At 39.6% G+C, this 127,079-nt stretch overlaps 1 protein-coding gene across 3 annotated transcripts; it reads left to right on the top strand.

Annotated features, from left to right (window-relative positions):
- The first annotated feature begins 21,287 nt into the window (after positions 1-21,287).
- On the top strand, positions 21,288-107,394 carry DEPDC1B (DEP domain containing 1B). 3 transcript variants are annotated; one of them, XM_035014477.1, is made up of 11 exons: positions 21,288-21,420; positions 30,878-31,143; positions 60,634-60,769; positions 64,831-64,958; positions 65,839-65,969; positions 68,124-68,171; positions 72,058-72,198; positions 92,958-93,124; positions 94,864-95,040; positions 102,467-102,652; positions 103,940-104,788. In XM_035014477.1, the coding sequence occupies exons 1-11, from the start codon at positions 21,373-21,375 to the stop codon at positions 104,099-104,101; spliced, it is 1,590 nt and encodes a 529-aa protein (XP_034870368.1). In that variant the 5' UTR covers positions 21,288-21,372; the 3' UTR covers positions 104,102-104,788. The 3 variants fall into 3 exon arrangements, with proteins under 3 accessions (XP_034870368.1, XP_034870371.1, XP_034870369.1); XM_035014478.1 differs by having other exon boundaries at positions 21,346-21,420; positions 30,910-31,143; positions 103,940-104,377; XM_035014480.1 differs by lacking the exons at positions 102,467-102,652; positions 103,940-104,788 and adding an exon at positions 106,836-107,394 and having other exon boundaries at positions 21,289-21,420.
- The last annotated feature ends 19,685 nt before the right edge of the window (positions 107,395-127,079 follow it).

Genomic DNA, 127,079 nt, shown 5'->3' with positions numbered 1-127,079 from the left:
TAAGAGTCATCTGGTGGGGTGGATTGGGGTGGGTTAGGGTGGCGGCTTTAAACATTAACAGCAGAGCTAAATTGGTTGATTCAGGATGACGGAGCAGAGCCAGCATGTGTGCCTAGAAAGAAAGGGGGGGATGTGAACACTTCTGAAGGGAGAGTCTCATCTAGACCAACCATGGATGGGATGGCTAGCAGCATCCAAGGAAACGGTGGGGTGGTGTGGAAAGTGGGCTGAATCTAAAGCCATGAGGCATGGATGTTAGATGCCAGGTGACCTTGGATAAGCCAGTTAACTTCTCTCAGCTTCTGTTTCTAAATCTATAAAATGAGAACAAGAGTGTAAGTTTTCCTTGCTGGATTGTTCAGTGGCTTAAATGAAATAATGTATTTTCAGAGCCTTTTGTAGTAATTGGTAAAAATATGAACATATGCACAGAGAAAATAGACTCAGCAGATTTAAATGGGGAGGAAAAGAAGGTGAGTCCCTAGCTCAAAAGAGAACAAAGTTTATGGTTCTTTCTATTGTAGGTGGGGTAAGGTATGTGATGATTGCAGAGCAGATGGGATAAATGGATTGAGGGAAATTTTTTTTTCTTTTAAAACAGCAGATATAAATGCGTTTATTTTAGGAATGATTTGACACATGAAAAAGTTATATAAACGGGGAAATGGATGTGCTTAGGGATAGACACAGATTTCAAATATTTCCCAGCCTCTAGCAGAGCCCCGTTGAGGCTGGAGACCATATGTTTGTAGTGGTCCCAATTTGCATAATTTTGTTAGGCCCATAATGTGGGCATGGAGAAGACTTGCACTGACCAAGGTGGGGATTTGCAAGGAAGTTGCAGCAGGACAAGGGAGGACGTTGAGAATGCCAGCAAGACTGGATGCAGTGATGCATTATGGGAGCTGAGACTGAGACTCTCAAAGGACAATGGTGCTTACGAAGCTCCTTATATGTCTCATGCAATAAGATCCTCACAATATCCCTACAAGACAGATACAATGAGGTAGCTACAGGTAAGGAAATTGATGCTTATACCATTTACATAAATTTTGACCAAGATCAGGAAGTTATTAGCTGTTAGAGCTGGGTGTCAAACCAACTTTCTTTGATTTCAAAGCTCTTACTCTTAACCATCGTGCTATACTGCCAAGAAAGGTTGATGGAACAAGGGAGTAAACTGATTTGTGAGTTTAACTAAGATTGATGAAAACCTAAAAATAACAGTTACTTAAGATAGAAGTTTTTCTTACGTAAGGTTCCAGAGGTATGCAATCAGAATTGGGTCAGTTTACTATAGTATCAGAGACCCAGGGATTTTGCCTCGCAGTTCCCCCATATGTGGCTTCCATTCCCATAGTCACCTCATGATCCAAAATGGATGTTGGAACTCCAGCCATTAATACACATTTCAGTCAGTATGAAGGAGGAAGAGGATAAGAGAAGGACCTATTCTCTCCATTTAAGGACCTATAACAAAAGTGATACATCACTGGCCAGAATTTAGTCATATGGGTCACATGTAGCAGAAGGAAATCGGGGAAGTATACTTTATCCTAGGTGACTCTCAAGCTAAAGTCAGGAATTCTATGACTCTGAAAGAAGGAAGTGAATGGGAATAGAAGGCTGTAGTCTGGTCAGCAATTCAAAGTGTAGAGGTAGTACTATATGGCTCTGTAAGTGAGTGGCTGATACAGAAAGTGTATGATGGTTATTGGAATTAAACAAATGGATGAAGTGTTAGGCATGGTGTTGGACGGAATGTCCACATGAATGAGGAAGAGCCTCAATGATGAAGAGTCTTGGAATGAAGATGAGGTAGATGATAAAGTACTCTGAATACGGGTATATCTCCAAGAAGACAGTGGGTGATAATAATGAGGAGAGCAATGTGACACAAGCCTCAAAATCTGGGATTGTGCATGAATGGAATTCTTTTTAAAAATAAACCTAATTATAGAATAGTTCAGATTTACAGAAAAATTATGAAGTTAGTGCAGAGAATTGCCATATACGCATACCCAGTTTCCCTATTACTAACATCTTACATAAATATATACATTTATTACAATTGATGTGCCAATGTTGATACTTTATTATTAACTAAAGTCCATACTTAGTTCAGATTTCCTCAGTTTCTACCTAATGTCCTTTTTCTGTTCCGGGATTCCATCCATCCAGGATGCCACTATAGTTGTTCTGTGTCCTTAAGCTCATTTTGGCTGTCATGGTTTCTCAGACTTTCCTTTTTTTTTTTTCTTAAAGATTTACTTATTTATTCTAGAGAGAGTGAGGGAGAGAGGGGGAAGGGGGAAGAGGGAAAGAAAGATCTTAATTAGGCTCCATGTCCAGGGGGGAGTCCAAGGTGGGGCTCCATCTTAGAATCCTGAGATCATGACCCGAGCCGAAATCAAGGAGTCAGACACTCGCTGACTGAGCCACCCAGCTGCCCCAGGCTTTTCTTATTCTTTGATGACCTTGACAGTTTTGGGGAATACTGCTCAAGTATTTTGTAGAATGTCCCTCAATTGGAATTCATCTGATACTTTTCTCATGATTAGACAGGGGTTATTAATTTTTAGGAGGAAGACAGTAGAAGTAAAGTATCATTCTTATCATATCAAGGGTATATACTATTATTATGACTTTTCACTGTTGATATTAACCTGGATCACCTGGTTGAGGTAATGTTACTCTTTTTCTCCTTTTATACTTTATTCTTTGGAAGGGAGTCACTCTGCAGTCACACTTAAGGATAGCTCCTTGAGCGCAAAGTATCTACACAAATTATTTGGAATTCTTCTGCCTAGGTTAGTCGCCTATTCTCTCCCATTTATTTATTCAATGATCTGTTTACATTAATATGGACTCATGAATATCTATTTGCTACTTTGGGATATAATCCAATACTACATTACTTATTTAATTGCACAAATTCTTCCAGCTTAGCCTTTGAGAGTCTTTTGCATAGTTTCTGTGTCATTTTGACGTATTCCCACTTCCTTACCTTCTGGCACTGCAAGATGCTCCAGACTCATCTTGCATATTTCCTGCCCTACTTCTAGAATGAGCCAATTCTCCAAGGGGTCCTGATTCCTTTCACCGGGGAATGGTATTAGAAGCCCTGAGCTGGCCACAGGTGTGCTCATGGCTACTGGAGTGTCATTGCTTCTAGGCCCTCTTAGCTGACAGCAAAGAATTGTATGTGTGTATACTAATTCGTACATAGACACATACCTGTAAATATTTCTATATGTAACCATCTGTATATATCTGAAGGTAAACATGAGTTCATGTTGATACCTCCATTTCTAATCTATTACCACATGGATCATTCTAGCCTCTTGCTCTTGCTTGCCTATAACTCCTGTAGTGAGAAACCTGGCTCTCACATCTACCATGAATTTATTTAATAGTTCAATTCTAATATACATGTATAATGATTTCAGAATTGTTAACCCATCGCACACTTTATCAACTAGAGTTCCTTTTGTTTTTTATTTACAGACTCCACTCATTTCCAAAATTACTTACGTCAGCACCTTTCCCCCTCACCTGCTTCAATGAGGTTGTTTCATATATTTATAATACGGTTAGGTTCTCCTATCATTCTACATTCCTTTGTAGGACTCTCCCACCTTCTAAATGGTTTTTGCAAGTTTTGCATCTTACAAGTTTGACTCTGTGCTCTAAAGCTCTTTGAGTTTTGACAAATGCGTGGTGTCATATATTCATCATTACCGTATCATACAGAATAGTTTCACTGCCCTAAAAAAATCCTCTGTGCTTCACTGGTTCAACCCTTCCCCACCCTGAGCCCCTGGCATCCACTGATCTGTTTACCATCTCTATAGTTGTGCCTTTTCCAAAATGTCATATAAATGGGAAGGTTTTAAATTTTTATTTAAATTCCAGTTAGCATTTAGTGTAGTATTACTTTCAGGTGTATAGTAGTGATTCAACACTTCCATACATCACCTGGTGCTCATCACAACAACTGCCCTCCTTAATCCCCATCACCTGTTTCACCCATTGCCCCTCCTGCCTCCTGTCTGGTAACCATCCGTGTGTTTTCTATAGTTAAGGATCTGTTTCTTTTTTTAAAATTTTTTTAAAAAGATTTTATTTATTTACTTGACAGAGAGAGACACAGTGAGAGCAGGAACACAAGCAGGGGGAGTGGGAGAGGGAGAAGCAGGCTTCCCGCTGAGCAGGGAGCCCGATGCGGGGCTCGATCCCAGGACCCTGGGATCATAACCTGAGCTGAAGGCAGACGCTTCACGGACTGAGCCACCCAGGCGCCCCTTGATGTTTGTATATTATGAATAGATCACCACAATCAAGCTAATTAGCATATTCATTATCTCACATAATTACCATTTTCTTTCCTTTTTGGGGTAAGAATACTTAAGATCCATGCTCTTAGTAAATATCAAGTATACAATATAGTACTGTTAACTATAGTCACCCACCATACGTTAAATCTCTAGAATTTATTCATCTTGCATAATTGAAACTTTGTACCCTTTGACCAATGTCTCCCCACTCCCCATTACCCCCAGCCCCAGCCCCTGGCAACCACCATTCTATTTTCTGCTTCTCTGGGTTTGACCGTTTCACATTCCACATATAAGTGAGATCATGCAGTATTCGTCTTTCAGTGGCTGGCTTATTTCACTTTATATAATATCCTCCAGGTTCATTCATGTTGTCACTAATGACAGGAAGTCCTTTTTTAAAGCTCAATAATACTCCATTGTATATATACACACCACATTTTCTTTACCCATTCATCCATCGATGGACACTTAAGTTGTTTCCGTATCTTCGCTATTGTGAATAATACTGCAGTGAACATGCATGGGAATGCAGATATCTTGTTGAGATAATGATTTCATTTCCTTTGAATGTATAGTCAGAAGTGAGATTGCTAGATCATATGGTAGTTCTTTTTTAAATTTTTTGAGGGACCTCCATACTGTTTTCCATAATGGTGGTTCCAATTTATATTCCCATCAACACTGTGAAAGTGTTCTCTTTTCTCCACTTCTTTGCCAACACTTGTTATCTTTTGTCTTTTTGATAATAGCCATTCTAAAAATTGCACAATGATATTATGAGCCAGGATGTAACTAGGGAAGTTACACAAATCAGGGCTAAAAGCTCTCAGCAGAAGAGACAAGGGGAAAGGGTAAAAGCAGGGAAGGAATGTGTTTTGTTTTGCAGAACCAACAGTTCCAGCCAAGGAGATGCCCAGCTAGGTGTTTCACCTGATAGCCCCTTGCTAGGTGTTTTGCCTGATAATCCCTTATATGAGTCAGTTTGAGCCAGGTTGGAGCTGAGGACCTACACAGAAACCCCCGTGAGTTTTGTTTTGTTTTGTTTTGAGATTACTTATTTATTTATTTATTCATTTTTTTTGAGAGAGAGAGAGCACGAATGGCGGGGAGGGGCAGCCATGTGTCCCAGATTACAGAATGTTCTTAAATTAACTTTTTCAAATGTATCCTCATAGGGGATATGTTTTTATGGCTGTACATACCCAGGTGGCAGACATACATAAGACAGTCTTACAACCAAAGACAAAATGGGCTAATATGGAAAAAGACATGGACTATACAGAGAAATAACTTTTTACTTTGATACATGAAGTAAGAAGATGGGCCAGAGAATTACCATGGCTTATGAAGAGGTGGGTGTGATTCTTCAGTTTTGTGAGAGCTACATTTTTAATTCTTTCCCTCTAAGTAGTTGATGATTGAATAATGTATTGATCCTTCACAGTTTCTACTTTCTGTATGTTTTGTTAGATAAGGCAGAAATGTGTGGTTTCTGTGTTTAGAGGCAGTGGAAAAAAGAAGGGTCTCGGCATCTGCCTAATTAAGGAAGCCTTCAAGGAGAAGAACACCAACACAGGCCCCTAATGGTTTTGTTGTTAGTTGTCATACCTTTTTATAACATTTACATTGTGAAACTCCCAATGCTTGACTGATTGTAACCTTGCATGCACTGTGGAAAATAAGCAATTTTGTTCTAGTTTGTAGCATGAGAAGAAACATAATTATTTCCATTGTTTTATTTTTTTCTCCTAATTCGACTTTTAAATTATATTATTTTTGCCCACCTCAATTTAAGAGGTAACACAGGCTAAAAGTAGAAAATCTCGAAAATACAAAAAACCCAAATGCAAAGTGAAAAATCTACCATATTCTATTCATCAAAAGAAATCCACTGTTAGTACTTTGTTATAAGTTTCAGGTAACTATTGGCAAATAATGCTACATATCAATCAACTTTGAAATCTCAGAAGTTTGCAGCAACAAATATTTATCTTTCCACTCGTGGGTCTGTGGACTGGTTGGACTGACTTTGGCTGGACTCAGTTGGGTTTGGCTCCAAGCAACAGATGTGGGTTAGGTCCCCTTCATGTGATTTATTTTGGGGCCCCAAATAAGACTGAAGAACTGAAGGGTACTACAATTTTCCAGGCTGATGATCTGATGGGATGTAAGCTGAGCTGGGGAACAGTGGCTGGGGCTGTAGGTGAAACATTGGCCTTAAGTTGATAATTACTGACACCGTGTGTTTGTTATCGTGTTCTTTCTACTCTTGTATATGTTTAAATTTTACATAGTAAAAGGCTAAATTTGTATCCAGAATACTGCTTTTACTATTAAAAGTTTCTTTTAAACCAATTTTTAATATCTACATACTGTAGAAGTAGTAGTAGTAGTTGTTGTTGTTGTTAAATACTGTACATCAGGTATCTAGTCTGTGATCCTCTAATGGTCGTGAGCTACCCTTCAGACCAAAGGGCCCATCAAAGGTCCAGCAATTTGTATTGAAGCTCCTGATTTATATTTGTTTGATTCACTGTATTTTACAGTAATAGAGCTAGACAGATCTGTGGAAAGTGTTTTAATAGTAGACCCACCAGGATCACTACATAAGCCACTCTCCCCTCCACCTCTCCCAGGAATAATCATATCCAAAGTAATTCTATGGTTTGTTCATGCCCCATCTGCTACCCTATATTTTTACTCCAGAATCCCAGAGTTTGTTGGTACTATAACTAGTCATTCCATTCTCCTGCTAAGCCTCAAGAGAACCCCTGTAAGTGGGGACTGGGCCCTCTACTCTGACCCAACCCTACTCCATCCACAACTGCATCAAGGAGATATCAAATCCTTAATGAGGGACTATATCATCACACTCTCTTCCAGTCTGAGCTCTAAGGAGCTCACAGCCAGTAGGACCATATCTCCTTTTTCCCACATGCAGAATCCTATAGGACGTCTTGTTTGTCATCAAACATTGTAAAATCCCACAGACGTTTCCACTGATGGGAACCTCAGTCATAAGATGAACAAGGGTCTGCCTCCAAATCCTATCAGGATCACCCATAAGAATAATTCTACCAGTGGAATGAAGACAGCATTTGTAGAAAATTTGACTACTAGCTGGATATTCTAAGTTCTTTGATTTGCGAAGCACCTCTAACTCTCTCAAGTCTTCTACCAGACACAGGTGAATCAATATGTTTAATCAGTAGTGAAAGTTACTTTCTTTATAGTGCTAATAATTTAACTATTTGTTTTGGTTATCTACGGTTGCACAACAAACCGCCCCCAACCTGTAGCACTGAAAGACAACCAACTGTGTGTTATGCTTTTGGGTTCTGAGGATCACGTGTTCAGACAGGACACAGCATACATTGCTCATGTCTACTCTGTGATATCTGGAGCCTCAGTTAGGAAGACTTAAAAGGCTGGAATGTCTTGAAAGGCTGAAGGCTGAAATCATCTGGAGGCTTCTTCGTTCATACATCTGGCACCTGGGCTGAGACAACTCCAGAGCAGGGCTCAGCTGGGACCATCATTCATGCACCAGTGCTTGACCTCGCTCCAGCTTGGCTTTTCACAGCACGGCGGCTGGGGCCCAAGGGGGAGTACCCAGTGAAGGGACTAACATAGCATGAACAGTCTAAGAAAACTGGGGTGAAGCTGCAAGGCCATTTAGGACCTAATTCCAGAAATCACTCGGTATCATTTCTGCCATTCTGTTGCTTGAAGGAAGTCACAAACCTACCAGAGTCACAGGAGGAGACATAGAACTCACCTCTTAGTGGGAGGTGTTTCAAAGTGTTTTGGGGCATGTTTTAAAACCACCACATAGCTTCAGATTTCAGTGGGAGCTCCTGTGCCTTTGGAACTCCCCAGGGGAGGTGCTTTCCTATTGGCATGATAACCGACTTGTGCAACCTAACTGCCCTGACACTGAAGTCTGAACAGAGCGCTTTAAGAGTCTTTCTTTTTTTCCAAAATGACCCCAGCATTCTTTCTCTGAAACAAAATGTGTAGTTCAGCCATCTTACTTGTGTTTTCAGAGCTTTTTAAGGGTTCAATTTTCTTCCACGTCTTCTGGAGCATTTCAAATATATCATTGGTGTTGGCGGTAGGGAAGGAAACGTTTCCTCTGGCCATCCAGCCTCCGTTCTCTCATATTAAATGGATAAGCCAATTTGGGTTATAGTCCTTGCAGAGCAGAACTGAAGCGTTTTTGACACCCCTCCTGCTGCAGTGGCCACACGAGGCCCCTGCACTCTGTGTCCTCACTGACTGGAAGTAGCCAGAGAACTACATCGGCTCCCATCCTGTTTCTTTTGGCTGCTTCTATTTCATCCCTGGTGCCCTTCTGTGCCCATCCTTGGCCCCTTTTTCTATTAATATCTTTGTATTTTTTAAGCAAATCCTGTTTTTTACATCTACATAGCAACACTTTGCTTCATTTTGAAATGAAACATGTTTTAAAAGTTTAACTTTCTGCTTTCATTTATTTTTATTTTTCTGAAGCTGCAATTTTCACAATAAACATATCTACTTTTATAATTTTGGAAAATAGGCACACACCCAATGAGGATGGCTACTATTAAGAAATAACAGAAAATAGGGGCGCCTGGGTGGCTCAGTCGTTAGGTGTCTGCCTTCGGCTCGGGTCATGATCCCGGGGTCCTGGGATCGAGCCCCACATCGGGCTCCCTGCTCGGCGGGAAGCCTGCTTCTCCCTCTCCCACTCCCCCTGCTTGTGTTCCCTCTCTCGCTGCGTCTCTCTCTGTCAAATAAATAAATAAAATCTTAAAAAAAAAAAAAAAGAAAGAACAGAAAATAACATGTGTTGGTGAAGGTATGGAGAAAGTGGAACCTCGTGTAGCTCCAGTGGAGAAAACTATGGTAGTTCCTCAAAAAATTAAAAATGCAAGTACCCTGTGATCCAGCAATTCCACCTTTAGGTATATACACAAAAGAATTGAAGGGACTCAAAGAGATATTTGCACACTCATGTTCATAGCAGCATTTGTTTGTTATATCTGCCAAAAGGCCGAAGCAACACAAGTGTGCATTGGCCGATGAATGGGTAATCAAAATGTGGTACATATTCACGGTAGAATATGATTCACCCTTAAAAAGGAAAAAAAAATGGCACATGCAATGACTTGGATGAACTTTGAGGACATTATGGTAAGTAAAATAACCCAGTCACAAAACGGCAAATACTGTGTGATTCCACGTATATGATGTACTTAGAAGAGTCAGATTCAGAGACAGAAAGCAGAGGGTGGTTGCCAGGGGCTGTGGGAAGGGAGGAGCGGGGAGTTACTTACTGGGTACAGAGTTTCAGTTTTGCAAGATGAAAAGAGTTCTGGAGATTGGTTGCACAGCATTGTGAATATACTTAACACAACTGAACTGTATGCTCAAAATGGTGAGGATAAAACTTTTATGTTGCCTCCTTCCCCTTTGTATTTACTATGCCTGTCAGATCTGGTGTCCGAGTTACGCTAGTGTTTTTAAAGGAGTTGGAAAGCTTTTAAAAAATCTTTTACAACACTTTGAAATAGCTTATGAATTGTATGTGGTTTGAAGGAATCATTCAGGTTATTCTCTAGCTCCCTTCCTCCAAGCCATCACTGCTAAAATTCATCTCTCACACATTCCCTGCCCCCAGCTTACTATAGACGCCATTCCTTCCTGCTCTTCTTTCCCCATTGCCCCTGCTTTCTATTTCAAACCATTTCCACAGCTGGGACAGACCGGGTTTGGGATGATGCCACATCTTCTCGTGGCTGAAGAGCAGGTCCTATGGAGTAAGGGTTGGGTAAAGGTGCTCAGCACCCTTGTTAACCTCTCATCCATTCTTCCCCTCACAAAAGAGCCAGATTTTTAGCCTCTATCCCATCTCTTTCCCTTCCTCCAAAGACCTCCACCCTAATTTGAAGTGTTTGGTTTTTGCCTTTGTGTACCTTTTTGCTCCTAAACTCTCACCGTGATCAACTCTAATCTCACCTTTGTGTTGCCCTACTGGATATAAAAGAAAAACAGGGAGCAGAGAGAGTGGGGGCTGGGAGGGAGAGCTCAGGGAGGAGCCCACTAACTAGATTCCCCATTGTCTGTAGAAATCTTTAGAGAGCCCAGAATGGGTGTGTGTGAGCTACCGTGGCAGGAAGTGACGGGGATGTGTCACAGCCACCACTCTATACCGCATGACTTGGCAGCTCTCTATGCACTACTGCAGAGAGCCTTCCATCTGGATGCTAACATGCATCCTTTCCAGTCGATCTTTTCTGTCCTAGCCATTATTCATTTGAAAATGCAGATCTAATTATGACTGTCTCTCCAGCTTAAGCCCTTTAATGGCTTCCCATTACTTGGAAGATAAAGACGAAAGCCTCTCACTTGCCTTCAGGGCTCTACAGAGTTAGCATCTGCCCAGCCTTCCTGCCACACAGATAGTTCCTTACCCTAGCTCTTGGCTGAATAAAGACCTCTACCCTCTTCTGGTTTCTCAAGTTCCTCTCTTAATCTCTGTCTGGAACCCCCTCGACTGACTACCTCCCTTACCTTCTGTTACCACCACCACTGCCCCCAGCATATACACAAACCCCTTACCCTTGAACTGAGTAATTCCTATTTTTCAGTTCACATGTTTAAGGAAGCCTTCCCAACTACTCAGAGTGTATCAGATTCCCTGTTGTACGCTTAGAACTCTAGAATAGTGTGCCTGTTTTTAGTGCACTTACAGTATTTTTAAATATTTGTATGATCGTCTGGTTTATATTTGCCCTCCACCCCAGACTGTAAGCTCCATGAAAGCCACAGGTGCATTTGTTTTGTTTCAGATTTTATCCTGGGTGCTTAGCTTAACCCTCCACAGAGTATACAAAGTCAGCTTGAAATATCTTGCAGGAAAAATAAAGGCTGCTTAAAGGCTAAAGAGGACATATTGAAAGAACACAAGAGCTGGTTTCAAAAAGACAAATAACAATAATGAATCATAATTTGTTAAATAAGCAAAGATTCATGAGTCCATAATGATACTCAAAAAAGCAGCAGATGGGGGGAAAAAGCCGGAAGTGGCGTAGAGGGGACAAAAAGTCTTATTTATAGTGGAATGTCAGCTAAAACATGTAGAAGGAATGGTAGCATTAGAATATTGCTATTTGCGGGCGCCTGGGTGGCTCAGTCGTTAAGCGTCTGCCTTCGGCTCAGGTCATGGTCCCAGGGTCCTGGGATCGAGTCCCGCATCGGGCTCCCTGCTTGGCAGGAAGCCTGCTTCTCCCTCTCCCACTCCCCCTGCTTGTGTTCCTGCTCTCGCTATCTCTCTGTTAAATAAATCAATAAAATCTTTAAAAAAAAAAAAGGAGGGAGATTATTCTAGATCATGGAGAGTAAAGAGACAAGTAAATGCAGAGTGGGGTCCTTAAAATAGGTATAAAAGAAATTTTGAGTAATTGGAGAAATTTAAATACGGATTATAGATTAGGTAATATTAATGTATCAATGTTAAACTTCCTGAGGGTAAAATGATATCATGGCGAAATAGACAAATACCCTGTTTTTAGGAGATGCCAATGAACTATGGGGGTTCAGCAGGGGAGGCTGGGGGATGGTAAATGAAGCGCAATGTTAACATCTGATGAATGTACGTGGAGAGTATGTAGGTGTCATTGCACTAATCTATGAACTTTTCTGTAGGTTTGAAATACTTTCAAACAAAAGTCGGGGAGGTAAATGTTAAGACAAGATGGCTTTAAGCCTGTTCACTAAGAGGGCTTGCTGAAACTTCCTTATCCCTAGATTAGATAGACTTACCTTGTCCTAGTCACCCCTGGACAACCACAGGCTTCTCCCAGCTCCTGTTTTCCCTGTACCCCTTGCCACAGGGTCTATTATTATAAAAGTGGTGGTTCAGAGTAGTGGAACAGATTTGGTCAACATTGTGGGCAGGCAAATCCCAAAGAAAACCCAACAGGACTCACTGTTCAGAGAAGTTCCAAGGCCAGAAATATGCCTCCAGGGCAATGTTTCTCAAACTAGACTGCACATTAGAACCTCTTGAAAATCTGATATCCAGGCTGTTCATTCCCAGAACAGTTAAAGCGCTATGTATGGAAGAGGAATCAAGGCATCGGTAGTTTGTTTGTTTTTTTAAGAGTTTATTTATTTATTTGAGAGAGAGAGAGCACAGGAGCGGGAGGAGGGGCAGAGAAAGAAGCAGGCTCCCTGCTGAGCAGGGAGCCTGATACGGAGCTCGATCCCAGGACCCTGAGATCATGACCTGAGCCGAACCTACTGAGCCACCCAGGTGCCACGAGTCATCAGTAGTTTTAGACGCTCTCCAATTGATTCCAGTGTGCAGACAGGTTTGAAAACCACTACCCTAAAGAAGTCTGTCTACATGGGAATAGGATTAAGTGAGGACTGGAGTATTCACTCCCGACATCCGTCAGAGAAGAAAAGCAACCCACCTGGGACCCCCAGGTTGAGATAGGATGCAGGCTTAGAAGCGAAAAACTTTTCTTATTAGCTTTAGCAGCTATTTTGTAGACCTCATGGGAATTTCTGCATCGACAATCATGTGGTCTACAAAGTAAAACTGTTTTAGTTATTCTTTCTAATCTGGATGCTATTTATTTATTTATTTATTTATTTATTTTGCCTCGTTACACTAGTTAGACTCTCCAGCAGCACAAAGTTGAATAAAAATGATGAGAGCAGACATCCTTGTCCTGTTGCTGATCTTGCGGAGAAAGTGTTCACTCTTTCACCATTAATTATGATGTTAGCTGTAGGATGTTCATAGATTCTTATTAAGTTGAGAAACCTCCCTTCTATTCTCTGATTTGTTGAGGTGTGTGTGTGTGTGTGTGTGTGTGTGTAAATCAGGAATGAATGTTGGATACAGTCAAATGCTTTTTTCTTTTCCCTTATTTAAAAGAAAAAAAACAACTTTTAAAAATGGAAATTTCCAACATAACAAAAGTCTTCTGGATTCTCCCTCCATCCTCTACTCTCCCCCTTCCTTGCAGTTGCAAATACCTGCTCATTACAGACTCTCCCACATTCCAGATTTTGCTGATTAAAAACCCCCATGGTCTCCCATCCTCTGCAGTTCCTGAAAATTGGTAGCCGGATCATAACAATGAGGTGTGGTCAGGTTTAGGTTCTATTTGGGGGGCAGGAGGCAAGAATCCTTGGTAGATGGTATTGCGGTCCTCCTCTCCAAAGCTCCCAGCCCAAACTTGGTTCTGGCTATTTGCATTGTGGTTCTGTAGTTACTCTAGGCCCTGCCTCAAGCCTATTTCTTAGTACCTTCTCTGTTCCCATCTCCTTGGGTTCTTTACTTTTCTTGGCCCAGTTTGGAGACCTGACTTGAACGCTACTTATGGCCTTTATTGAACATTCCTTTAGGATGCTACTTCTGGTAACTTGTTCAGCTTTGAGCATAGAATACACAGGAGCGGGGTGACTGGGTGGCTCAGTCGTTAAGCGTCTGCCTTCGGCTCAGGTCATGATCCCAGGGTCCTGGGATCGAGCCCCGCATCGGGGTCCCTGCTCGGCGGGAAGCCTGCTTCTCCCTCTCCCATTCCCCCTGCTTGTATTCCCTCTCTCGCTGTGTCTCTCTCTGTCAAATAAATAAAAAAAAAATCTTAAAAAAAAAAAAAAAGAATACACAGGAGCATTCTCTCCTGTATTGCCGCCCAGGCCCTCGGGACACTTCTTGGAGGGCCTGCAGAACCCTACCTGCAGGGGTCAGCTGGCCTGGGGGAGGGGATCAGATAATAACATTTCTGTGGTCCAGCGTCTTGTGCCTTCTCCCCAGAGCATCTACTTTCAGGGGTCCTGGAGTCAGGACTGGCGTCTGTGTTTTCATAAGTTTTGAGGGTTCCAGAGTGTGGGTAGGCTGGGGGACCACTTCAGAGTGAAATCTGCATGGACCCTCTCCCTCCTATTCCCTCCTTGGAGCTCGAATAAAAACTCTGCATTTGATAATTTATAAACAAAACAAAATAAAACAAAACATTGTCCCATTGTTAATTCCAGGCGCAACCCAATCAGAGATTTTCCAGAGAGAGCTAGATAAGAAAACGTGGTCAAACAGGTTTGAATGTCTAGAAAGTTTCTCTTTAATTTTAAATGAAAAGTCACAAATGGTATATCCAATCAAACTGGAAACTGAATGCTGCATTTTGTCTACTAAATGCAATCCTTTGATCCCTTCCCCCTCCACGTTCATAGTTGGTGTTTGGGTTACCATGTAGATGGACTGAATTCCTAGCAATCTGTGAGTTGGCTCATGTTCCCTTTTTGGTCTGGGGTAAACTCCTTGTTTCTTTTTTTTCCTCACACAGCCAAAGACCTGTGACAGTTATTCTTGGGGAGTGGAGACCAGAGGGGGTGTGAGAATGTCTGCTCAGGTGCTGGCCATGTTGTTTCTTGATTGGAGTGCGGGTTGCAAGGGTGTGTTCAGTTTGTGAACATTCCTCAAACCCTCTAGAGATAATGTGTGTGCTTCTGTCTGTATATGTTACAACGAATGAAAAGTTGAAAGAGGAAAGGAAGGAGAGCGGGAGGAAGGAAGGAAGGAGGGAAGAAGAAGGGGCTCTGTGTCAGGAAGGAAGAAAAGAAAAATACGAAATATAAAATAATCATCATTAGTAAGGACAAGTGCTGAAACTGATTTTTTAAAGTAGGTATCCAAGCTAGCTTCAGCTTCTTGACTCTGAAAGAAAAGAAGAGCAGGAGTCTTGTAGGCAAACACAATAACCATTGTTGCCTCTGCAAGCCCTTCACGAGAGCTCAAGCTGCACAGACAGCCGGCCCCAACCCCAGCTCGCAGACCTCCCTTGCTCCGCAACAGCTCCTGCCGCGCAGTCTCGTTTTCACCCCTGCTCTGGCTTCCGAAGCCTCGCCCTGCCCCACTTCTCCCTCTCTGGGCTCCCGTGTTCGTTGGCGGTCCACAGGCCTTGGCCACCAGCATCCTCTGCTGCTGCTGCAGGAAATGCCCCGTCAAAGAGCTTACCTGGCAGTAAGCACGACTTACAAGTGTGCGGCCGTGAGACCTGGCAGCCATGTTTTCTGAAACTTCTGCCCATTCTCCACCTCCTCTACTTTTCTGGGGTTTTTTGTAAATTGAGTTCTCTTTGGCTATATTAACTACAGTTGCTCGCTCACGGGCTATTTGTGATGAATCTTTTTAAAAGGCAGATGATGGATGTCATCCTAGTTTTGAGATGTTTCTTCAAAGTGAGCTTAGGTGCTACGGGTCAAGACAATTGATCTGCTGATACCGGGGTTTATCATTTGACTACCTGGGAGCTACCCAAACGTTCAGTAGCATGTATTGATTTGTAATTCTGCTGAGGCTAGAACTGGAATCTGATGCCTTTGGCAGTAAAATGGAAGAGAAGGTCTTTGATGGAGGTCCAGAGCTTAAGCCTACAAAGAGGGAACCGAGAATGGGACAGGCTCCTAATTAAGCTGTCACTGACTCAGGGCAGGCTGGGGAAATGAGGTAAGTGAAGTGGCAGGAGTGGGCAGGGAAGCCTAGGTTCAGGGGTGAAGCAGCAGGATTGAGAGCCAGAGAAACAGGTCAATCAGAGTAGTCAGCCCAAAGGGCTGAAGTGGGACAGTGGAGAAGCCCTCTGTTCGTTCTATATTCTTCCTTCCTCAAAGTCCTCATGTACCTGTAGGGCTCCAGCATACCCAATTCTATCTCCCCCACCCTTTCGATCTAATATTTTCTTTTTTAAAAAAAAAAAGATTTTATTTACTTATTTGACAGAGAGAGATGCAGCGAGAGAGGGAACACAAGCAGGGGGAGTGGGAGAGGGAGAAGCAGGCTTCTCTAAGTACTGACGTTTCTACTATCCCCTCTCCTGCCGTGTAATAGCTGAGCAGGGAGCCGGATGCAGGGCTCAATCCTAGGACCCTGGGATCATGACCTGAGCCGAAGGCAGACGCCCAACGACTCAGTCACCCAGGTGCCCCTCGATCTAATATTTTCAACCACAGGTCACCCCTATTTGATGTTTCACTGCCAGTCAAATGCTGCTTGTCCAAACCCCAACTTCTTTTGGCCTTTGCTGTTTAGGAGAAACAGGTCCAGTGACTCAGGTGAATTCTCAAATACCAGTCAATATTTTCCCCACGATGTGCATAAACATGAAGGGGAAAGAATGTCAGAGGCATATTGAGTGGGCGAATCCTAGCTGGTGGCCTAGGCTCACCTCCAAGTGGATGACATGTTCTTATACCAGCCTCGGTGCGGGGGGGGGGGGTAGTTTTAAGGTTTTGCCTCATCAAAACTAGGTATCTGTGCAAGTCACGGATCTCTGGAGTCACTGGTAAGGAGTCAAACCATAAAAACCAATGGAATATAGATACTTGTATGTACCTCTGTGGGAGGAATCCCCTAAAACTGAATTTTAAACAAGCTACTGTGGTGATTCTTATGAATAGTCAAGTCCCCTCTCTTTGTTCCTTCTTACTTACCCAGATAAAGCCTGTTTCACTGTGACTAATGGTGCAATCTTTCTGCCAGTCTTCTAGGTGGCATTTAGAGCCACATCTGGCTTTTTCTTTTCCCTCATCCTTTATGGCTAACCATTCACTAAGTACTGACGTTTCTACTATCCCCTCTCCTGCCGTGTAATAGCTAGAACAAACATTAATTGAGAGCTTGTGTATACAAGATATATCAGTTTTCTATTGTCATATATGGAATTACAATACGTTTAATGATTAAAAACAGCACCGGTTTATTAGCTTATTAGCTGGTCAGAAGTCTGGAGTGGGGTGACTGTGCTCTCTGCTCAGTGAATTAGGTGTTGGAAGCCTGAAATCAAGATCTCAGCCAGGCTGATTTCCCTGTGGAGGCTCTGGGGAAAAATCTGCTTCCATGTTCATTCAGGGTGACAGAATTCACTTCCTTTTCGAGTCTCCGACTTCTGCCACCAGCTGGAGAAAACTCTCCTCTTAAAGGGCTCATGTGATTAAGTCAGGCTCATCTAGATAATATCCCTATTCCAAGGTCACCTGATTTGGAACCTTAATATCATAGGCAAATTCCCTTTACAGCAGCGCCTGGGGTCATGTTTGACCGAAAAAATGGGAGGAGGAGTAGATACACCAGGTCTGGGAATCTTGGAGACCATCTTGGAATTCTGCCCACTGTACAAGGGAAGCAGAATTCTAAGAAATCTGCGTGTATTTCCTTAAGTAAGTCTTTCAATAGCACTATGAAACAGATACCACTGTTATTTCCTTTTTTTTTTTTTAATTAGAAACTGACACGCAGCAGAAGAGTCTTGCCCAAGGTTACACAGCTGTTTTCATAACACTCCATTGCTCTTGGATTTTCATGTCTGTATTCATTCAACTACCTTCTAGGTAGCTTTCCTGTCTCCATGATCTTCTTCCTTGAATTTATTCGATATTCCTTGGCCAGGCCAATGTTGGTTAAATTTTTTTTTGGTCATAAAGTGGCTTTCCTAGATACAAAGAATTATAGTTAGTGATAGCAAAAAAGAAGCCCTGTCCTGATGTGCGAGAACCTGAACTTATGCCCAAATATGAGAATCCAATATGAGAATCCATTCAGCTGTATCCTTGGCAAGGGTTTTATTATGCTAACTTAGAACTGTAATGGTTTGATTGTGAAGTGGCAGGAGATGTGTGTGTGTGTGTGTGTGTGTGTGTGTGATTATAACACAAGGCACTGGGTATGGATTGTGTCTTCTCAGACTCAAAAGGGAGGAGCGAGTGTGGATAATTCTTTAACAATAAGACAAAACAGAATAGTAGGTTCAGGAGCAAATTTTATAGGTTATACTGAAAATATAAAAGTTAGCTATTATATTGCAGAGTATATGCATGTAAGACATATATTTAGAGACAGAATGAATTGAATCAATCTTTAGGAGATGAATAACTTATGAAGCTTAGTTTTACTTTCTCATCCATTCACTCCTTCAACAAGTACTTGTCGAATGACACCATGTGCCAAGCATTGTATCAACCACATTTATTTATTTTCTCCTAGAGTATCGCAAGCTTCCGAACTGGTTTTCCTGCTTTCACTCCACACCTACCCCCATTCCATTCTGCTACCTACACAGTGGCCAGAGAGATGCTTTTAACCTATTGAGATCTTGACACACTCTCAAACCTTTCTAATACATTTTCAGCCAATTCAGAGTAAAATCCAATCCCATGGCCCATAATGTGACCTAAAGAGCTCTTCTCCTCTCTGTGTCCAAACCCATTTCCTCCCTCTCCCTTTCACTCACTCTGCTCTCGAGAACACAGGCACAGGCCTCCTCCCCATGTTCCCTGGGCATGGCAATCATTTGTCCACTTCAGGCTTTCACAGGGGCTATTATTCCATCAGCTTAGAAGATCCTCCCCCACACAGTTACTCCTTTATTTGACTCAGATTGTTTACTCAAATGTCACTTCCCTGGCCACCTGAGCCAAAATAGCATCCCTGTCCCCACCATCCGCTCCTTTTCCTTCTACTTTTCTTCCCGACACTCAATTACCACCTGATAAGTTATATATATTTTTATGTGTTTAGTTGGCTTGCTGTCTCCTTCCTTACTAGGATGTCAGCTCCTGGGAACAGAGACTTTATTTTTTCTCCTAAAATATTCCAGTGACTGAAACAGTGCCCGGCACATTGTAGGAACTCAGACATAGTGAATAAGTGAAGGAATGAATATAAATCTCTATTTTTTGTGGTATTTATTTTTTAAATGCTGAAATAAAAATATGATTTAACAGTTCAGTCAAATTGTATGGTTTTACATTTTCCATACGTTTTTTGCCTTTCTTTATCACCCATATCCCCAAAGAATATGATGCCCCTATTAGTGAAGAGTATTAATACAATTTCTGGGGGAACATTTCCCAATAGAGTGGTGACAGGACAGACCAATAGCTTTGGAAATCAAGTCACAGATTTTACAACTTTTAAGAACCTCAACAAATGGACTGTCTTCATGGCTTAAATGCCAAGGAACATAACTGAAAGTAGTAGTACAATCCCAATGGCTAAAACCTAATGTAAGCAGTGAGTGACTTAGGTTTCAGCAGAGGAGTTCTTTCAAAACAACCCATCCAACCAGCTGGGAGACATTTCAGGCAGTAGAAGGACTGAATTCAGCAGTTAGGAACTCTCTTGGCAGCGAAGGCCTTGCTCCCACCCACTCCCTACTCAGTGATTGAGAAACACAATTTCCTATCCCCTAATACATTTGATGCCTCTGTTGCTTTTTGTTCCACAGCTTGGAATTTCCTAATGTCTGTGACAAGTCAGCTGGTGATGGTGAAATTGCCAGTATTCCTTGTACCTTATAAAGATGTTCAGGGGCTGAGTCAAAGCTTCTACAGGATTCTGATGGCCTCACACTTAAATATGGCAGAGAAGAGTATGCACAGAAATTTCCCAATTGTTTTTATGTGATGCTGAAAGACTGGTAGATTATCAGCAGCCCAATTTAAACTACTTTCACAGAGACCGTGGCCTCTGATATGGAGATCATTTGGAGATGTTTTTCCAGTAAAAGGGATTATCTTGTCTATAGCTCATGATGGACTCTTGGGAAAAGGCTCAGGAAGCAGGGCATGACGTTGTGATGTTTTGTATCAGATCCCAGTTCCACAATGGTCACTGGTGTTGACAGACAGGTTCTGGAGTTACTTTTCTTCTTTCTCTTGTACCCTACTGTAGTCCTTTCTGATAAGGATTCAGTCCTTGAAGGTAAAAATTATTTTTATATTATCTTTATTGCTTTTTCTGATTAAAAAAAGTAATGCACGCATGTCATCTCAGAATTTTGGGGGGCTTTCTAAAATGCACCTAAGTAGGAGGGGTGTTATGAAGGTGGGAGCCTGATCTTTTACCCAGATTTTCCTTAAAAAAATTTATTTATTTATTTATTTATTTATTTATTTATTTGAGAGACAGGGAGAGAGCACGAGTTGGGGGGCGTAGGGCAGAGGGAGAAGGAGAAGCAGAGCCCAGGACCTGGATCTCATGACCCAAGAGGAAGGCAGATGCTTAATTGACTGAGCCACCCAGGTGTCTCTTACCCAGATTTTTATTATGGTATCTTATCCTGGGTACTCACTGAGGTGACCAGGTATGAACGTTTTCATAGTTTTCAAAGTTCAAAATCAGATTTGAGCTTTGACCTCGAGTTGCAGGTACAGACCGGTGACCTCATTTGTCCCTTTTAACAGCAGCAAATCAGACCAACTCAGACCAGCAATTCCTAGGGGGAAAACTGTGAGCAGTAACACAGGTCAAAAGGTCAAAAGACAGAAATTTTCAGGCTGATATAAAACACAGAATTCAAATTCAAGGGACAGATTACCAAAAGAAAAAAACGGGAAGGTGAATCGGGGCTCTTTCCAGCTCTTTATCGTTCGGACGCGCCGTCGACACTCCGTGGGGCCAAGTCCCCTTACCCAGTGTTTCAGTGTCCCTCCAACTGTAGAGGCGGTGCACGGGCTTCATTTCACCACCCACCCGTCCCAATCCTGTTAGCAGCACGGGCACGTTCACTCTACCCATGAAAGCGGACACGGATTTGCTCCCCCAGCCCGCGGTTTCCGGTCACCGAATTACACACTTTCATTGACCGTCTCTGGCAGAGACAGCGTGGGCGGGCCAGGTTCGCCCCCGGACAAAGCGCAGGCGCCCCTCACGGTCTGCGCACACGCTGGTGTACGCGCGCGAGGCGACGGTGGACAGCGGACTCCGTCCCCGGCCGGTCTGCGCGCCCAGCTCCCGCCGCCGCAGGAGCCTCAAGCGGAGACGCCCGCCCAGCCGCCCGCCGCCTACCTGGCGCGGCCCGGGGGTGCCGGGATCCCCGCGTCCCCGAGGCTCCGCCCCGCAGTTCCCGTCACGTGCCGCCGCGCCGCCCAATCAGCGTCCGCAGCGCACAGGCTCGCGATTCAAACTGCGGCGCCGCCGGCTCGCTGGGATCGGCGCTGGGGCGGCCGCCGCCGCCGCAGCTGCGTACCGGCCATGGAGCACCGCATCGTAGGGCCCGGTCCGTACCGGGCCACCAAGCTGGTGAGTGGAGGTGCCAGGGCCTGGGCGACGCCGCGGTCCCCGCGATCTGCAAGGTTGGCGGGGCCCGAGTATGGAGGCCGGACCCGTTCCGGCCTCGGCGGCCGTTTTCTGGACGATATTCAAAGAAAGGCTTACCGGGCCTGGAGCTTGGCACGTAGTGGGTGGGTGCAGCTTCGTTCCCGAGACACTGGACTGGTTCTTGGCAGTAAGTGAGCCTTCCGATTGAAAGCGCCCGAAAGAACAGAGTGACCCCACCCCCACCCCCTTTGTCCCCTGGAATCGAACGCCTGCAGCCCGGAGAAGAAGGGCCCCGTGGGTAACCTCAGGGTCCCCACCCCTTGTAACACTAACCCTTCGCCGCAGCCCAGGCCGGGCGTGTCTCCGTCCTGAGTGTCACTTGTGGTGACACTGAGGTGCTTTCTAACGGTGCCCGGAACGCAGGTGGGTCTTGGCCGCTTTTCTGGTCTGTCAGCACCTACCTAAATCAGCGGTTGGCCCCATCGGATGTTCTTTTTTTGTTTTTTCTTCTTTTTAAAGATTATTTGACAGAGAGAGCGAGAGCAGGAACACAAGCAGGGGGAGTGGGAGAGGGAGAAGCAGGCTTCCCGCCGAGCAGGGAGCCCGATGCGAGCTGGAGCCCAGGACCCCGGGATCATGACCTGAGCCGAAGGCAGACGCTTAACGGACTGAGCCACCCAGGCGCCCCCGAACAGATGTTCTGAAAGAGCCTTTACAGACCCTGAGGGTTCAGGGTGCTGCTTTTTCTCCTGGGAGAAGAACTTTGGTATTCAGGGTTCTGAGGCGTACTTGATTTCTTTGTGATCTGGAGCAAGTGATTTTAGTGATTTGCGTTTTACAGGATCACTCCGACGGAATAGTGGTGACAGTTAGGTAATTGCAGGTGTTTAAAGGCTTTCTATGGAAGTCTGCTGGTAATTGGGGGGAAGGGACCCCGCTCCTTGGTCTTTTGCCACTTATGGCCACATATAATTTGGGAATTGGTTTCATTGTTCTGTGTAACCTAACGGATATCCAGGAAAAGATAGGAACAGGATGGGAGGAGTTACTGCACTCATTTTTTTTTAATTTAATTTTTTTATTGTTATGTTAATCCCCATACATTACATCATTAGTTTTAGATGTAGTGTTCCATGATTCATTGTTTGTGCATAACACCCAGTGCTCCATGCAGAATGTGCCCTCTTTAATACCCATCACCAGGCTAACCCATCCTCCCACCCCCCTCCCCTCTAAAACCCTGTTTGTTTTTCAGAGTCCATCGTCTCTCATGGTTCGTCTACCCCTCCGATTTCCCCCGCTTCATTCTTCCCCTCCCGCTACCTTCTTCTTCTTCTTCTTTTTTTCTTAACATATATTGCATTATTTGTTTCAGAGGTACAGATCTGAGATTCAACAGTCTTGCACAATTCACAGCGCTTACCAGAGCACATACCCTCCCCAGTGTCTATCACCCAGTCACCCCATCCCTCCCACCCCACATCCCACTCCAGCAACCCTCAGTTTGTTTCCTGCGATTAAGAATTCCTCATATCAGTGAGGTCATATGATACATGTCTTTCTCTGTTTGACTTATTTCGCTCAACATAATATCCTCCAGTTCCATCCACCTCGTTGCAAATGGCAAGATCTCATTCCTTTTGATGGCTGCATAATCCATGGTATATAAATACCACCTCTTCTTTATCCATTCATCTGTCGATGGACATCTTGGCTCTTTCCACAGTTTGGCTATTGTGGACATTGATGCTATAAACATCGGGGTGCACGTACCCCTTAGGATCCCTACTTTTGTATCTTTGGGGTAAATACCCAGTAGTGCAATTGCTGGATCATATGGTAGCTCTATTTTCAACTTTTTGAGGAACCTCCATCCTGTTTTCCAGAGTGGCTGCACTAGCTTGCATTCCCACCAACAGTGTAGGAGGGTTCCCCTTTCTCCGCATCCCCGCCAACATCTGTTGTTTCCTGACTTGTTAATTTTAGCCATTCTGACTGGTGTGAGGTGGTATCTCATTGAGGTTTTGATTTGGATTTCCCTGATGCCGAGCGATGTTGAGCACTTTTTCATGTGTCTTTTGGCCATTTGAATGTCTTCTTTGGAAAAATGTCTGTTCATGTCTTCTGCCCATTTCTTGATTATTTGTTCTTTGGGTGTTGAGTTTGATGAGTTCTTTATAGATTTTGGATACTAGCCCTTTATCTGATATGTCATTTGCAAATATCTTCTCCCATTCTGTCGGTTGTCTTTTGGTTTTGTTGACTGTTTCCTTTGCTTTGCAAAATCTTTTTATCTTGATGAAGTCCCAATAGTTCATTTTTGCCCTTGCTTCCCTTGCCTTTGGCGATGTTTCTAGGAAGAAGTTGCTTCTGCTGAGGTCAAAGAGGTTGCTGCCTGTGTTCTCCTTTAGGATTTTGATGGATTCCTGTCTTACATTGAGGTCTTTCAACCATTTGGAGTCTATTTTTGTGTGTGGTGTAAGGAAATGGTCCAGTTTCATTCTTCTGCATGTGGCTATCCAATTTGCCCAACACTATTTGTTGAAGAGACAGTCTTTTTTCCATTGGACATTCTTTCCTGGAAAGCACCTCAGTTTTACCAGAACTTCCCAGGTAGTCAGTTCAGTTGTCAAATTTATTCTACTTGAGATCTTTGATCTTAAATCAAGATTCTGGAAGCACAGAAAACAATAGGAAATTTTTTTTAAAAAGTGAGACTTCCTGCTTTATCAGTGATCTCCGTCATCATTGTAGATGCTTTAACCTCATTATAAAATGTATAAATGTTTCCTGGAGCATAATTCAGTTGTGTCTTACAACTTTTACCAGGTAAATCACAAAGTTTGTGACTAGTCGTCTCTTTACTTACCTTCCCCAGCTTACCTTTCCATCTCCCTGTCCCCACTTATCATTTCGCCCTTCTCCCAAGATCACCCTCAACCCAGTCTTCAGGAAAAGCTTGGGAAAATCATTGGCATATAAAGAGTAGGCTTTTACTTCCTCCTTTCATGACTCCCTTTACTGTTTCAAACCATGTACAGCTCCATTTTCTAAAGCACCAAAGTCTTATCTGAAAATAACATTTTATGGACTAGGTAAATTTTTTTGCCAAAAATCAAATGACAGACTCTAAGTCATTACATGATGAATATGGAAGTTAATTAGAAACTTATTCATCTTCATTGAAATAGCTTTCGCTTTTGTAACCCACATACAAATACAGTTGACCCTTGAACAATGTGGGGATTAGGAGTGCCCACCCATGCGCAGTTGAACGTCCATGTATAACTCCCCCCAAACTTAACTACTAATAGCTTACTGTTCACTGGAAGCCTTACTGATAACATAAACAGTCAATTGACACATATTTTGTATGTTGTATGTATTATATACTGTATTTTTATAATAAAGTAAGCTAGAGAAAAGATGTTATTAAGAAAATAATAAGGAAGGGCACCTGGGTGGCTCAGTCGATTAAGTCTCCGCCTTCGGCTCAGGTCATGATCCCAGGGTGCTGGGATCGAGTTCCGCGTTGGGCTCCCTGCTCAGTGAGGAGTCTGCTTTTCCCTCTGCCCCTCCCCTCTGCTCCTGCTCTCTCTCTCTCTTTCTTCCTCTCTCTCTCTCAAATAAAATCTTTAAAAAAAAGAAAATCAGAAAGAAGAGAAAATACATTGACAGTACTGTACTGTATTTATCAATGAAAATCTGCATGTAAAGTGGACCCATGTAGTTCAAACCCCTGTTGTTCAAGGGTCAACCGTAGTTCATCATTTTAATAGAAATAATGAGGAGAAAGAAAATTGCTTTTATAAAAATGGCTTTAATCTACTGATTCTTTGAACTTGATTCTGAGTTACCTCTACCATCTGATGCAAGTGGTAAAGTTTAAAACCCTTACAGCTGTCACTGAATTTGAGAACTAGAATGGACATGACCAATTGTCTAGTCCAGTTTCTTCCTTCTCTTGAGGCCTATAGGGGTGAACTGACTTGATCAGGTTTGCCGTGCTCGTCTGTGGCAAGTTCAGCTAGAGGTAGAGTCTGGTGTCTCTGCGCTCCCGGGCCAGGTGCTAGAGCATGATAGCACCATTCTCACAATGTTTTTGGTACTAAGAAGGAAGGAAATGGAATAAATATCCTGGAGAAAAAAACAGGAAGCACATTTCAACGCTCAGTGCTGTATTTTGTAGTTTGGCTCATGATGTGAAGTAAAAACAATTGTATGATTCCTTATTTTAGATCCCTAGTTTAAGGGATAAATAAATAAAACAAAGGTGATTTTTTTTTTTAATCATGAACAAATCTCTTTTGTTCCTTTTGCTATAAAGATTTTCTCTCCAAATAATATGTCATGGAAAAAAATCACATTCTCAAGCTCTGTCTTGTTCTTTGTTGACATAGGATCTTTTCCTTCTAAGTGTGACTGAGAATTTTGAAGTATTTTACAGGTAATGTAGTTCTTCTTTCTTGACAGAGTAGCCGAATTACAACATAATTATTTTTGGAAGTAAGTAGGAACAGAGACCATAGTTCTCACTAGGTTTTAGAATTCTGAAGTGTTTCATGGACTGAGTAAATATAATCCATAATGATAAGTGCCATTAAGAATCAACATAAATAAATTAAAAATTAATTTTATAAGATATGAGCTTTGATAAAGATGTCTTATTAGAAAATTTCTAGTGTGAAATGAAAACCAGCTATCAACAGAATCAGTAAAAATCCAGTCTTAATAGTTTTTTTTTTCTGTGTGTGGAATACACGGAATGAAAAGGTCATTCAGAAGAGTAAAAGTATGAGAATTAAAATTTTTTTTGGAAAAAAATTTATTTTTAAAGGAGACCATAGGTAACCTTGGTCTACCAGAGATTTAAACTTAGTATTAATTGACTGTAATCACAATGGTGTAGTATTGCATAGGAAGACACAAATAGCTCAGTGGGATAAAAAAGAGAGTTCAGAACAGAATCAAGAAAGATACTATGTAAGGTAACTTAGTATTTCAATTCATTGAAAAAAGGGTGATATAATTGGCTCTCCATTTGGAAGAAAATAAAGTTAGAGGTGTTTTCCTCCCACCATAAAAAATTCTAGTTGAAGATTCAAATATTTAAAAAAAATCCCTCTAAAATATTAAAAGAAAACTTTGATAAATATTTTTAATACCGCTGGATGGAGAAATCTCTAACTTCCTTCCCCTAAAGGGGAAAATCCTGAAGCTATAAAGAAAATAAAGATATATTTGTTTCATTAACATCACCATCAACAACAAAACCTTCATATAGCTAGAGACCACATAAATTGATAAGCCAGGAGAAAACATTTCTAATATATTTTTTAAAAGGATTAAGATTCCATATTCATTCATTCATTCAGAACACCTTTATTAAGCACATGCACCATATGAGAGGCACTGTCCTCAGTTGTAGAGATACTGAACTGAGCAAAATAGACTAACTTTCTTGACTTCTATGCACTTTGACTTAAATGCTAGATTTAAACATTTAAAAAAATTAGTTAAGAAAAAGAGGGAGACAACCCAATAGAAAAAGGTCAAGTCTCAGATAAATAAATGAAACTTACTTAAGATGAAGATAGGAACATGAAAACAAAATACAGACATATCATTTCTTAAACACAGATTGGCAGAAATGAGAATGGTAACATCTAGTGATGGCCACAGATAAGGCAGCATGCTCTGATATTGCTGGTAGGACTGTGAATTGTTACATCTGATCTAAATATGCTGATAAAATTTAGAAATCCATTCTATCACAAATAAATAAAAGCATTGGTCCTTTAAGTTATTTATTCATTTGAAAGAGAGAGAGAGAGAGAGATGTGCAGGTGCGGGGGAGGAAGAAGGACAAGGTCGGGCCAACTCCATGCAGAGCATCATGACCTGACGTGAAATCAAGAGTCGGATGCTTAAGCAACTGAGTCACCCATGTGCCCCAGGGTTTTTAAAGTAATATTTTGAAACAACAAAGTGGAAACAGATCCATGCCCATCAGTTAGAAAATGCTTTAGTAGGGACATCTGGGTGGCTCATTCGTTAAGCATCTGCCATCGGCTCAGGTCATGGTCCCAGGGTCCTGGGATCGAGCCCCGCATCGGGCTCCCTGCTAGGGGGAAAGCCTGCTTCTCCCTCTCCCACTCCCTCTGCGTGTGTTTCCTCTTTCGCTGTGTCTCTCTCTGTCCAACAAATAAGTAAAATCTTAAAAAAAAAAGAAAATGGTTAAGTAAAATGGCACTCATTTATTCATAAGAATAGGCTAGATCTACAGGTATTGACACAGAAAGACATCTGTGCTGTGTTCAGTGCAAAAACAAGTTGGGGAATGTGTACAGTAGGATTGATCACATTTCTTAAAAAAGGAAGCAAACAACAATACTAATAATAAGTAACATACATTAAAAAGGGAAAATTCTATATGTGTGTGTATGTTTGATAGGTATGTGGGATCGGAGAGAGACTGGGCAATCTCTTTTATATATGCTTCTGCATTTAATTTGTTACAATGTGCATTATTACTTACCTAATTAAAATAAGTAGAGGAACTACTCACCAGCTTGAATCAATTAATAGGCATATTTACTTCTGGTTTGAAATATGGGATTCCAGGGACCCATGTCTTCATTACATTTATTGCATAATGTATAAAGTACTATGCATTAAGTTTAATTGATAATGATTATGATAATTCAATAAACATAAAATAAATGAAAATCTTTTTTATTAACTCTTCTTCCCTCCCTACTCCCAACGTGCTTGATCAGGACTAACATAAAGGCTAGATGTCAGCAGAGAATTAAAACAACAACAATGATTAAAAATATGTGGAGACTGTTTAAAACCATGTGTTCATACGTATAGGTGGCATAATGAAATGAGTACAACTCAGTAAGTTTTCATATGAGCACCCCATGTAACTGATACCCAGCTCAAGATAGGTAACATCCTAACGCTCCCCTTGCCTTTCTCCGTCTTGACCTCCATACAAAGTAACCACTGTTATGATTTCTAATACCATGGATTAGTTTTGCCTGCTTTTTGACTTCATGTAAGTGGAATCATATAGTTTTTTTTTTTTTTTTTTTTAAAGTAGGCTTCATGCCCAGTGTGTAGCCCAACACAGGGCTTGAACTCACGACCCTGAGATAAAGACCTGAGCTGAGACTAAGAGTTGGATGCTCAACCAACTGAGCCACCCATGCGCCCCAAGCCTTGAAAATCTTTTGCTTACAACCTTCCCACTCAAAAGAAAAAAATAACTTTTAAAAATGTATTCTATTCATTCAGTAAGTATTTACTGGAGATATTACCACCAAGTTGTCCCTTCATGTGAACTTAATGGATTCTTACATTCATGAGAAACAAATGATCAAAACTATGGCTAAAACTGAGCCCAATATGCCTAATTCACTTCTTAGGGCACTATGTTTAATATGATTTAACTTCATTCAACAAATATGTACTGTTTATTACATGAAAAGCATTATAGGGAGAGAAGAAAAGAGAGATGTATGAGACATAGTGCCTGATGTCAAAACATGTTTAAAAATTCAGCAAAATATTTTCCTATTTAAAAAAACAAAACCTAGACATCCACGCCTTCATCAGCCTTCCCTAGATTAAATGAAATGTTCACATATGGTATCCTTCCTACATAATTACACCAGCAGCTTTTTCGGACCCTAGGCTTCCTGCCAGCCTTCCTAAAAGTCCTGGAAACTCACAGTCTTACTCTCATAACCATTCTCCCTTCTCCCAGCCTTCTCTTTCAGGTCTATCACTGCACAAACTGAATCTTTCCTTCTCACCCCCCTTCCCACTGAAGCCAGAAAATCTTTTTCTAACAACTACAGTTCTGATCTCGGCATATTCTTTTTATTTTTCCCACTTCTGGCTCCTGTTTTCCCTTCTGATCAGGCCTTTTCTTCCAGGTTTCTCTTCATTCCTCCTGCCCAACCCTGTTTGAAATGATGGTCCACTCTTCTTCCACACAACACCGGAGATGTACAGGACCAAGGTGGGGTCCGTGCAAGCACACACCCTGGACATAGAGCATAGTGCCCGACATACAGTAAGGCTTCAGCAAGCAAATGCTTAATTGGTCTTTCACTTTTTCTACTTTCTTTAACTACCTTCTAACTTGTTGCAATTGAATTCCACTCTGATTCCGAATCATGTCTTCCTTGGAGCCAAATTCAAACATCTTTTCGCCTTGGGTATATATTAATCTTTCTACTTAATTTGACACTGTTATATGCCATCCTCCAAATTAAGTTGGTCCAGATTTAAACAGTTTTTTAACATCTTAAAAACACACAAGAAACAAGGCAAGCCCATGTAGGATAACATTTAACTAGAATTTCTAAAACAAAAGAAAACAAAAAACTCAAGACACAAATGAAAAGACAGACACTCCAATAGAAAAAAAAAAATGGAAAATGACTTGAACAGGCATTTCACATGAAAAGATCTTCAAATTTACCATAATATATGCAAAGATGTTCAACCTTATTAATTAGAAATGAAACACAAAAGAAATCCACAATGCAATACCACTACGTGCCTACAGAATGGCTAAAATGAAAAAGATAGTCAATACTAAGTGCTGATGAGAATGTGGAGCAACTGGAAACCTCATACATTGCTGGCGGGAATATAAATCAATACAACCACTTTGGAAAACAGGTTGGCAACCTCTACAAAAGTTAAATATATGCACACCTTATAAACCAGCAATTTCCATTAAGTATATATCCCAACAGAACGTATATATATGTTGACCAAAAAACACGTTCATAGGAGCACTATTCTTAGAAAAAAACAACCCAAATGTCCATCAACTTAAGAAAAGATAAATAGTGGGGCACCTGGGTGGCTCAGCTGGTTAAGCAACCAACTCTTGATTTTCACTCAGGTCATGATCTCAGGGTTGTAAGATTGAGCCCTGAGTTGGGCTCCATGCTACGTGTGGAGCCTGCTTGGGATTTTCTGTCTCCTTCTTCTTGATCCACCTGGCCACCCCACTCACACACTCTCTCTCTTAAAAAAAAAAAAAAAGAATAAATAGTGATTTATTTATGCAACGGAATACTGCATAGCAATAAAAATGAACTCTGCCACATACATTAACATGGATGAATAACATAAATAAAATGTAGATATAAGAAGGCCAGAAGAGAAGTAAAAACCATATGATTCCACGGGGTGCTTGGGTGGCTCAGTCAGTTAAGTGTCTGACTCTTGTCGCACCTTGGGCTCCATGCTGGGCATAGGGTCTACTTAAAAAAAAAAAAAATTCAAGTCTTTGTCATCAAGGCAGTCTTTTCAATGGAAGAACTGCATTCATTATCTTAAGTATTTGGGACGTAATAACCTTTAAAAAAATCAGTTGGTTACTAAATGCTTTTCGCCCTTTCTTTCCCAGTGGAATGAAACAGTTGAGCTTTTTCGTGCTAGGATGCCCTTACGGAAACATCGCTGTCGTTTCAAAAGTTATGACCGTTGCTTCACGGCGGCCGAAGCTGTGGATTGGCTGCATGAGCTCTTGAGGTGCAGTCAGAACTTTGGCCCTGAAGTGACCCGCAAACAAACGGTTCAGCTGCTGAAAAAATTCCTCAAGAATCATGTTATTGAAGACATCAAGGGAAAATGGGGTCAGGAAGATTTTGAAGACAATCGTCACTTGTACAGGTAAGGGTGACAAGTTTACCCTGAAGGGGAGGACTACAGGGAGGACAACTGGATCTGGTCAGTCTCTTGAAACTTCCTCGTGTGGAATAATCTCTCTTGTCCAGTGGAGTGATGCTCACACTTGTGATTTGTTGAGTGAAGAACCACGTGTGTTGTTACCATAAACCTGTTGCAATGTTCTTGAGTCCGTAGAGCGCCCCCTAGCCGTGTTTAGTTGCAGTGACTTTTCAGAAAGAACATCCGTTCATGCCTTTTGCACACCTGGGGGGAGGGCTACAGGGGTCCTCGAGAATCTGAAAGGGTGAAAGAGCAGCTCTGGGGTGGGCCTTTCTAGCAGCGAGAGGGGTGTATTCATGGGATTAGTGGCAGAGTGGGTCTGATCTTTAAGCACATCTCGGGGCCTGTATGAAGAATTGTGCTAGAATTCCCTGATGTCTTAGTTGAACCCTGGCAATGTATGTCTCTGTTCTCCAAATGTTTTTGCTCATGTTTTGGTGCTATTTTGTGATGGGACACTTACCGTCCGATGATCCAAGGAAAATATGCATGTCTCTCTGCTCGGACTTTCCTTTTCACTGCATGCTAGGCTGTTTTATTGCTGGAGGTGGCGGGGGTGGGGGGGCGGCTACCTAAGCTTCAGGGACTGGGGGAATATTAAAGAGGAATGAAGCTGCACGTGTCCTGAGAAGAGAAAGCGTTGCGTTATCGACAGAGAGGCCCCCCAGAGGGCTGAGAACCTGAAGGGAGGTTAAAAGAAGAAATGGAGAATATGGACCCTTAACATTGGCTTTCTTTTACTCTGAAAGAAAAATGAAGAATGCTCTTACAACACATTTAGTGAGGCAGTTTGGGGCCGCTGAGCCCCATGGCTTTGAGCAGAGAAAAACCTGTTTATTCCTACCTGAACCATTTCTTTGGCTCCTTTGTGGGCTAGCTGCTGGGAGAGGTCGCAGAGCAGTGTGAGGGTGGCCTCCAACACCAAGGCTAAGACCAGACATTGCTGCATGTTTAGCATTGAGCTGCTGCTTCTTTTTTTTTTTTTTTTTTTTTTAAGATTTTATTTATTTGACAGAGAGAGAGAGAGAGCACAAGTAGGGGGAGCAGCAGAGGGAGAGGGAGAAGCAGACTCCTCACTGAGCAAGGAGCCCGATGCAGGGCTCAATCCCAGGACCCCAGGATCATGACCTGAGCAGAAGGCAGACCCACTGCCGAAGGCTTAACCCACTGAGCCACCCAGGTGCCCCAGCATTGAACTTCTTTGTAGAATTTCATTGACAATCTTCAGGTTCCAGATATCAAGATTGTCATCAGGGCAATTAGTTGTCTCTCCATTTGGCAGTTATTTCTGGCTTGCTCATCCAACTTTTAAGTAGGATCTTGGGTGATTTTAGCTTATTCTGAGACGATAGTGTTTTGTTAGCATCAGGCAGCAGACTCTAGCCCTGGTTCTGCATACCATACCTCATTGGGAATTCGCAAGTGATTATTTCTCTTGGGAAACTGTAAATACTTGTACCCCATCACAACTTAGCTAGAACACTTATAAAAAATTCTCTGGATGAGCAACTTCCAATCTGTTCTATTGTGACCTTAAATGGGGGTAACATCCATTGTGTCCCAGGAGGCTTTCAGAGTCCTCGGGGGAGGGAAATCGGAGCATGCTCTAGGAGCCGACCATCCAGCACTGTCAGAGCATGCTTTGTGTCACTATGAAGACTTAATCGTGTGTCCCCCCTTTAAAATATCAAGTGCACAGGCAGATTACATTTGTCTATTAAATAATGATTTTCCCCTCACCTTCTGTAATACCTGTTAATCATAAAGGGAGCAGGATTTTCTTCTATTATTTATCACCTGAAAACTCTTAGCTTTCCATTTTCCTGGGTGAAAGTTCTGTACGCTAACTACTGATGTTTGCCAATTTCTCAGATTAATCTGGGATGAAATCTATGTAGATATGTAAATCATTTGTTAGGAGCCTGTGCCTTGAATTGAGAATGAGCTGATGAGCTTGGAGGCAGCCGTTGGACGCATGCAGCTTCTGGGACTGGTGCTCAGTATCCTCACACCTGCGTGCTAGGGCTCCAGGCAAGAGTGGGGGTGGGCTGCCCTGCTTGCTCTCCTTCTAGCTGCTGTCCTGGTAGAATAGGACTGCTGCCGCATTATGATGGAAATAGATGAGTGAGATTAGGACCTAGAGGCAGTTAGATTTAAAAATAGATGGAGAGCCAGTGAGGTGGAGAAATTCCAGACGTGCTTTTAAATGTCAAACTTTATGGGTGGGGGGGCCTTTATAAATAGTATCGAAGAGGCTGGAATGGCCAGCCGAGCGCGCTTGCTGGCATGTAAGGAACTAACGTAATCAAGGGCATATGATGTGCTGACATGTCACATTATCGTCATCTAACCCAGTATCTGTTGATATAGTGTATTTTCCTAATTTTAAAGATTAGGAAGGTAATAAGGCCAAAGCTCCAAAGTCCCTCAGCTGAACTCAAAAAAATGAATCCTGACCAAGAAGAGTCAGGATTTGAATTGAGATGTCTGTGTCTGAAGCTGTCTTCTTACGGTGTGCTATATCACCTCCATTTCCACCACATGAGGTGGACTTAACTTAAACAAACATTAATAAACAAGAAATATTTGGTGTGGCCAAGTTTATATACTTACAGAATTCCAGCGATGTCTTAAGTACTGGGTAATACACTGAATGATCAGCCATGTTCAAGAAGTTGTCAAATAAGGGAATAAGGTAAACGTCATCAGCCGAAGCACTTATAAATATAGCAGTGGGTGAGTGGTTGGGTCTATGAATTGGGTCTATGAATTAAAGAAAGCTACACGAAATACCAAAGGCTCTTAGAGCATTTTTTAAGGACAGAAACACACACAGTATATGTTGAAGAATTTTGTAACAGAAATTGAGTTAAGCTTTTATTTTAGAATGTGTCCTATCTTATTTCTAGTTTTATTTCTTTATTTTTATTTTTTTAAAGATTTTATTTATTTATTTGACAGAGAGAGAGACAGCGAGAGAGGGAACACAAGCAGGAAGAGCGGGAGAGGGAGAAGCAGGCTTCCTGCCGAGCAGGGAGCCCGATGCGGTTCTTGATCCCAGGACCCTGGGACCATGACCTGAGCCGAAGGCAGAAGCTTAATCGACTGAGCCACCCAGGCACCCTTTCTTTATTTTTTTTTAAGATTTATTCATTTATTTGACAGAGAGAGACACAGTGAGAGAGGGAACACAAGCAGGGGGAGTGGGAGAGGGAGAGGGAGAAGCAGGCTTCCTGCGGAGCAGGGAGCCCGATGCAGGGCTAGATCCCAACACCCTGGGACCATGACCTGAGCCGAAGGCAGATGGTTAATGACTGAGCCCCGCCAGACGCCCCTTATTTCTAGTTTTAAAAGAATATGTGTCATGTCTCTTCTGTGACTACATTTACATTTGTTAACCATGATTTTTTTTTATCAAGAGTCAAAGAGATAAGTATAGAAAATAGAAGGAAATAGTGAGTTTTAGTGTTAAAGAAAGGGAAGCCAGATCCCAATAGTCAGAGATGTTGCAGAGAAGTACCCAGAGCTAGTTACTGAACCTTGTCTTTCCTGTTTCTAATGCCACTGTCTGGGAAGAGTTCTGAGTTTGCTGCTCCTGAAGCCTGTTTTAGATGTCGCTAACGGCTCTACATAGTTGAGCCAGGTGCTCTCATCTGTGTCTCACACAGTTCCCTAGTCCTGCACCTACACCAAATATACATAACCGCAGTTACGTATATTTGTATAAGAAGTTTCAGCTTATAAGGCAGTTTCCCTTCCATGATCTGATTTGATCTTCATGGCAACCCTGGGAGGTGGACAGGGTGGATATTACATCCAAAGAGAACCAGATGCTTTTCTCTTTGAAACATCTAAACCAAATACCGGGAATGTTCTAGTTAAGGAAATTCCGCGCTGATCCAATCTGTCCATTTACATGTGTGAACAGGCAGTTATAGAGGAGTATTTAAACCTATTGTAATGGGTTACATAAACATTGAAGTGCCATTATGATAATTGCTTGTTTGGATGATTTAATGAGGAAAGCCATTGGCCAAGGTAGATCTTTAGGAGGATGGGGTTCCTGGTCTGGTGAGACACCTAGCCCTTGACCTGCTCTCATTACTGATGCTAGCTAGCTCTGCTAGACAGCAGTAACTGGGAAGGTGTTTGCGGTTCACAGAGAGGAATTCATTGGCTTAGGTTTAGTGGTTGAGTCCCATATGTAGAGGACCATTTTCTTTTTATTTTCCTACCTCTCCCTGTTCCCTTTTTCTATTTCCTTCTTTTTCTTTCTGTGTTTCTACTTCTTTATGTGTGTCTCTGTCATGCTTCTACTTTTTACTTTTTTCTCTTCAATTCACTCTTCCTTTCTGTTCCCTTTCCCTCATATTTACCTTTTTTTTCTGTCCTATTTCCATAATACTGATTTTAATTTGAAACTAGAAGTTGTTATGTGGATATTGTTAGCTGTATTGAATAATGTTATTTTCACGTTCTTAATTTGAAAAGCAAGAATCATGCTGCCCAGTTTTAAGACTTCTACATAAAGCCAAAATAATGGAGACTGTGGTTTTGGTAAAGGGATAGACACCTAGACTGGAGGCACAGAATTGCTGGTTCAGAAACGCACACAAATGTGGCCGTTTGGTTTTTGACAGAGGTGTAAAAGCAATTTAAAAGAAAAAGAGTAGTCTTTTCAGCAAATGTGTTAGAACAATTGGATATATATCCTCTATGTGCAAAAAAATGAACCTCAAATGTAAACCGCATACTTTATGCAAAAATTGATTCAAAGTGAATCATAGATTTAAATGTAAGACTATAAAAATTTTAGAGAAACAGCAAAAAATCTTTATGCCCTGGAGTTAGGCAAAGAGTTCTTAGACATGACACCAAAAGCATAATTCATAAAGGAGAAAAATATGATAAATTGAACTTCATCAAAATTAAAAGCTTTTGCTATGTGAAAGACACTATTAAGAGGATGAGAAGACAAGGTACAGATGGGGAGAGAATATTTGCAAACCATATATATGACAATGGACTGCTCTCAAGAATATGTAAAGAACTCACAAAACTCAACAGTTACAAACAGCCCAATTAAAAAATGAACAGAATACTCGCTTGAAAAGATGTTTAACAAGATTAGCAGTAGGGAAATGCAAATTAAAACATACCACTATGTGTCTATTGGAATGGCTAAAATAAAAATACTGACAATATCAAGAGCTAGAGAGGATGCAGAGCAATTGGAAATCTCATCTATTGCAGGCAGGAAGCTTGGATTGTTTGTCACTTTGGAAAGCAGTTTGTCATTTTCTTTTAGAGTTGAGCATATACTTACATATGACTCAGTATTCCCCCTCGGCATTTACCCTGGAAAAATGAAAACCTGTTTTTACTCAAAAACCTTGTACATGAATATTGATAGCAGCTGTATTCATAATTGCCAGTAACTGAAGACAAACCAGATGTCCGTCCGTGGGTGAATGGATAAACATTTTTACATCTATACAATGGAATGCCACGGCGTGTGCAGGGGTGGGTAGGGTGGGGTGACTATAAAGTCAGAGGAGGAGATTTGGGGAATAATGGAACTGTTCTGTTTCCTGATTGTGGTGGTTATACAAATGAATATGTGTGTTAAAATTGATAGACTTTTGTACAAAAAAAAAAAGATCAATATTATATGCTAAAAACATTTTTTTAATACTGGAGATTTGAAAGTCTCTGTACCTCTGGCGAAAGAAATCTGAATTTACATTGTTTAGGTATGTGGCTCTTAAGTCACATTCTGAGGCCCTGGGAAAAGTTTTTCATGAACCTTTTGAAGGTAACAGTTTAGAACCCTCACCTTCAAGTTCATGGACTATTGGCTCCCTCTAGTGGGCATCCTTATTTTTATAGTAGACTCAAAATTGTGTGTGTGTGTTGGGGGGGGTTTATTCTTTTCATCATATCTTGGGTTGTTGTCCTGTGATAGTTGGATATGTTTCTTAGTCTTTATCGGCATCAGTTTTTCATCTATAAAATGACAGGGTGGCCGAGATCTTTAAGGACTTTTAAAATCCTAGACGTTTATGATTCCAAATATTGAATAATTACCACATGTGTTTGTCAGTCTAAGGCAGTGAAGGAGATAAAGAAGAAATATAACGGGATTCTTTTCTTCCCTAACTTGGCATTCTCTTTAGAGACAGAGTATACATATAAGAAAAAGATAAGTAGCAGAACTAAGGTGTTATTTAATTAAGTAACCCAAATGAACTGGAACAAATAATAAATTAGAGGTGTTACACTGACCGTCCTTATGTTGACACATCTGTTTTGTTTGAGTGGAGTAGTGTTTTTAGTAACTAAAATTTTTTCCCATCTCATTTTTATTTTTCAATTTTGGGTATTTTGTGAAGATAATACTTTAAAATTTACGAAGCATAAAAGAATATATATAATGAAAACTCTCCCTTCCCCATCTCTCCTCCAGCTACCCAATTCCTTTCCTCAGAGGCTCCTAATATTAATAGCTCTAACACAGTGTCTTAAAAAATTGTGAACCCGAAGGTCTTTAGATGGGGCAAATTTACTGGAGTTACCACACCTTCCACCGTTCCCCTCCATTATACCAGACCATACCATGATTGTTTGTCTGCCTGGCCAGTGCAGGAATTGTGTTGGTGACCCACTCGGTATGGAATGGAGTGTTTTGAGACCTCATGGAGTAGGAGGTGGAGGATTTCAACCTAGGTCCTGTGAATGTGGTAGGATCTGGAAAATGAGAGGGAGGGGACGGGAAGGGAGAGATATTTCAGGTGACAAGGATAGCAAGACAGAGGCTTTCGGTCAGAAATGTGTAAGTGGGCTGTACTGGGAGAGGAGAGGAGACTGGCCTGGCTGCAGAAGTTTTAGGTCAGGAAGTCATGGGGATAAATTTGGTGCAATTTCTTAAATATCTGGTTGTGGATAGACTTTAATTTTTTAAATTCATTTTTAATTGAAGTAATATAACATTATATAATGTTATGACGTATATTGTTATGCTAGTTTCAGGTGAATCACATAGTGATTCGACAGTTATATATATTACAAAATCCTTACCACAATTAGTATAGTTATCATCTGTCACCATACAAAGTTATTACAATATTACTCATTAAATTTCATATGCTGTACTTTTTATCATCATGACTTATTTATTTTATAACTGGAATTGTGTACCTCTTAATCTCTTTTACATATTTCACCCATTTTTCTATTCTCTCCCCTCTGGCAAGCACTGGTTTGTTCTTTGTATTTATAAGTCTATTTTTGTTGTTGTTGTTCATTTGTTTTGTTTCTAGATTCCATATATATGTGAAATCATATGGTATTTGTCTTTCTCTGTCTGACTTATTTCACTTAGCATTAATACCCTCTAGATCCATCCATGCTTTTGCAAATGACAAGATTACATTTTTTTTAAATGGCTGGTAATATTCCATTCTTTCTTTCTATCTACCTACCTACCTACCTACCTACCTCACATCTTCTTTATCCATTCATCTATTGATGGACACTTGCATTGCTTCCATATCTTGGCTATTATAAATAATGCTGCTATAAACATAGAGGTACATATATCTTTTCAAATTAGTGTTTTTGTTTTTTTCAAGTAAATATCCTGATGTGGAATTACTGGGTCATATGGTAATTCTATTTTTAATTTTTTTAAAAGATTTTATTTATTTATTAGAGAGACAGAAAGAGTGAGTGAGTGAGAGAGAGAACACGAGCAGGGTGAGGGGCAGAGGGAGAAGAAGACTCCCTGCTGAGCAGGGAGCCCAATGCAGGACTCGATCCTGGGACTCCAGGATCATGACCTGATCTGAAGGCAGACGCCCAACCGACTGAGCCACCCAGGCCCCCTATTTTTAATTTTCTGAGATACCTTCATACTGATTTCCACAGTGGCTGCATCAACTTACATTTCCAGCAACACAGCATGAGGGTTCCCTTTTCTCCACATTCTTGCCAACACTTGTGATTTCTTGTCTTTTTGATTCTAGCCATTCTGATTGGTGTGAAGTGGTATCTCATAGTTTTGATTTGCGTTTCCCTGACGATGAGAAATATTGAGCATCTTTCCATGTGTCTTTTGACCACCAGCATGTCTTCTTTGGAAAAATGTCTATTCAGGTCCTCTGCCCATTTTTAATTGGATTATTTGTTTTTCTGCTGTTGATTTGTAGGAGTTCTTTATGTATTTTGGATAGCAACCCCTTATCAGATGTATCATTTGATATGAAAAAGGCCACTCACTGAGAGTGTTGATGGTGGTCCTGTTGATGGTTTCCTTCGCTGTGCAAAAGCTTTTTAGTTTGATGTAGTCTCAATAGTTTATTTTTTGCTTTTGTTTCCCTTGTCTGATGCCTGAGGAGACATATCCATAAATATGTTGCTGTGGCCAATATCCCAGAGATTGCTGCCTATGTTTTAAGAGTTTTTTCTTTAATCCTTACCCAAGTTTCTTTCCTACGAATTCATGATGCCTTGTGATTATCATTAATAGGGAATGGAGCATCATCAGTTGAGAATCTGGAAAATCAGGGAACATTGCTCATTGAATGCTCCCCTGAGAAGAAGAGAAAGCTTTTTTGGCCAGAGAAGGTAGATTGAACCGGAGTGGTTCTTAAATATTGTTGACTTCGAAACAAAATGATAACGATCACATAGGCATTAAACAGATTTTCAGTTAACCCTATGCCACAAGTCCTGAGAAGAGTGGGGCTTGGTGTGAGATGCAGGCTGTGAGAGTAGACTTGTGAAAGTTGTGGAAAGGTGGGCCATACCCCTCTCTGAATTTGATAAGCTTGTAAACTAGGCATGGGAGAGGCCATACAGCTGTTTTATGGGAGTGTCAGAAAGGAAAGTCTGTCTCAGCATTTTTATGTACCCGGTGTCCTGTCAGCATTTCACTTGATTGATACATTCTGGCTTCTTAGTGCTGTTTGTTAAGATCCCTGTTAACTTGATTCTCAGGTATGCTGCTTCTCGCTGCCTCCTCTTTTTGTCTCCTTTTCCCTTCTCAGGCATCAGGGGGCCCCTACCGTTTTGCCAGGCACAGCACTAAACACTTTGGATGCATGACCCATGCTTCAAAGACTTCCAGTTTAGTTAGGAGGACAGTTAGGAGGACCAGATAAATCCAAATTCATTGCCACAGATGCTGTGATTAGGGTGTGCTGTAGGAGGACTGAGGAATCGACTCTGCTTGTGTAAGTCAGAGAATACTTTGCTCCAGAGGTGACAGTTGGGTTCAGTCTTGATGCATCAGTGGGTGTTTGCCAGGCCAGGAAGGGAGAGAGGTCAGTCAAGGCGGAGGGAGTTGTATCTAAAAGCCGTCCTCATAAGTGGGCTTGGAGGAGGTAAACACTTGCTGGGTGTCACTGCATGGGGAGTGGTGGAAGATAAGGCTGGGAAAGAATTTGCTTCTATCTGTGTCCCCCATACCCAGCACAATGCCTAGTATTCATTGAGAAAGAAGTTCAAAGGTTAGTAAGCAAGGAGTTCCCTTTTTACTGGGTCAGAGTTAAGCAATCATCACTCCACCTATTCCTGAGTTAGAGGGCCTCATTCTTTTCCCACATCGAGTGAGCTGTAGTTAAGTATAATATGAAGTCAGTAATGGAAGGATTGTAACAAACATACAGGATTTGGAGTGAGACAGGCCTGGGTCTATGAGTTCAAGCTCCCTGAGAAGAGGAGGAGAGGCCACAATGGGGCTGGATATGAAAGGAAATTAGTGTTAGGGTTTGGGGTGCACCTGGAATGGATAAAGGAGAAGGGAGCAAGGGGTTGGGTGGGCCTTCAGACTCTGATGCAGGTCTGACCTCTGGGAAAGACCCCAGGGTGCAGTTCTGAGAAAGTCTTGACGAGGCGAATGGGAAGTCCTTGGACAACGGTTCCTGCTAGAGGGGTCCTGTTCTTCTGGTAGCATTGGCTCGGCTCCAGTGCCCACCATGTGCTCAGCAGTGTGCTGGAAGCATCATGGTGAAGTGTGAGAGATACAGTGGCTAGAGGCTGCAGGCTGGCCTGGAGGCTGCTGGCCTCTTGAAAGGAGATGTGAATGGTGCACCTCCGTGCTCGGCATAGTCCCTCACTTGTGCTGCACAGATCTGCTTCTCCGTACATGCTCATGGGGCTTTCTTCCTGAGCAAAATCCAGGAGATGGAAATTACTGGGAAGGATACATCCCCTCTTGCTGCAGCCAGTCTCATGGGTACAACTGGTCCTCATCCTCTTTCTTCTCGACTTGCCATTGTAAATGCCCTCACCCTCAACTATCACCTTGGCCGGCTTTGGGTGGCTTACCTACTAGTGTGACCCCAGAGTTCATTCCTGAGTGTGTCCAAACCCTTGAGAACCACACGCTTATCGGCTAATGTTTCTTTTTCTTTCTTTTTTTTTTTTTAAAGATTTTATTTATTTATTTGAGAGAGAGAGAGCACAAGTAGGCAGAGTGCAGGCAGATGGAGAGGGAGAAGCAGGCTCTCCGCTGAGCAGGGAGCTGGATGTGGGGCTCGATCCCAGGACCCTGGGATCATGACCTGAGCCGAAGGCAGCCGCTTAACGGACTGAGCCACCCAGGCGCCCCTATCAGCTAATGTTTCTGTACATGCCCGCTCACAGTTACGGTGGGACAAAGAAGTATCAAGAGGGGGCACAGGTATTCCTGCCCTCATGGGGTAAGAGCAGCCCACCCTTCTGCTGGTCAGGATCCGGTACTCCTGCTGTGAAGCAGTTCTCCTTCTTGTCTGCTGCCCCTTGCCACAGGAAGCCCAAAGTGCCCTTGCTGTGTCTCCTGGCAAGAAAACATGTGTGTCTCTTTTGGGTGCAGGACCTCTCACTATGGAGCCAAGAGTTGTGGGGATAAGTCACTGGGAGGGATGCTAAGTAGGGCTGTTCTTACTTCCACTCCTTGATCCTGGGCCATGTATTCTTGTGGATATAGGACACAGCACCATATAGAGTCTTCTGACTTAATTCATTTACTATTCCATTGTCCTGTGTGTCCAGCTTGTCTCCAATACCACACTTTTGATTACTGCAGGTGTATTATAACTCTTGAAATCAGTTAGGGTGAGTCCCCCAACTTTGTTATTTTTCAAAATTGTTTTGGCTATTCTAGTTCTTTTGCTTGTCCACATAAATTTTAGAATCAATTTGTGTATTTCTATAAAGATTTCTGTCCAGGACATTGGGGAGGGTATGTACTATGGTGAGCGCTGTGAGTTGTGTAAGACTGATGAATTACAGACCTGTACCCCTGAAACAAATAATACATTATATGTTAATAAAAACATTTTTAAAAATTTTCTGTCAAAATTTCAATGAAGTTGTGTGGAGTCTGTAGATCAGTTTGGGGGAGATTTGACAAATTAACAAAACTGAGTCCTCCAAATCATGAACATGGTACAGTTCTCATTCCATTTAGGTCTTTAACTTCCCAGCTGTGTTATGTAGCTGTATGTGTACAGACGGTGCACAAATTTTGTTAGATTTAGATCTAAGTCATTCATGTGTTTTGGTGTTACTGTAAGTGGTGGTAGTTTTCTTTGTAAATTTGCACATGTCTTTAAGCTCTAGATATTTTATACATTTTCTTCTGTTGTAAATGGGATTTCTTTTTTTTTTTAATGTGCTTTGGAGCACTTTTTAAAAAATTGTTATGTTAATCACCATACATTATATCATTAGTTTTAGATGAAGTGTTCCATGATTCATTGTTTGTGCATAACACCCAGTGCTCCATGCAGAATGTGCCCTCCTCAATACCCACCACCAGGCTAACCCATCCTCCCACCTCCCTCCCCTCTAGAACCCTGTTTGTTTTTCAGAGTCCATCGTCTCTCATGGTTCGTCTACCCCTCCGATTTCCCCCGCTTCATTCTTCCCCTCCCTCTACCTTCTTCTTCTTCTTCTTTTTTTTTTTTTTCTCAACATATATTGCATTATTTGTTTCAGAGGTACAGATCTGAGATTCAACAGTTGGAATTTATTTTCTAAGTAGTTATTGTTAATAAGGTAGGAGTGTCTTTGAGACCAGAGCACATCTCTCCCCTCCTTAAAAATACTCATTTGATCCTTTCATCATAATGGAATCTTTGTTGTTGTTGTTGTTGTTTTTGTTTGTTTGTTGTTTTATTTAAATTCAAGTTAGTTAACATACCGTGTAGCATTGGTTTCAGGAGTAGAATTTAGTGATTCATCACTTTCATATAACACCCCATGCTCATCCCAACAAGTGTTCTCCTTAATGCCCCATCACCCATTTAGCCCATTCCCCGCCCACCACACCTCCAGCAACCCTCAGTTTGTTCTCTATAGTTAGGAGTCTCTTATGTTTTCCCTCCTTCTCTGTTTTTATCTTATTTTATTTTTCCCTCCCTTCTCCTCTGTTCATCTGTTTTGTTTCTTAAATTCCACATATAAGTAAAATCATATGTTATTTGTCTTTCTCTGACTTATTTCACTTAGCATAATACCCTCTATTTCCGTCCACATTGTTCCAAATGGCAAGATTTTATTCTTTTTAATGGATGAGTAATATTCCATTACACACACACACACACACACAACATCTTCTTTATCCATTCATCTGTCGATGGACATTTGGACTCTTTCCATAATTGCACTATGTGCCCCTTCAAATCAGCATTGTTGTATCCTTTGGATAAATACCTAATAATACAAGTGCTGGGTCATTGGGTAGTTCTATTTTTAACTTCTTGAGGAACCTCCATACTGTTTTCCAGAGTGGCTGCTCCGGCTTGCATTCCCACCAACAGTGCAATAGGGTTCCCCTTTCTTTGTATCCTCACCAACATCTGTTGTTTCCTGAGTTGTTAATTTTAGCCATTCTGACTGGTGTGAGGCAGTATCTCATTGTGGTTTTGATTTGTATTTCCCTGATGATGAGTGATGTTGAGCATTTTTTCATGTGTCTGTTAGTCATCTGTATGTCTTTGGAAAAGTGTCTATTGATGTCTTCTGCCCATTTCTTAACTGGGTTATTTGTTTTTTGGGTGTTGAGTTTGATAAGTTCTTTATAGATTTTGGATACAAACCCTTTATCTGATAAGTCATCTGCGAATATCTTCTCCCATTCTGAAGGTTGCCTTTTAATTTTATTGATTGTTTCCTTTGCTGTGCAGAAACTTTTTATCTTGATTAGGTCCTAATATTTCATTTTGCTTTTGTTTCCCTGGCCTCTGGAGATGTGTCTAGTAAGAAGTTGGTATGGCCGAGTTCAGAGAGGTTGCTGTCTGTGTTTTCCTCTAGGATTTTGATGGTATCCTCTCTCACATTTAGGTCGTTCATCCATTTTGAATTAAGTTTTGTGTATGGTGTAAGAAAGTGGTCCAGTTTCATTCTTCTGCATGTGGCTGTCCAGTTTTCCGAACACCATTTGTTGAAGAGACTGTCTTTTTTTCATTGGATATTCTTTCCTATTTTTTCCTGCTTTGTCAAAAGTTAGTTGACCACAGAGTTGTCGGTCCATTTCTGGATTCTCTCTTCTGTTCCATTGGTCTATGTATCTCATTGTGTCAATACCATACTGTCTTGATGATTACAGTTTTGTAATCCAGCTTGAAGTCTGGAATTGTGATGCCTTCCACTTTGCATTTCTTTGTCAACATTCCTTTGGCTATTCGGGGTCTTTTCTGGTTGCATACAAATTTTAGAATTGTTTGTTTTAGCTCTGTGAAAAATACTGATGTTATTTTGATAGGGATTGCATTGAATGTGTAGAGTGCTTTGGGTAGTATAAACATTTTAACAATATTTGCTCTTCCAATTCATGTGCATGGAATTTTTTCCATTTCTTTGTGACTTCTTCAATTTCTTTCATACGTGTTGTATAGTTTTTAGCATACAGATCTTTTACCTCTTTGATTAGGTTTATTCCTAGGTATCTTATGGTTTTTTGTGCAATTGTAAATGGGACCGATTCCTTGATTTCTTTTTCTGTTGCTTCATTATTGGTGTATAGAAATGCAACAGATCTCTGTACGTTGATTTTATATCCTGCAACTTTGCTGAATTCATGTATCACCTCTAGCAATTTTTTGGTGGAGTCTTTTGAGTTTTCTATATAGAGTATCATGTCTGTGAAGAGTGAAAGTTTGACTTCTTCCTTGCTGATTTGGATGCCTTTGATTTCTTTTGGTTGTCTGATTGCTGAGGTTAGGACTTCCATTACTATGTTAAAACAGTGGTGTGAGTGGACATTCCTGTCTTGTTCCTGACTGTAGAGGAAAAGCTCTCAGTTTTTCCCCTTTGAGCATGATATTAGCTGTGGGTCTTTTGTATATGGCCTTTATGATGTTGAGGTATGTTCCTTCTATATCTACTCTCTTGAGGGTTTTTTGTCAAGAAAGTATGCTGTATTTTGTCAAATGCTTTTTTCTGCATCTGTTGAGACGATCATATGGTTCTTGTCCTTTCTTTTATTAACATGGTGTACCACGTTGGCTGATTTGCAGATATTGAACCACCCCTGTAGCCCAGGTATAAAGCCCACTTGATGGTGGTGAATAATCCTTTTAATGTACTGTTGGATTCGATTAACTAGTATCTTGATGAGAATTTTTGTATCCATGTTCATCAGGGATATTGGTCTGTAATTCTCCTTTTAGTGGGGTCTTTTTCTGATTTTGGAATCGAGGTAATGCTGGCCTCATAGAATGAGTTTGGAAGTTTTCCTTCTATTTCTATTTTTTGGAACAGCTTCAGAAGAATAGGTATTACTTCTTCATTAAATGTTTGGTGGAATTCGCCTGGGAAGCCAGCCAGCCCCGGACCCTTGTTTGTTGAGAGATTTTTGGTTACTAATTCAATTTCTTTGCTGGTTATGGGTCTGCTCAAGTTTTTTATTTCTTCCTATTTCAGTTTTGGTAGTTTATATGTTTCTAAGAATTTATCCATTCCTTACAGATTGCCCAATTTGTAGGCATATGATTGCTCATAATGTTCTCTTATAATTGTATTTCTCCAGTGTTAGTTGTGATCTCTCCTCTTTCATTCGTGATTTTATTTATTTGGATCCTTTCTGTTTTCTTTTTGATAAGTCTGGCTAGGGGCTTATGAATTTTGTTAATTCTTTCAAAGAGCCAGCTCTCAGTTTCATTGATCTGTTCCTCTGGTTTTTTGGGGTTTTTTTTGTATATTTATTTCTGTTCTAATCTTAATAATTTTCCTTCTCCTGCTGGTTTTAGGCTTTATTTGTTCTTTTTCCAACTCCTGTGGGTGTAAGGTTAGGTTGTGCATTTGAGACTTTTCTTGCTTCTTGAGGAAGGACTGGATTGCTATGTACTTCCCACTTAGGACCGCCATTGCTGCATCTCAAAGGTTTTCAACTGTCATGTTTTCATTTTCATTTGCTTCCGTGTATTTTTATTTCTTCTTTAGTTTCCTGGTTAACCCATTTATTCTTTAGTAGGATGTTCTTTAACCTTTATGTATTTGTGATCTTTCTGAATTTTTTTCTTGTGGTTGACTTTTATAGTGTTGTGGTCTGAAAATATGCATGGTGTGATCTTAGACTTTTTGTATTGGTTGAGGCCTGGTTTGTAACCCAGTATGGTGATCTATTCTGGAGGATGTTCCATGTGAACTATTCTGCTACTTTAGGATGAAATGCTCTGAATATGTCTGTTAAGTCCAGCTGGTCCAGTGTGTCATTCAAAGCCACTGTTTTCTTGTTGATCTTCTGCCTAGATGATCTGTCTCTTGCTGTGAGTGAAGTGTTAAAGTCCCCTACCATTATTGTATTATTATCATTGAGTTCCTTTGTTATTAATTGATTTATATATTTGGCTGCTCCCAAGTTGGGGGCCTAAATATTTGCAGTTGTTAGATCTTCTTATAGGATAGACCCCTTTATTATGATATAGTGCCCTTCTTTATCTCTTATTATTCCTTGGTTTAAAATCTAGTTTGTCTGATATAAGGATTGCTACTCCAGCTTTCTTTTGATGTCCATTAGCATGATAAATGGTTCTCTACTCCCTCACTTTCATTCTGGAAGTGTCTTTGAGTCTCAAATGAGTCTCTTATAAGCAGGATATTGATGGGTCTTTTTTTTTTTTTAATCCATTCTGATACCCTATGTCTTTTGATTGGAGCATTGAATCCATTTACATTGAGAGCAATTACTGATAGATATGAATTTTGTGCCATTGTATTACCTGTAAAGTTGCTGTTCCTGTAGATTGTCTTTGTTCCCTTCCAGTCCTTGTTGCTTTTGGTATCTCTTTCCCACTCAGAGTCCCTTTTAGTGTTTTTTGCAGGGCTGGTTTAGTGTTCATGAACTCCTTTAGTTTTTGCTTGTCTTGAAACTTTTTATCTCGCCTTCTATTCTGAATGACAGCCTCGCTGGAAATAGTATTTTTGGCTGCATATTTTTCCCAGTTAGCATGTTGAATATATCATGCCATCCCTTTGTGGCCTGCTAAGTATCTATGGACAGGTCTGCTGCTAACCTTGTGTGTCTGCTCTTGTAGGGGAAGGACCTTTTGTCCCTAGCTGCTTTCAGAATTTTCTCTTTATCTTGGTATTTTGCAAGTTTGATTATGATATGTCTTGGTGTTGATCTGTTTTTGTTGATTTTGAGGGGCATTTTCTGTGCCTCTTGGATTTGAATGCTTGTTTCCTTCCCCACATTAGGGAAGTTCTCAGCTATAATTGGTTGAAATAAATCTTCTGCCCCTTTTTCCTCTTCTTCTGGGACTTCTATGATATGGATATTATTGCGCTTTGTGCAATTACTGAGTTCCTTAGGTATATTCATGATCTAATAGTTTTATTTCCCTCTTCAGCTTATTTTCCATAATTTTGTCTTCTATATCACCTATTCATTCCTTTGATTCTTCCATCCTCATTGTAATTACATTCCGGTCAGTTTTGCATCTCAGTTGTAGCATTTTTTATTTCAGCCTGACAAGTTTTTAGGTCTTTTATCTCTGCAGCCAGGGTATCTCTGGTGTCTTCTATGCTTCTTTCAAGCTAAGCTAGTATTCTTATGACTGTTCTAAATTCTTGTTCAGATATATTGCTTATATATGTTTTCATCAAATCCCAGGCTGTGATTTCTTCTTGATCTTTCTTTTGGGGAGACTTCCTCCATCTTGTCATTATGTCTGGGTTTCCATCTTTTGCATATTATGAAAGTTACGTTTCCTGCTCCTGAGAGTAATACTGTATTAAGAAGGGGTCATAGACTGTCCAGGGCCTGGCGACTCAGGAAATGTTTCTAGTGTATGCTGTGTGCACTCTGTCATTGTGTTTTGGCTGTTCTTTCACAGAGGTCAGTCCTTTGCAGAGTTCCTCCTTGCTTGCAGTGGGGAGTGTTTGGACCTTTAAGTAGGTGTGCTTTGATTTGTTTGTTAAGATAGTTTGATTAAAAAAAAAAAAAAAAGCCTGATCCAAGAAAAAAGGAAAAGTAACAAAAAAGGAAACAAAAAACTGTAAGCCTGATCCTGGAAAAGAAAGAAGGAAAAAAGAAAAGAAAAGAAAAAAAAAAGCCTGATCCAAAAAATGAAAAAAGGAAACAAACAAAAGACAAATGAACACAAAACTATAAGCCTGATTCCAAAGAAAAAAGGGGGAAAAAAAATACAAAAATTCAAAATACAAAATACAAGAAAAAAGGAATGGAAGGAAGCCTGGTCCTGTTTCCACCAGAACTGAAGCTGACGCTTTGAAGCATTCTGTGATCAGTAGACTTGGTACACGCAGGGACAGGGTGGAGGGCGGGGGGCGGAGCTGTGTTGGGCTTCTGAAGCAGAGGCCCAGCACCCTGGCTCACAGTCAGACCTGCCCTAGTAAAGATGCCTCTGCTAAGCGCAGAGGGACAGGATTTGGTCTAAGTGACTCTAGCCTGCACTGGAGGCCGCTGTTGTTTTCTCTGAAGTCCCATTGTGCAGGTGGGTGGGGTGTGGAGGTGGTAGAAGATGGCATCACCCTGTGCTCTCCTCCCCAGGGAGGGAGGGAGGGTAACTCGTAGCAGACACTGTTCAGGGGGCCATCGAAGAAAAGCAAAGTGTCCCCTCCTGTGTCCCAGGCTTCGTCATATCCCTGCCTTCAACCTCTCTGTGGCCATCGCCACAGTTTTCCCTGTGTTTTATCTTTGGCTGGGGCTGGGATTCAAAACGCCACGTCTTGGCGCTCCTGGGTAGTTCAGGTGGTTAAGCATCTGCCTTCGGCTCAGGTCCTGATCCCGGGGTCCTAGGATCGAGCCCCGCATCGGGCTCCCTGCTCAGCGGGGAGCCTGCTTCTCCCTCCCCCACTCCCCCTGCTTGTGTTCCCTCTCTCGCTGTGTCTCTCTCTGTCAAATAAATAAATAAATAAAATCGTAAAAACGAAAAACAAACAAAAAAACCGCCACATCTCTAAGGACCAGGCAAGGCGCAGACCGGCTCTCCTCCCTCGCCTGGAGGAGGGCCTTGCTCGCTGCGCCAGGCACCGTCCTGTCCCGGAAAAGCAGTGGCTCGGCGCCCGCACACTGGCTGGAGTCTGGTGAGTGCCGCGAGAGGCCGGGACCAGGTTTTCTGCCCCCTGCGTGTGAAGGGCCGCTCAGTGCCTCCTCGGGGGCCTTCTGTCCTTGGAGGGGCAGAGAGGCAGAATACCCTCTTCCAAATGTACTCCAGGAAGGGGAGCAATCTCTCCTCGTGAGACCCAGGGGATCCCTGCCCCAGGGCCCATTGTGCGAACGCTCTGTGCTGCTCTCCTCTCCCGCTCGTTCCCTTTCCCCCCGACTTCTCTCCATGAAAAGGGCCCCCCCCCCCCCCCGGCCCTGGGGCTTTTTTCCCCCCCCCCCCCCCCCCCAGTTCACTTCTCTGAACCTTGAATCTGCCACGTTCTCTCCAGTTATGCTGATTGTTTTCTGAATGCTCAGATCAATTCCCTGTTGTTCAAAATGAATGTTGTTGATCGGCTCTGTTCGAGGGTTAAGGTCGGTTCAGAGTCCCCCGGCTACTCCGCGGTCTTAACTCCTCGTCTGCTAATGGCCTCTTTACTCATGTGGAATAAGAAACGATTTCTGAGCTCATAGAGGTCAATCCTTCCTTAATTTGGCAACTCTTTTTCCAGCTTTATCTTTTATTCTCTTCCCCTCAGACACTTTATGTTCCTGATACATCTTCAAGCAGTATGGAGAAATATAATCCTTTGCAGTTTTTCAGCATTTAGATGATACGGTATTATGTACCACCGCTGGTCTTGAACAATATGTTGAGTGGGTACAGAGCCCAGTGGAATCCAGCCAGTTGTTACGGGTTTCCCCAACCCAGGGCTTTCTTGGGAACCACTCTCAGAGAGGTCAGCTCCTATAATAATCACTCTCAGCCTGGCTTTTCTTCTACAGAGGCTTAGGTTTACTAAGGCAAGGAGGCAGGCTGGCAAAAGCTGTAGACGCTGCAGATTTCTACTGATGCTAAGGAAACAATTTTAGCATATATTGTGGGAAGAACTTTGTCTTCACATTTTGTCGTTTATGACTCACATTTATTAAGATTTATAAACTTTTTCTTGCAGTTTAGATGCCTTAGAATGTTTTTTATTGATTAGGTAATAAATTCTAATTTGTTTCAAGTAAATTCATCAGAGGATAGTAATTCTGGAATGGTTTATTTTTTTAAAGATTTTATTTTTAAGTAATCTCTACACCCAACATAGGGTTCAGACTTAACAACCCTGAGAACAAGAGTTGCATGCTCCATCGACTGAGCCAGCCAGGTGACCCAGGAATGGTTTATTTTTAATTGCTTTTTTCCAACCCAAATTTGGCAAGAGGTGACAGTACGAGACCTGGATTGTTGTGTTGGATGATTAGCTGTGGCTGATTCCTTTTCTGGTCTCATTTTATTCAGTGTGCAACTAGATCTTTTTTTTTTTTTTTAAGATTTTATTTTTATTTATTTGGCAGAGAGGGAGACAGCGAGAGAGGGAACACAAGTAGGCGGAGTGGGAGAGGGAGAAGCAGGCTTCCCGGAGAGCAGGGAGCCCGATATGGGGCTCGATCCCAGGACCTGGGATCATGACCTGAGCCGAAGGCAGACACTTAACAACTGAGCCACCCAGGCGCCCCACAACTAGATCATTTCTAAGGGACCTTACAATTTTGGAATTAATGATCATAATGTTAGGATTTAATTTAGAATTCTAAAAGCAAAAACAAATGTAGTACACTAGAGGGAGCTCTGCTCTTTTAAATGTTCTCATTTGTATTTAAAAATATATCTCGTACAAGAGTGTATACACTTTGTCTGAATGATTTATATAGGAATAACAAAGTCAATACCTGTTTACGGACAATTTGTATCATCTTCTCCAAGAGGTCATCAATATCCTGCCTTCTGTGTTAATCATTTCCTTGCTTCTCTTTATTGTTTTAACACTTATGCTTATATCCTTAAGCAGTGTATTGTTTTGGCTTTTGAATATATTTCAACTGATCTTTATATAACAGATATCAAAGAGTATGTATTCTTCTCTGACTTGTTCTTTTATTTCTCATGATTTTTGAGATTCATCCATGTCGATGTATATAGTTACAGTATTTTCTCAGCTACTTTATATTCTGTCAGTATACCACAGTCCATTTATCTGTTCCCCTCCCACTGGAGATTTGGGTTGCTTTCATAAACAATGCGGCCATGAGCATTTATGGACATGTCTCCTTTTGCACACGTGTAAGAGTTTCTTTAGGTTACCCAGAGTTACATAGAGTGGAATTAGTTTAGAGGATATTGCACGTTCAACTTTACTAGGTAACGCTAAAGTGTTTTCCATAGTGGCTACACTAAGTTTTATCCCAGTAGTAGAAAACATTTGATATTGACTGACTTAATTTTTCACCAATCTGGTAAGTGTGAAAATGCTTGTGATGTTATTTGATTACTCATGGATCAAGTGTTTTTGTATGTTTATTCATCATTTCTGATTCCACATCTGGAGATGCCTGGTTCATGTCTTTGGCCTTCTTCTATAGAATTTTTTTTTCTTATAAATTTTTAGGAGTTTAAATATATATATTCTGGATATTAATCCTTTTGTCAATTATTTGGATTGCAGAGATCTCCTGGTTTTGTTTTTTGTTTTTCATTTTATTTATGGTGTCTTGACAAGCAGAAAAGTTATTTTATTTTATTTTTTAAAAGATTTTATTTATTTATTTGACAGAGAGAGACACAGCGAGAGGGGGAACACAAGCAGGGGAAGTGGGAGAGGGAGAAGCAGGCTTCCCGCCTAGCAGGGAGCCCGATGTGGGGCTTGATCCCAGGACCCTGGGATCATGACCTGAGCCGAAGGCAGACGCTTAACAACTGAGCCACCCAGGCGCCCCAGAAAAGTTTTTTTATTTTAATGTAAAGTGAATATGTCAATCTTTTTTTATACTTTGTGGTTTTTGTGTCTTGCTTAACTGGAGTTCTTTCATTACTGAAAGTCAGAGAGATATTTTCTTATATCATATTCTAAATTTCATGGTTTACCTATGATTTTTATTCTTGGTGTGAATTTGAGATTGTTCTGGTTTTCTGTTTTTGAAAAACAACCTGCCTCAAATATGAATGGCTTAAAGCATTTTATTCTGCTTATGGTTTTTGTGTCAAGAATTTAGAAAGAGCTCATCTGGCAGTTTGCCCATTACCCATAAGGCACTAGTTGGGCTACAAAATTCACTTTCAAGATGACTTCTTTCTCTATTCACGGATGTAGTTGGTGCCTTTGTGCTTCTTGGCCCCTCTCTATTTTTACATGGGGTTTGGTCCTCTAGCACATCTTCACATGGGTTATGCTTTTTGTGGCATGATGGTCTTAGGGTGGTCACTATCCTTACATGGTGGCTGCCTTCCAACCATTCTTGGTCATGTCCCAAGAATGAGCATCCCAAAAGCAAGTATTTCCAAAAGGCAAGAAGAGAAAACTACCAGGTAGCTAGGAACTATGCCTAGAATTGGTAAAGCGTCACCTCTGCCATGTTCTATTTGTCAAAGCAATCACAGGGCTTGCTCACATTTAAGGGGGTAGAGAAATAATCTCATCTTGTTGAGTTTTTGACCTCATCAAGGTCACTTTGGGGAAGAGTCTCATTGGGGAAGGTTGGGCAATGCTGTTGTGGCCATCCTTGCAGAATGCATTCTGGTTACAGTGGCATTCATTTGCAAACTGCATTCATCCCCTGCATCATGACTCCCCAAATATATCCCATTATGGGGTCATATAAAGCAATCATAGGCCCATAGCACTTCTAAAATGCAGTTGAACATATGTCTGCCATTCCTTGATTAGGGCATAGTTCTGCTTCTTGTGAATGATTCTGCATGGTTCCTGGCTCTTCCTCCTGGAGTCTTGGCTCTGCATGCTTAGTCATTTTTCCTTTTCCATAAGAGATGGCCCATGTTTGCAGAGGAATAGCTTTCTCATATACTTCCTGGTTAGTGAAACTTGAGATTCTTGACTGTTTTTTGCATTTTGAACGGTTTGATTTTTAGTCCAAGTAGGTGGTGATTCTGCTAGTATTATTGTCTTAAAAATGCTGTGGCTTTTCTATGAATTTTACTGTGGTTTATTCCATTAGACAAAAGTCCCACATATGTCTTTGAAACAGGCTCTTTTTTGCCTGGGCTTCTTATGAGTCTGCTCTGGTCCAACACCTTCAAAATTCTTAAACTCTGAGTTTAACCAAGATGGTCTGTAAGGTACTGCCTTCAATCTTTTTGAGGTTATAGTAAAAGTCTTTTTTTTTTTTCTTTTTAAAAAATTTTTTGTTAACATATAACGTATTATTTGTTTCAGGTACAGGTCTGTGATTCATCAGTCTTGCACAACTCACAGCGCTCACCATAGTATATACTCTCCACGATGTCCCTCACCCAGTCACCCCAGTCCTCCCACCCCCCTCCACTCCAGCAACCCTCAGTTTGTTTCCTGAGATTAAGAGTCTCTTATGGTTTGTCTCCCTCTCTGGTTTTGTCTTGTTTCATTGTTCCCTCCCTTCCCCTATGATCCTCTGTCTTGTTTCTCAAAATCTTCATATCAGTGAGATACTTATCTTTCTCTATTGACTTATTTCACTTAGCATAATATCCCCTAGTTCCATCAACGTCATTGCAAATGGCAAGATTTCATTTTTTGATGACTGCATAATATTCCGTTGTATGTATATACCACATCTTTATCCAGTCATCTGTTGATGGACATCTAGGCTCTTTCCATAGTTTGGCTATTGTGAACATTGCTGCTATAAACATTGGGGTGCAGGTGCCCCTTTGGGTGACCACATTTGTATCTTTGGGGTAAATACCCAGTAGTGCAGTTGCTGGCTCGTAGGGCAGCTCTATTTTCAACTTTTTGAGGAACCTCCATACTGTTTTCCAGAGTGGCTGCACCAGCTTGCATTCCCACCAACAGTGTAGGAGGGTTCCCCTTTCTCTGCATCCTTGCCAACATCTGTCATTTCCTGACTTGTTAATTTTAGCCTTTCTGACAGGTGTGAGGTGGTATCTCATTGAGGTTTTGATTTGGATTTCCCTGATGCCAAGTGATGTTGAGCACTTTTTCATGTGTCTGTTGGCCATTTGGATATCTTTGCAGAAATGTCTGTTCATGTCTTCTGCCCAGTTCTTGATTGGATTAGTTGTTCTTTGGGTGTTGAGTTTGATAAGTTCTTTATAGATTTTGGATACTAGCCCTTTATCTGATATGTCATTTGCAAATATCTTCTCCCATTCTGTTGGTTGTCTTTTGGTTTTGTCGACTGTTTCCTTTGTTGTGCAAAAAGCTTTTTATCTTGATGAAGTCCCAATAGTTCATTTTTGCCCTTGCTTCCCTTGCCTTTGGCGATGTTTCTAGGAAGAAGTTGCTTCTGCTGAGGTCAAAGAGGTTGCTGCCTGTGTTTTCCTTAAGGATTTTGATGGATTCTTGTCTCTCACATTTAGGTCTTTCATCCATTTTGAGTCTATTTTTGTGTGTCGTGTAAGGAAATGGTCCAGTTTCATTCTTGTGCATGTGGCTGTCCAATTTTCCTAGCACCATTTGTTGAAGAGACTGTCTTTTTTCCATTGGACATTCTTTCCTGCTTTGTCAAAGATGAGTTGACCATAGAGTTGAGGGTCCATTTCTGGGTTCTCTATTCTGTTCCATTGATCTATGTGTCCGTTTTTGCGCCAGTACCATACTGTCTTGATGAGTACAGCTTTGTAATAGAGCTTGAAGTCCAGAATTGTGATGCCACCAGCTTTGCTTTGCTTTTTCAACATTCCTCTGGCTATTCAGGGTCTTTTCTGATTCCATACAAATTTTAGGATTATGTGTTGCATTTCTTTGAAAAAAATTGATGGTATTTTGATAGAGATTGCATTAAATGTGTAGATTGCTCTAGGTAGCATAGACATTTTCACAATATTTGTTCTTTCAGTCCATGAGCATGGAACATTTTTCCATTTCTTTGTGTCTTCCTCAATTTCTTTCATGAGTATTCCTTTTTTTTTTTAATTTTATTTATTTATTTATTTTTTATTCTTATGTTAATCCCCATACATTACATCATTAGTTTTAGATGTAGTGTTCCATGATTCATTGTTTGTGCGTAATACCCAGTGCTCCATGCAGGAGTATTCCTTTTTTTATTTTTTTAAGATTTATTTATTTATTTTAGACAGAGAGAGCACACACGTAAGTGGTGGGAAGAGCAGAGGCAGAGGGAGAGAGAGAATCCTCATGTAGGCTCCCTGCTGAGCACAGAGACTGATGTGGGGCTTGATCTCATGACCCTGAGATCATGCTGAGCTAAAATCAAGAGTTGGCTGCTTAACCAACTGAGCTACCCAGTCGCCTCAGTGAAAGTCTTTTATAGCTACATGTGACTGCCCTCAGACCATGTTTTACTAGAAACATCTTGAATTTGATATTGGTCGTAAGGCCATTTTTACTTTGAGAACTTTTTGTTGGGGTTGAGATTTGGGAATGAGAAATAGTTTTGTTTTTGAATCAAGTCATGGCTCCTTTGTATTTCCTCTAGATTTTGGTGAAAAACTGAAGTGGTCCTTTTTTAGTTTATCTCTGTCTATCCATACCTTGTTATCGAGGCTAAAAGAAACCAGTTGGCATTTTCAGCATTCATCCTGGAAAACCCCTTTTCCAGATCCTCCTTTTGTGTTTTCCTTGTCTCGACAGGGGACAGTTTTGACTGAAATTGGTGCCACTGTGCAACACAGATCTTTTCTACAGCCTTCAACCACAACTTCCTCACAGCGCTTCCAGGCTTCCCCTAACAAGTCTTCCTGAGCTCTCCGGCCTCCACTCACTGCCTGTCCTGATAGAAGTGCCCCACATTTCTGTTCAGCTTCTCTGTGGTTGTGTAACAAAACTAGGTGCAAACATGGGGCTACAAGCAATCCTTGTTATTTTTACATAATTTTGTGGGTCAGGAATTTGAGGGGGCGTCTTAGCTGGACATTGCCTGGGCCTGCTGAAGCTAGAACATCCACCTCCGGGATGACTTCTGCACGCCCAGGTCTGGAGCTGAGGTGCTCCTTGAGCTCAGTTTCCTTCCATGCAGTGTCTCATCTTCCATGGCCTCTTTTTGTGGCTTAGGCGTCTCAGCATGCTGCTCTCGGGGGCGTGGCCCCTCTGTACATGATGGCTGATTTCTAAGAGGGAGCTTCATGAGCCGAGTGGGAGTTCTCAGAGGCAGGAAGTGCATTCCAGGCCGGTTAAGGGCTAGTGCCCAGACCCGGCACAGTCTCACTCCTACCATCTTCTAGTTACCAAAGCAGTTGGAGAGGGCTCACCCAGACTCAAAAGAGGAGAGAAACACGTGCTAGCTCTTGGTAGGGTAGTGGCAAGACCCCTTGCAGAGGAGCATGGCGATGGGAAGTGCCCGTGTGAAGCATCTTTGGAAGCGTGCTCTGCAGCAGGGATGCAATTTCACGTTTCCCCAGGGGATAGCCAGGCGGACCAGAACTCTTTACTGAACAGTCCATACTTTCTCATTGATCTGTAATGTCTTTTCTGTCATAAATCAGGTTTCTGAAGAAATGTGTATGTTTGTTTTCGATTGTCCTTCTAGGCCCATGATTTTTCACCTGGGAGCCATTTTGCAGGTGACAATGTCTGGAAATACTTTTGGTGGTCACTCTTGGGAGGGTGTGCTATTAGCATCCAGTGGATGGAGGCCAGGGAGGCTGCCAGCAATGTGCAGTGCACAGGATAGCTCCCCCCACAACGAGAATTATCCAGCCCAGAATGTCAGCAATGCTGAGGCTGTGTGAATCCACGGTCCGTGCCATCAGAGCTGCCCTACCGTATTATCGAATGAGCCTTGATGGCTGGTAGGGCAAGTCTCACTTTGTTTTTCTTCTTTAAGAATGTCTCCATTGTTTTTGGCCTCTTGCATTTCCATATCAATTTTACAATCAGTTTATCATGTTTCGTAGAAAATTTTATATTTTGATTGGAATTTCTTAAAGATTTTATTTATTTGAGAGAGAGAGAGGGAAACAGCATGAGAGGGGAGAGGGTCAGAGGGAGAGGCAGGCTCCCCGCTGAGCAGGGAGCCCGATGCAGGACTCGATCCCCGGACTCCGGGATCATGACCTGAGCCGAAGGCAGCCGCTTAACTGACTGAGCCACCCAGGTGCCCTTGACTGGAATTTCTTTGTAAGTATATATCTCCATGAGGAATACTGTTGTTGATGTTTTACTATTGAATATGGATATTGAGTCTACTTAATTTACCAACATGTTGTATCTCTCTATCAATTTACTTCATTAATGTCTTTCATTAAAGTTTTATAATGTCCTTATTAAAGGGCTTGTATATCTTTTGTACAAGATGGTTTGTTCTCTTGGCCAGTTAATTGGAGGCTTTTCGTAAGTTGCTTTCCTCTTTTGGGCCTTCATTTCTGTAAGTAAAAAAAATGTGACATTTGGATGAGATCATTCCTGACAGGCTTTGAAGCCTGAGATGACGTGATTAAAGTATTAAAATGACACGGAAAACTTTCAGGGCACACAGTAAAAGTAGTCCATCAGGGGGAGCTCTTCTGCATTTCATCTCTGGCTGGACTGCTGTGAAGATCCCACACTGGCTAGGGATAGCTACACACGTTATGGCAGAGACCTCCTCGTCCCAGGGCGAAGGAAGAACGTGGCTCCCTGGTATCTCTTCAATCACAGTTCTCCACATAAGAACTTCTATTTTGGTTTTGGGAAGATATTTCTTGTTTCTGGGTGTGGGGATACAGGAAACACATTTCGAACCCAGGAGAACATTTATGGGTCATCCAATATAATCCCTTTATTTGACAAATGAACCAACTTTGACTTAGAGGCACTGTTACTTTCCAGAGGACACATAGACTGTTCGTGAGAGAATTAGGGCTGGAACTTAGGTCAAATTTTCACACTTTAGTTGAAGGGGTTGGGAGGGTAAACAGTGGGTATCAGTGGTGGGCTGGGGGTAGGGAAGGTGTTGAATTTTTAAAGAGCTGAAGGATGGGTGACCTCTGATTTCCCTGGACATGTTTGCACAATTATATGTGAATGTGATAGAGAGTGTGTGTCCCCAAGTGTGTGCATACATGCTGTACTTTGGTTGGCAATAGGGCTTCTGTTGTGATTGTTGGCTTCTTGGAAATAGGATTGGACTTCTGTAAGCCAGCCTTCACTTAAGAGGTATAGTAACTTTCACTGGCTTTAGAGATTTATTTAATTTGTATTTTGGAATTGTTTGGAAATACCTGCCTTGGCAATTTGATTAAAAAATTTAAGCTGTCTTTCAGTTTATTTATCTTTAACTTGATTTAATGATTTCATTTTTTTCTCACTGACTTTTCAAATAAAGTGGAGTTATTGGATATTCTTTTAAGAGAAGATGAAACTCAACTTCTCTTCATTAGCCATCCTTTTTCAAGTCTATTGTGACTATTTTTGAAATGTTCCTCCATAGTGCTTATTATATGTGATTCTCCTGATTCACCTCAGTACAAACTTTTTTTATAAACTATAGACATTTTAAAAGTTATTTATTTCTGTATGCATTTAAGAATAAGATCTTTATCATTTATTTGGATTATTTTTCCTGTGGGTATCATGGATAAGATTTTAAACCTTTATTTTGGCTTAAATAAATAAAAAGTAAACTACCTATTGACTTTCATGTCAACATTAAGAAGGAGAGTTCTTGTGTTACTTTTTCAAGGCAGTGCAATCTATCTTTTTCTAACAAATTAACAGAAAAAGATCCTCTGAGGAAAATGTGTATTTAACTACCTTTCTGTTGTTCTTTATCAGATGTGGTCTAGAACAGTTTAAAGATTAGATTGTATTTAGGCTTCTCTGTGTTAGTCCAAGAAGTGATGGTGCCAAGGCCTTGGAGAGGTAGGGTAGAGAAGGGTATAAAAAGGCAGAAGAAGGACATTGGGCAGCTCTCACCTCCTCCAAGACTGAGGCTTCCATCTCATTGTGAAGTGTTCCATATTCAAGGGAAAGAGGATTGTATTTGAAATAGATATAAAAGGCTAAAAGATTCTTGTGCCAATATACTCTTCCTCAGCAAGTATCACAGAGGATTAGTCTGTCCATAATTTCTTTTTTTTTTTTTTTTAAGATTTTATTTATTTATTTGACAGAGAGAGACACAGCGAGAGAGGGAACACAAGCAGGGGGAGTGGGAGAGGGAGAAGCAGGCTTCCCGCTGAGCAGGGAGCCCGATGCGGGGCTCGATCCCAGGACCCTGGGACCATGACCTGAGCCGAAGGCAGACGCGTAACGACTGAGCCACCCAGGCGCCCCCTGTCCATAATTTCTGTTTGCATATGTACCATCTATAAATTTTGGAGAGAGTTGTGAGGCAGTAAGGATTGCGAGCTGGGTGAAAGAAATGGATTGCCCTAGCAGCCTGTTAAGAACATCTATAATCGTGAAAATCATTTGATAAGAGAACATATTCTATTTATTTCATAATTTGTCACATGTTTGGTTCCTGTGTTTATGTGATAGGTGTAATGAATGAACATTGAAAAAATGCATATGGGGGCGCCTGGGTGGCTCAGTCGTTGAGCCTTCGGCTCAGGTCATGATCCCAGGGTCCTGGGATCGAGCCCCACATCGGGCTCCCTGCTCAGCGGGAAGCCTGCTTCTCCCTCTCCTGCTCCCCCTGCTTGTGTTCCCTCTCTCACTGTGTCTCTCTCTGTCAAATAAATAAAATCTTTAAAAAAAAAAAAGAAAAAAGAAAAAACGCATATGTTGGGTACAGTGAGCCACGTGTGATAATTTGAGCATGACCTTATTATCTGAGGTTTGGAATTATTATATAAATTCTCAAGGATAAAAGAAATGGGAACTATTGTTAAAATATCTGTGTCTCCCATTGACTACAGTAATAGAGATTTCCTTCTTGGTTTTTAGATTTCCTCCTTCCTCACCCCTGAAACCATATCCAAAGAAGCCTACATACCAAAAGGATGTTATTAAATTTCCGGAATGGAATGACCCCCCACCAAGCACTTCACAAGAAAACATCCCAGTGAGGCCAGTTGTGATGGTAAGTGTATTACTAAAAGCTGGGCAGGGAGATGGGGGTGGAGTGGGGTGGTGGCCGTGGTGGTGGCTGGGGGCGGGGCTAGCAGCCTCCAGAAGTAGGAAATGGTCTGTGAACCACCAGCCTTAGTCTACTTCTTTCTATGAACAATGGTCCAAAAGTACTTGAAAACAATATCTTATGTGTCAATAGCTGACAGAACAGTAACAAGGAAAGATTAGCTGTTGGACCTTTTCTCTCTTTCCTGCTGACATTTTGACTGAATACATGGTAGGTATTTTTCATAGGTTCAGACCAAGCAGGTTTCTGTGGCAGCTCCCTCATAATCTTCTTTTCTCCTGTGTTCTAGAAGTTACTCTTCTCGGGCGCCTGGGTGGCTCAGTCGTTAAACGTCTGCCTTCGGCTCAGGTCATGATCCCAGGGTCCTGGGATCGAGTCCCACATCGGGCTCCCTGCTCGGCAGGAAGCCTGCTTCTCGCTCTCCCACTCCCCCTGCTTGTGTTCCTGCTCTCGCTATCTCTCTCTCTGTCAAATAAATAAATAAAATCTTAAAAAAAAAACTGGCTTCTATTAGAAGTTACTCTTCTCGCTCTTTGCATCTTCTTGAATTTTGTTCTAATTATTACTGGTTGAGAGTGAGAAGGTTAGGGTGTGAAGTATTGTGGAATGACCCCTAAAAATGAACAGTTAAATTCTGCTAGTTTGGAGAAACCTAAGCTTAATGTAGAATAAAGTAATTTTGGGGGGTACTTTTACCTTAAAATATTCCCATAGAAGACTACCATGATTGAGGCAATGCTAAAAAATAAAATACAGAGAGAAACTTTCATATGGCAGTTTTTAAGAATTGTACCCACACCAGTATTTTAAATTAATCTAGTTTGATAGATGTCCAATTCATGCTTTTATTTGCAAAGATGTGATGTAAACATTTTTAGGCAATTTAATTAAAAGAAAAAGCAACTTTTTTTTCCTAAAGTGGTTGTATTTTCAGTTTGAAGAGAATGATAGTTAAGAAGCTTAGGCTTTTGGGCACCTGGGTGGCTCAGTCGTTTAAGCGTCTGCCTTTGGCTCAGGTCATGATCTCAGGGTCCTGGGATCGAGCCCCGCGTTGGGCTCCCTGCTCAGTGGAGGGTCTGCTTCTCCCTCTCTGCCCCTCCCTGCCCAGCTCATGCTCACTCACTCTCTCTCAAATAAATAAAATCTTAAAAAAAAAAAAGATGCTTAGGCTTTATCAAAGATAATTCAAGAAAAACAGTGGCGCCAGTGACAGAAATAGGGACTCCATAGGGCTTGCAGGTTTGCAGGATGACGATGAATTTTGTTTTAAATATGTCTGGTGGTAAACATGGTCTGTCTTAAATGGACGTATCTCACAGGCAGATGGAGATAATGGTCCCGGAACTTAAAGGCAAGATCATTAACTTATTCATTCAACAAATATTTATTGAGTGTCTGCTGTGTACCATGCATTGTATTAGCTCCACAGATACAGTTTTAACTCTAAAAAGGCTCAGAGTCTAGTGAAGCATACAATACAAAAATAGAGAACTAGAAAACAAAGTGGAACTACTTTGGGTATTTGAGGACTTTTAATTTATTCCTAATGAGGAATACTTACTTACTTAAGGTCTAGTTGATAGTTCCTGTCCCAGAGAAAGTTAAAATGTAAGCTCCATGATGTCAGGGACATTTTTTATGAACATTTGCAATTCAACATCTAACATGGCCCCATTGGTAGAGTGGTTATTCAACAGGCATTTTTTTTCTTTATAAGGTCATCTAGTGTTGTTTGTACGAAAGAGATAAAATCCTGTATTAAGTTAATATGTATGTATGTCATCAATATAGTAACTTCCCTTTTCTATTCCACCTGGTTCTATGAAGTTGTAATATTCCTGGTGTCATCTGTAGAACCAAGTACTCATTAGCACACTTTAATGCTCCAATGACAATGACTTGTATCTTCTGTTTTCATTTTCTAATTTTCCAGGAGCCCTGAAGTGGTATACCAGTGTCCTAGATTCATCAACCATTTTCTTCTAAAGCTTATCATTTCTTTTGTCGTCTACCTGTGTCTTGTACTTCCTTCTTGAATGAAGTGGGAGAGGTTTGGGCTCCCTGCTCATTGTAATTCCAGCAAAGCTTCGGCTGCCGCTTCTTGAGCAATGTCCAAAGGAAGAATGGCAGAGCAGGATCTGTTTCCCCACTTGGTCCTTGATGTGGGTTTTAGAATTAGGAGGTTAATGGTCAATAAAGAAAGAGTTCATCTTTCTTGAAGAACTTCAGCTCATCATTCATTTCTTCTATTTTACTTTCCCTGTTTCTATCTTTGCTTCCTCTTTGCTTGTTGGTTTTTGTTTTTGTTTTATCCTGTCTTTTCTCTTGCTTCACCGTTTATACAAATAAAAAAATAAAATAATAAAATAAAACTGTTGTGTTTGCTGAGGGGCAGTACAGTGTGGAAAGTAAGATATTGGATTCTGGAGCCAGAGTGTTGGGTTTGGATCTTGGCTCCTCCATTTACTAGCTATTTGAGCTTGTTTCTCTGTTTTATTCATTGTGTTTGTGTCTCAGTTTTCTTAATGGTGAAACTGGGATGATAATAGTACCCTCTGGGGCAGGCTTGTTGTGAGAATCAGGTGAATTCATATCTATAAAGCGCTTAGAATGGTGGCTGGCACACAGGTGTTCAGTAACTGTTAATTATTGTTGCTGTTATTCATTTATTTAATAGAATTGTTTTCAGGTGGAGACAAAGGAAAATAAATTACTTATGATATCATCCAGAGAGAATTAACATGAACATTTTTTAGTGTATCCTTTTTTCCATACAAACTTTTAACACAAAAATGGGATCCTGTTGAGCTTTTCATCGCCTGTGTTCTTCACTTTGAACAGTGTGCTTAGCTTATTTTTTCATGTTATTAGACATTTGACATCATATTTTAATATCTGCATCTTGTCTAATATGAAAGTAATGTATTTTATTTATCCAGTCCTTTACTGTTAGATATATACTGTGTTTCCAGTTTTTTAGGAGACAATGTAATGAGCAATATCTTTACAGATAAATGGTTGAATATATCCATGGTCTTTCTTTCTTTTTTTTTTTTTAAGATTTTATTTATTTATTGAGAGAGAGAGAGCGGGAGCATGAGGCGGGGGAGAAGGAGAGAGAATCTCAGGCCCAGTGCGGAGCCCAATCCAGGGCTCGATCTCACAACCCTGAGATCATGACCTGAGCTGAAACCAAGAGTTGGACGCTTAACTGACTGAGCCACCTAGGTGCCCCCATGGTATTTCCTTAAGATAACTTTTGGAAGTAGGTTTGCTAGGCAAATGGAATAGTTTATATGCCTGCCTTCAAAAATGAACACCTAATTTAGATACTTTAAATAAATTCACAAATCCACATGGTCTTTAACTTTCTTTTGTAATTCAATAATTCTCCAAAAACAAAATCACAAAACAAATTTCTGGCTCTGTTTTTCCAAGGGTATTAGCTTTTTCTATAAAGATACTTTTGTAAAAACTCTTATAGAATATATTTGTAAATGATTGTGCTGTGGAGCTCTTGTTTTTCCTGCTTTCTGCAGTAGCCTAAGATCTGGGGGCTGCTCATTGACTTTGTACTTATTTGATCTTTGCTTATAAAAAATAGAGAACTCTTGGAAGTAATAGACTTTAAGTTTGTTTTAAACAATTACTCCATTTGGACAGTGTGTAAATATGGATAGGTATTCTTTGACAATTTTAATTCCGAATTTTATCTCATGGCTACTTCATTGATTAGTTGGAATTCCCAGAGGGAAAAAAATAGTCAATGTCATGTTTATTGCCATCGTTCTTTTGTGATTTATGAATACTCATTTATAATGTGACCTCATCCTGAAGGGTTATACTCGACTTCTCTGTAGTCTGTGCAAAGAAAACGAGTTCATATTCCTAGTTATTATTTTAAATCAAATTACAAATAACCAAGTCAAGGACATTTCTGATAAAATCGTATCACTGTCTGTTGAAATATTTGTTCTCTTTCCTTCGACCCTCCGCCCAACTAGACCTCCGAGATGTGGTACAAGCGGCACAGCATCGCCATCGGAGAGGTGCCGGCTTGCCGTCTCGTCTGCCGCAGGCAGCTGACAGAGGCCAATGTAGAAGAGATATGGAAGTCCATGACATTAGCATAGTACGTGCGTTTGACGTTAATGAGCACTTTCGCTGTTTTCTCTTTTGCTTCTCTACTACTCTCTGCATATTGAATTTTCTGGAATTACGTCTTAAAACCTAAACTTTGTATTGTTTGCAATTGAATTCTGGAAATTTTCTGTTGTCATTTATATAATAGTTAAGAAGAGAAATTTAAAAGTTCTTCAACTTTCTAGTAATCCTGAAGTTTTATGTTTAATGAAACACAGTGGTAAATTTGGTCTCCTAGATATTTGGCATACTACAGGTAATTAAAGTAAATGATGTTATATAGCAGTTTTTTTTTCCCTCACAAACATACTATTAGCAGTTTCTCATCATTGGATAAGCTGGGTTTTGTTTTTATAATATCTATACCTATGAAATCATTTTCTTGGCATTCAGGGTGTTATGTATTAAATTAGTGAACCAATCTGTTAATGGCCAAAAGGTCTTTTAAGTTTGTTTCATCATATTCAATTTCTAGCCTTTTTGCCAAGATTGGATAAAATGCATGAAGACAGCGCATTTTATTTATTTATTTTTATTTAAAATAACGCATTTTAAAGATTGATCTTTTGGGGCACCTGGGTGGCTCAGTCTTTAAGCATCTGCCTTTGGCTCAGGTCATGATCCCAGGGTCCTGGGGATCGAGCCCCGCATCAGGCCCCCTGCTCAGCGGGAAGCCTCCTTCTCCTTTTCCCACTCCCCCTGCTCGTGTTCCCTCTCTTGCTGTCTCTCTCTCTCTGTCAAATAAATAAATGAAATCTTAAAAAAAAAAAAAAAAAGACTTTCTAAAGATTGATATTTTACATGCCAGGTTTTGGGTAATACTGATTTTTTTAAAAAGTAATTAATTTAATCATCATATATCTTTCCAGTTTACAGAAAGTCCTTGGCCTGGATTCTTTGGAAGAAGTCTTAGACATTAAACTGGTCAACTCCAAGTTCATCATCCATAATGTGTATAGTGTGAGCAAGCAGGGAGTTGTCATCCTTGATGACAAGTCAAGTAAGTCCATAAAAACCATTCTGGTCCCATTTGACCCACTGTGTTGGCTGTGCAGGTCCATCAGCTTCTTTTTTGATCCTTCCCTAAACCCTCAATAAATGTACCTTCTCATTATGTATAGCCTTGTCTCATTTCCTCATGCCTTTTAAATAATTGTGTGGATTAAGGAGGTGTCAAGGAAAGGTGAACATCCAGGAGTCAAAGCCTCAGCACAATCCATCCAGAGGCTAGTTCAGTGTTAGCCACACTGGGCAGTAAGTGGTTCTGTATTATTCACAGAAAAATCCCTGAAAAGTAAGTTTAAGACCTAACTGAGTGCTTGAGTCAGTTTGTGACTGACTGGATCTTGGAGATTGATTTTAGGTTTCAAGTGGGTCTGATTGATTTTCGGTTCTCACTGACCTTTTCATATGGTGTCTCGGTGGTAGATTTTCTGGGATGGTCTTGATTTATGTCATTTTTTTTTTCTTGTTAATAAAGGTAGGCCTTTAAATGCTGAAAGTGCTTTAATTTTTTATTCCTTTTCTTCCAAGCCAGTTTATAAGTCAGGAAAAAAAAGACATTTAGCAGCTGCCTATCCTGGGTTTTTTTATTTGGAAAAATAAGGGCATGGTACCTGTAGTGGGCCAGAATCCCCAAACTGATTTTAAATCTTTCTTCTCTTAAATTGGGGATGGGCCAGAATTGGATGGGTTTTTTGAATGGTTCTTTCTTTACTTCCAACCCTTGATTGTGGGAATAGCTGGAACTAGAATGAGATTTGGATGTGGGAAGATGGTGTAGTACTTTTGGGTTTTTATAAATTATTATTAAATTTAGGGCTGGGGACTCCTGGGCAGCAAGATAGAACTCTACCCGAAGGAGCCTGAGCAGTGTGAGAGGGAAAGAGGTTTTTCTAGGTCCCAATTCCTGACAGGAGCAGAATGTGTCTTTGAAACTTGAGACACCTCCTCTTTTATGTAGCCTCTGTATTGGGAATGGATGGTATCAGGAAACAAATAAATTTATGACTTCGTGAGTTGTTAGGTTATTATCAACCTATACGATTAAATTACATAGAATGATGGGGCTATTGCCTTTGAAATACGTCTAAAATCCTTCCACATTCTTTGAGTAGAGCAAACATTAATACTTTTACCTACTGGGGCGCCTGGGTGGCTCAGTCTGTTAAGCGGCTGCCTTCGGCTCAGGTCATGATCCTGGGGTCTTGGGATCGAGCCCCACATCCGGCTCCCTGCCCAGCGGAGAGCCTGCTTCTCCCTCTCCATCTGCCTGCCACTTTGCCTACTTGTGCTCTCTCTCTCTGTCAAATAAATAAAATCTTAAAAAAGAACAAACAAACAAATACTTTTACCTACTAATTAGATCATCGGTCATCTTTTGTCTTACCAAGTTCTTAGAAAGAAGAACACTTCCACAAGCCTCAGGTTCATTAGAGCTAATACAGTTCGATTAGTGTCTTTGCAGTTTTTCACAAAGTGAAGAAGATGGAGAAGCAGAAGCATGAGTGCGGGTCCATCTCATCAGATGTCTGTGTCAGGGCCAGGAGGGGAGGAACTTTGGGAAAAAGGCTTAGCTCGGATTTCTTGTAGCAATGTTAACAGTTATTATTTTAAGGCTGTCCAAAAACTAATAGCCTATATTAGTATATCATTGGAACTTTCTTGCCCTGAAACATTTTGAAAATTGAAACATGCAAAATGATACTTATATTGGACAATAGACATAGAGAATTTACCCCCTTTTTGGGGGGGGGTTGGTGAACTGAATTCACAAATATAGTTGGTAACTAATATTTTTACTTTTTCTGCCTTTTCCTTAATTCTTAGGGTAACTGATCAGTTAGTTTGTTTCTTTGGAATAAACCAAATTTCTGCTTTTCACCAAAGCTTTAAAAGGTGCATCTTGTCCTTTGAGAAATTTGCAGGCATGACCTGTACAAGCTCATGTTGTGACACTGCTCCTAGGAAAGTTTTCCAGTGTTTAAACATGCCGTTCTATTAATAGGTGATGTGTGATTTATGATTATGATTGGCAGGTATGTTTCATATTATTTGGGCAGGTTGTACATTCTTATGATTCTATGTATGTATGTAATTCCTTGCGTTATATGCAGCTGAATCAAATATCTTCTTTATTTTCGTTTCTCTGCAGAAGAGCTTCCTCATTGGGTACTGTCAGCTATGAAGTGTTTGGCAAATTGTAAGTACTAATTATCCCCCAGTTTTATAAGATTAACAGAAATTAGTGCCCTGAATTAGAAAATATTTTTGTTCAATGGCCTGAACACTGATTTGACACCTGTGAGACTAGCAGGTAATTATTTTGGGACCAGTGTGCTTTTAGTGATGAATTTGCGACTTGGTAAAGGGGCTGAGTTATAGAACATTTTTGAAGAAATGTTGTGTTTCTCTTTTCTGGTGGATATAATCACACTACAGATAAAATCCATACTACTTTTTCTGACTGTTTTATCACAGCGAAGGAAAATTAGTTATATTGAATATAATATTGTGCAGATGTGGCCTATTGACAGTTTATACATTTTTATTTTTAAAACCTCTATTTTTATTTCTAAAACACATATTCCTAAGTATGCCCTGTATTTACATCTCAATTTGCTCAGCAGATCCTGTCTACTATTAGCTTTTTATAGGGCACCGGTTTAAGGGGGAAAAAATGTTTTAGAAGACTAGTCTGACTGATAAGCAGGATGGTTTGGAAGGAGAACTTCCGTGTGGAGAAACAAGAAGGGGTATTTCAGTTATTGGATGTAAGATGACAGGGCCTGGGTCGTGGTGGTCCTTCTGAGGATTTGCATAGGCTTATGCAGTCCATTTCACAGCATAGATATTCACTTCATTGGATATCACAGGCACTGTAAAGAATGTGTTATTATAGTATCTCACTAACACTGCTATTTTTCTGGGGATTTTTTGGAAGGTTTTACCCAAAGAAGGGATTATAATGGTTAATGGCTTAACCCAAACAAGTGATTTTAATGAGAAGAATTCTAGTTATTTTGGTTGACTAATAACAATGGTGAGTGCTCGCTTCGGCAGCATATATACTAAAAAACAATGGTGATATTTGGTCTATGGGGCCTTTAAGCCTCACAGATGGCCTCAGAAAGGTACCTTTGGGGTAGGGCTAGCGAGTACAGATATAGATATAAGAAAATTTTGAATTAGTAGACTCTGAATGATTTATTTAACTGGTGTTAGTTTTGTCTGATTATAGAATGAAATTAAGGTAGCTATGCAGTTTTTTGTAGGTAATCTCAGTCATAATATATGGACAGTGATTATATCCTATCATTTTAAATGTGAATACCAATTATTAGCTTGTGTGAAGCCTAAAGTTTTCTGTGTTTAACTATTAAATTTTCATTGGTTTTTGGTTAATATTTTGGAACCTCTGAGATGTAGAGTGGTTTCAGCTTGGGAGAGTGCTTTTTATTCTTCCTGCTCAACCGTTTGAAGTAAATTAAATTTAAATTATATCTTTGGCCAGAGTTGGCAATGATGAGATAGAAGGTATAAATACGAAGCTAAATTGCCCATTTCTGAATTCTTGGCAAACCAAGGATTTGGAAGTTGATCAGCTGGGAAATAATAGAGGAAGCTGGTAAAACAAATCTAGGCTACAATATGTTCTGTAATGTATATTAAGGTGTGGTTGTGATATCGATTTTTCAGTGATGATCAAAATGTAGTGAAGAGTACAATTTTTCCCTCAAGGGAATAGTAAACATAAAGCCACAAAGGATGGGGTGGCTGGGTGATAGACATTGGGGAGGGTATGTGTTATGGTGACCCCTGTGAATTGTGTAAGACTGATGAATCACAGACCTTTACCTCTAAAACAAATAATACATTATATGTTAAAAAAAAAAAAAAAGAAGATAGTAGGAAGGGAAAAATGAAGGGGGGAAATTGGAGGGGGAGATGAACCATGAGAGACTACGGACTCTGAGAAACAAACTGAGGGTTCTAGAGGGGATGGGGGTGGGGGGATGGGTTAGCTTGGTGATGGGTATTAACGAGGGCACGTTCTGCATGGAGCACTGGGTGTTATATGCAAACAATGAATCATGGAACACTACATCAAAAACTAATGATGTAATGTATGGTGATTAACATAACATAGTAAAATAATAAAAAAAAGAATAGTAGAATAACTGGAATAGTAAATACAAAAACAGGTTAACTGTGTTTTTCTTCTTTGTGCATGTAGGTTATAAGGATTAAATAAAGAAAAAAGAAACAGATACAGGCAAAACTTTTCCAATATCAGTCGGGAATAACATCAGGCCTGTACCTCTGAAACAAATAATACATTATATGTTAAAAAAAAGAAGATAGTAGGAAGGGAAAAATGAAGGGGGGGAATTGGAGGGGGAGATGAACCATGAGAGACTATGGACTCTGAAAAACAAACTGAGGGTTCTAGAGGGGAGGGGGGTAGGGGGCTGGGTTAGCCTGGTGGTGGGTATTAAAGAGGCCATGTTCTGCATGGAGCACTGGGTGTTATGCACAAACAATGAATCATGGAACACTACATCAAAAACTAATGATGTAATGTATGGTGATTAACATAACGAAATAAAAAAATGCAAAAAAAAAAAAGACATTCTGAAGTTCAAAATGATTGCGAAAAAAATGTCTTAGGAATACGACCTCCTCTCATAGGGCCCACTGCTGAGACATACCAAATAAATGATTTCAGTTGACTAAGCTTGGGGTATTGCAGAGGAGGAAGCAGGCAAGAATGGCGGCTCTGTTGGTTGCTAGGTTAACACGGGACCGCATGTAGGTCTTTCGTGATTTTCATTATTTTAGTCAATCAAATTAAGTTATTTTATGAGAAGTATACAGAATATTAAAAGGTAAGAGGGTTTTTAAGGAGACCAACAGAAGCCATTTTCATGTGGTCCCATTGGCCTTGAAATGTAAAGGCTCAGAATGTTTAACTGGGTTTTGTTTTTTTTTTGGTTTGATCCTTTCTCTTTAGTTGCAGTGATTCTGGAGGAAGGGTTTCTTTCAACTTCTACTGGTTTTATCTTTTGTTCCCCTGAGGATAGAGATCTGTTTGGGTCTAGTTTTTTAGTCTTGTGTTCTGCTGGCCCAGAACTGGCCAGTGCACTTGCACTCCTTTCTTCCGTGCTCTCGTGGGAATTGAAGGACTGGCCAAAACTGTTCCTCATGAGGCTACTTGCCATTTCCCTCAAGACATGGGCAGCTCCAGTTTGTCTCTCTACTTGGCAATGTAAATCTGTGGTCTGTGTGTGGATTCTTGGGGGCATTTGCTGCCTCATCTGTAGAGAGCTCAGCATTTCTTCCTGTTCTTCTTTGGTCCCAGATACAACTGGATCTTTGCCTTGCTTCTGCTTAGGGTATGGCCGGGACCACATTGTTCCAGGCTTCTTATAGTTACCCCAACTTTGGAATATGCTCGGCTTGAAACACTGTCTTTTGAAGGTTGGCTGGGGATCAGATAGAGAGTTTTATAGTCAGAATGAATTACAGGACACAATGTAAAATCTCCTTTTTTGAATATCTTTAAGAAAAAGAGTGTAAGTTTTAACTAGTCTGAAGTAGTTTAGTTCGAGGTAGAATTTGATTAACTCAGCTCTGACTCTAGGATTTCATAATGTAGCAATGATAAAATAATGAAAAGCTTTGCAAATTGCTTTATAACTTGTCTGTTACATATGTGAGCTAATTGTCATCTTGGTCAACTGTGTCAAGACTAGGAAAACATTGAATATTTCACAGAAAATAATCATTGTCTACATTTAACAAAAATGCCTTTCAGAAGGATGTAAGAGAAAGAGTGGGTTCCTTTTAAAAAGCAAGTAAGCCAGTGATTTTCCTCATTGTTTTTTAATAGATTTTGATTTAGCCATAAAGAATATTTGTGTCAGCAAATGTATAATGTCAATTTATATAATGTCAGTTTTCCCCATGAAAACTTACCTGATCTTGATATCTGTACACACCGTACATATACATAGAGACTAATCCTTAGACATGATCGTCCCATTAATGTTTTTTTTCTCTCTCTCTCTCTCTTTTTTTTTTAACAGGGCCTAATTGTTCAGATTTGAAGCAGCCTATGTATTTAGGATTTGAAAAAGATGTCTTTAAAACTATAGCGGATTACTATGGTCACTTGAAAGAGCCTCTACTAACTTTTCATCTTTTTGATGCCTTTGTAAGTGTATTAGGTAAGTTGGGATATAATGAGCACATGCCTGTGTTATTGACATTGAATCATTTCATTTTCTACTGTCTTGAGACTTCCAGTAGTCAAACCTCTGTAGTATATTTGTTTTTGTTTTAAAGATTTTATTTATTTATTTGAGAGAGAGAGACAGACAGAAAGCACAAGAGAGAGAGCAAGCGTGAGTGGGGGGAGGGGCAGAGGGAGAAGCAGGCTCTTTGCTGAGGTGGGAGCCTGATGATGATGATGATGATGATGATGATGGCAACAAGGGATGGATGGACATGGAGCTCAATCCCTGGACCCTGGGATCATGACCTGAGCTGAAGGCAGATGCTTAACCGACTGAGCCACCCAGGCGCCCCTCCATGGCATTTTGGAAATAAAAACTGGTGAGGTGCTTGCCTGGTTTCAGTCCTGCTCTATGAAGGAGGAAAAGAAAATGGTTAAGCTCTGTTAGGAAACTCAAAGCAAGGACCAATAGTTTTTACTTCTTAAGAAAGAGTAATATACTGTGTGTCGTTTTTGTACAAAAAAGTACAACTTCTGTGGTAGAGAAGAATGTAAATTTGACATTTACTGTTCAGAGTAAATCTTCTACTCTGGATATGCCTTTCATGAACAGTCAAGTATGGGAGATGTATTTTCATTTAGAAATCTAATTTCTTTTTTTTTTTCATAGAAGGAACAGGTTTTCGTAGGACTATTTATTTTGACATGACAAATAAGTATAGCAACTTTATCATTCTCTGAAACTTGTTCCTATTCTTTCACATAGATCTGTTCTTCAGAATTTAGTGTCAAAAAAGCAGGGTAGAAAGGAAAAACTATCCACGTTATTGCTAGGTCTTTTTTATATTGTTCCTTTCTTCTTGGGTATCAGATTTTCCTGTTGCTATTGTGATTGTTCAATAAATATTTTTGCTTTATTGTCAAAACGTTTGCTTTAATGGACCGAATCATTGTGTTGGTATCATGCTCTGTTATGTAAATTTGTGGGAACTTGCATACTCTTGTTCCTGAGTCCTGTAGGCTTTAACCATCTTTCCCTTCCTTTCTCTTCCTTTTCACGTTGGTGGTATAGTGGTGAGCATAGCTGCCTTCCTTTCTCTTCCTTTTCTCCTCATCTTACTTTCTTCTTAGAAAGAATAGATGCTGTCATAGTATCTTCACAAAATAAAGTATCAGCAATATTTGAATAATTTACCTGATCTTATAGTACAGCACTTTAAATTTTAAGATTCTGTAGGTTTTCTGATAATAAGAAACAAAACACAACTACTGTAAATCATGTGCATAAGAATGAGTGTGTTTTTAGAGAGATTAATATTGGGAACAGATGAAAGGATTAGGCCTGTCACTGGGGCTTGAGACCACTGGGTCGTCTTGGTATTTTGTGTTCAACCAAAGAGGACCGAGGGCTTCTGTCCTTTGGAACGTCATACCTAATGACGAATACTTGCTGCTGTTTAATATAAATATGGACTCATTGAGCCGATTCTCATTTTAGCCACTTACTGCCATTGTGCCCCTGGTAAAATAAGAATTCTAAAGATTTTATTTTTTAAATTTATTTATTTGTTTTAGAGACAGAGAGCGAGAGAGAGTGCGAGTAGGGGGAGGGACAGAGGGAGGGAGAGAGAGAGAGTCTTAAGAAGACTCTGCTCTGAGCTCAGAGCCCGATGTGGGGCTCGATTGCACAACCCTGAGATCATGACCTGAGCTGAAATCAAGAGTTGGACACTTAACCAACTGAGCCACCCAGGTGCCCCTAAAGACTGGATTAAAAATTACTTCTTAGGTTTTCTTCTCATTTTCCATTTTTATCATGTTCTATGGTAAAAATGATCTGGTTTGGAAACACAAGTACTTGGAACTTTTTTTAGAAAACAAATTCCTATTTGAATCAGCTGTGTTTATGACATCACTGGTCTTTTCTACCACAATTGTCCATTTTGATCTCAGCTAGGAATTAAAGCTGATTATTTCCAAATTGATGTCAGAATCAGCTACCCTCTATAGTATTACTTATACAGGGTTTAGTGTGGAGAAAGATAGACAGAATGGAGAATTTATGGCAGTTAGGTATTAGTAAAAATAATGTGTGCGGATAGTCAAAATTTATTAACCTTCCCTGATCAGTCCTTCTCAAGTGAACATGTTTACTCTCCATTGAAAACCATTATTTTTAGATCCTACGTAGTAAAAGAAGAAATAGAAACGTTCTATTTCTCTTCTAGATTATCATAATTTGATCATTATATGATTAACAAAAATCATCTAGTATAGCAATCCTGTTAAAGTCTGTGGTAAAAGGTAATAGGTATAGATATGTACAAGACAGACACATAGGTTGAATTTCTGTGGGGTTGACTCAGTTCTTAAAACCTTTTGACTTACTTGGATTGCAGTAGGATGCCACCAGATAAGTAAGTAATAAGTAGATAATCAGTCTACTTTGTGTAAAAGCTAAAAATTCTACAGCATTTTCAGCGGAAATGATTTTCAGTTTAATTAATGAATTTTTTGAGGTTTATTCCTTTACTTCTAGAATGAGGTAAGCCAGCAAAACCTGTGACCTTGAGAGCCATTAGTCACTGATAGTGAAGCAAAACATCTAAGAGTTCTTAAAGAAAAAAATATATTTTTGAACTTACTCTTCACTTACAATAGAAAAAAATAATTTGGGTCAGCAGTCTGACCTAACAGCATGACTGTGTATAGTAACTCATCTTCATTCCCAGAATGGCAGTTTCTTATTAAGACCAGAATTTGGCTGACTCTTAAATGGGGTGAATGAGATGGTCTGGCATCTTTCACTCACACTCTGCACGTACCCTAGAACCCAGTGAGCTGTGTAGCTTGCCATAATTTGTCATATCAAGGAAAAAGGGAGACCCAAAGGAAGCACAGAAGGGCAGGGGATGGTGTTTGGACAGTTGGGTGACTTGTGGGTTGTATAATGTTATAATCTAAGTTCTCACACTAGTGACCTCTGGGCCAAATCTGACTGATAGATACATCTGGTTTGACCTCTGTGGTTTTTTTTTTTTTTTTAAAGATTTTATTTATTTAACAGAGAGAGACATAGCGAGAGCAGGAACACAAGCAGGGGGAGTGGGAGAGGGAGAAGCAGGCTTCCCGCAGAGCGGGAAGCCCGATGTGGGACTCGACCCCAGGACCCTGGGATCATGACCCGAGCCGAAGGCAGACGCTTAACGACTGAGCCACCCAGGCGCCCCTTGACCTCTGTGTTTTAAAAAGAAAATGTAATTAATTGACAAACTTGAGAAACAGGAAACTCACATAAGAATTTGTGACTGTGAAGAGAAAAACTGGCATATCTGGCAGTTCTGGGCTTGAATTTTCCTGGGCACAGACTGCTGCGTCTCTGTAGCTACAGCCACCACTAGAAGGAGCAAGTGTCCCAGAGACGTGATCTCCAAGATGCTTCCCACTGCTTCTCAGACTCTCAAGCCCAGTTCACATGACTCCCTTTGCTCATTTATTCCTTTTGTCTGCTCCTTCATGCAGTTGAGCTTCTGGCTCCTGGTTTATTTGCTAGGCAGCTGGGAAACTGAGTAGCTCTTTGCTGCTCCCTACTTGCTAAATGTGAAGTTAAGAAAATGCCATTGAAATTCACTAGGTTGATTGTACACTGGATTATCCAACTAAATAGTTGAGATCTTCTTCTAGGTTTTTTAACCTGGAAACATCTATAAGGGTAGACTTTCCATTCTTTGGTTCTTTTTTCTAACGACTTCTTGGAGCCTTGTGCCATCTTTGCCTTATTACCTCTTGCTCTTATGTTCTTCAGGTTATCTCAGGGTCCTCATCCCACGGTAATTCTTAAGGGAAAACAATTCTTTTTTTCAGAGAGTGCCTAATTGGTATGCTTGTCCAGACAGAGGGTTCTTGCCCATGTTAGTCCAAAGTTCTTGCTGGTGGTGCTCTCTGATCTCAGAGCCCAGGGTTTATGGCTGGAGCTTTTGAAGATGTAGATGGGCCAAGATAAGGATGTTGAATCACCTCCAAATAAAATGATTACTGTTATATCAAGATTGTTGGAGTAAAGTGGGGTTAGGTACTCCTTAATGATGGAAATTTAGGGAAATGCCTAGATATTCCTTGGCTATAACAAAATACCTAAGCTATTTATAAATATACTAGTAATCACTAGGATAACTGAAAAAACTTTTAGGAAAAAAATGAAGACCTTTCTCATACCGTTCATCAGGATAAATTTCAGCTGAATTGAGAATTAAATGTAAAAAATGCAAATCTAAAATACAGTTGATATTTATCTGATGTTGGGTGGGTGAAAGACTTTCTCAGCATGAAAGCAAAAGAAGTCATAAAAATGCTATAGCTGTTTGGGACTCTTCGTGTAGGAAAGGACATCATCTTGTACGTGGGTGAATCTGTGCCTACTTTTAAGCAATTCACAAACGCGACTTGTTGGCCTTTCCCTTCAAAGCCTCTGGAGAAATAGTTCCCCTTGCTATGTCTTTCTTTAGGCAGGGAGTCCTTGCCAATTTCTCTGTAGGCTGAATTCTTTTGCCTTAATATAAACCTTTTCCTTTTTATACCTCTTCTCAGTGAAAATGAAACTGACTTTTTTTTTTTTTTTTAATTCCTTTGATTGCTTAAAAACTACAATGAACCTTCTTGAGTCTCTTATTCTCTGGCTGAACAGACATGGTCTCACTGGCCTTTCAGGGAGATCTGGGCCCTCTCAAAAGTCTTCATATTTCACTTCTTATTTGAAGCTCCCACAAGGGATAGCTTGTTGATGACATTGCGTATGTTAGTGGAAACATCAGGTCTACTTTGCAAAGATAAAAATGTGCGTTTGGGATGATTTGAGAATAGAAATCTGATGTAACCACTGGAGAATGGGAAGGACCGTGACCAAGGTAGGAGTTCCACAAGGCACCAACAACTCTGAACCTGCCATGTGGTCTTCATGGCTGAGGTGTCACCTAATATCTAATAATATAGAACATTATTTTAATTGGATTTACTTGTATCCTAAGGAATAGTTGGGTTTCTTTGAGTATTTGATTATTTATTCATTGTCCTCCATCAAGCCAGCTAAATAATGATGTGTTTCCCTGATGGAAAAAAGTCTCACAGGTGGATTATGTAAGTTATTTGGTGGATTGTTTATTATGTTTTCATTATTTTATTCTTGTGTCACCAGTGGAAACATCACCAAACTCCAGTAACTTGGTTTGTTGACCTAAGTGTCAATAAACAGGGCCTTTCTAGGCCTTGGTTTTCCCATTGAAAAATGGCAGTAATGCCTGTCATGCTTCTAGATATGAAAACAGGGAAACTTAAACAATGGGTTACACTTACTTTCCTACTAAGTTTCATTCTTTTGTTTCAAAAAATATAAAAAATTGGAATAATGTATAAATTAAGATAGGGTAATCATATGTTGCTATCTGACCATATCTTCTCTCAAATGATAGCAAGATTTTTTTTTAATGTGAAACTACTTGTGATAGATTTTTATAATCTGTAATTGGGATAGGCACTAGTATATCATTCTGAAATGCAAGAAACAAGTTACCTCTGGGCTGCAGAATGTCCTTTTCATTTTCTCGAAATGGAAGACTCAGTATTTTTATGATGATATTGAGATTATAGAAATAACGAAAGATGGAAAGTTATTCTATTAGCTTTTGTTGAGCAAAATGAAATAATCCAAAGAATAAAATAGTTACCACATTGAAACTCTTTGGTTATAAAATGAGGAGAGAATCCTGATGTCCTTCAGAAGTTCTTAAAACCTATACCCCCCACGAATCTAAAAAAAACACAAGAAGCTCTTTAAAATCAGTAATAGTTTATGATCTTGAAGACTCCAAAGGTACTTGTTGAAGATGTGTTTGAGTTCAACAGTAGACTGTCATGTGTAATTTATTTTTTATTTTTTTTAAAGATTTTATTTATTTGTTTGACACAGAGAGAGAGAGAGAGAGAGGGAGAGAGGGAGAGCACAGGCAGGGGGAGTGGGAGAGAGAAGCAGGCTCCCCACTGAGCAGGGAGCCCGATGTGGGGCTCGATGTGGGGCTTCATTCCAAGACCCTGGGATCATGACCTGAGCTGAAGGCAGACGCTTCACTGTCTGAGCCACTCAGGAGTCCAAAGAGTCCTTCTTTGTTGTCATGTGTAATTTAAAGCTAAGTTCTCTTGCAGTCATTTTTCCTGAGTTCTGTAAGGTGCTTTTGTCAGTAAGCTTTTATTGAAAGAAAAAAAAAGATTAAGTAATGGTCAGCAACGAGAAAGAAGTTGGGAAACAGAAACAGAGAAGTCAGGTTAAACTATTTTTGAGAATCTAAATATTCCTACATGTGTTTGAACTGAGGAAAGCATTATGTAGCACTCCAAGATTCAAAAGCAGATCTAGAAGTGAGTCCTGCTTTGACATTTGAACAGATTGAAAAATAACATCCTTGGCATCCAGTGCCAAGGACTGAAGTATTAAAGCACATCAAACCTCAGCCTTTTCCCCATACACCTTCCCTTTGATCATACCCATACCACTTCATGGGTCACCCATGTGCTAAGGATTTTCACTCCTTACCTTCATCCCGGATCTGTCTGCTGTGCTCAGACCAGAATTTCTGTCTGGCTCCGGCCGTGTGTTCCTGGATGTTTGTTCTGTAAGAGCCTCGGTTCAAAGTCAGTAGTTTGTGAGCCACTGTTTCAGAAATTGTGTGTTGGATGTGAATTCTATGTCATAGAACAGCATTAAACCAATAGTGTACAAATATCAGAGTACATTGTATATAGTAAGAGTAGGTATTTTTATACATTTTTTTGTTTTAGCTAAATACCTATGTGTTTGCACATATATTGTGATGTAACATATGTTTTTTAATTTTAGTTGTAAAAAATTTTTGAAAAAACCTGCTCTAAATTTCACCTCTAACTACATAGTATGATGATTATGAGGATTTAATGAATGAGAAGATCTCTCAGAAAGTGTAATATTGCTCAAATATTACTAATAATCATAGTTCATTGTGAAAAATGCATATACTCCACATGGTTTGTCCTTTACACTTGGATTTAAAAAAAAACTTTTTACCTATGGATGATATTTTTTAGAGTTACATTCAGTTTTTCATTCCTTTATGTGGTGGAATTAGCATTTTAAAGTGGTTTGGAAGTTTCTTCAAGGATACACTACATTGTATTTTTACTTCATGAGAGAGAAACGAGGAGTGATTATTACCTGGCTTTCATTTTGAACTCTCAAGGAAATGGTTTTATGGTCCCTATTTGGTATAAAAGAGCTAGTTGCAGATTTCACTATGTTGAGAAATTCTCTATTCTTTATACTGTCTAATCCTTGTCCCCAGTTGAAGAATGCATAGTGGTATTTAATCCACTATCTGCATGTTCAATATTTGTGCATATTCTTTGAGCCAACCTCTCTTCTTGTAGGAATTTATCCTTAGGAAATAATTGGCACATGGACAAAGCAGGTCACACAGCATGGTATTTAGGTGTTCAGGCCCCTAGTGTGTGCAGGCTCACGTCACACTCTGCCACCAAGTAGCTGTGTGACTTGGGTAAGTGATCTCATCTCTGTAAGCCTCATTTTCTTTTCTATAAATGGGAATAATGATAGTTATCTCCCTTCCAGAGTTGTCAGGATTAAGTGAGACAATATTTGGGGTTTAGAACACTGTTCAGTACATAATAAAATGCTTATTAATAAATGTTAACTATTTTCTTCATCATAGAAATTAGTTTTATTATTATAAATGTTAGCTGCTATTACTCTAATTTTTTTTATCAGTTCTAATTTTTAGTGGTGGCAAGATAAACTCCAAAACCACTATCAAACTTTTAAAATTCTTTTCTGTAGTGGAAGATCTTGTACTCAAGTTTTAGAGTATTTTGTGAAATTCATATGCTTTTACATGTAGTAGAACTATTTGTTGCTATCAAGATTAATGGCATGGAAGTGCTGCAAATCGCCACATTGTACAAAGATTTTATTTTATTTTTAATCTATTCTTCTATTTTTATTTGGCATGTATAATGATGTGATAAACGGAGTCTCAGTTAAATGTTTTTGGGACCAAATTCTTCCCCTTGTCTATAGTATCTATATTTCTAATACTAAGGGAAACCTAGGATTATGACTTTTTATGCTATTGCCTTTTTAGACATTCAAAAATATTTATAAAGTATTCCCCTGCCAGTTTCCTAATTTTCTCCCAATTACTATTTTTGTGAGTACAAGTTGTAACTTTGATGTGGTTGAGAAATGCTATTAGTTTATGTCTGCTTTATTTCCTAGGTTCAATGTCTTTTTTTAAAATATAGGCTTACTTAATGACTACTAGGGCTTTAAGGCTTTTTCCCCAGGTTCCAGAAGATTTTGCCAATTAGATTACTTATGATATAACACAATGATGCTAGGTGGCTGCCAGATAAACTTTTTAAACATAATCCAAAATTAAAACTTTTTTATTTAGGACTTATATAGTAGCCAAGAAAAATATGTCTGTGAGTGTTAATAAAGTATATGGAGTATGGTATTCATTCAAGAGTGTAATGTTTTAATTAACAAATGATAATTGCTGACCATTCAATTCTAATACTAAATTAACATCAAGAAGAGTTTATTGAAAGAGTGTTAGTAATTATGTGTTCATATTTATGTGTGTAAAGGAAGAAGAGCATATAGATGTGAATCCCAGCTGTATTCCTGGGGCAAGTCTTAACTACTTTGGCACAGACATTTTATTGAATAGTTTGGCATTTTTAAAAAATGTTAAACTTCAGTTGCGATGTGAGTTAGTATGTGCACTCTTAGGTATATACCAGTTGACAACATATGTCACCAGCAACTCAATGTTCATAGCAACATTATTCATAATAACCAAAAAGTGGAAGTAACAGAAATGTCCATCAAATGATGAACAAAAAAAAGGTAGTATATCCATACAATGGAATGTTTTGCAACTATCAAAAGGAATGAAGTGCTGTTACATACTATAACATGGTTGAACCTTGAAAACATTATTCTAAGTGAAAGAAGCCAGACACAAAATGTATGCTTCCATTTATATGAAATGCTCAGAACAGGCAAATCTCTGACAGTGATTCGTGTTTTCCAGGGGCTGAGGGGAAGAGAAAATGGGGAGTGACTGCTAATTTGTATGGGGATTTCTTTTTGAAGTGACAGAAATATTCTGGAATTAGATAGTGGTGATGGGCATAACTAAATATACTAAAAATTGCTGAACTGTACACTTAAAAAAAGATAATCTCGTAACAAAAAATCAAAGAAAAAGAACCAAATTGGACTTTAGGAGTTAAAAAAGTTTAGTAGACAGAACATTGCTAGACGTCCACTTGCACTGATCCCATATACGTAGCCAAACTGGGTTTTGCAGCCAGTAACAATGTGGGCAAACAGGCCACTGGTCCTGCCACGTCAGTCTCACGCACGATGTTGCCACCTGGTCCTTTAATGGATGTAACACTGTTTGTGTTTTTTTGCCAGATGTGGTCAAAACTGATACCTAATTCTTCTATTAGAGGTGGCTCATCCTCAAAGTTGTTTCCATAGAATGGCCAGTGTGTCGGAGTGTACACTTGAGTTGGCTGGAAAATCGATGCTGTGACACGTCTGCTAGAAATCCGTGTTTATGTTTTCCAAGTCTGACATTGCAAATGATCAAACATGGTAGCAGCATCAACAGCTCCAGTAACCGCCCCCCCCCGAAGTCCCCAAACACGGGGCTGAATTGGCCCTGTTGCTCCATGTCACAAGGTCAAAACAATGCTGGGGCTTTTTAATTCTTTCAGTCTGATGTGTGTGAAAAGTAATCTTATTGCTGTTTATTTGTCATGTGGGTTTCTTCTTGGGTGAAATACTTTTTCTGTCCTTTATTCATTTTTTTCTTTTGGTTTTTCTTTTTTTTGGTCATTCTAAAAATCTATTTTAGATACTAATTCTTTATACCTTGTGCCTTACAAATATAATTTCCTAGTCTGTGGCTTCTCTTTTGGTTTTAATCAAAAGGTAAAAAAACTTTTATGTTTTATTTTGGTCAAATTAATTTACTTGTGTGTCTTTAAAAAATCTTTCACAAAGAGATTCTGTAATTCTAAGATTTTTAAGTTTTGCTTTTTTCATGTTTAGGTCTCTACATTCTCTTGACTCATTTAATTTATTTTAAAATTGACAGCATTAAGATATAATTAACATAGATAACATAAAATTAACATGCACCCAATTTTTTTTGGAGATAGAGCGTGAGCGCACATGTGCATGCATGAGCCAGGGAGGGCAGGGGCCGGGGGGAGGGGTAGGGGGAGAGGGAGAGAGAGAGTCTCATGCAGGCTCTACACTCAGCATGGAGTCTGATACCCAGGCTCGATCTCATGATCCTGAGATCACGACCTGAGCCGAAACCAAGAGTCAGAAGCTTAACCTACTGAGCCACCCAGGTGAAAATATACACCCATTTTAAGTACAGTTCAGTGAGTTTGATGAATGTATATTAGTGTAATTAATGTTACAATTAAGATATCAGACCATTTCCATTACTCCTGAAGCTTCTCTTTTTTTCACTCCTGCAGTTTCTCTTGTGCTCTCTTTTAGTCAGTACCCAATCCCATCACTGGCACCAGACAACCAGAAATAGAATCTTTCTATCTTATAGAATAGGTTTTCTTTTTTTTTTTTAAACATTTAAAAAAAAATTTTTTTTTTATTTATTTGACAGAGAGAGTGAGAGAGCACAAGCAGGGGGAGCAGGAGAAGGAGAGGGAGAAGCAGGCCCCCCGCTGAGCAGGGAGCCCGATGCAGGACTCAATCCCTGGACCCTGGGATCATGACCTGAGCTGAAGACAGACGCTCAACCATCTGAGCCACCCAGGGGCCCCAGATTAGGTTTTCTTTTTAAGAGTTTCATACAAGTGGAATTATACAATATGTACTTTCTATCTGGCTTCTTTTGCTCAACACAGTATTTTTGAGACTTCATTCACATTGCAGGTACAGGTCGTTGTTACGTTGTTTTGCTGAGTATTCTATTGCATGGATATGGTACAAACCACAATTATCTATTCACTTGTTGAGGAACATGTGGATTGTATCTAGTCTTGAGCTACTATGAATAAGGGTCTAGGAGCATACATCTTTTTTTTTTTTCTTTTTTTTATTCTTATGTTAATCCCCATACATTATATCATTAGTTTTAGATGTACTGTTCCATGATTCATTGTTTGTGCATAACACCCTGCACTCCATGCAGAATGTGCCCTCCTCAATACCCACCACCAGGCTAACCCATCCTCCCACCCCCCTCCCCTCTAGAACTCTCAGTTTGTTCTTCAGAGTCCATCGTCTCTCATGGTTCGTCTACCCCTCCGATTTCCCCCACTTCATTCTTCCCCTCCTGCTACCTTCTTCTTCTTTTTTTTTTTTCTTAACATATATTGCATTATTTGTTTCAGAGGTACAGATCTGAGATTCAACAGTCTTGCACAATTCACAGTGCTTACCAGAGCACATACCCTCCCCAGTGTCTATCACCCAGTCACCCCATCCCTCCCACCCCACCCCCCACTCCAGCAACCCTCAGTTTGTTTCCTGCGATTAAGAATTCCTCATATCAGTGAGGCCATATGATACATGTCTTTCTCTGTTTGACTTATTTCACTCAACATAATACCCTCCAGTTCCATCCACGTCGTTGCAAATGGCAAGATCTCATTCCTTTTGATGGCTGCATAATATTCCATTGTATATATATACCACATCTTCTTTATCCATTCATCTGTCGATGGACATCTTGGCTCTTTCCACAGTTTGCCTATTGTGGACATTGCTGCTATAAACATCAGGGTGCACGTACCCCTTCGGATCCCTACTTTTGTATCTTTGGGGTAAATACCCAGTAGTGCAATTGCTGGATCATATGGTAGCTCTATTTTCAACTTTTTGAGGAACCTCCATACTGTTTTCCAGAGTGGCTGCACTAGGAGCATACATCTTAACTTCTTTTGTGTAAATAGCCAGGAGTGGAATTGTTGAGTCCCATGATAAGTGTATGTTGACTTTCATTATGAAACTGACAAGCTGTTTTCCAAAATAGTTGTGTCATTTTACATTCCCATCAGTGATGCATGAGAGTTTCAGTAGCTCTACATCCTTGTCAACATTTGACACTGTCAGTCTTTTGTTTTAGCTCACCTAGTGGGTGTGTGGTGGTATGTTTTTGTAGTTTTTAGCTGCATTTTTCTGATGGCTAGTAATGTTAAGCTTGTTTTCATTTGCCCAGTGGCTTCTGTATCTTTTGTGAAGTGCCTGTTGAAATATTCTGGTTTTTATTGGCTTGTTTGTTCTCTTATTATTGAGTTGTAAGAGTTATTTGCATATTCAGTGTGTAAGTTCTTTGTTAGATTATGTGTTATAAATATTTTCTCCCAGGTTGTGGTTTTCTTTTTCCTTTTCTTAACAATGTCTTTGAAAAAGCAGAAGCTTTTCATTTTGATGAAGTCCATTTTATCATTTTCTTTTATGGTTTGTGCTTTTTTGTCTCAAGGAATCTTTGCCTACATTTAAATATTATATTGTTTCACATATAATGTTACCACCTTACCATAATATCTTTTTATATTCTCTCTCCTGCCCTTTGTGATGTTGCTGTCATACATTTTTGTCTAACATGTATTTTGTAGCATCTCTTGTAAACCATACTGTATGTTATTTTTTCTTTGGACAGGTAATTTTCTTTTAAAGAAAATAAGGAATAAAAAATAAGTTTTATTTATTCATATATTAATCTTTTCTGGTAATCTTCATTCTTTTATGCAGATCCAGGTTTCCATCTGGTATCACTTTCTGCTTGAAAAATGTCCTTGGACATTTTTTGTGGTAGAGGTCTCTTGGCAGCAGATTCTCTCAGGTTTTTTTGGTGGGGGAGGGGATTCTGAAAAGTCTTTGTTCAGACTTAGTTCTGAAAAGTATTTTCAATGGATATAGAATTCTAAGTTAGCGATTTTCTTCTTTCAGCACTTTGAAGATGTCTTCTGGCTTGAATATTTGAAGATGTTTTCTGGCTTGAATCGTTTCTGATGAAAAGTCTGTGGTCATTACTTATTTTTGTTCTTCTGTTTATAATGTATCTTTTTTCCTCAGACTGCTTTTGAGAACTTCTTTATCACTGATTTTTAGGAATTTAATTATAATATGCATCTAACAGGTTTCTGTGTTTATTGCGCTTTGATTCAGTGAATTTCTTTCCTCTCTTTACACCAAATTTGGAAAGTTTTTAGCCATTATTTCTTCAATTATTCTTTCTGTGACTCCTTCCACTTTTCTAATGACACACATTTTAGGTCACGATACTTTCCCTCAGGTTTCATACAAGTGGAATTTCCCTCAGGTTGCTGCAGCTCTTTTCATTTCTTTTTTTTTTTTTTAAAGATTTTATTTATTTATTTGAGAGAGAGAGAATGAGAGAGAGCACATGAGGGGGGGCGGTCAGAGGGAGAAGCAGACTCCCCGCCGAGCAGGGAGCCCGATGCGGGACTCGATCCAGGGACTCCAGGATCACGACCTGAGCCGAAGGCAGTCGCTTAACCGACTGAGCCACCCAGGCGCCCAGCTCTTTTCATTTCTTTCCCCTACTTTTTGTCTTCTTTGCTTCTGTTTTGGCTAGTTCATTCTACTGTCTCTTTAAGTCTTCTTTGCTCTCTTTTGAAGTGTTAGTGTGCTGTGGTTCCCTTCTAGTGAGTATTTCTTTTGAGGATTAATATTTTTCATCTCTAGAAGTTCCATTTGGTTCTCTCTTATATCTTCCATTTCTCTCCTTCCTGTATTCATGTATTTTTAAAAATAGGAGAACATAGAATACCGTTTGTAACATGCTTTTCTCTAAATCTTTCCTCTCTCTCATTTCTGGGGCTATTTTTATGATTTTCTACTGATTTTTTTTCTCCTGATGGGTCACATTTTTCTGCTTCTTGGCTTGTCTAGTAATTTTGATTGAACAAAATTTTTTTCATTGTTGAGTGTCTGAATTTTGTTGTCTTCCTTTGAAGATGGTGAGCTTTGTTCTGTTAGGCAGTTAATGTAACTGAATTTGATTCATTTGTGTCTTATTTTTAAAGCTATTTTTAGGGCCCGACTAGGCTAACCTTTCCTGAAGGGGAGTTTGGTCCTGCTGTTGAATCCTAACCCTGCTGGGCTTCCTATGGAATGCCTTCTGTCATCAGCAGGATTGTCTATTTTGTGAGCTCTGGGAAGCGTTCAGCTCAAAGCTCATGGGTTGTTTTTTGTATGACCTCATAGAGCTTCGTCTTAATCATGTATGTGCATTTCGGTATTCATCAGAATCTCAGGGAATTTCTCTGCAGCTTTATGGAACCCTTTTCCTGTTTAGCTCCCTGCAGATGGAACTCTGCTTTACAGGGTGCAGCCGACCGGGCCTCCAGGAACTCCGGTCTGTCTCTTCCCTCTACTTGAGATCTTGTCTCTGATCCATGTTTGGAATGTGACGCTAGGCAGAATGTGGGGGAAATTGTACAGGTTATTTGTTTTGTTCCCTTTTCTCAGAGATTGTGATAACTGCTTTTTGCCCCATGTATAGAAACAGTTATTGCATAAAATTTGTCCAGTTTTCTAGTTGTTTGTGGAGGGAGGGTTAGTCTGGTCCTTGCTATTCCATCTTGATTGGAGTCAGAATTTCCTGTATTTTTAATAAGGCAAGACATTGTCATTTCATTTTTTACCTGCCATACAGTTATCAGATTCTTCCAAACACTGCTTTGGAACAGACCATTCTTTCCTCACTGATTTGTGATGACATTTCTGTGATATATTAGATTCCCATGCATACTTAGGCCTCTTTCTAGACTTTCAGCTTTGTCCTGTTGGTCTTTTATGTATTCTTAAGGTAGCATCGAACTACAGCTTTGGAACAAATCTTGCTTTCATGTCAGGTGAGTCCCTACTCCTAATTTTTGCATTTTATGGACATTGGATAACTCCTTTTATCTTTTTATCTATTTGAATTATTTGATTGGAGTACAAACTTTTTACCTATTTAAATGAACTTTTTATTTATTTGAATTATTTGATTGGAGTAAGAAATGAAAGCAGGTCAGCTGTTGTAGTTCATCCTTGAAATCTTGTGTTCAGCCACACAGTTCCTATGTCAGTTATATCTATATCAGATGAAATGCTATTAAAATGTAAGCCTTTTGCCTAAAGAACAACTTTCACCTAGGTTTTAAGACAGTAGCATTGTACATTATACATTAATAGGCAGTTCTAGCAAAGACTTCTATAATCTTTAGGTAAACAAGGGGCCAACTATCAAATGGCTGTCAAATGTTGTGAATGATTGTTCTCTCATTAATGGCAACAAAGGCATTCACATTCTTTCTGCTAAAAAGTCAAGAAAATTTTTGTTTTAATTTTTTTTTAAGACTTTATTTATTTGCGAGAGAGACAATGAGAGACAGAGAGCATGAGAGGGAGGAGGGTCAGAGGGAGAAGCAGACTCCCTGCCGAGCAGGGAGCCCGATGCGGGACTCGATCCCGGGACTCCAGGATCATGACCTGAGCCGAAGGCAGTTGCTTAACCAACTGAGCCACCCAGGCGCCCAAAAGTCAAGAAAAATTTAATAAAAGTTGTTACAGGACCTTCTAACATTACCAGACATTATTCTTTGTACCTAATCATAATGTGGACATGAGATTTTTTTCCCAGTGACCCAAAGAGTCATCATTGTGAGGGTCTTTCTGAGTTCCGCATCGTGCACTTGTATATGTGGATGAGTTTACATATGTTTATATATTTTTTCCAGCCTACGTAATATGGTTATGCAACGTTTGAGGCAGTTAGGCTTGAGGAGGGCATTCTTAGGTGATTTGTTACTCAGTAATACAGCTATGTTGAGGCATTGTGGAATTTTACTTATTCTCTCCTAATAGAGGCCCAGAGCCAAATTCACATCTGTGTACTACTGTTCAATACATTTCTTTCTTTCTTTTTTTTAAGATTTTATTTATTCATTTGAGAGAGAGACAGAGAGAACACAAGCAGGAGTAGAGACAGAGGGAGAGGGAACTCTAGGGGGAGAGGGAGAAGGAGGCTTCCCGCCGAGCAGGGAGCCCGATGCGGGGCTTGATCCCAGGACCCCAGGACCCGGTACCGTGACCTGAGCCGAAGGCAGATGCTTAACGACTGAGCCACCCAGGCACCCCTGTACAATACATTTCTTAACTGGCTTTTAAAGAAAATCTAGCTAGAGTTGCATCTGATTTGCATCACATTTTCTACCCTGGTATTTGAATGCTTTGGCTCAGTAGAAGTAATGGTAGTAGCTGCAGAAGCCAACATCAATGCTCTGAAAACTTTCAGTTCACCTAGGCTTCCCTTTGTAGTCCATGGGCCCCCATCATGGTACGATGATTAGGTTTTAATTGTCCACAACGATTTACTGCTGGATGAATGGGGATTCATAAAGGTTAAGTGACTTGTCCAAGCAGCGGGAACTGGGACCGAAGCCAGATATTCTAGCTCCGTTCCTAGCAAGGGATAGGTCATTGTCATTCCTTCATTCATATGTTCATTCATTCATTCACTCATATGTTCACCAAAAATATTTATAAAGCTCCTATGATCTACCAGGTGTTCTTTTACCTGTTGGAGGTATATCAATAAACAAAACTGACAAGAATCCCTGCCCACGTGGAGCTTACATTTCAGGAGGTAGAGGGGAGACCATGGTAGATGACAAAAAAGTAAGTTCCGTAGTATATTGGGAGGTGATAATGTATAGTTAGAAAAAAATAGAGCAGGTGGGGGAATTGGGAGTACCAGTTTTTATATACTTTGGGAGGCAGAAACAAATTAATTTTTCTACTTTTATCTGATATATCAAAATGACAGATTTTGTTCTAAACCTTTCAACGTATATTGCTTGGAACAATGTTCTGCTCCTTGCCCCCCTCCCCACTACCCCAAGAAGCAGTGCTGTGAAGGATGGCTAAATCACAAGATCAGCTTACAGAATATATTCAATTCATTATGTATTTTAGCTGTAGTTAAAATCTAATGGTATTGTCGGCCTAACCAGTCCCTACAGTGGTTTCTTTTCTTCCTCTGGTAAAATGCATTCCAGGCTCCAGGATTGGGGGTGTCAGGAGCCTCATCATATCATGTGACTCTTCAAGCTTTGGATTAAGCAACTCTCCATCCTTCTACTTTGTCCAGTATTGTGCAGCAGGGGCTTCCCTCATTCATGCTCTTGATGGTGCCTGCTCCGTTGCCAGAGTCTAGGCCATTGTTTTGGGAGGTGATGGATTTAAGGGAGGAAGGGATCAGTAGCCTAGGTTCTCTTCTTACAGGAGGTGGGAAATTGACAATTGGAATGAATTGCAAGGGGGTGTCAGCTGGGATCAGTGGAGGAAAGGGGAGTCCCTGGTTTCACAGGGGGGCCAGTGAGTTACTGGGATGTTTGTGAGTCAGCGGTGGCCTTTCGTCTCCTAGGGTGTAGGTTTGTGTTGATAAATTCTGGAGATGGATTTACCTATGCTTTCTCACCTGATTTTCATAGAACCTGAAATCATGGCCAACTCCTCAGTTTGGCTTTTTCCATATAAGCAACTGGAAGTTGTTTTTTTTTATTTAAATATTTGATGGAAAAAAATATTTGATGGATGTAACTTTTATGTATTAGTTTAACAGTATCCCAACAAAGAGAATTGAAAATTTAAAAACCTGATGATTATTTTATAACCCTGATGTTCCTTCTTACTACTTTATTTTTATACTGTTTATTATTGTGATTTTCTTCATAAATATTGTCCTGGAAATATTGTTGCATAACTTCAAAATTTACCACTTTTAATAGCCATGTAATACTGTATTCATGAATAGGTATTTGAATGTTTACCTGTTCCGCATGTACTTTACCAGAAAATAGGGCTTGCCGAAAGAAATGCATTATGCTTTCAATTAGCTTGCTGCCTCTTTCATAAAACAATATATATACATGGAACATAATAAGATAAGGTGAAGTCTGACTGTCCAAAGGTGTTTATAATTTGGAAAAAGAAGGGATTTGTGGGCTAATGTGATAGGAAGCTTCATGGAAAATGTAGAAGACTTTGTGGAGACAGAGATCTAGAATTTAATTAGTTCTTGCCAGTTCCAGCGCTGCCGCTTCATCCAGACCATCATCACGCCCTCCTCCTTCCGTGTTACCCTGGCAGTCTATTCTCTAGAGAGCTGCCAGAGTAACAGTAATTCAGGTTAAATGACTCCTCTGCCCCGAACCCTCCCGTGGTTTCTCAGGTCACTCATAATAAAACCTGAAGTCTTTAACAATAGTCTACAAGGCTCTGCATGGTCTGGCTCATGCCTTCCACTGTAATTGCATTTCCAACTTGAATGCTCTTCAGTACTCCTCTCTCTTCACACCGGCCTCACTGCTGTTCCTCACACACTCCAAACGGACTCCCTCGTCACAATCTCCGTAATCGCTCTTTCCTCCGCCTTGAAAATATGTCTCAGCTATTTCCCTGGCTTACTCTCATTTCCTTCAGATCTCTGCTCAAATTTCACCTCCTTACAGAGAGACCTTCCCTGAAAAACCAGAAGTGTTTTTCTGAGCACATCCTGTCACTCCCCAGCTCCTTTCCTTTATTTCTCTCCATAGCATTTTTTCCACCTGACATATTTATGTATCTCTTTGTTATTAGCTAATGGAAAGTAAGCTCCATGAGGTCAAGCAAGGATTTTGTTTTATTCCCCACTGTATGTCCTCTTCTAAAATAGTTCCTGGAATATAGGCAAGGCTTACTAAATATTCGTTGGATAAATAAATGAATTAAAAAATATCATAAACATTTTTTCTCTACATAGATTTGTTTATGTAGAATTGAAAGAAGGTCTAGTGATGATAATCAGCAGCAATATTTTCAGTGAACATCTAGGATTGAACTGGGTGTTTGTTTTAGAGTGCATCTTTTTTCTTTTTTTTTAGTTTCATGGGTAGAATTTAGTGATTTCATCTGTTGCATACAACACCCAGTGCTCATTCCATCAAGTGCTCTCCTTAATGCCCATCACCCAGCTATCCCTTCCTCCCACCCCCCCCCTCCCCTCCAGCAACCCTCAGTTTGTTTCCTATAGTTAAGAGTCTCTTATGGTTTGTCTCCTTCTCTGATTTCGTTTTGTTTTATTTTTCCCTCCCTTCCCCTATGCTCCTCTGTTTTGTTTCTTAAATTCCACATATGAGTGACATCATATGATAGTTGTCTTTTTCTGACTGACTTATTTCACTTAGCATAATACACTCTAGTTCTGTCCGCGTTGTTGCAAATGGCAAGATTTCATTCTTTTGATGGCTGAGTAATAGTCCATTCTGTGTGTGTGTGTGTGTGTGTATCACATCTTTATCCATTCATCTGTCGATGGACATCTGTGCTCTTCCCATAGTTTGGCTATTGTGGACATTGCTGCTATAAATACTGGGGTGCATGTGCCCCTTCAAATCATTATGTTTGTATCCTTCGGATAAATACCTAGTTGAACTGGGTGTATTAAAGCTCCCCTCCTGCCTCCTTTTCCCTCCCATGCACACCCAGTGCCTTCGGGATCAAACCCAAGCTCCTTAGTCGGGCATTCAAAGCCTTCCAAGGTCTCATCTGTGTTGACCTTTCCAGCTCCACTTCTCTGCCAAGCCCTCACCTTCACGGCTCATGCTGCAGTCCTAAGGAGTGGCTTATGATTCCCCTTATGTGCCCCTTGCAGATGTCTCTTGCAGCATCTCTCACATTTTGCTGCTTGTTTTTAATGGGTGTCTCCTCAGCGCATAAGCTCTTCAAAGTAGGGGACCTGGCATATTTTCATATTTCCAGGACTTGGCAGAGTTCCTGGCAGATCATAGATGGTCAGAAAATACTTACTGAATGCCAAAGATGGTTTTGCCTCCAAGACAGAGACTAGTGGGAACTTGAAGAGGTTGGATATGGAACAAATAAATTGATGAAAGCAGTTTCATCTCATTAGAGGGCTTGGATTGCGGGTGTGTCCGGGGACAAATGGGATTGAAGAGAGCATAATATTAGAAAACTGTAATTTTTAGCACAGTATTAGAATACTCTAAATCTGTTGGAATACTCTAGTTTGATGAGGAGAGAAGGCATATAACATGATTGAATCAGTACACTCAGCTAGAAAAAACAGCTTATATGAGAGGAAGGGTTATTTGACATGTGTTGTTTGGAAACAAGTGCAACCATCTGGCAGGGGTCTGACTGCAGACCTATCAGCCCTATTATTCAGCCTGTGAGAATCATGCCACATAGTGACCCTGCTCATCCTGCGGACATAGTATGAGGGGGAGAATTCAGGGCAGTAGTGGTGCGTTCATGTCCTTGCTCATGACTGTGGAGGGTTAGGTTAGACTCAACCTGATCTCAGTTCAGTGGGAAAGAAGGCTGTGAAAATCAGGTTACATCTGGCAAGGGTGTGAGGGAGGGAAATGGCTGTATTTGTTTTATATGTTTGTCGTCCCTAGTTGATGGTTGGTATTATCTGTGCTGATTCAGTGGATCTATAATCAGTTGGCCTGGCATAGTTGAATATGTGGACATGTTTTATATAATTTTAATAATACGTATTTTGAAAAATGTAAACATAGTAGAGTCAAGGAGGCTATTGGTTTTAAAAGATTAAAACCTTTTTTTCTAAATAGGTTTGTTACAGAAAGAGAAAATGGCTATTGAAGCATTTCAGATTTGCTGCCTCCTCCTGCCACCTGAAAATAGGAGAAAGCTACAGCTCTTGATGAGGATGATGGCAAGGATATGCCTAAATAAGGAGATGCCACCACTGTGTGATGGCTTTGGGACCCGAACACTGGTAGGTTGATCTCTAACATCTAACTTGACTTGAGTTTTTGGCATACAATTCACCTGAGTAAAGTTTACTAGCTTGGCAACCCAAGGAAGGCGCCAAGTCAGGCTTGCTCAAAGAGCCACGGCTTGGAAACTGCACAGGTGGGATTACACTTCCGGTATTGATGTGTTAAAGAACATAATCGAAAGCGAAGAGTGAGTAGGGATAGAGTCTGAGTGTAGAGGTATCTGCGGTCTTCTGCCTACTGTCAACTTAAAGAGAAGAGAGGGTGGACAATACGCATAAGGGTTCTCTCAAGAAAAGGACATACTTTCCTCTAGGACAGGAAGGGATGTGAAGCATTTGTTACTCTAACAAGTAGGAGAGGGAAAGCACAGATAATGGGGTAAAGAGGAAAGAAGTAAAGAGGAAAGAGTTGGACTAGACAGCCTGGGGGGAGACAGAGAATTTGTTCTCTTGGGATATGATCTAAGAGTCTGTGAGTGAGGATATTTCTTAAGTATTTTCAATTTGGTTTAAAAACATACATGCTAGTTTTGAATTCTACTTTGTTGGTGTCAGCATGTCTTTATTTTAAAATAGGGTTTATGTTTAGAATTTCTTCTACATGATTTCTTAATTTTCCTCAAAATTGGCGGTCTTGGAGCAAAATTGTTGCTTCATTGGTGAACCTTTCCATATCCTGGTGAACCACGGTATACCCCTGAGGGTCCTCTGGCCCTGTTTTAGAAGTGTGTAGTAAGAGTAGAGGATCACTCAGTGCCCAGTAGAGTGATTCTTGACCTTCCTTTTGGTTGAGTAGATGGCTAATGGGGCTAAGGGACCCTTCTGAAAAACTGAAGAAAACTTTGCACCTATTCCCCAGAAGAATGCACATGTAAAATTTTGCATAGAATTTCAAGGCATTAAGTTTCCCCAGCGTCCATGGTCTCCAGGTAAAAAATGTCTGTGTCTCTGTACACATAAATGTGAGTGCAGGTAAGATATCATTTGCAGTATGTTGATGATGACATGAAGTCTAATTAAACAATTACGTGATTTCATGCTTATAGGTTTTGAAATAAGATTGTCAGCAATAAAATTAGTAGGAAAAGGAAAAAAACTCCATCCAAATCATAGTTAATATGAATTCTATGGAAGCAGCTACATAAATATTTTTTATATTTCTGCTTATTGTAAAGTCTCATCACTTAATGCACTTGTTACAAAGTCTCGTTTTGTTCAAATGTGATTATCAGATATACACCCAAAATCCTAGAGAAAGTAACAGTTAACTAGGAAAAAGTGTAACAGCTGAAGCACATAGATTGTGCTAGCAGATTTCTTAAAAATCAAAATGAAATAAGGATATTAGTAAACTGAATGGCTTTAAATTACTTTGAACTTAAAAGTGCTACATGATTCAAGTAATGGTGGTGATCATAATTTTCAGAATTTGCTTATATATATTTAAAACTGTCTGTAAAGGGGTGTGCTTTAAAAACTGCTCAGACAAGCATCTCTGCTGAGTCTCTGTGAGATGAGATGCACCTTCTGTTCCTGCTGGTTGTTAAGAAGATCAGCCCATTGAGACGACCAGGTGTGGCCAGGCACCAAATAGGATGTGTCCCCTGGGCTGTGGGCCATTTCTCACTGACTGGTCACCTTTGGTTTTTGCAGATTTATTGAATGCAGTATAGCATAGGAAAAAAAAAAACCCTCATCTGTGTTTATTTAAAAAACACCTCCCCCTCTTTTTTCAGATGGTTCAGACATTTTCCCGTTGCATCTTGTGTTCCAAGGATGAAGTAGATTTGGATGAGTTATTAGCTGCTAGGTTGGTGACATTTCTGATGGACAATTACCAAGAGATTCTGAAAGTCCCTTTGGCCTTGCAGACCTCCATAGAGGAGCGTGTGGCTCATCTACGAAGAGTCCAGGTAAAGGAAGGGATGTTAACAGTCCTTTAAAATTGCCAGCAGGAAGTTACGTAAACTTGCTAGGCTTCTTGGGATTTCTAGATGTGAAGGATTGAGTGAATAAATGTATACAAAATGCTTCCAACAGGGCTTGGTACATGGTAAGCACTATGTGTGTTTGGTAATTTTGAAAATTTATGGAATGCTCACCTGGTTTGGTTATGTCAGTCAGTGCTGCATACTTCTGATTGCAAATTCCTTCAACGATAACCTGCCTTTATTTTAGTTTCCAAATGAGTTAAAATGGGCCTTCCCTGCCCTATAAAACTGTTGTGAAGAGTAGAATACTCTACTATAAAACCCCTAGCTTAAATGTCTGACATACAGCAGGTACTCTTTGAAAGGTAGCTATTGTTATTGTTGTTATTGTTATATTAAAATGATGCAAAAGAAATGTAATGCATGACTGTTATGTGGGCCCCAAAGCGGGGTGTGTATGTCAGCCTGATCGGGAGCAGGCACTTGGTAAAGGCAGACAGAGGTCTACTTGGCTCCTGAATGAGCGGCCCTCTTTCTGCTTAAGCACTTTTTGATGTTCCATAATTAAGGTCCGGTGAACTGCTACCTCCTGAAGGATTATGAAAGTCAATAACTCTTCATGTTTTCAGTGTGCAATTTAAAAATTAAAATAGGGGCACCTGGGTGGCTCTGTCGGTTGAGTGTTTGACTCTTAATTTCGGCTCAGGTCATGATCTTAAGCTTGTGGGATTGAGCCCCCCTCCACCTCGAGCTCCGCGCTCAGCTGGGAGTCTGCTTCTCTCCTTCTCCCTCTCCTGACCCCCACCGCCACACTGTATGTGTGTGTGTGTGTGTCTAAAATAAATAAATCTTAAAAAATTATTAAAAATTAAAATAAAATAGTTTTGGTAATTATCAACCTTAAATATGTTGAAAGAATTGGAAAATACAGAAAATGCACACCAAAAACTATAAGAGTAACATCCAATGTTCAGTTAGTATTATGGTCTTTTGGGTGTTTTTCTGTGCCTTGTCTTCTCTTTTCGCCTTTTCTTTTCTTTTTTTTTTTCTTTTTCTTTTCTCTTCTCTTCTCTTCTCTTCTCTTCTCTTCTCTTCTCCTCTCTTATCTTCTCTTCTCTCTCTTCTCTTTTCTCTTCCTCTCTTCTCTTTGCTTTTCCTTCCTTCGTTTTCCTTCTTTCCTTCCTTCCTTCATTCCTCCCTCCCTCCCTCCCTCCCACCGTCTCTCTGTTTTATACCTAATTATCTCTTGACAATACACCAAGAAATATTTCCTACATCACTAAATATTCTTGACTGACCCCAGGTGGTTGAGAGCACAGACCCTGGAGCTAAGTGGTGCTTGTATTCCTCATGTGCCCTTTATTGGTCCTGTGACCTTGGGCACATTTTATAATGTGTCTGTTTTAGCCTCTACCCGACATCTCTCTTTTCTCATCTGTAAAGTGGGATAATAACAGTTAATACCTACCTCCTAGGGTTGTTTTAGGGATTGAATGGCTTAAAATGTGTAAAGTGCTTAGACTGATATTTATCACATAGTAGCCCCTCAGTTGGTAGCTGCTGTGGTTAATATTATCATCATTAGTGTTACATTATTCCACAATATTGTTATTATTGGTAGCGTAGCATTCCATAATATGGATATATACCATAATTTGTTTAAATGGTTTTCTTTGGTTAATATTTAGATGGTTTCCATTTTCCCCTCTATTTTGCAAATAATACAACAGTAAATATTTTTGTAGCTAGATTTTTTTGGGGGGGGGGATGATCCATGATTATTTTCTAAGAAAAATTTTTAGGAGTGGCATTGCGTGGTCAAGGGCCAGGGATGTATTTTAAGTATTGATTGTATATTGCCAGATTTCCCTTCAGAATGATTGTTCTGACCCATATTCCCATGAGTGGTCTAAGAAACCTTGCCTACTTCTCATTAACATACGTATCTTTGCAATTTTTATTGAATAAAAAGTGTAACCTTACTGCTGCTTTAGTTAAATCCCTTCCCTCCAGTATTTTTATGACCCATACTTAAAAAAAAAAAGTAGAGAAGAAAAGAAATACTGAAATTCTGCAAGGAGAAGTGATAGCAATAGCGATATCGCCCTGTATACTCACCCGATTCGCAGTTCCCATAGCATAGGCAGACACGGCAGCAGCTTGAGCCCTTTGCTCTCTGTTGAAGATCAGAAGGCTGAGCTCTGCTTATGCTTGAACAACAGATTAGCATGATCTCATGGAGAGGCACTGCCCTGGTGCTAAGTGAAACCAGAAACCACTCATTTGTCAATTACATTTTCTCTCTTGGAAGTACTCAGAATTGCCCAACAATTGTTTCAAAAGTACTCAGAGATCTGCTCTCTCTTGCGGGCTCCTCAGCCCTGACAGCATGTCAGATTCTGGGCAGGGCTTCTCTGAAAATGAACAGTGTTCCTTCGATTATTCCAGGGAAGTTTCAGGGCTGACCCTGTGATAGATAAAGTGTGAGGTGGGCATTATCTTTGACACCAACCTTCTATTAGCCTTGACTGCAACCCTCTTCTTCCTTTTGTGCCCTTTAATCATAGGTATCTAGTAGTTTTCTTACTAGGCTTCCGGCTGCAGAAGAATGATAGGTGTTATATTTTGGGGAAGATGGAACTCTCGGAGTCTGAAATTAAATACTTTTTAACTTCTTTGTTATTAAAGTAACATTGACATACAATGTTATGTTAGTTTCAGGTGTACGGCAGGGTGATTCAACAATTCTGCACATTAGTGGTCCCTGCAATGAGTGTAGTCACCATTCAAGATTATTACATTATTGACTGTACTTTCCATCTCTGTGACTTATTTATTTTATAACTGGAAGTTTGTACCTCTGAACCCCCTTCATCGATTCGCCAACTTCCCCCCACCCCTGTACGCCCTCTTCCCTGGCAACCACCAGTTTGTTCTCTGTATTTGAGAGTCTGTTCAGTTTTTTAATTTGTTTGTTTTGTTTTTATATTCCAAATATAAGTGAAATCATATGGTATTTGTCTTTCTCTATCTGACTTACTTCATTTAGCATAATACCTTTTAGGTCCATCCATATTGTCACAAATGGCAAGATAACATTCTTTTTATGGCTGAATAATATTCCATAGTATATATACTATGTCTTTTTTAAATTTTAAATTCCAGTATAGTTAACATACAGTGTTATATTAGTTTCAGGTGTATGATATAGTGATTCAGCACTCCCATACATCACCCAGTGCTCATCATGACAAGTACCCTCCTTAATCCCCATTTTACCCATCCCCTCCCACCTCCCCTCTGGTAACCATCAGTTTGTTCCCTGTAGCTGAGAGTCTGTTTCTTGGTTTGTTTCTCTCTCTCTTTTTTTTCCTTTGCTCATTTTCTTTTGTTTCTTAAATTCCACATATGAGTGAAATCATATGGTATTTGTCTTTCTCTGACTGACTTATTTTGCTTAGCATTATATTCTCTAGCTCCATCCATGTTATTGCAAATGGCAAGATTTCATTTTTTTTTTTTGAATGCTGAGTAATATTCCGTTGTGTTTATATATACCACATCTTCTTTATCCATTCATCTGCGGATGGATGCTTAGGTTGCTTCCATATCTTGGGTATTATAAATAATGCTGCCATAAACATAGGGGTGCACATATATTTTCAAATTAGCATTTTCATTTTCTTTGGGTAAATATCCAGAAGTGGAAATGCTGGATCATAGGGTAGTTCCATTTTTAATTTGTTGAGGAACTTCCATACTGTTTTCCACAGTGATTGTACCAATTTTTATTCCCACCAACAGTGCATGAGTGTTCCCTTTTCTCCACATCTTTGCCAAGATTTGTTATTTCTTGACTCTTTGGTTCTAGCTATTCTGACAGGTTTGAGGTGGTAATCTCATTGTAGTTTTGACTTGTGTTTCCTGGATGATTAGTGATGTTGAGCATCTTTCCATGTGTTTGTTGGCCATCTGTAGGTCTTTGGAAAAATGTCTATTCAGATCATCTGCCCATTTTTAAATCAGATTATTTGTTTTTTTGGTGTTGAGTTATATAAGTTCTTTATATATTTTTAATAGTAAACCATTATTGGATATATCATGTGCAGATATTTTCTCCCTTTCACTAGGTTGCCCTTTTGTTTTGTTGAAGGTTTCTTTCGCTGTACAAAGTTTTTTTAAATTTTAGTATAGTCCCAGGAGTTTATTTTTGCTTTAGTTTCTCTTGCCTGAGGAGAAATATCCATAAATTTTTTGCTTAGGGTGATGTCCAAGAGATTATAGACTATGTTTTCTTTGAGTTTTAAGGTTTCAGGACTCACATTTAGGTCTTTAACCCATTTTGAGTTTATTTTTGTGTATGGTGTAAGAAAGTGGTCTGGTTTTATTCTTTTGCAAGTGGTTGTTCCATTTTCCCAGTATAATTTATTGAAAAGATTGTCTTATCCCCTTGTATATTCTTGCCTCCTTTGTCATAGATGAATTGACCATATATGCGTGGGTTTATTTCTAGGCTCTCTATTCTGATCTCTAGTCCGATTTGATCTATGTGTCTATTTTTGTGACAGTACCATACTGTTTTGGTTACTATAACTTTGTAGTATAGTATGAAACCTGGGATTGTGATACCTCCAGCTTTGTTCTTTTTCTTCAATATTTTTTTGGCTATTTGAGGTGTTTTGTGGTTCCATACACATTTTAGAATTACTTGTTCTTGTTCTGTGAAAAAATGCTATTGGTATTTTGATAGGGATTGCTTTCAATCTATAGATTACTTTGGGTAGTATGGGCATTTTAGTGATATTCTTCCAACCCATGAATGTGATATATCTTCGCATTTGTGTTGTCTTCAGTTTCTTTCATTCAGAGTACAGTCTGTTACCTCCTTGGTTAAATTTATTCCTAGGTATTTTATTCTTTTTGGTGCAATTATAAATGGGATTATTTTCTCAATTTCTCTTTCTGCTATTTTATTATTAGCATACAGAATCACAGTCGATTTCTGTATATTAGTTTTGTATCCAGCAAGTTTACTGAATTCATTTATTACTTCTAATAGTTGTTTGGTGGAGTCGTTAGGGTTTTTTGTGTATAGTATCATGTCATCTGCAAATATGGACCATTTTACTTCTCCCTTCCCAGTTCGGGTGCTTTTTATTTCTTTTACTTCTCTGATTGCTGTGGCTAGGACTTCTCTACTGTGTTAAATAAAAGTGGTGAGAATGGTCATCCTTATCTTGTTCCTAATCTTAGAGGAAACGCTTTCAGCTTTTTGCCATTGAGTATAATCTTAGCTGTGGATTTTTCAGTGTGCCCTTTGTTATGTTGAGGTATGTTCCCTCTAAACCCACTTTTTTGAGAGGTTTGTTTGTTTGTTTAATGAATAGCTGTTTTATTTTGCCAAATGCTTTTTCTGCATCTGTTCAGATGATCATATGGTTTTTATCCTTCTTATTGTTAATGTGGTGTATCAGATTTGATTGATTTGTGAATACTGAACCACACTTACATCACTGGACTAAATCCCACTTGCTCATGGTGAATGATCTTTTCAGCGCATTGTTGAGTTTGGTTTGTTGATATTCGGTTGAGGATTTTTGCAGCTATGTTTATCAGAGATAGTGGCCTGTAGTTATCTTTTTTTGTAGTGTCTTCATCTGGTTTTGGCATGAGGGTAATGCTGGCCTTATACATTGAATTTGGAATTTATCCTTCCTTTTATGTTTTTTGGAATAGTTGGAGAAGAATAGGTATTAACTCTTTTTTAAATGTTTGGTAGAGCTCATCTGTGAAGCTGTCTGATCCTGAACTGTTGTTTGTTGGGAGTTTTATGATTACTATTTCAGTTTCATTAATAGTAGATCTGTTCAAATTTTTAATTTCTTTCTGATTCAGCCTAGGAAGATTATGTTTCTAGGAATTTACTCATTTTTTTCTAGGTTGTTCAATTTGTCAGAATAAAATTTTTCATAATATTCTCTTATAAGCCTTTGTATTTCTGTGGTGTTAATTCTCCTCCTTTATTTCTGAATTTATTTATTTGAGTTCTCTCTCTTTTTGTCTTGTTAAGTCTGGCTAAAGGTTTATCAATTTTGTTTTTCTTTTCAAAGAAAGAGCTCTTGGTTTCATTTTTTTTTTTTACTCTCTATTTCATTCATTTCTACTCTAATCTTTATATCCTTCCTTCTCTTAGCTTTGGACTTTGTCCTTTTTTTCTAGTTCCTTTAGGTGTAAAGTTAGGGTGTTTATTAGTGATTTTTCTAGTTTCTTGAGATAGGTCTGTCTCACTATAAACTTCCCTCTTTGAACTGCTTTTACTGTGTCCTGAAGATTGGGACCATTGTGTTTTCATTTAATTTGCCTCCATGTATTTTTATTTCCTCTTTGATTTCTTCACTGACCCATTGGTTATTTAGTAGCATGTGTTTGTATTTTTTTCTAGGTTGGTTTGTTTGTTTGTAACTGATTTCTACTTTTACACTATTGTGGTTGGAAAAGATGCTTGATCTAACTTCAGTCTTCTTAAATTTATTGAGATTTAAATTTATTGTGGCCTAACATGTGATCTGTCCTGGAGAATGTTCCATGTGCACTTGAAAAGAGTGTGTATTATGCTGTATTTGAATGGAACATTCTGTATATATTTGTTAGGTCCACCCAATCTAATGTCTTGTTCAAAACCACTATTTCCTTGTTGATTTTCTGTCTGGATGACTTCTCCATTGATGTAAGTGGGGTGTTAAAAACTCCTATTATGATTGTATTACCATCAATTTCTCCCTTTATGTCTGTTAATATTTGCTTTATGTATATAGGTGTGAAATTAAATATTTTTAATGGATGTTCATTTATTTATAAGTCTTTCCTCTTTTTTCTCCATTCTCCCCTTTTCCCTGTACAGTGTCTGCACATTTGTTTTCTTGCTTTTCACCATTAACATATTTGGAGATGGTCGTAGTACTTCTCCATACATAACAGCCATGCTATATATATATGTGTGTGTGCCTCTCTCCATTCCCAAGGAAGGGAGGATCAGATTCTCCAGATGTGGGAAGGAACCCCCAGAAGGTGTTCAGTATTGTAATTGTTTTGAATCATTTTTGTCAACATGTTTAGTTTATGTTTCAATTTAAGATTATATTTAAAAGAGCACACCAGGTGTTTTGTTTATTAAAATGGATCTTGGGCTTAAAATGGTAAGAATCTCTTATTTAAAACTGTGGCTTTAAGTGATTTTTTTTTCAAATTTATAGAAACACTTTTACTTTTTAATAAAGAGTTTTTCCCAAACGAATTGAAGAATGACATGGCATTCCTAGTAGGAGATATTCTGTATTTGATCTGAACCAATTTTGCAACTTATATAAAAATACACTTATTCCTTTCACTATTAATACTTTTGCCTCAGATAAAATACCCAGGAGCCGATATGGATATCACTTTATCTGCCCCATCATTTTGCCGTCAAATCAGTCCAGAGGAATTTGAATACCAGAGAGCATATGGCTCTCAGGAACCTCTGGCAGCTTTGCTGGAGGAAGTCATAACAGATGCCACACTTTCCAGCAAAGAGAAGAAGAAAAAACTGAAGCAGGTAAAAAGGATATTCTTTAGAAGCCATTTCTTCTGCCTGCTGTTCTTAATATTGTTTTTTATTTTTATTCTCTATTTTAATGGATTTCATATTAATCTTATCTTCTGAGATGTAGCAGTTTCAAAAGTATATTATTCAATTCATATATTTCAGAAGTCTCATGGATGTACGCAGTTGTGGTCAGTTTCCCACATCTTTTTCTCCAATGTAGATATTTTACCATTATTGCGCTCTTCATTTATGGAGCCGCTCTTTGTTATTTGTCCTTTGTTTGGGTATGTGGATGGCTAGTGGAGCAATTACTTTAAATTCAGAGAAGCTTTCAAATGAGGACAGATTCCTCTTGATTTTTTCTGAAAGGCAAATTACATTGAATTTGCAGAAATAAGATGTGTAAAATTGAAGAGGCTTTGGTTTTAGATAGCCAGTATCAAATTGGTTTCTTGCCTCAGGCATCCCTGAAAGTGTTTAGTTCCTGCTAGGCAACACAGCTTTGGGTTTCATTGAAGAGTTTTCATTTTTAACTCAAAATAGATTTACTTTGACCATTCTTAAAGTATTGACTCAAGATTAAGGGAATGGTTTTTATTTTTCAAGACTGATTCCTGCAAGCTTGATTCCTGATCATACCGTACATATGGGATTATACACAGAGCACCAGAGTTCTAGACTCCCAATCGTATTTTTCTCAGTAATTTTGGAGAAGAGTTCAGTGTTGAGGATCAAAGGAAAAGCATATTGCCTCTCTTTAAGCTTTTCATAAAGTAATATATACTGGAACGTTTTCACTTCCATTTGAGCAGAAGCAGGTGGGGCTGAGTTGGAGAAGCAGGGAGATCGTGAAATGTAATTGGGCCAAAATTTTCTTGAACTGTATAGAACATAAGTTATTTTCAAGTCAGAATTACTTGTGAATATTTTTAAAGTCTATTTATAGTTAGCAAGCAGGGGAAATTTTAAGAAATATGACCGAAATGAGTTTGTTTGAAGATTGGATCAAATTAAAGTTGAATTAGATCTATAGCAAGTGGAATCAAATGATCTCACAAAAAGAAATGGATTTGTGTTGGAGTGAATTTAATTATGATTTGTCATCATCTTATTCTCTTTTCTGATGGAGAGCAATAAACATTAAAACAAAATAAAGACAGCCTAGTATGGAATCAGATCAGAAACTCTTTAATTTTAAAATTAGATCACCTACTTTTATTGGTTCTTATCTGGTTTTTTTTTTTTTTTCTTACCTGGTTTTTTGACTCATCTTGAGTCTTTTTTTTTTTTTTTCAGTTTCAAAAATCCTATCCTGAAGTCTACCAAGAACGATTTCCTACACCAGAAAGTGAAGCACTTCTGTTTCCAGAGAAACCGAAACCCAAACCACAGCTGCTAATGTGGGCACTAAAAAACCCTTTCCAACCATTTCAAAGAACTAGAAGTTTTCGGATGTAGTACGTCCATAGCTGTTAGAGATCTCTGTTGTTGTTGCCTCGAGCAGATGGGTGGTTAGAGGACTATGGCGGTGGAAGAAAGAAGAGCAGACAATAGAGACTACTGAAATATAAAGTGAATGGACTTCTAAAAATGTTGAGCCATTATCAGTATTTTTGTAAAGCTCAGTGCTATTTTTAAAAGTGTAAAAATCAGTTAAAATTTAGACAAATATATAGTGTTAATGTTAACGTGTTTATAATTGTTACAAAATTTAAGGGTATTTTTATTTTTTTATTTGTTGTTTTTCATGGTGTTAATAAAATAATTGTGTGTACATTTTAGTTACTGATGTCTTTGTTATAACATGTCTTAAAAATAGTGTATATACTTGAATAAGAAAGACACTGGGTACTGTTACTGTGATGCTATTGATGTCATAGCTTAATAGTTGTGATTTCTCTGTGTAAAATCTGGTTTTCAATGTCGCACAAAAATTCTTAATGTCCTATATTATGATGGCTGTGTCTTCTATTGTGGATTCGTTGGATGTTATGACAGATATAACTAAAGCTGGTTCTTTAATAACATATATATTAGCTGGTGTTTACCTCTAAGTGGAGTAGATTTTCATTTTCCTGCAGTGGTGTGATTTCAGTCTTGGCTGAAAACGGAGAATTGAACTGAATAAACTTTTTGGTCCCCTTACACCTGTAATTGTAAGTCAGATCTTTGTTATTTCATGAAAAACACAAATGGGTTAAGGAAAATGAGACTACTTCCTTTATATTTCCCCCAGCTTCCTCATCCTTTTGAAAGTAAATGGAATGTAAATAAATACTGTTTTTTGTTTTTTTATATTTTATGTGGTTCTGCTTTGGCCTTTATTTAGGTTAGTTGTAGAACATCCTCAAATGCTAAACATCATTATCTTTGCCAGTGTTCTCACATCAGTCACTTATTTCTATGATAAGTGACATTTAGGTTTTTGTACTAACCTTAAGGAGGTGCTTTGTCCATTTCTTTTGCTTTGCTTTGCCCTTTTGCAAATAATGGTACACTTAGATTATGGAGCATCTGGAAGCTTTCTTTATAAGCAATTACCCTAAATCTTAAGCGTAACAGTCAGTAGTTGGCTTGTTCTGCCCTTTGGACTGAATTTTCCTTGCCATTGTGATCTGACCCTGTTCTTTTGTAGCAGATGCTTCCTACATTTGATTCAGATTTTGTTTACTTAAAAATGGATAAAAGTATTCCTATTGATTTGGGTACCACCTTTCCTTCCAAATATATAAAGTAATGGGAGATTTTTAGTGTTTCAATATTTGTTTTCAGACCTTGGAATAATGTCTAGAGCAAAGAATAAGTCTACTTCTGCTTTCTTTGCTCTCCAATGCAGAATGTACTTTCCAGAGTCTCCTCTCCTATTGAATATCTTTAGAAATATATGCAACTGTTTTTTTATTCCCTTAAGATTACATTTTTTAAAAAGATTTATTTATTTATTTTAGAGAGAGAGCACGGGGTGGGAGGGGCAGAGGGCGAGGGAGAGAGAGAATCTCCGGCAGACTCCCGGCTGTGCGAGGAGCCTGATGTGGGGCCTGATCCCACTACCCTGAGATCATGACCTGAGCCAAAATCAAGAGTCAGATGCTTTACCAATTGAGCTACCCAGGTACCCCAAGATTACTTTAAAGAAAAAAGTATAATTTACTAAAACATCACCACTACTTAAGTATGAAATTGCTGAGTGGATAATACCAGTCTTTCAAAGTGGTTGTACAGTGAACTCCCATTGGCAGTGTGAGTTCTTTTTGCTTAATGTTCTCACCAAAAGTTGCTATTGTCAGTTTGAATTGTCATCAGTGAGGTGGGTGTATAATTGTATCTCATTACGGTTTTACTTTGATTTATTAATATGGCTAAAGATGAAGACTTTTTCCATATTTTTTTTACTTTTTCCACTTCTAGTTAAATTTAAACATCAGCTTGTCAAGCTTCATGTGTGCATGCGCACATACACACACACACACGGAGTTGGGATTTTGATTTGGATTGTATTGAATTTATAAATCAATTTGGAAAGAATTGCTATCTTTACAATATTAAGTCTTCCAGTTGAAGAACATGGTTTCTCTCTCCATTTATTTAGAATAAATGAGAGAAAAAAAAATTCTCTGTAAAGTCTTGTAAATCTTTTGTTAGGTATGTTCCTAGATATTTGATACTTTTTAAAAAACGTAAGTATCAAAATTCTCAAATAGTCACAGAAGTAAAGATAGTAGTACCCATCCCTAACTTCAGTAATTATTATTCAACTGATAAATACCTTGATGTTTGATCATACTGTAAATGGGGTTATTTCAAAATTTCTACTTTCTGTTTCTTGCTCATATATAGCATAAAACTGATTTTTGTGCACTGATTTTTATACCCAACCTCCTTGCTAGACTTTCCTATTAATTCTAAGTGTCCAGTGTGATTTTTTTGGATTTGCTACACTTACTACATAATAAGCAAACAATGACAGTTTTTTGTTTTTCATTTCTGTGGTTGACAGCATTTAAAATGTCCCCAGTGATCCCTGCCTCTTGGTATTTGTCCCAGTGTGTAATCTTTCCTTGAGTGTGAGTTGGATCTAGTGAGATATTTCTAACAAACAATATGGCAAAACGATAGGATATCTCCTTTGAGATTAGATCACAAAAAGGCTCTGGTTTCCATCTTGCTTGCCGTCTCCCTCTCTCTCTCCCAGGCCTGCTCTGAGGAAAGCCAGCCGCCCTGTGTGAGCTGCCCTACGGAGAGGCCCCTCAGGCAAGAAACTCCTGTCTGCCTACTAGCTAGTGAGGATACGAGGCCTGCCAGCAGCTGTATGATCTTGGAAGTGGATATTCTGAGGCCTGCCCGCCGCCACGTGAGTGATCTTGGAAGCACATTCTCTCAGTCAAGCCTTGAGGTGAAGGCAGCCTTAGCTGACACCTTGACGGCAGCCTGGGACAGGCCCTGAGCCAAAGGACTCAGCTAAGCTGTGCCTGGATTCCAGAGCCACAGAAACCGTGAGGTGGTAAATATTGGTTGTTTCTAGCCACTTAGTTTTGGGGTAATTTGTTACGACGCGATAGATGCAATACACTTAATTCTTATTCCCTCCCTTACTCCCTCCTTCCCTTCGTCCCTCCTTTTATCCTTCCCTCCGTCATTTTTTTAAATTATTATAAAATGTCACTATCTCTGGTAATGCATTTGTTTGCAGTCTTTTCATTTTGTTATATTTTAGTTGTGTCCCTTATAAACAGCATATGGTTGGATTAATTATTTTTTTAAGATGCCAGCATGACAATTTTTGTTTCTAACTGTAATGTTTAGACAAATTATATCTAATATAATTACTCTATATTTAGATACAAATATTTATCGATGTTTTATAGCTCTTTGTCTCCACTTCCTTGACTTAGAATTTTACAAATCATTTCATGTTTTCTCCTACTAATTTGAAACTAAACACTGTTTCTAATCTTCCTTTTGGGTCCTTGAAAATTACATCTTATATACTAATTTATCAAAGTTTAAAGTTAGTAAATACATTTTACCCTCCTCTCAGACTGTTCAGGGACCTTAAAGCACTAATAACACTCCCCCCCCCAAAACAGATAATGTTCTGTGATGTATTTTAATTTCATTGTTTTTAAACCTCATACTATGTTGTTTTTATATGTAACCCTTGTTTATTAGACTTACCCATATTTTACCACGTTTTTCCTTCTTCTGAGAGTACATTCTTTAGAATTTATCTTCGGTGTGTGCTGGTTTTTGTCTGAAAACTTTTTAATTTGGCCCTTACTCTTTTTTTTAAAAATAGCTTTATTGAAATGTAATTCACATACTATAAAATAACCCATTTAAAGTATATAATTCTGTGGCTTTTGGTAGGTTACAATTTTAATTTTTTAAGTTGTGATTAAATATATATAAAAAAATTTGCATTTTAATCATTTTTAAGTGTATAATTCTGTATAAAGAACACCTTCATTCTCTACAGATATTTCTGCTATTTATAGAATTCCAGGTGGAGGGTTATTGTATTTCAGTACATTGTAGGTATTCCTTTGTTAGCTGGCTTCCTTTGTTACCTCTTTGTAGATAACATGTCATGTTTTGGCAGGCTGCTTTTTAAGATTTTCTCTTTGTCTTTGGTGGTCTGTGGTTTACAATGACATACCTAGTTTATATAATATACTCTTTAAATGATCATTCTGCTTGGTATTTGTGGGGCTTCTTAAAAAAGAGGATCAAGGTCTTTTACCATTTTATTTTTTAAAAAATATTTATTTATTTTAGTGAGAAAAAAATGCAGGTGAGGGAGAGAGAGAGTGAGAGGATCTCAAGCAGACACCCCACTGAGCAGGGAGCCGAAGGTGGGGCTTGATCTCATGACCCTGAGACCACGACCCTGAGATCATGACCTGAGCCGAAATCAAGAGTCAGAAGCTTAACCAACTGAGCCACCTAGGTGCCTCTCTTTTACCATTTTAAATACTGCCTTTGTCATAATCTCTCCTCTGCTTATGATTCTTAAACATATTTTAGAGCTTTTCACCTATCCTCTCTCTTAATCTTTCACGTACCTTCCATATTTTTGCCTTCCTATGCTGCATTCTAGATAATTTCTTTACTCTGTCTTCCATTTCAGCACATCTCTCTTCAGGTGTGTTTAGTCTCCTGTTAAATTGGAATTTATTTTGGAATTTACATCCAGTTTACAGCTCAGGAAACCGAGAGTCAGGTTGAGTAACTTCCTCAAGATCCCCCAGCTTGTGAACAGCATAGTCAACGACGACAACCTGCTCTGTGGGGCTGCACAGCCCGGCTCCAGACTCTCACTGAGCACTGCTTTATCATGTTTATGAGCACTGGGTGGATATTTATGTAGAAGCGTGCACATTATTTTTCGGTTTATACTTTCTAAAACTTAAGCGCTCAAATTTCTTTTTGATTTGTAGTGTTTTCTTTGTTCTAACCTAGCTTTGCCAAATTCATTTCCACTGTTTCTCTGGTCATTTTCTATGAATATCTGCTGAAAATTTTTCACTGAATTTCCTGCGTATTTCCACAAATACTGCAACAGTGCTGAAACCAGAGTATTTCTTAGAAGCTCTGTGGTGCAATCAGGTATTTCTTTGTAGGTATGCCTTTTAAGGTATTATTATGTGCAATTGCTTTTGTTTTTAGGTCTGATGAGTAGAAAATGTCCTAGGGATTGTCATTAATCTGAGAGACTATGATAAGGAATTATCAAATGAGTGTTCCATACAGAAAATTTGAGGGTTCTACAGCACATTTCAAGGTTGAGTGTATCTCGGGTATAAACAGAGTAATGGGATTCAGCCATTCTTCATTCTGATTTCTCATGCATCTTTGTATTCCTCTATCTGCCTTCAGGGAAGTCATAGCTGGGCTCTAGCAAACATAGTAGATGTATCTGTCATGACTTAGCATTTGTGTTACCCAGGAGCTTGATTCTGATTCCCATACCCAGAAGAGAGTTTCTGTACATTTTTATAGGAAATATAACTTAAAAAGAGTCAGTATTTGTGAACCGTTGATGGTCAAGAAGAGGATACTGAATGTTTCTATATTTAGAATGTCACAAAATCTTCTGTCATGATTGAAAGAGAAATCAATTAAAATGGTTCTTTACTATATGGGTGTGGCTGAATCTTTATTATTTTTACCTTTACCCTGAAGAACAAAACCTGGCAAATGTTAAAGTCCTGGAGGTAAAGTAAGAGTGTTCTTACCTACTAAATCAGTATTAAGAGGCAATTCAACTGTATGTCTATCCATCATCATAGTATTTGCCCAAATTTTAAGTGTTTACTTCAAAATGAGACACTGGAAATTCTGATTTTGTGATATTTGGAATCATTTTGCACTTGCATTTTCTTGCTAATGACACCATAACCTGCAAAAAAGTATAACATCTTGGGGCACCTGGCTGGCTCAGTCAGTTAGGTGGCTGCCTTTGGCTCAGGTCATAATCTCAGGGTCCTGGGATCGAGCCCCACATTGGGCTCCTTGCTCAGCAGGGAGTCTGCTTCTCCCTCTCCCTTAGCCCTTCCTCCTCCCCCTGCTCATGCTCACACTCTCTCTCAAATAAGTAAATAAAATCTTAAAAAAAAAAAAAGAACATAATGAGTAACTTCTGATGGATTTTTTTGTGTGTGTTTTAGTGTCTATGTAACCTCAATGTTTCAACTTCCAATTTGAGAAAATGAAATGGGGAAAATAATGGGACAACAGGGTACTAGCCCATTAAAAAATAAAAAATGTCACATGTTTAGTGCATATTTGTGTTGCTCTGTAAATTTCATAATTCAGTGAATCTAAGATTTAGTTTAAAAACCATTTACAGTTTTTGCAGTTCCATTGTGGAGAATTGTTAAGTGAATTGTTTGCTTCACTTGAGTATCTAGAATAAATTATAGTTTCCATAAATTGTCCCTGTCTCAAAACAAAAAATAATATATGTATTTGGCTGGGTGTATTCCTGTATAATACTTCGATTGGGGCTCTTCTATCAAAAACTGAGAACAGTACCCAGAGCCTTGTTTAGGGCATAAAACAGAAGTTATTCTCCCTGCTTCCAGCCTCCACAAATTTTCCTTCTTGTTGCCAGCATCTCTCTAATAGTAATAAGATGGTCTTCTTGAGTATTCTAGTAAAACACATAAAGCTTAATTTAAAAAAACTCAGAGGACTAAAAATCATTTTATTTTCATAAGAAATAAGTAAACTACAATTGATATTTAAGAATTGAAGTACCTTTGATCAGTGTAGGGTAACCCAACATGGGCATGAAGAGGTCTTTTGCTCACTGTTTCCACTAAGAACTTGTGCCCTGTGGAAGGGTTTTGGCAACAAACATTTCAGTGATAATTTACCAAGATAGCGGAATGGTTTGCTGTGAAAAATAGTTATGCCAGGATAAAATGCAGTCTCTGATTTTGAGAGCCTATGATTCCAGTTTATTTCTATTTACTGATGTATACGTTATCTATCTATCTATATATATTTTTAAAGATTTTATTTATTTATTTGAGAGAGAGAATGAGAGACAGAGAACATGAGAGGGAAGAGGGTCAGAGGGAGAAGCAGACTCCCTGCCGAGCAGGGAGCCCGATGCGGGACTCAATCCCGGGACTCCAGGATCATGACCTGAGCCGAAGGCAGTCGCTCAACCAACTGAGCCACCCAGGCGCCCTACGTTATCTATATTTTAAAAAAATTCGGTGTGTTTTAGCAAAATCACATCATGCAAAAGATGTTTTGAAGATGAGAAGCGTGTGGCTGAACGTTTCTTCACATGAGATCTTAAGACAGACCATAAAATGAGGCATAAAGGAAAAGAACAGCAGAAATGAGCCTTCTTGCTTACTGATTCTGCTTATTTTTTCATTAAACATAGGATTTTGCCCATATGCAAGTTTGTCCTAAAGATTCTAATCTTAAAAAAGCTTTCTGACTTAGAAACCAACAACAAGACAGAAGAAAGAGAAATTAAGGAGTCGATCCCATTTACAATTGCACCCAAAACCATAAGATACCTAGGAATAAATCTAACCAAAAAATTTAAGACTTTTCTAAAGGGAATGTATAAGGTGGTCAAATCTGATTGGATAATACTGCTTCAGTGTTTAACTCTTAATAATTACCTGAAGCAATAATTAACATTTAAAATATACACTGACATCATTTGTAAATTTCTTTAAACTTTCTACTCATCAAAATGCCAAGTATAATTAGCCACAATTACTGCTTAAAGATGATGAAGGCTTTGATTTCAGGAAGTTCCTCACTCTTCTTTTCACAGAGAATTGAATTCAGTGATCTGTTAAGGCCCTAGGAGGGGTCTGGTTTAGGCCGACTCTTCAAAAGTCATGACCCATCTAACAAGGACAGATGATCCCAGGAGGGGCAGTCTTGTGTTGGTAATGATTGTACCATAAGGGAAAAACTAGAGATTTTATTTAAAAGTTCTGTATATTTTATATAATTAGTAAGCCATTAATTGTGGAAATAAGAAGCTTGAAAATTGATCATCTTTATTGTGACAGAAGTAACTGTGGGTAATATTCTGGCTCCTGTATGAGCACATTTTTCTCCAAAGCCCCACAGGGCTCTATTGCTTGCTAAGCACTCTTCAAAAGTGGGCAATAAATGGTAAAAATGAGCAGTTATATACATGCAGCAGCAGATAACTTGGGTTAAATGTCAGGTTATTAGATTTTAAGGTGAAAAAAATTGCCTGCGAAATTCATTTTGAGGAAAAAACCACAGAGGTAGGATAATTTTGTGCAAGTCAGCCCCTTGCCTCAGCTACTTTTCCTGCAATGTGGCAAGAACTGCCTGCTCTCTTTCCTTAGAATAAATCTTGTTTTACTCCTATTCCTCAGACTCATTTTTTGATCTCTAAACCAAGCCCTTTATAGTAAGTGTGGAAATCGCATCTGGGGTAAAACATGAGTTTACCAATGATGTTTTTGGAGTTGACCGTATCAGCACTGTATAAGCAGTCCCATAAGCAGAGCCCAGGAAACAGCTTAGAGGTCACTGCGAAGATGAGTGACTTTATCTGAGGCGAGCCACCTGTTAGAGAAAATAAACATATGCAAGGAGACTGAAGGTGGTGGAGGGAACACTGTGTTAGCAACTGCAGTGGAGGGGAGAGCTTGGGGAGGCTTTCCTCTCCCTCCCCCGAAAGAAACATGACTAAGGAAACACTGTAATTGCTTTGCAAATGTCACCTCTAGGCAAGACTCTTCCTCCCTTCTTTCCAACTAAATTAGTACCCAAAGGTCCTTCCCACTAGGATGTATAACACCAATATTGGTTAGACATCAGAATATGTGGGTTTTCAACTGTAGCTCTACCAGTAAGCAGTTGGGCAGTCACATGCTCTCTGGGTTTTGGTTTCCGCAGTAAAGGGACGGGATTGGATTTCAAGGGTCACAAACTCCAATGTCTTCTGGGGACGGGAAGATATTAGAAGTTGCTAGGAGTGAAAGGGCCAGTGGAGGGTTGGAGTATGCGAGTCCTACACCAGAGTATTTGAAACAAAAACAAAATGTCAAATGCCAGTGATGGCCAAAAAAATACGATGTGCAGAGATGACAAAATTTGCATTAGGTGAGCTGTAAGGTCGCTTCTGGTCCTGGTGTTTGGTGATTTTTTTTTTTTTTAACCTTTTCCCACGCTTGGTCCTTTATTGCCTTGTGCTTATTTTCCTCTATCTGTCTCTTGAGCTCTTCTCCTTTTGTTCTGAATAGAACATATGTCAGCACACTCAGTTCTGTATGAAAATAGAAGAAAACCTGTCAGGGTAAGTTTAAAGTCAATGCTAATGCATCATGAATTGCTTTTTTCCGAAAGAAATTCTATCCTCATCCTCAGGCTTGTTGTAAATGCGTCTAACTTGAACTGCCATTTGCCTCTGTTTATATTATTATGCTGGTTGGTTTCATCCACAATAGTGAACAGAACATTTTTCTCCATTAGTGTCAGTGCTTGCGTGTTATATGTTTGCACCTGTCATCACAGTTGTTGATAAAATATTGAAGAATTTTGGGGAGTCATCGTGCCAACCTAAATTGCTAGACCCAACCTTCAGTCTCCTTGCATATGTTTATTTTCTCTAACAGGTGGCTTTTTACCTATGTTGTCTTGTTGGTGAAAGCAAAACCAACAGTACTTTTTCATTTCTGGAGCACTTCATGCAGGGCTCACTCCTACATTTTCGGACATAATCTTTTCAAATCCCAGAGGGCACACAGATGCAGACGAGGCAACAGGTCCGGAGAGGTCCTCGGTCAAAAAGCACAACTTCAACTCTGCTCTTCTCTTTGATGATCCAGTAGTCTCCCCTTTCACCACACTAAATCCTATCCCTGTCAGGGGAGGTAGGTGGGCTTGATCCAAGCCAGTCTCCGCAAAAGGGTGCTTTGTGTGTGTGGGGTTCCCTTTATCCTCTATCTGTGCCCCTTCATTTTCACTGGGGTCCTTTTCTCTTCACCCCCCCACCTCAGCTGTGCTCATGGGTCTCTCAAGCATTGGTTTTGTCTGAGCTGCCTTTTAGGAGCTGGCGGAACAGCCCAGTGTCTGTGTGGTATTGTGCGCTCACTTCAGGGTCACCGCCATGATGCTGACCTTTGCCCTCAACATATCTCCCCTGCGCATCAGTTCTAGAAAGACTAGTTAGCTATCCAAATAGTTAGAGCTCTGTCAGTTATTCTTTGTTTGGCTTTGCTTTGTTTTTTTGTTGGTTGGTTTGTTTTTTAGATCCTTAATATGCCAGGTCCTCGGCTGGGCAATGATGGAGGAATACAGCGGGCTCGAACTCCAAAGGCATCTAGTCCAGGGGGGATAATGCACCCGCCTACAGGTCAGTGCAGACGATGACCTAGGCGCCAGGGAGCCCTGTGCAGGGCACAGAGGAGAGGAAAGTGATTTTTCCAGGGCAGTGGGAGGCAGAGGGAAGATGTCACTGAGGAGCCCTGAGGAACATGTCCACCGGGAGGAAGGCCAGGCAAAAGACATTTCCTTCAGCGGGACCGGCGTGAAAGAAGGCTGCAGAGCCAGGGAGAAGTGATTTGTCATTCCCTAGAGTCCATGTAATACTAGTATTTGCATAAAGAGTCTTGGATGGCTTTATCTCAAGGAGTGGGTCTAAGGGGATTCCATGATGTGTAGCAGCGCAGGTGGGGGAATTATTTTAAGTGAGGACTTTTATGGCATCTCTCAGGTAACATCTGCAAGGTGGCTTCCTCTTCTGCATACTCCAGCCCCATACATCCAGACCCTGTGCTCTTGGGAATTTGCTTGTGAATCCGGTTTAGGTTGCAGCTGCATCATGGTCTCTCCTTCCAAGTATTCGCAGGGCACGCCTGTGTTCATTTGTCCTGGTGCTTTTACAAAGGCTGCAAAAAATCATTGGTATCGACAAGTGTTCCTTGTGCTTTATTTAGAAGAGCGATCCTTTTATTTGCCCATTTCTATTTTCCCTTAAACAACCTGATATATTCCGTGCCTCCGGGTCTATACCGTTCCATTTCATAACATTTAATGAATGTTAGAACTGGCTCCGCAAATGCATTGCCTTAATCTCGTTGCCTGCAGTGTGATGCTTTTAATATTTTCTCCACATGTGAACTCAGTGTTTTCCTTTAGCTTTTCTTTAATTTCCATGTGGTTAATCCCCTTCTACTGCAGGGAGTCTGGATATTTATAGATTTCTTCCTTTCACTCTGTCTTCAATAATTTTCTTTTTACATTCAGTGAACATATCCATCACAATAAATGTTCCTTCCCCTATTTGTATTTACTTGCATTTATATAAACCAGACTCCCTTTTCATATCATTATTAATGTTTGTTGCAGTTTTCAGTAGCTTGGGAAGCTGGCTATTAGAGGTGGCACAGAGCTTCAAGTTGTCCTGTTAGAGATCAAATGACTCATGTCATGGTGCCTGGTTTCAAATTTTATCATTAAGTCAAAGCCAAAGTTATGTAGTTTTTTTTTTAATTGACTCAATATAAAATGAGAGGATTAAATAAGCATCTCTAAATTATTCCTCATTTCATTAAAATGTTCTTGACTTGACAGCCCTTTTATGCATGGAAAGATGCAAAGTATTCCCAATTAACAGGGTTGAATATTTTCATAATCAAAAGCCCAATTTTGTAAACTTTTATAGCCCCTTGTAGATATTAGTAGGGATTGAGTTATAAGCAGTTAATGTTAGTAATACTTAGATGCGATGCCTTTCTGGTAGCTCAATTTTTTTTAAATGGACTATAGAATGATATAGTTTGAAAACTCATTTAGATGCTTCAGATATAGACTTCTAATATAAGCTAATTTTTTTTCTATCACTATGCATGTCATCAGTTTATAGATGGTAAGAAAGCATGTAATTGACAGGGCTCATATTGCTGTTCTTTAGGCAGAAATAAACTGGGTCTAGACATAATCAAACTTCTATAGCTTGTGTGGTTTTCTCAGAAAACATCTTGCAGAGTAGTGTGCCTCTGAGAACCTCCTGGAGCAGTCATTCCGCTGGAGGACTGAACCCTGTGCTCTCCTATCACTAACTATTTTGACTGGTCAGCAGCTTCTTCAGATACGAGATGCATTTCCATGATTTCCCTTGTTAGATGCCTTTTCATTTCTTAACTGCATTTTGGGAGCGCTTAAATATTTGTTTCAAAACCCTACATCTTTGTTACATTTTTCTGTAGTAAATGTGGAATGTTAGAAATGGAGAAAATATTTATTTTGGTTGATTCTAGTTCTCATTTCAATGTTTTACTTCTGTAGCTTTTTTTGGGTATCTCCAATATAATTAAGTGATCAGCTGATTTTTAGGATTTCAGGATTCATTCATCCCTACTACCATATAATAGCTAAGAAACACATTTTCTTCCTTCACATTTCAGCATCTCTGAAACTAGGATGCATCTTTCAGCTGATGGTGTGTCACTGTTGAACTGGCAGCGTTTAAAAATGTTTAGAGGTGGAAAAATTGATGGTGTCCTAGATTTTATAAAACATGGCATTTTATTTCTCTCTCCTTTTTAAACCACTTTATCAAGTGGTGATTGACCTACAAAAAAAGATACCTTTCTAACGTATACAAGTTTATGGGTTTGGAGATAAGTATACTTTCATGAAAATCAGCACCACATCTATGCCATAAACATCTATCACCTGCCCTCTTTAGTGTGTGTGTGTGTGTGTGTGTGTGTGTGTAAGAACACTTAACATAAGATCTACCCTCTTAGCAAGTATTTAAATGCAGAATACAGTATCGTTACCTACAGGCACTATGCTGTTCAGTAGTTCTGTAGGGCTTACTCATCTAGCATGACTGAACTCGGTACACTTTGACTAATACCTCCCTATTTCCCCTCCTCCCAGCCCCTGGTAACCATCATTCTACTCCCTGCTTCTGTGAGTTTGGCTACTTTAGATTTCTCATATCATAGTCTCACATAGTATTTGTCCTTTTGTGTCTGCCTTGTTTCATTTAATATCATGTCCTCCAGGTTTAGCCATGTTGTCACAAATGGCAGGATTTCCTTCTTTTCTTCAGGCTAGATAATATTCTATTGTATGTATATACCACGTCTTCTTCATGCTTTCATCTCTCGATGGACATTTAGGTTGTTTATATGTCTTGGCTATTGTGAATAATGCTGCAGTGAATGTGAGGGTACAGATATCTGAGATCCTGATTTCATTTCTTTTGGATATATTTTTATTTTCTACGGACGGATATAATGGGAGGTGGTTCATGGTGTCAGTGACTTTGTTTATGTATGGAGTAAACATTCCTGAGTGTTCTCTGAGCTTGCTTCTTTTCTATCCTGATAGTTCTTATGCAAATTTCTCTTGCACTTGTTCATGTATTTATTCATTCTCTTCAGTTAGTAGAACTGACGTTTTTAAAAGAAGGTAATTTTTTTTTTTTTTTTTTTTTGGAAATGTACTATGTACTCTCCTCTCCTGAATTTCTGTGTATATATGACTCTATTCCTGGTCAGGCCAAGGCATCTTTCTGCAGCGAGGGTGGGGGAGTGAGAAATTATAGAACTAGGAGTGGGATTAGGAATTTTATAACAAGAATGCAAAGAGAAAGAGTAAGCGTTCAGCTTTTAATTATGATGGAATTTTTTTTTTTAAGTTTTTATTCAAATTCCAGCTAGTTAACATACAGTGTTATATTAGTTTCTGGTGTACAATATAGTGATTCTACACTTCCACACAACACCCTGTATTCATCACAACAAGCGTGCTCCTTAATCCCCATCACCTATTTCACCCATCCTCCCACCCACCATCCCTCTGGTAACCATCAGTTTCTTCTCTGTAGTTAAGAGTCTGTTTCTTGGTTTACCCTCCCCTCTCTCTTTTGTCCCTTTTGCTCATTTGTTTTGTTTCTTAAATCCCACATGAGTGAGATCATATGGTATTTGTCTTTCTCTGACTTATTTTGCTTAGCATTATACTCTCTAGCTCCATCCATGTTGTTGCAAATGGCAAGATTTCATTCCTTTTTATGGCTGAGTAATATTCCATTGTATATATGTATATACAACCACTTTTTTTATCTGTTCATCAGTCAGTGGACACTTGGGTTGTTTCCATAATTTGGTTATTGTAGATAATGCTGTTACACATATCAGGGTGCATGTATCCTTTTGAATTAGTATTTTAAAAAAGATTTTATTTCTTTATTTATTTTAGGGAAGGAGAACACATGAGCAGGGAAAGGAGCAAAGGAGGAGGGAGAGGGAGGAGGGGAAAGAATCTCAAGCAGACTTCTGCTGAGTGTAGAGTCCTATGCAGGGCTCGACCTCACGACACTGAGATCATGACCTGAGTCAAAATCAGGAGTCAGACACTCAACCAACTGTGTCACCCAGGCACCCCGTGAATTAGCGTTTTTGTATCCTTTGGGTAAATACATAGCAGTGCAATTGCTGGATCGAAGGGTAGTTCAATTTTTTTTTTTATAGCATGGGCAACATGGAAAGTTTGACTTAGTCAAGAGAAGGAAGGATTTTCTAAATTTTTTAAGGCTCCAAAACATACTAAGAGAAAAATTTGGTAGGGCTAGATTGTGGAAATTCTTTGAGAGTCTGGAGGGCTGAGTTCTCTAGGAAGAAGGAATTTGGATCAAATAAAGGCTCTACACTGTTGGTCACATGGACAATGGTTCCTGTTTTTTTCCTTAAGGTCCTTGTTTACCCCCTTCTTCGGACTGTGCCTCAAATGGAGACAGTCTAGCAATATCAGGAAGGGCATGGAATTGTCTGAGAACAGTAGAGCTAGTGGTCTGCTCCCTGTCAGAGCACGAGGGAGGGCAAGGACTCTAGTTCTAGGTTGACTTAAGCCTTAGCTCTGGGCCAGGACCTGCGGAACGTCACGTAGTGGGGAAAGCTGGAAAAGTTAAGACAGGCTGTGCTCCTCCTGAGCAGGAGACCATGTAGTCTTTCCATGCCTGGAGCTTTCCACAGCCTCAGATGATGCAGTGGACCAGAACAGGCCTGATCAGAGTGAAGAGACTGTCTTGTGAGAGCCGTCATGTGTAGAGGGCAGGATTACAGTTTCTCCATCAGAAACCGCCTGAGTATAGGCAGAACTGAGTAGACGAGACAGTGATCTCATGGCCCATGGGACCTAAAATATTTACTGATCCTTTTCAGAAAAATGTTGCCAACTCCTGGTATAGGAAATACTGAGTTTTAGGGCTATAATCATAAACATAGTGTATTAATTGATCTCAGGCAATTGAAGGTGTTAATGATTATAGGAAGATGTAAAATAATGGATTATTTAATGTGACAATTTATTGGAAAATAAAATTAGGAATTGCTTAGTTTGGTTGACTTGGGTGGCTTAAACAGCAAACACTTCTCATAGTTCTGGAGGCTGGGAAGTCCTAGATCAGAGTGCCAGCAGATCTGGTATCTGGTGAAGTCCTGCTTGCAGGCTTGCCACCTTCTTCTTGTATCCTCACATGGCAAAAAAAAGAGTGAGCTAGTTCTCTAGCCTTTTCTTGTAAGGGCACTAATCCCAGTCTTGAGGGTGGAGCCCTCCCAAAGGTCCCACCTCATAATACAATCAGATTGGGATTAAGGTTTCAACATATGAATTTTATTGGGGGACACAAACACTAAGTCCATAACATGAATAATGCAGAAATTATATAGAATCTGAATTAAAATAATTGATCTCAATTTGGAAAAGAAGCTAAGAGAGAATCAAATCCAGAACTAAAATAGTCCAATTAAGCCCTAAGTGTTACCATTTATTAAGTACCAGCCTGCATTAAGAGTTAATAATGGGCTTATACTAAAAAAGTGGAAGAACTATGTTGTGAAAAATCATGTATCATGTTGACAAGTTGGAAGGACTCGTTAAATGTATGTATTTATGATTTAAATGAAAATGATTATAGTAGGTATTTGTTTTATATTTTGTAATTCCTCATTTTAACTTTTAAATCAAATATTGTCTTGATTGCATCAGATAACAAGGTATCCGATATGTTTAATTTTATTAATTGGCAAATCCTGAGTTTCTTACTGCCCAGCAGGATAGAGTCTAGTTAGGAAGATTGGACAAGTAACCATAAATAAATTGCTTTGATTTGCTTCCTTTCCTTCCCCCCTCCTGCCATCTCCATGTAGGGTAAATGGATTTGCCACCCAAAGCTATATACGACGTGTCAGGCAAAGTCTCCACAGTGTGGGCTTGTGTCTATATCTGTTGGCCATCTGTACGTCTTCTTTGGAAAAATGTCTATTCAGGTCCTCTGCCCATTTTTTAAATCAGATTTTTTTTTAAGATTTTATTTATTTATCTGACAGAGAGCATAAGCAGGGGGAGTGGCAGAGGGAGGGGCAGAGGGAGAGGGAGAGGGAGAAGCAGGCTCTCGATTGATCAGGAAGCCCAACACAGGGCTTGATCCCAGGACCCTGAGATCGTGACTGAGCCACCCAGGTGCCCCGATTGTTTGTTTTTTTGTTGTTGAGTTGGGCTTGTATATAACTTGAAAGCGGAATTCCTTTTCTGTCCCTTCTTCCTTTGGCTAATGCCTCTTAAAACAAATCACAGCTGCTATGGTTGAACAAGTCTGTGAATATACTAAACATCATTGACTTGTGCCCTTAAATGGGTGAATTTGTATGGGATGTGAAACATATCTAAATAAAACTGGTACAAAAACAATCACAGGAGAAAATAAAAAACTTCTTAGTGCCCAGTTCATGGAATAGAACTGAAAATAAAAATATATTTCAGCACTATGTGTTAGAAACTTACATATGGATAGATATGAGTATCAAAATTGCACAGCAACTTAAGATAATACATTTACCTCTGTTGAAGGTCATAAAAAGGCTATTCCAAACAGTGCTTTTATTTATATAGGTGTACTGTAAGGAGAAAGCTATTTTGTTTTTATTATCCAAGTGTAGAAAATATAATATTAGGCAGAACAAAACAGAGTTATATTTTCTAGGTTTAAAGTAATTAAATTATAGATCTGGAAGCCTTTTTTTTTCTTATTAAATATAAAGAATCTTCAGGCCTTTTGTGAGATCCCATTATGCCTGGGCTCATCTAAGCTGCACACTGGGTAGACAGTAATAAGGCTGATTTTAAGTTACAAGCACAGGAATAAACATTCACATTAATTCCATCCTATTTTAAAGAGTGAGATTAAGAAATGTAAAAATGCACTCATTTTAACAGTGTTTCCATTGTTTAAGACATCTTTTTGGCACTATTTTCTTTTAACTTCATAATAATCATACCTCATTCATGTGTATGTGAGTGTGTGTCCATTATAGTATTCATTAGAATCATCACTTGTTTCCAAATGCCTTTTGGTTATTGGTTATAGCTGGTACCAATTGGCCATGGAGTCTTGGCTCACATCCGTTAGATGCATTAGTTCAGGTAGGAGTGCTGGTGCGAGCTAAGCAATGCTCTGTACCAGACACCAGTTGGTGGGGATGTGTGAGTCCTTTGAGAATACTGTTTCCCCCTTTAACCTGTTCCCACCCAAATTCATACAGTGAAAGATTTCCCCACCAATGTCCATTACAAATGTGTTTACATTACTGTTGATATCATAGATGCATCTTTGGATTTATTTTATCAGTTACAATGAGCATGTATTTATTTTGCAATTAAAAAAAGTACAATACAGAATAGTTATTAAAAAGAGAGAGATGTTTTTCTTTCAGGTTCTAGGCACAGAGATAGCACCTGGGCTATGATGTTGGGGAGACACACGAAGGGTTGTGACTCCCCCAGCTCAGTGCTCCACGGTCTCTCTGAAGGGAAGAGAGAGGCTTGACCTTCAGAAAATTGTACTTAGTGGTGCAATAACGTGTGGGTGGTGTGCACGGTGGGAGAAATCAGGTGAAGAGAAAGAAACAGTATTAAAATGTGCACACATTCCTTTTCCCCCTCAAGGCATCGGTGGAGGTCCACTCAGAACTTCAGTTTACTCTCTGTCTGATTTGGACAGGAGAAAGTACATTAAAAAAATAAAAACAGAACAGAACAACAAGAACACAAGGCTGGAAAGGCAAGTGTTTTGCTCTACTTTGTTCAGAGGCCCCTGTTTCTAAGCTCCAAGGGGCCTCTCCTGGCCATTCTGACCATTGTTAGTTGGAAAAATGTGAGCTTAGGGAAACATTTTCTTCATTTTCTTCTCAAAATGGAGGCAGGAACAAGGCAGGGGAACATATAGATGGGTAAATATAGCCATTGTCGCCTTAGGACAATTGGTGGTAAAGTGCTGGTCGATCTTATTTTCATTCAATCAGGCCATTTACTAATTGGCTGTCCTTGGAATGGTGGTTTTTTCCCAGCTTTCTCCTTCACTTCTGTTTTCCTGTTAATGTCTTTTTTTAGGGGCTGGGCAACTCTACCCTAGCTAATGATCAAATATTCAGGCAAGTATATCTTGTTGTCGTAAGCTCATTAAATTTCTTGTCATTTCTTCCAGGATGCTGGGAAGTGCTGTTTACAGGGCTTTTTTGCAATGTAGAACCTGTCTTCTGTGAGACCTGTGAAAGCTCCTTCTTTGATAATTAGTCTCCTGCTTTAGTCAGAGCTGTTAAGAACTCTAAAAACTGCCAACACTTGTGGATGTGTGGAGTCTTGTGAGCTACCTTGAGCTACCGGTGCAGATGACATTTTGAGATGCTTCTGGAAGTCTTTCTCAATTACCGTGTTGGAGCAGAGGTTCTTAAACGTCAGTGTGCATTAGAATCACCTGGAAGGCTTGTTAGAGCCCACATTGATGTACTCCTCCTGGAGAGGTTGGTCCCGGAGTCTGGGATGCAGCCTGAGAATTTGCATATCTAACAAGTCCCAGGTGATGCTGATGCGGCTGTGGGAGGACCACACTCCGAGACTCCCAGGGGCTTATGGGCTCGTGATCCCGCTAAGTAAAATGGAGTAACCAGTACAGTGAGTTATTGAATTAATATTTGCTACGTTTCACAGAGTGCAGAATATTCTGTGAGGAGTTTGGAGAACATTTCAGGTAAGCATATACAATTCCTTTCACCTCAGAAATTAACAGGAAGATGGCATTTCTGTTTTCTAAATAGTTTATTAATCCCGCAGAGAATGCTAGTTAACAAAATTCTTTTCTCTTTTGTATAAAATAGTAATCGAATAGTGTCCTGTTCAGTATGAAAGTGAAATATATTGTCTCACATAAGCAGCAATGCACTATTTTTTATGGTTTTTTCCCCCTAACAAATAATAATGAGAGTTATTTTAACATAGAGGTGTGGGCTTCAGAAAATCTTTGCAAATGTGTTGTAAAAACAACAGTGATTTCACTCTTGAAGTCCATTTGTAAAAACAGGCTTGACTTACCTTTTTGGTCCTCTCTTCTATAAATGGTCAGAGTTGCTCTTTTAAAAATTATATACTTCTTGGGCTCTTGGACCCTATGGAGGTTATGAGCAGCTCTTCAGAGTATGGCCCAAGAACTTGGCTTTGGGCTGGGCCAGTATCACAGCTAGGTTTTTTTAAGGTAAATTATCAATAACAAGTCTTGGGCTTTTTGACCTCTATATTGTATATTTGTTTTCTGTTTCTTTACCTTGTATTCCTAGCTTTATTTTCTTCACTGTTTCTTTGTGTTTAATTTGCTATGCTTTCAGCTTTGTGAGATAAACACTTAGAATGCAGTCAAATTTCATCTCTTCTAATGCATTCAAGGCTATAAATTTTCCTTTAAGCACAGCTTTAGTAGCCTCCACTGAGTTTTGATAGGTTTTATTTTTATTATGTCAGTTTGAAATGTGTTCTAATTTCTATTGTGATTTCTTGGGTCTGTGAGTAATATAGAAGTGTATTTCTTAACTTGCAAACTTAGGGGAGTTACTTAATATCTTTGAGCCTAAAGTTCTTTGTCTTTAAAATATAATGAGGTTGTTGGAAGGACCAAGTGAGCTAATGTAATGAAAATGCCGAGTACAATGTCTGGCAAAATCCATTGCCAGTAAATATTAGCTGCTGCTTCCCCCGCCCCTTTGCTTCAGCAGTCCAAGGTAGAAATTTACATGGCTTTCCTGCCTATACAATAGTTTGGGTTGGAAAAATCCCCAATTCCTCCTAGTTTCTATCCATAACCTCTATGAAGCACCCATGATATTTATACTTGATAGATTTACCCTATGGAGATTTTCTGACTGATAGATCTAGCTGTTTTTCGGGGCCCGCTTTCCTGCTGATTTTATTGTATAAGTAATGTCCATGAGAAAGTCTAATCCTAGTCTTAATCTGAGGGACTTTATATCCTAGAGTCTAAAAAATACATTTTTACTTTAAAACAACTGCTGCATCTGAATTTTGTGTATATTTGTTTATTTATTTTAAAGATTTGTTCGTTTGAGACACAGAGAGGGAGGAGCATGAGCAGGGGGAGAGGCAGAAGGAGAGGGAGAAGCAGGCTCCCTGCTGAGCCAGGAGCCTGGGGCAGACGCTTAACCATCTGAGCCACCCAGGCGCCCCTCTTCGTGTATATTTAATGAACATATAGTTTTCACTCACAAAACTTTGATACATTAGTATTTTAACATTGGCTATTTCCATAGCTTGGAAAATGCTGACTTCCGTGTATCATAATTTATGTCTTGGGGCTGGCAGGTGACTATATAGGGCTCTGTGAGCCAAGATGGTAGACAGTTATTAGTCACGTATTCCACAATGTCCCAGTACCAGAGACAGTTTGGCAAAAGTGGCTTTTCTTTGGTCTCTGCTTTCCTTTTACTAATGCTCTCCTACCACCTACTTCCATCCCCCGCCCCTGGCTATTCTAAGATCCCCAACTGCTATGTCAGTCAGGAATTACAGTTTTAATTCAAAGGTTTATGGCCTGCTCGCATGGCGAGCAATTCAGATGTTTCTGAGTGGTTTCAAACACTTCTCTTCGGGACTGTCTCGTGTATAGTCTTCCTATAACTGGAGGAGATACTACCTAGAGGATAGGGCGGCGCTCTGTCCCCATACCACCAACTCTGAGAACTTTGGTGCAACTTTATTCACTTAGGTGTTTTGGGAGAGATGTTGGGTAGAACAAATCATTTTATTTGTGTGTGTGTGTGTGTGTGTGTTTTAAATCAAGGTTTCTGAAAATGTTTAGTTGTCTTTTGGGGAAAAAAAAAAATCCCAAGTGATTCAATGAGTAGCCAGGGTTGAGAGTCCCTAGGGAAGTTGATCTAGGAAATTTCATGTTCCCTTCTCTGACTTTCCTAGGCAGCCTTTCCTTAAAATAACTATCCTTCATGACCGTGTTAAGAGAAATTGCTTTTTAGGAAACAAACTGAGGGTTGCTGGAGTGGGGGGTGGGGTGGGAGGGATGGCGTGACTGGGTGATAGACACTGGGGAGGGTGTGTGCTCTGGTAAGCGCTGTGAATTGTGCAAGACTGTTGAATCTCAGATCTGTACCTCTGAAACAATGCAATATATGTTAAGAAAAAAAAAGAAGAAGAAGAAGGTGGTAGCGGGAGGGGAAGAATGAAGCGGGGGAAATCGGAGGGGTAGACGAACCATGAGAGACGATGGACTCTGAAAAACAAACTGAGGGTTCTAGAGGGGAGGGGGGTGGGAGGATGGGTTAGCCTGGTTGTGGGTATTGAGGAGGGCACATTCTGCATGGAGCACTGGGTGTTATGCACATATAAATAATAAAAATTATTATTTTTTAATAAAATAATTATTATTTTATTATAATAAATAAATAATAAAAAAATAAAAAATAAAGAATAAAAAAAGAATAAAAAAAAAGAGAGAGAAATTGCTTTTTATTCCACACTTAGAGACAATGCTTAAATTGCAAATACCCTTGGGGGTTTCTCCAAAAGTTAAACATAAAATTACCATAAGAACCAGAAATTCTTTTTCTAGTTACATACCCAAACAAATTGAAAATAGATGTTCCAACAGAAACTTGTACACGAATATGATATTTTGATTTATGATATTTAGTCTTCCTCCTGTTTGCGGCACAGAGCTCCTAAAATCTTTGGAATTTTCCTACATGAAAAGAAAGATGAAGGTGTTTTCTGTTGCGTTAATGAGGTGACTTTTGGAAAGCACCCAAGGATGAGGGGCTGCTTGTCAGGAAACCAACCCTGTGATGAGAGGATCAGAAATTACAGTCCCACCCTCCTGACCTCTGGTGAGGAGAAAGGGGCTGGAGATGAAATCAGTCTCCACTGGCCACTAATTTAATCAACCAGGTTATATAAGGAAGCTTAGTTGGAAACCCCAAAGGAGAAGGTTCAGAGAGTTTCCAGGTTGGTGAACAGGTGGAAATCTGGGGAGAGTGGCATGTGTGGAGAAGGTATGGGAGCTCTGGGTCTTTTCTCCATGCCTTGTTCCTCTGCATCTTTTCTATATGGCTGTTCCTGAGTTAAATCCTAATGAGTAAAAATTTTCTGTGACTTCTGTGAGCCACTCTAGCAAATTAATTGAACCCAAGAGGGTGGTCATGGAAACATGGAATCTGAAGGCAGTTGGTCTAAGGCAGAGGTGGTAACCTGGATGTGTACCATTGGTATCTGAAGTGGGGTATGGGGGGGGGGGCATCTGGGAGGACTGAGCCATTAGCCTGTGAAATCTGAAGATTCTGCAGGGTAGATCGTGTTGGAAATGAGTTAAATTGGAAGGACACAGCTGGTCTTGGAGCCGTGCTTGGTGATACGGAGGGAAAAAAAAAAAAAAACCTGCCCACAGTGCAATTGGGTACAGAACCCTTATAAGTGTTAATAACAGTATTATTCACAGTAGCCTAATGGTGGAAACAACTCAAATGTTTGATGAATAGGAAAACAAAATGTGGTATTTCTGTACAATGGAATATTACTCAGCCACAAAAAGGAAAGAAGTACCGATAAA

This window comes from Mirounga leonina, unplaced genomic scaffold, assembly GCF_011800145.1.
Source record: "Mirounga leonina isolate KUSES-001 unplaced genomic scaffold, KU_Mleo_1.0 Mir_168, whole genome shotgun sequence".
Taxonomy (NCBI): domain Eukaryota; kingdom Metazoa; phylum Chordata; class Mammalia; order Carnivora; family Phocidae; genus Mirounga; species Mirounga leonina.
Note: the sequence above shows the minus strand (reverse complement) of the source record. Positions and strands in the feature narration are given on the sequence as shown.

What these genes read in the sequence shown, in the direction of transcription:
- DEPDC1B (XM_035014477.1), top strand. Translation starts at nt 21,373, where the DNA reads ATGGAGCACCGCATCGTAGGGCCCGGTCCGTACCGGGCCACCAAGCTG. An exon ending in CGTACCGGGCCACCAAGCTG is followed by an intron (nt 21,421 to 30,877) that starts GTGAGTGGAGGT and finishes TTTCTTTCCCAG; the next exon opens with TGGAATGAAACAGTTGAGCT. An exon ending in TATGAAGTGTTTGGCAAATT is followed by an intron (nt 68,172 to 72,057) that starts GTAAGTACTAAT and finishes TTTTTTTAACAG; the next exon opens with GGCCTAATTGTTCAGATTTG.